Here is a 144,179-nt window from a genome sequence, read left to right on the forward strand (position 1 = left end):
CTGTTGTGAACAGAGATGCCCAATACCATACGTCTGTAAACTTATGTTCTTATTGTTTTTTTACCTTACAGGCTACATCACAAATAAATTCAATGTTGAAGCGAGTGTAATTAGGAAGGCCATTTCCCAGAAATGTGCAGATGAATGCAAGCTGTCAAAAGGCGCCATAATGATTGTGTGAGAATTAGACTGATTTGTTCAGCATTTGTTTTAACATATTTCAGTTATGTAATATTGCTTTTGTTTATTTTAGTGAAAGTCTGTAATGAATATAATTAAAAAAAACTTGAAAAAAAAACCTAATGTATAAAAAATTTAAATGTATAAGTTAATAAAAAAAATAATGACATTAAAGGTGCCCTAGAGGTGCCTTTTCAAAAGATGTAATATAAGTCTAAGGTGTCCCCTGAACGTGTCTGTGAAGTTTAAGCTCAAAATACCCCATAGATTTTTTTTTATTAATTTTTTTAACTGTCTATTTTGAGCCATTATTACATATGCACCGATTAAGCGTGCGGCCCCTTTAAATCTCCCGCTCCCCCGCGAGCTCTCAACTGCCTTAAACAGCAAACACAAAGTTCACACAGCTAATATAACCCTCAAAATGGATCTTTACAAAGCGTTCATCATGCATACATCGGATCATGTGATTATAATATTTATTTGGATGTTTACATTTGATTCTGAATGAGTTTGAGGCTGTGCTCCGTGGCTAACGGCTAATGCTACACTGTTGGAGAGATTTATAAAGAATGAAGTTGTGTTTATGAATTATACAGACTGCAAGTGTTTAAAAATGAAAATAGCGACGGCTCTTGTCTCCGTGAATACAGTAATAAACGATGGAAACTTTAACCACATTTAACAGTACATTAGCAACATGCTAACAAAACATTTAGAAAGACAATTTACAAATATCACTAAAAATATCATGTTATCATGGATCATGTCAGTTATTATTGCTCCATCTGCCATTTTTCACTGTTGTCTTTGCCCGCTTACCTAGTCTGATGATTCAGCTGTGCACAGATCCAGACGTTAATACTGGCTGCCCTTGTCTAATGCCTTGAACATGGGCTGGCATATGCAAATATTGGGGGTGTACATATTAATGATCCCGACTGTTACGTAACAGTCGGTGTTATGTTGAGATTCGCCTGTTTTTCGGAGGTCTTTTAAACAAATGAGATTTATATAAGAAGGAGGAAACAATGGTGTTTGAGACTCACTGTATGTCATTTCCATGTACTGAACTCTTGTTATTCAACTATGCCGACGTAAATTCAATTTTTGAATCTAGGGCACCTTTAAAAAAAGAGAACAATAAGCATTTGTTGATTTGTCTTTTGTTTCATCAATCCATTAGCAAATGGCACACTAATGCTGTGTTCATAATATGACTAAAATTGTTCTGCTGCCTCCACCAGCTCTGGAGAAGCCTTGTTGTTTAATGTTACCGCAGGTTAACAAGCTGAAACTCTCTTAACAATGTCTACGTTGAGAATAGCTTGAGCAAACTCCAAGACACAATCTAAAGTACCTTAGTAAAGATCTTTTAACTGTTTAGTGAAAGAAATACAGTGGAGAAGTGTACCTATAGGATTCTTAAAAATATCACATTGAATTCCCATATAGACCTGAAAAGGAACCCAAATGGATTCCATTAAAGTCCTGCAGAAGTGTCCTACAGGATATGTATGTCTTATCAAATAAGACAATTCCAAAAAGTTTCTTATTGGCAATGTTTCTTGTTATTTTCTGACAAGGGGATTTCTTCAGCACCAAATAACAACGACTTTTATACATGATCAAAATGTAAGACTACTAGAGGTCCTACGGAAAGCCAATGGCGCCCTCGTGTGTTAAGCAAGTCAATGGGTCTTCTATTTGGCCTCTCATATTTCTTGGCAGAAATTGGTAATGTTATGTAACAGTCACCTCTAGAACCAGAAGTCTCTGCTCTTCTACTATTGTAGCACATGGTCTATCTTTACTTCTCCACAGCCTTTCTATAGACCAGTGGGCTCTCAACGCACGTGAACAGCAGTGCGCTTTCCCAAAATATAAACAAGAGGCGGGGCGCGAGGTGGAGCTTAGCAGTCATGCATTACCACGAATAACTCTCGTTTTGCTGCCCACATAAGCTCCCTATGGGATATAATAACAGTTTATGCGGTTTTATACACTTCAAAAATGTTTTATAAATCAGATATTTAAGGGACGAGTGCAGACCCCAGAAGGGGAGCTCCGCGTGTTCTGTAATGTGACACAAAGAGCTGTCAAGAAGGGGTGGGCTTCGTTTCAGTGTATTTAAAACAGCTCACGAGTAGATCTCCAATGACAGAGCGCCTAACTTCAGGGTCTGGCGTTACATTTGCCTTTTACCAAAGTTGTACATTCGGAGCCTTCCAGCGTGGCGATCTCCCGACCACCCCAAGAGTGGGATAAAAATATTGCAGTGAGTCTGAACGACTGGATTATTATCCGAATCGATAACGCAGAGCCTGTCAGTTTAAGATACGGTTTAAACAAAAAAAATCTACAACAGGGCAACTCCCCCTGAAACGGGCTGCAAGGTAAGAGTCGAAGAATTTGTTGCTGCAAGTTTTCTTGTCATGAACTGCAACCGAAAACTTTTCAGTTGAGTTTCAGGAGTTATTTTATATGTGTTTGTTTGCTTTGGAGGTTCTTGTTTATCAGTTTCTGTCCCTAAAAAAACAACAATAAACTAGCAAAATGTGTCCAGTTGCAGTTGTTGAGACTTGCTTTTGGCATAAAAGTTTTATCTAGGTCAATGCTTGTTTTCTTTAATACATTCAAGTGCCAATATGTTTGTTTATCTTATAAATTTTGTCTGGTTTAATCAGGTTTTACTGTTTATTTACATTTGAATCAATGAGTGAAAATACCCAATGTATTTACACTCATTGATTCACTCATTGGGGTGAGAAATATATTCCTGGTTGACTGGAATGGCATGTTCCTGAAATACTGTCAGCTGCCAAATTTGCACCAAGCTGGTGATGTTGCATAAATTTCAGCCAAAAATATACCTTGGGTATTTTAGTTTTGCATAAATTAGTTCACAAATAAAGCATGTTACATTGTCAAACAAGCAAGTCAAACAAGCATAGCACAATAAAAGCAACAGACATTGACCAAAATACAGCACAATTCAGAAAATTTTCCAAATTGTACAATTTGGAAAAACATAATGTAGGCCGATTTATATTTCAAAAACATAAAGATGAGCATTTGTAGCAAAGAGAAAAACATTTTGTTTTATCATAACGTTGGACTTGTGTCGTTTGAGAATATGTAAAGCTGTGTTTTAGGGTAAGTTAACACAAGTAAGCTTCTGCTTCTTTCAAGGTGACATGAATATAAACAGTCCACGTGGAGAGCGAGAGCAATGTTTCAACATTTCAGTTAAATAATCAGGGCTTTGACGCTGTGTAGATACTGTCTACACGTATAGTTATGTGTTCCCATGCGTAGTGTGGCATAAGTGAAATCAACTGAGACTGGCAAAGAGAAATAGCACAGCCAATCAAATAACTGGTTGAGTGGGAAGGTCACTGGCACTCGTAGAAAAGGCATTTGTAGAAATAACAAAGAGGCAAAGAAAATCTGTTCACTTTCCCACTACTTTCAGTTTACTTTTTGTCTGTCTTTATTTGACATTTTAGCCATTCTAAACTAGGCTACTACCTAGATATGTGAGGACACAGAGTAGAGAGAGACAAGAGGCATGTTTATTTTTCCCCTGTCACAAGATCATCATAGAGGCATCGGACACCTTGAAAACTTTCCACCTCACAAAGACCGCCTGTCAGTCAACTAAGAATGACTTGCTGCTCCAGCTCTGACGCAGTAACACACCTCTTTCTCCTTCTCTCACACACTTCTCACTCTCTCTTTGCTAGAGAGAGTTTTGGACATCTGTACTTTTCCACTCTCACAGTGGAGAGCACATAGATCCCAGAGCTGGGCCCTTCTTCAGACGGTGGGCAAATACTGCTGGACCCGACTGTTTCATGTCTGCAGTTACCCACATGGCCTCTTTAGCTGTGAAACTGTATGCAGACGCATGACTTTATGTCATGCCCCTGTTCAGGGGTTTTCAATCTTTTTAATGCCTTTTAACACCCACAAAAAGGGCCTAAAACTAACTTTTTGCAACACCTTGCCAATGGTCGGTGACTTAAGAAAATTTACCAGCCAAAACTATTTTTTACCAGCCATGAAACAAAAACAGGCAGTTATGACAGTAGTCTAATCAAATAAATAACACTGCATAATCTTCATATCATTTTTAAAGTTCAAGAGCAGTGAGTGATTTTTTTTTTTTTTTCCTTTGTTGTTTGGTTAAGATTAAAAACTACACAGCAGCAGGATTATTAGGATGCTGTAACTTTAAGAGAGAATGCAGAATTCAAAGACATAATCGGGAATTTTTTTTACATAATTTTGTGTGAATTTGTCCATCGAAGCACAGGAAGGCATTAAAGGGAGCTCAGCTTAGTATTTGCAAGCTGTCTGAGACACGGCTTTCAGAGCACATGATTCGGATGTTTTGAATGTTAACCTTCCCACATAACATGCCCTATTGCGTGTTCTAGGCTAATGCTTGAATATTTACATTGGAAGGGCTTAAATATTCATGATGATGCAGCACTGACCCGTCAACTGTACAGAGATTCGTTCACGTTCATGTTTTCATAACATTGTGGTAGAATTCATAAAAATGTTACCGGCCATATGGCGACTGACACCATATCATATACTCGCCAACACCCGCGTTTGGCGAGTGTAAAGGGTTACCCAAAGGGTTAAAGTTCACCCAAAAATGACATTTCTGTCATTAATTACTCACCCTCATGTCGTTCCACATCCGTAAGACCTTCAGTTTACAGAACACAAATTAAGATATTTTTGATGAAATCCAAGAGGTTCTTCATCCTCCATTGAAAGCAACGAAATTACCACATTCAGTGTTCAGGAAAGTAGTAAAAACATTGTTAAAATAGTCAATGGTGACTGCAGTGGTTCAACCTTAATGTAATGAGCGACGAGAATACTTTTTGTGTGCAAAAACAAAACAAAAATAATGACTTTATTCAACAAATTCGTCTCTCCCTTGTCATTCTACTCCACTATTTTCGTTGCAGCGCTTCCAGGTTCTTCGTCCGAATGGTGGCTCCGTATTTGTCAACGCCTGTTCACATGAGCAGCACGAGGCATGCGTGTCATGCTGACGTAGGAGCCGGCCAATAATGAGCCGGTGTAAACACTGTGTAACAGACTGACAGAGAAGAGGAAAATTGTTGAATAAAGTCCTTATTTTTGTTTTGTTTTTGCGTACAAAAAGTATTATCGTCTCTTCATAACATTACGCTTGAACCACTGCAGTCACTTTGACTATTTTAACGATGGTTTTACTACTTTCCTGGACAGTGAATGTGGTAATTTCGTTGCTTTCAATGGAGGATAAAAAAATCTCTCATATTTCATTAATTATCTTAATTTGTGTTCCGAACGACATGAGGGTGAGTAATTAATGACAGAATTTTCATTTTTGGGTGAACTATCCCTTTAATTTTAAGCCCTGCCTGCAAATATGATGATCCCCTTTCATGAAATAACTATATATTTATATATGTATACAGACCCATTTATACTTTGTGTAAAAAGCATTGAATTATGTCATTGTACTAAGCCAAAATTTTTGAAAAATGTATTTATATACATTTACCAAATATTTTACTGTAAAACAAGATTTTTCATGTATTTGCATAGTACTTTTCTTTTTTTGTGATATTTAAAAAATGTAAGAAAAGAGAGATATAAATGAATTTGTTTTTAACAAAAGTTTATGCATATATTCTTTTTTTCCCCTCAGATTTTCTCTATATCCCTATTACCCATTGCTCATAAAATACTGCTCTGTGAAGAATGACTTTACTTTACATGACGCATGAGCACTTTACAGTTTATATTACAGCTCTTGAAGTGCTTTTCACTTTAAATTAGCAAACTAAACTAATTACTATAAAATTATTAATAAAATATATTTGAATATAAATCAAATATATAATCAATTATATCAGTGTTTTTGTATGGTGCTATGGTATGAAATCTTTCTACATTTGCATATTATATAGAATAAAATGTTTTTCAATTGTTATTTTAATTGTTTTTGCATCAGTTATGCAATGTCATATGTGTTTTACTTACTGTAATTTATTTTCAAACCCTTCTGTCTGGAGCCCTAGCTAGAAAACTAGCTACAACTCAGAGCTTTTTTATTTCCAGCAATTACCTGGCCTAAAGATTCTTGTACAGGCCTGGTTGTGTGTTTCACAATCAAAAAAATTCTTGTGAATTACATTTTTTTTTTTTTTTTTTTGTCAAAATTAGTTTTAAACCAATGGGACTCTGGTGCTGTAGTTGTGGTTGTCCTCTGTTTGCTGTTAAATATTTGGCTTGAATTGAAATGTATTGCTTGCTAAATTAACAAGACCGATTTTTGAAATGCACACTTCCATGTTTGTCTTTTGTCTGTGTTCAGCTGAGCTTTTTATCTCCACTGGTGAATGTCTGGATTATTTCTAAGATAAAGAGATTTAGATGTACTGTACAGTTCAGTGACAAATAAGGAGTGAAAGTTTTCACACACAAAGTTTTCAAACTCATTTTATACTAATAAAAGAAGACATTAATAATAAATTATTAAAGTTTTTTTTAATGCACAGAAAAGTAAGGTTTTTTTTTATTTATTTTTTTACCTACACACTTAAAAAAAAAAAATTAATGGCATCGATGGTTCCATAAAGAACCTTTAACATTCTTGGAACCTTTCCATTGGACAAAAGATTCTTTATAGTGAAAAAGGTTTCTTTAGATTATTAAAATGTTTTTCACACTAAGAAGAAATGGTTCTTTTTAGAACTGTTCACTGAAAGGGTCTTTAGGGAACCAAAAAATGGTTCTTCTATGGCATCACTGCAAAACCCCCTTTTTAAGAGTGTAGTGTAACATCCTGTTGTTGGATAAAACAAGTATGTGAACCTACATGGTTATAATGTAAGACAACTAATTTATTTATCCTTTCTACATTCTCTTCACTCTGGTTTTCTGTTCTCAGTGTTGTACATTCTACACCATAATCTTCTGTTTACCTTGAAGTGAGAAGAAAAGTGATAGCTGGAGGGAAGGAGGGAGATGGCAAGGTGGACTTGACTTTTTGACTTGACAAGCTCCAACTTACATAAAGAGCACAATGAAACTATTCACTTCTCTCCAGGGAAGAGGGAGAGAGTTTGAGGGAAACGAGAGAAGTAAATACAGCGAAGCAAAGAGCTAGCTAGATAAAAAGAAATAAAGGGTTAGCGGATCCCCGTGGTTTTCTGCGAATTGGGTGTACTTGTCCAAGAAAGTGTCTTCACACACTGTGCACATATGTTGACTCAGAAACATGTTGAACTCAGATACTTTTCTATTGTATATTAACTGAAAAAAGGTACAACACTCACTTTTTTGGTTGCATCTCCTCTTCTGTCGGTAGAGCACCTCTTTTTAACATTTGTTACATTCTATTGTATATCACTATTTTAGATCTTATGTTGACATAATTGCTGAGAACTTGAAAGGAAAGTTAAAAATGAATCGATTCATCATTCACCCATGATGGTTAAAACAAGGAGCTATACTGGAAGCAGTGTTATTGATAAATAAAACATTTTTAAAAAAAAAGTTTTTGTTCATTCTGAAATAAAATATAAATATTAGATGAAAACTTAACTTAAACTTAAATTTAAAAATGGGAAATGTTGCCTTGACAGCTAACTGAATTAAAATAAGTACTAAAACTGGAATAAAAATAAATGGAAAAATAGAAATTTTAAAATAAAACATAAAAATGATAAAAGCACATTTAGCTTAAATTTGAGTAATTTTACAAAGTTAAAACACAAACTGGAAATACATAAAAATAAAAGATAATTGAAAATATTAATAAATACTACAACAAAAATAACACTGACTGGAAGTTGTCCATGTTCTCCAATATTCAGTGACAAATATTGTGCCCTTTCTAGATGGAGAAGCCGCCATTGACGAATGAGGATGGGAGTGTGTTGGCCGAGAGCCGATCAGACATGGCTTTAATGTCGGCGGATGATGAAGTCAGGTCTGCGGGTGCTGATGTGCAGGAGGACGACAGGCCAGCATGGGACAGTAAGCTGCAGTATGTGCTCGCCCAGGTGGGCTTTAGCGTTGGCCTGGGCAATGTCTGGAGGTTTCCCTACCTCTGCCACCAAAATGGAGGAGGTGGGCACTTTTTTGTTTATTTAAGTATGTGTGTTTGTGCTATTGAATGAATGGTAATGTAATCGCACACTCTCTTTCTTCAGGTGCCTTTATGTTACTGTACGTGATGCTGTTGCTCATTATCGGGGTTCCTCTGTTCTTCATGGAGCTAGCCGCTGGGCAGAGCATCCGTCAGGGCAGCATCGGGGTCTGGAAACACATCTCGCCTCGCCTCGCAGGCATCGGCTACTCCAGCTGCATGGTAAAACATATATAAACACTCTCTGCATTATATTATTCTATTTCATTATAACTTTGGGCTTATGTTCATTTATAAAATGGTTAGTTCCTGTCCTTGATTCTGATTGGTCAATAGCTGTGTTTTATTCACGATAAAACACGATTATGACCGCTTCAGCCAACAGTTCTGTGTGTCACTACACAACACCCTTAGCAACTACTCTTGGCAACGTAAACTGTATATTCTCAATTGATATTGTTCATTGAAGTTTACTGTATTATAGAAGAGTATTGTGAGAAAGAGATCGATTGAACGAGTTTATTACCTGCATTCAGATTTAGCATTTTCCTTCAGGTCAGTCATATACAGGTGCATCTCAATAAATTAGAATATCATGAAAAAGTTAAAAAGTTAAAATATTTAAGTTAAGTAAAACTTAAGTATATTCTAGATTTATTAGACATAAAGTAAAATATTTCCAGACTTTTTGTTTTTATTTTGATGATTACAGCTTGCTGCTCATCAACATCAAAAAATCAGTATCTCAAATTATTAGAATATTTAATTTCAAGATCTATTAAGTTACTATTCTCAGGGTATAAATACTGGGTTTAGGTCAGTAATCCCAACTGCAGTCTTTGGGAAGTCTGCTGACTTGACAGTTGTCCAGAAGATGATCATCAAGACCCTCTACAATGAGGGTGAGCCACAGAGGGTCATTGCTGAAAGAGCTGGCTATTTGCAAAGTGCTGTGCCAAAGCATATTCTAAAGCATATGAAAGTATGGTAGGAAAAGGTGTACAAGTGAAAGGAATGAGAAGATTGTCAGGTGAAGCCGATTTAAGAACTTAGGAGAGCTTCAAATGGAGTGGACTGAAGCTGGAGTCAGTGCATCAAGAGCCACCACACACAGACGTCTTCAGGAAATGGGCTACAACTGTCACATTCCACCTACCAAGACACTTCTGAACCAAAGACAACGTCAAAAGCGTCTTACCTGGGCTAAGGAGAAAAAGAGCTGGACTGCTGGTCAGTGGTCCAAAGTCCTCTTTTCAGATGAAATTAAATTTTGCATTTCATTTGGAAATCAAGGTCCCAGAGTCTGGAGGAAGAGTGGAGAGGCACAGAAACCATGTTGCTTGAAGTCCAGTGTGAAGTTTCCACAGTCAGTGATGATTTGGGCTGCCATGTCATCTGCTGGTGTTGGTCCACTGTGTTTTCTGTAGTCCACAGTCAATGCAGCCATCTACCAGGAAGTTTTAGAGCACTTCATGCTTCCTTCTGCTGACAAGCTTTATGAAGATTGCTGATTTCATTTTCCAGCAGGATTTGGCACCTGCACACACTGCCAAAGATACCAAAAGCTGGTTCAATGACCATGGTGTTACTGTGCTTGACTGGCCAGCAAACTCGCCTGACCTGAACCCCATAGAGAATCAAGAGGAAGATGAGAGACACCAGACCCAACAATGCAGATGACCTGAAGGCCGCTATCAAAGCAACCTGGGCTTCCATTACACCTGAGCAGTGCCACAGACTGATCGACTCCATGCCACGCCGCATTGATGCAGTAATTCATGCAAAAAGGAGGACCAACCAAGTATTGAGTACATATACAGTAAATGAACATACTTTCCAGAAGGCCAACAATTCACTAAAAATGTTTTTTTTTTATTGGTCTTATGAAGTATTCTAATTTATTGAGATAGTGAATTGGTGGGTTTTTGTTAAATGTGAGCCAAAATCATAACAATTAAGAAGAACCAAAGACTTAAAGTACTTCAGTCTGTGTGCACTGAATTTATTGAATACGTGAGTTTCACAATTTGAGTTGAATTACTGAAATAAATGAACTTTTCCACGACATTCTAATTTATTGAGATGGACCTGTATGTTCATAATAAAAAATCTGTTTAAATGTCCAATCTATTATCCTGTCCTTTTAACAGTTAAGGGGTTTTCCCGTGACTGACAGCGCTAGTCAAAGCATTTGTCAGCACTTGTTCCGTTTTCAAAACAATTCAGTCTTTTCAGTGAAAAAGTCTTTGCTACTGACTGACACTCATAAAGACAGTCTTTACTGCCATCTAATGCCGTAATAATGTAACTTCTGTTGCTGTTCATTTTTTCGGGTGGAAGGAAGGCTTTTGGTGAAAGTTTAATTCATGAAAGTTGCATTGATATTTATTTTTGGCTTTAATATTTGTATTGTGTGGTAACCGTTTAATAAAAGCAAGAAGGTACTCGAGGCTAGTGCTGTATCATGAATAAGCCACAGGCTGAAGGTGTTGCAGGCACTTTGCTTTGCGTCGTCCCTAACAACGCCCTTCAGCCGTGACTTATTCACGATACAGCACAGCCTCTAGTACCTTATTGCTTACATATATATATATTCTGGAGAGGGTGTGTTTCAGGGTGGGGTTAGTGATAAGAAAGTATACGTCTGTGTTCAAGGTAATTTAACTAAAATAAATGTATATAGTAAAAAAAAGAGTCATTGAAGACAGTTTAGTATATTTATTTTACAATGAAACATTATTTGCTTTAGCATAATTATTTTTATAATAATTTAACATGATGAAGTATTGAAGGTGTAAACCTGGTTCACAGCATAGTTATTTTTATTACACGTTTTTTCTGCTGCATAGTAGACATTATGACAAAGATGGACAAAAATAGTTTGTTGACATTTTTTCAGAGATATTATTGGTGAGTTTATATTTAAAATTAGCTGAAAAGTTTCATGTTTCGTCTTGTGGTTACATGGCACTCATGGGATTCTTTTAACGTGATTTATGAGCTTCAGCTTCAGTTTCAACGGGAACTGTGTCTTACTCACAGGCCAAAAAGCCACAAATATTTTTGTGACTGAAACATTAAAATTAGAATTTTTTGAGAAAATATTTGTGTCGTACTGTCTAGAATTGTCAAAACAGATGCGGTAGTTTTTATTTTTTAGACTGCCTTAAAAAATGTTGTGAAGCGTTTCTAAAATGTTTGAAATCCATACATACATGTTGACGTATATTCTGTGTTTGTATGTGGGGAGGAGGAGTATTTCCTCCCTGTATGAGTATATAAGAAGATTTCCTGTGTGCATGTGTACATGTGTCCCTGTATGATAGCATTATCAGCTCATCAGTAAGATCAGATGGCAGAAGTTCTGTAACATTGGCATCTTACACAATATGAGAGTTTTTTTTTTTTTTTTGCCTTTCAGTAATGGAACAAGTGAAGATACTAAAACTGTCTATTTTTAGACTTTCTCTCTTTTTGGTGTTTAATCATACTTCTGTACAGACTTAAGAAGTCATAATACTTTTTTTCCCCTCTCAGGTTTGTTTCTTCGTGGCCCTGTACTATAATGTGATCATTGCCTGGTCTCTGTTCTATTTGGGGAATTCATTCCAGTATCCATTGCCATGGGAACAGTGTCCTGTAGATATGATCTCAAACCAGACAGGTATTTTGTTCACATACACAAAATCACTTGGAATCAATTTTTTAAAGAAATTAATACTTTTATTCACCAAGGGCACATTTAATTAATGAAAAGTGAAGGGAAATACTTTTACATTGTTTTAAAAAAGATTTCTGTTTCAAATAAATGCTTTTGAACTTTCTTTTCATCAGAATCCTGAAAAAAATGATGATGGTTTCCACAAAAATATTAAGCAGGACAACTTTTTTCAATGTTGTTTATAATAGTAAATGTTTCTTGAGCAGCAAATCAGCATATTAGAATGATTTCAGAAGGATCATGTGACACTGAAGACTGGAATAATGAAGCTGAAAATTCAGCTTTGACATCACAGGAATTATTACATTAAAATGTATTTAAATTATGATAATATTTCACAATATTACTGTTTTCGCTTTGATCAAATAAATGTAGCCTTGGTAAAAACGAGAGACTTCTTTTAAAAACATTAAAAAAATCTTACCGATCCCAAAATTTTGAATGGTAATGTACGTTTAAAAAAAATTAAAGAAACAAAATGCATTAATGAAAACATCAAGCTTTAAAAAACAACAGTAAAACTCATTGCATTCAAACTTGAGGTGAGGGATTTAATGGAAGAGAACATTTCGTTGTTGCCTAAGTCAGACAGTTGCACAAAGGAAAATTATCCTTCTTTTCAAATGTGAAAAAACAAAAATTGACTCATGTATTTACTAGTGTCAAATGATTAGTACAGAATGAGCACTCCACTAGTCAGTTACTCATGTAAGTTACATCCCTCATAATTACACACTTTGTATGTTGCGTGTATATGATACAAAAAGGTTTACGTACGGCTGTGTTGATCTCATCTTCCTGTCTTAGTGAAGGAATGTGCAGCGAGCTCTCCTACCTCATATTTCTGGTTCAGGAAGGCTTTGGACATCTCAGACTCCATAGATCAGTCGGGAGAGTTTAACCCCATCATGACCGGTTGCCTCCTTGCCGCCTGGGCGATAGTGTGTCTCGCAATGATCAAGGGCATCAAGTCTTCTGCCAAGGTACAAAATACACACACGTTTGTTTTTCAATCATGGTAGGGACTTTTCTGGTACATCTTCTGTTTGTAACTGAGTTAATAATATTTTCTATCCCCTAACCCTCACACAAACATTTTTTTGCATTTCTATATTGCCAAAAATTAATATTTTTAATTGTTTATCGAGTAATTTTCCTCATAATGTAGTGTGTTTCACTATCCTTGTGAGGTTTTTCTATTCTTGAAGGGACATTTTGTCCCCACACTGTATTCAAAATTGTTGCCAAGATGTTTAAATGAAATTAATCAACAAATGTTAGTGAAGCCAATCAATAAAAAAAGATTTGTCCCTTCTTTTTCTCTAGGTGATGTATTTCTCCTCCGTGTTCCCTTACGCTGTGCTGATCTGTTTTCTCATCAGAGGGCTCATGTTGGACGGGGCTATAGACGGCATCAAATATATGTTTTATCCTAAGGTGACAACAGGAGCTCACACTACTCCCATAAATTACAATTGAAAGGCATGTAAAATCATGCTATATTTAAATGTGATTTTGTAATCATACAGTATTTCTCTCTGTTTGTATTAGCTGGAGATTTGGGGGGAAGTGCAGGTGTGGCGTCAGGCTGCCACACAGGTGTTTTTTGCACTGGGTTTGGGTTACGGCTCTGTGATCGCTTATTCATCCTACAACCCTGTGCATAACAACTGCCACCGGGATGCCATCATGGTCTCTGCCATCAACTTCATGACCTCAGTGTTGGCCTCTCTGGTTGTCTTTGTGGTTCTTGGTTTCAGAGCCAAGAACATTGCTCTGGATTGTGTTGCAACGTAAGTAAGAATCTGTGCTTAAAGGGTTAGTTCACCCGAAAATGAAAATTCTGTCATTAATTACTCACCCTCATGTCGTTCCACACCGTAAGACCTTCATTCATCTTCAGAACACAAATTAAGATATTTTTGATGAAATCCGAGAGCTTTCGGACCCCTCCATAGACTGCAATTAGGGCTGTCAAACGATTAATCACGATTAATCGCATACAAAATAAAAGTTTGAGTTTGCCTAATATATGTGGGTGTACTGCGTGTAATTATTATGTATATATAAATACAAACACATCCATGTATATATTTGAGAAATATTTACAAGTATATGTATTTATTTATATTTTTATATAATTTATATTATATATAAATAAATTTTTTGTACATAAATAACATATTTCTCTTAAATATATACATTAACTTGTGTGTATTTATATATACATATTAATTACACACATTACTCACACATATATTATGCAAACTCAAACTTTTATTTTGAATGCGATTAATCGTTTGACAGCCCTAACTGCAATGTTATTACCACTTACAAGGCCCAGAAAGTTACTAAAGACATCTTTAAAATAGACCATGTGACTACAGTTGTTCAACCTTAATGTTATGAAGTGACGAGAATACTTTTTTGTGCAAAAAAAACAAAAACAAAAAAAAAACTAACCAGCCAATAATGAACCGTAGAACCCGGAAGAAGCATTTACAATTTGAACAGCTTCGAAAAGTATTTATTTCTTTAAAAAAAACAATCTGACAGAACAATAGTGTAATTTACATAGCAATGATTGTTGTATATTGTGTAAGCTTTTCAACAATACATCCTTTTATTCATCTTCATCATTTTTGTCCCCACAAACTAAACTGCATATAATAAATCCAGCTAAATGTTACTATAAATTGTTCTATATTACATTAATATTTTTATCATTTCTTCATATTTGTATTTCAATTAATGTCACTTTGCAGTAATGTGGCCAGGATGGCAGAAATGGCAACAACAGGTTCATCGCAGCATTGGTGGCCGTGGTTCAACATGTCTGACCCCAAATCAGTGTTTCTTCACGACTACAGAGAATGGTACAGCCACTATGGAAGCCTGTTAGGGTCAAACATCACCGACTGTGACCTGGAAAGAGAAATGAGCAAGGTAGGGTTAACATATGTGTATGCGCTTCAGAGCATATTCTATTACTACTCAGTTAAATGTATTTCACTGCCATAGTGAAATTATATCTGGTTGTGAGAGTCCATTCATCCATCTATGCTGTTTCTCTTTCTCTCAGGGAGTGGAGGGCACGGGTTTGGCGTTTATAGCATTTACAGAGGCGATGGCGTTGTTTCCTGCAAGTCCATTTTGGTCTGCTTTGTTCTTTCTCATGCTGCTGAATTTGGGTCTCTCCACCATGTTTGGCACCATGCAGGGGATTCTTACCCCACTCATGGACAACTTCAGAGTGCTGGGGCGCCACAAGACCATGCTGACGGGTACACTCAAATAGACGTGCTAATACTAAAGGATGTTGTGCCTTAGCTGTCACATAACTTGGCTGTATCATTGTATAACATGCAGTGTGTAGCTGTATCCTGGGCTTCTTCATTGGCCTGCTCTTCACTCAAAGAAGTGGCAACTATTTTGTGACCATGTTTGACGATTATTCTGCAACATTGCCGCTGATTGTCGTGGTCATCTTTGAAACGGTCAGCGTGGCGTGGGTTTACGGTGCTGATCGGTGAGATTAAATGTGAAATCATTGATTTATATGCTGATTTTGCTGAAGTTAATACCGTTTGTGGGACCTCCTTTTATTTGCTGTTCTGCAGTTTCTTGGATGATGTGGAGGTGATGCTACACTGGCGCCCTCCGGTGGTTTATCGCTATTTGTGGAAGTATGTGTGCCTGCTCGGCATGGTGGGACTGCTGGCTGCTAGTCTTCTCCGCATGATCTTCAAACGGCCCACTTACACAGCCTGGAACCACACCACGGTATTATACAAACTGAAATAACATTATGAACTAACCTTTGTCTAAAAAAGGAATGATGAAAAAATACAAGTTTTCTCATCATTTACTCACCTTCCTGTCTTTAAAAACCTGTATGACTTTTTATATATTTTGTTTTTATATATCTTTTTATATATTAAAAGTTTGGTTATCAAGGCTGCATTAATTTAATCAGTAATACAGTAGAAACAGTAATATTGTGAAATGTTATTTGAATATATTTATAATAATATTTTGTAAATGTAATTTATTCCTGTGATGACAAAGCTGCATTTTCGTCTTCAGAGTCACATGACCCTTCAGAAATCATTCTAATATGTACGGAAGAGGATTAGGGCCAAGCAATAATAAAAAAATAAAACCATCTCGATTAAAACTGTTAAATTTCGAGACAAAACTTGTTAAATTTCTAGAAAAAAGTCGAGATAAAATGTTGAGAATAAACTCATTAAATTACGAGAAAAAACTTGTTAAATTTCGAGAAAAAAGTTGAGATAAAATGTTGAGAATAAACTTGTTAAATTACGAGAAAAAACTCGTTAAATTTCGAGAAAAAAGTTGAGATAAAATGTTGAGAATAAACTTGTTAAATTACGAGAAAAAACTCGTTAAATTTCGAGAAAAAAGTTGAGATAAAATGTTGAGAATAAACTTGTTAAATTACGAGAAAAAACTCTTTAAATTTAGAGAAAAATGTCGAGATAAAATGTTGAGAATAAACTCGTTAAATTACGAGAAAAAAGTTGAGAAAATGTTGAGAATAAACTCATTAAATTATGAGAAAAAGTCGTTAAATTATGACTTTTTTCTCGTAATTTAATGACTTTATTCTCATAATTTAAAGAGTTTATTCTCATAATTTAATGAGTTTATTCTCAACATTTTATCTCGACTTTTTTCCCGTAATTTAATGACTTTTTTCTCGTAATTTAATGACTTTATTATAAAAAAATAAAACCATCTCGATTAAAACTGTTAAATTTCGAGAAAAAACGTGTTAAATTTCGAGAAAAAAGTCGAGATAAAATGTTGAGAATAAACTCGTTAAATTACGAGAAAAAACTCGTTAAATTTCGAGAAAAAAGTTGAGATAAAATGTTGAGAATAAACTTGTTAAATTACGAGAAAAACCTCGTTAAATTTCGAGAAAAAAGTTGAGATAAAATGTTGAGAATAAACTTGTTAAATTACTAGAAAAAACTCTTTAAATTACGAGAAAAAAGTTGAGATAAAATGTTGAGAATAAACTCATTAAATTATGAGAAAAAGTCGTTAAATTACGACTTTTTTCCCGTAATTTAATGACTTTATTCTCATAATTTAATGATTTTATTCTCAACATTTTATCTCAACTTTTTTCTCGTAATTTAATGACTTTATTCTCATAATTTAATGAGTTTATTCTCATAATTTAATGAGTTTATTCTCAACATTTTATCTTGACTTTTTTCCCGTAATTAAATGACTTTTTTCTCGTAGTTTAATGACTTTATTCTCATAATTTAAGGAGTTTCTCAACATTTCATCTCGACTTTTTTCTTGTAATTTAAAGAGTTTATTCTCAACATTTTATCTCGACTTTTTTCTCGAAATTTAACAACTTTAATCTCAAGATGGTTTTATTTTTTTATTATTGCTTGGCCCTAATCCTCTTCCGTAAATATGCTGCTTTGGTGCTGAAGAATTATTTATTATTGTCAATGTTGAAATGGTTGTGCTGCTTAATATTTTAGTTACAATTCTTGAATATTTTTTTTTTTTCAGGATAATTTTATGAATAGAAAGTTCAAAAGAACAGCATTTATTTGAAATGTCACTTTCGTAACATTATAAACTGTCACTTTTGGTCATTTTAATGTCTTTGCTGAAAAAATTATTCATTTCCTTAAAAAAAAAACATGAAAAATTAAACTGTAGTGTACAATGGCTCCATTGTTGTTTTGGACCCCACAAACATATTTGCTACAGATTATCTACCGTGGTTTTGATGAGCAGTATTTCTCTCTGTCAGGGTTCTGAAGCTAGCCTCGAGTATCCTGGATGGGCTCTGATCATGCTGTCCATGCTAATCATCATAGCATCTCTCCCGGTGCCCATTGGCTACCTGCTCTCCTTCCTCAGAGGGGGGCTGAGCCTACCAGTGGAGGAGGGTGAAGTTGAGCCTCCAAGAGAGCGATACTACAAATGCAATTCTGATGAGCCAGAGCCAAATAACCACGACTCCCCAGTGGATGAAGACAGGAATCGGCCCCGGTCCACCTTCCTTCCACTGGGTGCTGAACACTACAGGCTACTCCCGCAACAGGAAGATGGAGAGGAAGAAGACGACACTGGGGTGTAAGGGACAAAATGGAGATAAACAGGTGTTTGAGCAGAAAACGACAAGACTATTTATTCATCAGTATTGGAATTGTTTAATGGAGTGGAGGGAGAGAGACTCCATTTATTCTCATTATGCTAATGAACGTTCATGAAAAATATGTGTCAATAGCGGCCCTATTTAAGAGGGACACTTTTTGCGAGTGCACCAATCATTGAATTGCTTTGTTCTTGAATCCCTACGTGTACTTGGGCTAAGTGATATGGCTTGTACCAAAAGTGCCTCTTAATGAGTATCCACACTTCAGATTACAGCTTCTCCAAAGGACAGCAGTTATACTCATGTCAACTAGAATAAAACATTTTTGAATTACTACAGTAACTCAAGCAAAATAGGGTACACATTTACAATAAGGTCCCATTTGTTAACATTAGGTAATGCCTCTGGTAACATTAACAATGAGCAATATATTTTAACAGCTTTTATTAACCTTTGTTAATGTTAGTTAATAAATCATCTCAGGTTATGACTGTGACCATGGTTCCCTTGAATAGCATCAATCCAAGATGCAGTTTTGAAAGTCAACTGTTTATATGCATGTTAGTTCACATTTACAACTTTTTATCTTAAAAATGATTAGAATTATTCGATTTCTTCATATTTAGATTATTTAAATGATTAGAAATGGTTGAGATTAACATTAACTAAGAATAATAAATGCTGCAGCTGTATTGTTCATTGTTAGTTCGTGTTAACTGTAGTTAACTAATGTGAACAAATGAAACCTTGAAAAAAATAGATGGTGGAAGACTGTTAGAAGGTTTAAAAATATATATCAGAATTATCCATATTACTAGAATACTAACATTTTCTGCAAAGGAAATACTATTTAGAGGTTAAAAATGTTACTTTGAGTATGAAACTATTAGCCATTAACTTAAGTTAGTTTTAGCCTGTAACTGGTTGTAATATCAAAAGAAAATTGTATTGTATGTTATTACTATTATTATTAGAGCTATGGGAAATGTCAACAGTTATATCTAACATGAATCAAGTAAATTAATTATTTTTGTAGTTTTCAGTGACGGTAAAATGCCATATATTTTTTTAGGAAAGCCACAGGTCACAAATGACCTGACTATCAACCTGATTGCACAAATATTAGGTTAAAGCTACTTTGTCCAACAGGAAGTGCAAATCATAGCTAAGCACCACCCATCGGCTCCAAAAGTATCTATATACAGTACAGTCCAAAAGTTTGGAACCACTAAGATTTTTAATGTTTTTAAAAGAAGTTTCGTCTGCTCACCAAGGCTACATTTATTTAATTAAAAATACAGTAAAAAACAGTAATATTGTGAAATATTATTACAATTTAAAATAACTGTGTACTATTTAAATATATTTGACAAATTAATTTATTCCTGTGATGGCAAAGCTGAATTTTCAGCATCGTTACTCCAGTCTTCAGTGTCACATGATCCTTCAGAAATCATTCTAATATGCTGATTTTCTGCTCAAGAAACATTTATGATTATTTTCAATGTTGAAAACAGTTGTGTACTTTTTTTTTTCAGGATTCCTTGATGAATAGAAAGTTCAAAAGAACAGCATTTATCTAAAATACAAAGCTTCTGTAGCATTATACACTACCGTTCAAAAGTTTGGGGTCAGTAAGAATTTTTATTTTTATTTTTTTTTAAAGAAATTAAAGAAATGAATACTTTTATTCAGCAAGGATGCATTAAATCAATCAAAAGTGGCAGTAAAGACATTTATAATGTTACAAAAGATTAGATTTCAGATAAACACTGTTCTTTTGAACTTTCTATTCATCAAGGAATCCTGAAAAAAAAAGTACACAACTGTTTTCAACATTGAAAATAATAATACATGTTTCTTGAGCAGCAAATCAGCATATTAGAATGATTTCTGAAGGATCATGTGACACTGAAGACTGGAGTAATGATGCTGAAAATTCAGCTTTGCATCACAGGAATAAATTACTTTGTCAAATATATTTAAATAGTACACAGTTATTTTAAATTGTAATAATATTTCACAATATTACTGTTTTTACTGTATTTTTAATTAAATAAATGTAGCCTTGGTGAGCAGACGAAACTTCTTTTAAAAACATTAAAAATCTTAGTGGTTCCAAACTTTTGGACTGTACTGTATATGTTTTTTATTTTTATGTTTTTACCACCCAGCAGGTAAACTAGTCCAACACCACAGAATTACTAAAAAAAGATTGCGTTATTGTGTCTTTAGCCAATGTGCTGCTTCATGCATGAACACTAAGAAACGAGACGTTTGCAGAATTACTGCCACACATGCTGCAATTTAAAACAACACGCAATACAATGCAATTTAAGCCATGACTCTACAATGCCAAACTATGACTGCACAGGGAGAAAAGGGTTTACACTCATATGCAATAACATTGAATTGTACTGTGATATTAGAAGAACAATGTAGAACAGATCAAGTAAATGAATGCTATGTGGAGCCTCAGGTTAAGTCAGTTATGTGAACACAAATACAGAAGGCAGCTTCATTTCATGATACCTTGATGATTTTTTTTTTCTTTTCCTTTTGTGTGTGTGTGTGTGTGTGTTTGTGTTTGTGGGGATAAGCTCAGAATGCTTTTGGTCTGTTTCAGGCTGACCAGAAAGATTTTAGTCTATATTTTAGACTGATCCACAAGAGAGGTTTTAGTCATAAGACTAAACATGCAAGATTTTTTTTAAAAAACTTTTATGCTGTTGATGATGATTAGTTTTGTGTATATACAGCAGGGCATGTTTGCATGTTCATGTTCATTTATTTCTTTTGTATGACAGTATAGGATGCTTTCTGAGTATGTGTGTATATGTGTTATTAAAACAAAGAGTTTGTAATTACATTAGCAATTTTGTGCCATGCTGAAGAATCACTGTATATCAAGTCTATGCCAAATAAAAAAGTTCTTTGGTCATAGGTGTGAGAGCACATTCATTTTTTCATTAATATTGAACAGAATGTCATAATAGAGTAATGTTATGTATAAAATCGAAGATTTAAGTTCAAATACATTTATACAGTTTTCACAGTAAATGTTAGTTATATACAGAGAACTGGTCTCAAATCAATGTTTTTAAGAACAATCCTAAATAATGTTAAGGGGGAAAAAACTTTGACAGCTCTAAAAATTTTCCTTGGACTCCATAGCGACCCCTTGTGAAATATTTAATATGTAATATATATTAAAAACTCACCTGTACAAAGTTAGGGAACTTTTTTTGACAGATATAATCCTTAATCATATCAGAAAAATGATGTTTGTTGGTGTAATCACACAGACCATAAGGCTGATTCATGATGTTGTTATAATGAAAATAAGAATTTGACTTGAATAAAACTGGTTGATTTGGATGTTAGGCTATTTGAAGCTATCTGGTAAAACATTAATGATTAAATACTGTATCCATTATTACCATTAATGAATTGTCAAATTATCAGTAGGCTACTGCTGAAATTTGCAAACATCTAGTAAACGCAAGGTGGCGATAGACAGCTCACAAACTTTCATGCTGAGAAACTGCGCCCTAACACGACTTTCATTTACAGGTGACAAATTGTGACATGTAGCTAGAATAGTTACATGATCAAGATATAATAAGCTATGAAAAGCTTTTATTGTCTTAGTTTTTTCTAAATGCATAGGTCTATATAGCTATAGGCTTTATGCTTTTATTTATTTTACATATTTTAGGCTATGTAATGTGCAGTTGTGTAAATGTTAGTGTGTGTTGTTCACAAGTTCAAAAGGCAAAAAAATAATAATAATAATAATAATTGAGGCGTGTCATTTTGATGGTTTGATTTGATTTGAATGATTATAGCCTGTATACATTCATCAGGACCACGGACAGAGAGAGAGAGAGAGAGTGAGAGACTGAGAGAGAGAGAGAGAGAGAGAGAGAGAGAGAGAGAGAGAGACAGGATTGGGGGATGTTAGAGGGATAACTGAAGAGAGAGAGAGAGAGAGAGAGAGAGAGAGAGAGGCAGGCAGGCACACGGGCCAGGAGCACACCGGTCGGACTCGGAAGTCGCGAGGATGGAGATCCGTCCGGACCGCTTTAAGGCTCAGGCAGGAAAAACTTTGGGGAAAATACACAGGTGAGGTATCTTTCTATCATTAAAGCGCGTTTGTACTTTTAAGAACTTTTCCTTTACTTGCTTTAAATTTCCCTCTTGGTTTCTTTTAATTAAAAAATAAATATTGCCCAGAGGTGATTTGTTGAAAAACATTGGAATTGAAATGCGTCGAGTTTATGTCTGTGACTGCATCTGACAGAACAATTAGAAACGTATTATATCAAGTTCATTCTAGCCAAAAAGTGATTGTGTTCCAGCCTATCCTTCTTCAAGATATCAGGTGCAAACGCTTGTCGTGACTGAATCTCAGTCAAATGTCTTCTTATGTAATCTGTTTGCACGTAATGCATCCACTCTGTCCGATTGAGAAGATTGTCCAGATGGATCAGATTAGTTCGAGGCTAACCCGGTGCCACAGACATTTGACGCTTGGCGTTGGTCGCTTTATCTCTCACTCTAGTATCTGTGCGCGTGAGCGAGTTCATATATCAGATGAACTTCATTATTCCACCTGAGCGTCAGGTAGTAGCGCGCATCACTGAACAGCAGCTCGCGCGTCCCGGGACACACACAAGCTCTGATTCCACGCACTAGTTGATGAAGCAGACCGCGCTCAGAGAACAGGAAGTCGTTGACCAAATTTGGTCTGTATACGTCATGAGTACTTAGCACGAAGCTTATTCGATTCAAAAGTTCCATAAATAAATAAATTAACAATAGGCTACTTTTATAACAATATTATTAATTTTAAAAATTGTTGGCTATAAAACACAAGTGTGTATGCGTACTAGAGGGGGGGGGGGGGGGGGGGGGGGGGGGGGGGGGCTATATAATTCTATAGGATGATAAAAAGTAGTAATTTATTTCAACAACTGAAATGTATTAGCCTATTTTAAACCTAATTAAGACCAGGAAGTATTTTGTCATGGCAGATTTGGCAGGGGAGCATTTTAAATACCTTTTTAAATCTTGTTAATTCGATATCTGTCTTAAGCCCAAATTCTTACAGGATGGACTATCCCAAAGGTCAAAGTACATCCCTTTCAAACAAGTTCTTGGAAAAATGTTTGATAACCACTATTGTTACTAATAATAGCCTACTAAAATAGCCTATGGATTGGATATTTTTCTATATTCTATAAAATAAATAGCCTACGCTATATTTGCGATGTAAACAGAGTCATGTCAACACTCACAGATGAAATTAGTTTTAGCGTTAAAGTTTTATTTTTAGTTTAGTGTTAAAGCGCAAAGTCTTTCATGAGATTTTAGGTAGCAACTAAACATTTAAATCCAGCTCCGAAATAGCCCGTCAGAAACACACACATACACACACACCCACACACAGCTGTCGGCCCTACAAATCCCTGAACACCCCCTCCCATCACTTCCTCGTCTCTCGCGCACACCAGTCAGCTCCGTCGTCTGTGCTGAGTGTGCTCGAGCTCGCGGGATTAAATGAAGGACAGCACGCGACTCCCGATTTTTTCGCGATGCTGCACGTGCGTAGTTTCCCTCTGGAATTGAATTGAATGGAACTTTTTGAATACAAAATTCTTTATTCTTAAAATAATCCAAGGCCTATCTGTGCAAAAGTTTGTGTTAAAAGTAAACTGCTGATTTGGATGCCTGACTCTCTTCTTTAGCTCTGAGACTCTGTGTCCCTGATAATATTTTAGAGAGAGCATCAGCAGCTGATTAATCATTTAAAGCTCAGCAATGCATCTCCTGCTCCTACTGTTTCACAGCCTCACACGCCAGCAAGCAATACACTTCACACCTGCAGTTTTCCCTCTGTCATCCCTATTCCATCTCTCCACCTCAACTCTTCTCATTCTGACATTCCTCACGGAAGAACAGACGCCATTTCAGCCCCGTGGAATTTTTATTTCTTACAAAGTAAATTCTCTTAGGCATATTTTTCACTCTCACAGTTTATTTGGATATATATATATATGCATCACTGGAAAATACTTTAGTTTTTCTTAAAAATCATTAACGTTTTTTTCCACAGATGGTGTGTTTGATAACATTCTGTGATGGGAATAAAATGGCCAACTTTTGTCTTGCAGTGGATAGTTTCATAGATTGCAGTTTGTGTATTGAGGATACATAAACTGCAAATCATATCTTAACACTTGGTGAATAATTGGACAAAAAATTACAGCTTTTTTGAAATAACATAATTAAATATTATGTTTACAAGTAATATTTATTGTGATTTTCTTTTTTTTTCACATTATCATTTCACAGTATCATTTTTCATCTCAAACAGGCTCTTTACACTTTAGTCTCCTTGGTAACCAAGTTCACTAACTTTTGATAAAATGTTATTTGTGATGCCACAAGTTTAGATTATCATAGTTGTAAAATGAAATAGTTAACATTAGTTACTATGGATTTTCATATTTTAAATATGAATATTTAAGTTTTTCTGATTCCAAGAGAAACATTTAGGTAAAACTTAACAACAACAAAGAAAGAAAGAAAGAAAGAAAGAAGCATGCATTTAAAAATATGGCATGTTCAGCTAATGGTGCTAAGGTCATTTCTCCTGTACTGTTTTTCACCCACAGATTTTTATTCTTGTTTGTCGTTTGCATTTTGCATGTTCACTAGGCTGCTTATCTGAAAGCATGTGAAGGTCAGACTGCTGGGATGTGTATAAGTTTGCGTGTGTGTGTGTGTGTGTGTGTGTGTGTGTGTCAGGAGGGGGGAAGTATCTCCCCAGGTGACACGGTCCCACTGAGACCCAATCTGTTCAATAGACGCAGGGGAGGGTCAGAGGAGTTTGGCATAAAAATCATAGAACAACACTGATGGTAGAACAGAAAGAAATGTGTATGGGAGGGGGTTAGAGATTTGTGTATCAGTTTTACTCTGTTACCTTTATACAATGTTATCAGAATTTTTCATAAAATTAACCAAAAGTCAGAGAGGCGGCTAGATTCAGAACACCTTTCCATACTTGAAACGACAGTGGAATAGTGAACCAGGATCTAAAAAGGACAGAGCAGAGTTGTAGTGATGTACAAAGAGAGAAGGAGGAGTAGGGGGGGTTGGGGTTGGGTGAGAGAACTGTAGGATTATGTAATTTTTTTTTTTCTGTCGTGCCTTCATCCTCTTACATCAAGATTAAATGGGAAAAAGTGCATGTGTGTCAATGTATGTTTGGTGTGTTTGTGAGTAATAGACCTTTGGTGTTAGCAGAAATCTACACATCTCACCTCTGAACTTATTGAACAATGTATTGAACAATGCAATGTGAACTTGGATCATGGTACAAGTGCATGATCTGTAATTTTCAGTGAGTTTTTTTTTTTTGTCTGCAGTGGTCACATGGTGTAACACATTCATAGTAAATATGATATTGCTGTTTGGTGACGTTGTTGAAAATTATGTACATGTTGACAAGTAATAATGCTGTAAAAAAAGTTGAAAGAAAGTCTGTTTAAAGTTATAATAAAACTTTAATTATTTATATTTTTTAAATAATTTGTAAAACTTATTTAATTTTTTTTTTAATTAAAATATTTATTTTAATAAGTTTAATTATGGCCAATCCAATAAGATGATTACATATGATATATACAAATTATAACAATGCAATTTTATATTCATTACTCACTGGCTAGGCTAAAATCGCATACTCTCCGAGTCGGTAGTTCTTTTGAATAAACACTTTGTGGCCATTAAAAAAGTATGTTCTATGTAAGCTTATGAATGTACAACCCCAAATCAATAAAAGTTGAGACATTTTCTAAAATGCAATAATATCAATAATCTGTGATTTGTTAATTCTCTTGAACATTTACTGAACTTACAAAAGTAAAAAGAAAAGATTTTCAATGTTTTCACTGACCAACTTGATTGTATTATGAAAATGTAAACAATTTTGATGTCTGCGACACTTTTGCCAGTTAAATTGGACTTATTTTACAAGATGTACAATAAGTCTCTGGTGTCCCCAGAATGTATATGTGAAGTTTCAGCTCAAAATACCTCACAGATCATTTAATATAGCTTGTCAAGTTTGCCCCTATAGGTGTGAGCAAAAACACGCCGTGTTGTGTGTGTCCTTTTAAATGCAAATAAGCATTTCAGAAGAGGGCGGAGCCTTAACAATTCGTGCTTCAGTTGCTCAACAACAACAAAGCTGGAGAATCTCACGCAGACAAAATGAGGATTGTCAGTAACGATGTTCAGCCTTACATCGTTCAAACCAGAGTCGGACACTGATGGAGAGACTCAGGAGGAAGTTACAACTTTTAGAATGCATCTGGATGTTTCTGAATGGTTAGTTGATAAATGTATGTAGTTGCTGTGGAGTTGATCGTTGTGAACTCATCGACTAGCATGTGCCGTCATGTTAAACTTTTTGTGCAAATCCAGCATTGAATTGACCCTCATTTAGGAAGCAGTTTGGCGTAAAGTGACGGCATGGAAACAACACTCTACTGAGGCCAACATGGCCTCACCCCCTTTGTTGTGTGTTCCCAGAGGCAAGGTTTATGTAAATATTGGGGTTTGTGATGTCACCAACCCAGGAAGAAGCTTGTTAGCCATTTGTTATAACGTTAGTCCTTAAAAAAGCGATTTCAGTAAAAGAAAATATTTCCCTTTGCATTGAATTTTTAGCATCGTAACTTTGCAGATTTTGTTTATGCTCAAACATTACTAAAGTTAAAAAAGTGAAATCATGATCAAGGACCCCTTTAAATAAAGGTTCAAGAGAATTAACAAATCACAGATTCTTGATTTTACTGTGTTTTAAAAAATGTCCCAGCTTTTCTTGATTTGGGGTTGTAGATGTACTACATTCAGTATGTTGTCATTTTTATGTGACCTGCCAGCATCAGTTGCATCTTCCATTCACAACTCCTCTCCTGTGGCCTCATGGAATAGTAAAGTATCCATTAGATGCGGACTTCAGAATCTCCTCGGAAGTAGTAGGTCATCCAGGTACTTTTCGCCTACAGTTATGAATACATACTACTCTTTTCATATAGTGTTTTACATGCACTGTATAGTATAGGGAATTATGCATATTCGTATGCAGCCAATATTCAGAAATCAGTAGGTGAAAAATACCTATATGATGTACTACTTTCACCAAGCTTCTGAAGGACACTTTAATACAAGGCCACAGGAAAGTTGTTGTATTCAGTTTTTTCAATGTTTTTAATTATATTAAACTATTTCCATTTTAATTTTAGTTAGTTTTAGAGCTTTTTTGGTGTAAATTTTGTTATAATTTTTTTTAAATAGTTAAATATTTAGTTTTCATACATTTTTATTTTTTTATTTTTTAGTTTTATTTTATTTAGTTTTAGGTATTTTAGTACTTTAAGTCAAATGAGAAATGCTGCCTTGGCAACTATAGCTGAAATCAAATAAGTTTAAGGTTTTTTTAATTTTTATTTTATTTCGGTTAACGTTTATTTTTAAGTAACGAAAATGTTTTTTTAGGGTTTTAATGTTAGTTTTAGTTTTACTTAATGATAAACTCTTTATAGAAAATATTTTTAATGGTCAAAAAATCTAATTTTTAAGAGGCAGGGCTGATGGGAAAGTGAATGTGATGTACTTGAGAATCAGAGCATGCTGACCTTGATATACTCATTTTGTGTGGAGAGTGTATAATATGCATATGAGATCAATAAAAACTATTAAACATATGCTGAGATAGTGCTGTTATAATGATTATGCAAATGTGTATGTATTAGAGGTTATGATAAAACTTGGCTGTTGGTACCCATGTAAGATATTTATAACATGCTGACGTAGAAGTTCATACTACCGGACAGGATTCTGTGAGCGTGTTTGTGTCTTACCCACATAAAGTGTTTGTTGTAGCAAAGTTCTCATACCACCCCCTTCTGCGGTACACCTGTCTCTTTGTTAGACGGCCTAAACACACACACACACACATAGAGGTCAGCTGGTGCGTCATGAACCGTGGAATGAGATGCAGAAGTGCATGATCTGTAAACCCTTTTTTTTTGGGTCACATGGTGTAAGATGCAGATAAAGAGAAAGAGCTAAAATACTCCATAAAATAAATATTAATTACAGCCAACAGTCATTCTCATTAGTAGGTAGCATATGTGCTGCTGTTGGCTGCAATCTGTTTTTAACTAGCTTTAACCTTAATTACACATCTTCCTGAGTGAATATGTGTGCGTTAAATTGTGGACAAGCATGCTCCTCCCCTCTCTTTCTCTTTTTCCATCTCTCTTTCTCATTCCACTCAGTCATTCTTTTTTTCCAGCTCATATTTATCTCCGGAAGTCTATAATTTCTGTAATCCTAATCTGAGGGTGGGGCTACAGATTATCAGTGGATAAGAGATGGAAGGGAGAGACTGAAGGGGAGGGACGTGTATGAGTCACGGGTGCGAGAGGTTTTAGTTATAATTGAAACACATTGCTATTTTCCACGAGACACCCTTTTTAGTTTCACATTAAAATACATTATGGCTGCTGAATTAATCTGCTCTCTAACATGCAAACACACATATGCAGTCATCTCCCGCTCATTTCTCTTCTTCACTTTCTGATTGTATGTTGTTTGAGGTTAAAGGGATTATAAGGGATCTGCTTTTGTAGGAACAGTGACAGAATGAGAGAAACAGAGAGAAAGAGTACAGAGAGAGAGAAAGAGATTAATATTGTGATACATGTATATGAGATTTGTGGAGCTCAGAAGTCGTTCTCTGTAGGCTATTCTATTTTATACAACTGTTATTTATATATATATATATATATATATATATATATATATATATAATATACCCTCATGTCACGATTATTGTGATACTCCACGACATAAGGTAAAAGGTTAATAAAAAATGTTTAAACTGTTGATTTAAATGCTAAATCTGGTATTACATTGGGAGTGGAAATTAATAGGCTTGGACTTGGTGCTGGTAACCCAATGCACAGGACACCAGAATAAAAATATTCATGATTCTGAAGCTAAATATTTACTGGTAACATAAGACATTTGGCATTATCAGGACCCACAAATATTCCCTTATTGCATTATTATTTATTATATTCAACATTATATATAGTAGATTAATTAAGGATTGACACTAAGACTCTGTAAACTTGAATTTTTTCTCACACAGTAATTTTAATTTTTGCAACATATTGTTGCATTTTTTTATTGCACTTGTGGTACGATATATTGTTACACCCCTAATATATATACATATGGCAGTCACATGGCAGCAACTCAATGCATTTAGGCATGTAGACATGGTCAAGATGATCTGCTTTGAACTTTGAATGTTGCATATGGCTGGGCTGAGTATTTCAGAAATATCAGATCTTCTGGGATTTTCATGTGCAGCCATCAGGGTTTACAGAGAATGGTCTGAAAAAGAGAAAATATCCAGTCAGTAGCAGTTCTGTGTCGGTGAAAATGCCTCGTTGATGCTAGAGGTCAGAGGAGAATGGCCAGACTGGTTTGAGCTGATAGAAAGGCAACAGTAACTCAAATAAGCACTCGTTTCAACCGAGTTCTGCATGACACATCGAACCTTGATGCAGATGGGCTCCAGCAGAAAGAAGATCACACCAGGTGCCACTCCTGTCAGCTGAGAACAGGAAACTGAGGCTACAATTCACATGGGCTCACCTAAATATTAAACAATAGAACATTGGGAAAATGTTGCTTGGTCTGATGAGTCTCAATTTCTACTGCAACATTCAGATGGTAGTGTCAGAATTTGGCATAAACAACATGACAGCATGGATCCATCCTGCCTTGTATCAACGAGTTCAAGATGATTGTGTAATAGTGTGGGGGATATTTTCTTGGCACACTGTGGGCCTCTTAGTACAAATTGAGAGTTGTTTAAACGCCTACCTGAGTATTGTTACTGGTATATACTGATATATGACCACAGTGCACCCATCTTCCAGCAGGATAATGCACCATGTCACAAAGCTCAAGTCATCTCAAACTGGTTGCTTGAGCATGACAATGAGTTCACCGTACTCAAATGGCCTCCACTGATCAGATCTCAGTCCAATAGAGCAACTTTAGGATGTTGTGGAATGGGAGATTGGCATCATGGATATGCAACTGACAAATCTGCAGTATCTGCGTGATGCTATCATGTCAATATGGACTATGTCTGAGAAATTTTTCCAGCACCTTGTTGAATCTATGCCATGAAGAAGGCAGCTCTGAAGGCAAAAGATCCAACCCAGTACTAGCAATTATTAGCAAAGTGTACCTAATAAAGTGGCCAGTGAGTGAATATAAGTGTGGGATTGGCAAAACATTTCTGAAAGAAGTAATTTATGCTTACTAAGAAGACTGCATTTACATGAACAAAGAAATACACTAAAAATAGTGCAATGTACTGTAATGTACTGATAAAACAGAACAATGTAATTTAGTCCTGTGAAATTTCAGCTTCATTACTCCAGTCACATGATCCTTCAGAGATGATTTTGGCTGATTTGACAGATTTGCGACTCAAGAAACGTCTAATTATTATTAGGGTTGGAAACTGTGATTAATTTTTAGTAATAGTAAATCGTATTTTTATATATATATATATATATATATATATATATATATAAATATTACATTAAATACACTGAGTGTCTATGTAAAGGACAGATTTAATGGTGAGCATATAGATAATCTCTGCATTCATTTTATCTGCACATTAAATCCATATATTTATTGTAAGCTTCAGAGCATATGTCTGTGAAAGTGTTTGCTTGTGTGCTTGTATGTATGCGTGTTTTTATTGGCTGTAAACGCTGTAGACAGGTTGCATACCCAGATGGTCTCTCTTTAGGTCTCTGCTGGACTCCCATGTACTGCTATCCAGTGAGACACCTCATTCTTGTTCCATGTCCTCTCTCCCTCTGTGTCTTCCCTCTGCATCCCGCCTGGCTTTAGGTGTGTATGTGATGTAGTTCTATGACCTATGAGGGTTCCCTAGTAGTGTATGCGACTTAATTTCCTAGCTATATATGAGTGAAACGGCTTCTCGAACAAGAAAAAATGCAGGGCTCCGACTTGACTTATTCATTTGAGAATTGATTGGATGTTTGTGGTTTACTATTGCTGTGATCTCATCATGTGAGTGACAGGTTGTCCTGCCCTCGTGCCAGTAAATACATCATCAGAGAGGAGAAGAGAGGCTCATCAAAATCTGAAAAAATTATATGCACACATAATTTTTTAATAATAAATATTCTGCAATATTCCATTAAAAAACAGGAATCATATATTTTGATTTCATGCAATGTAATAAAACATACAGTTCTGATCTGACTTATGAAATATTTTAATATTCAAAAGTAGACTGAATTTTTCCTATCAGTAACTTTTTGGCTTGATTCGTAGTGGGCAGAGATCAGGGGTCTCATTTATGAAATGTTGCACAGAAACGGTCCTAAATTTGATCTTGCGGTCATTTCTCAGATGTGCGTACACACAGAACGTAAAACGAGCGTACGCCTCTCTTTCAGATGTGAAATCTATAAATCGCAAATGATCTTGAACTTGCTGAATGGTTACACTTCTTTGCGATTTAAACGACAGCTAATTAATATCATTTACATATAAAAGATAAACAGTCATCATCCAAATCCTTTCATTTAGAATGGTGAGCTGCAAGAATAGTTTAGACCTGCAGTAATCTGACCAGGAAAAGTGCGTACGTCTGCTCAGACCCTGACGTAGCGCTAAGCACTTTTCCACGTCAAAGACCGTTTTTATAAATATGAGCGCTGGCGTGGATTTAAGCGTACGCACACTCTAAGACCAAATCCGTGCCCCCTGACTGATATCCAATATTGACCTGGTTTAACCCTGTGAGGAGACACGAACTATTATGACTGTGTCCTTGAGTAAGACACTTAACCTCAGATTAATCTAAGACTCCTCGTAATATGTGGCCTGAAAATTACTTTGGATAAAAGCATTTTTGACCTTTTGACCCTCTAAAAGTATTATCACTAATCAGAGCCAGTTAATTTGAATATGTATTATAATGTTTTTATATGAATTGAGAAAATCTTTGCACACTGTTACTTGTACACAACTTATATTGGCCTTATACTTTCTGCATCCACATCCAGACTCCTCGAGAAACGTCAGCAGAATGGCGAGACGATCGAGCTGTCAGCAGAAGGTCGTCCGGAGCTGGTGGAGGAGAAGGAGCTTCCCGTCGTGGACTGCACGTGTTTCGGGATGCCACGCCGTTACATCATCGCCATCCTGTCAGGCCTGGGCTTCTGCATCTCATTCGGCATCCGCTGTAACCTGGGTGTGGCCATCGTCAGCATGGTCAACGACCACACGGTTTACTCCGGGAAGAAACCTGTCATAGTGGTCAGTATCAGTGCTGGAATTCAACTTAACAAATAAAGAGCATCCACTGGAGTTTAACAAAATTAATATGAAGAGTGGACGGGAGTTATTTAAAATCCAAATGAAGAAATATTGGGCATTTTGGGGTTTATTATCAGGCATATTTTAGGCATTTTTTGTTGTTGTTGTTTTATTTAGCATACTAATAAGATGCATTCACAGATTTATAAGAAATTAAGGTACAACAACAAATAGCCTACAGCCAGTTTGATATGCTATATGAAAGATTTCTAGCTTTTAGAACAGAAAGTATACTGTCAATATCTAAATATATGCATAAATAAATATATGCAAATCAATTGAGCCCCCTTAAATCCCAGTTTATCATCATTAGCCAGTTAATGGCGACCCAGTTTGCACTGTGAGAGGGGATCAGCTTTGCTTAATTCCCTGTAGTATTTCATCAAAAAGTGCAGCAAAGCAATTTAGCCCTGCAGGGGTCTGTTACAAAAAATGCACAGAGAAATAAGATTTTTAGAAAATGATAATGATAATAATTATTTTATGATCAATTATTAGTATTATTAGTATTAAATATTTTTATTTTATTATATTAGGCTACTTTATCTTTTACTTTTAGTGATTACTTTATTAATTATGATATTTCTCTCTTTTCTCACATTCCCTCCATACTTTTGTTTTTGCAAATGTAACAGAAAAAGAGATGTTTCAGGTTATGTGATGCCTTGAAGAGTGATGTGTAATCATTTTCTAATACACAAGCAGTGCACTTTGAAATATTCTCAGCTTTTTGCACAGAATGCTGTCGAATATACGTTGGGTGAGAGGAGTTTGTCTTTCTTTTTTTCCTCTCAGGCTGCTCAGTTCACATGGGACCCTGAGACAGTGGGGATGATACACGGCTCGTTCTTCTGGGGTTACATTGTCACGCAGATCCCAGGGGGATTCATCTGTCAAAAGTTTGCTGCTAACCGGTAAGAGTCAGATTGTCACAAGGGCTTTATTTCAGTAACTATGTGGGGTTTGAGTCAAATGTCCAGTTACACAATTGTGTGTGGCCTTTTGCATTGGCTGGTGTGTCATTGTGGCAACTTACCCCATATATTATGACAAAAGACCAGTGTATGTTCAGTTAAATTCAAATAAGATTTTTTTGACCCTGGTGGAAATTATTATAAGCTATTTTGAAACCTACTTAAAAGACTTAAAAGGGTTAGTTCACCCAAAAATGAAATTTCTGTCATTAATTACTCACCCTCATGTCGTTCCACACCCGTAAGACCTTCGTTCATCTTCGGAACACAAATTAAGATATTTTTGATGAAATCTGAGCGATTTCTGTCCCTTCGTTGACACAACTACCACTTTCAAAAGTTCATAAAGAAATCCTGAAACTAATCCATATGAGTTAAACGGTTTAGTCCAAATTTTCTGAAGAGACTTGATCGCTTTATATGATTAACATTAAAGACTTAAAAACCCACTCTGAGATATTTTATTGTGCCTCGTGTGTGTTTGGTCTCAGGGTGTTTGGCTTTGCCATTGTGGCCACATCGACACTGAATATGTTGATCCCAGCAGCAGCTAGAGTTCACTACGGGTGTGTTATCATGGTCAGGATCTGCCAGGGCCTTGTGGAGGTATGCCATCTGTGTGCATGTGTGGATTTGTGTGAATTTGTGTCAGTCTGTAGAATTAGTGTATTATTTATCTAAAAGCATAGCATCGTGTAAGGAAGGTTTTGTTACCATTACATACACATTAATTCATCTTATTTCTCTACTGAAAGGGTGTGTCATATCCTGCATGTCACGGGATTTGGGCCAAATGGGCTCCGCCCCTTGAAAGAAGTCGATTAGCAACAACAGCATTCTGTGGTGAGATGTCAATCATTTGAATACATGAAATATATCAAACTTACAATATTATCAGCAGAATTTAGTTTGTGATTATTTGAACCTTGAATTGAGTTTTGATTCTGTGAAAAGCTGAAATTGATGATAATGTTAATAAAAGGTACTAATAAGAAGAAGCATACTAAGAACTGTATGCTGATGTCTGTATGTTTTAGGTTCATATGCCGGTGCTGTTGTTGCAATGCCTTTGGCTGGAGTCTTGGTCCAGTACACCGGGTGGTCCTCAGTGTTTTATGTGTACGGTAAGTAGCATACACGTCATTTAATTATATATAATATTATTTAATATTCAATTTTTATTTAATAAACAAAGCAAACCATGACATTTTAATATACAATATATAATATACACTGAACTTCAAATTTGCCAGAAATTTTATTCAGCAAGGATGCATTAATCAAAAGTGACAGTGAAGACATTTATAATGTTACAAAAGATTTCTATTTCAAATAAATGCTGTTCTTATTAACTTTCTAATCCACAAAAATATTAAGTGTTTTCAACATTAATAATAAATGTTTCTTTAGCAACAAATCAACATAGAGTGATTTCTGAAGGATCATGTGACACTGAAGACTTGAGTAATGATGCTGAAAATTCAGCTTTGCCATCACAGGAATAAATTACATTTAAAAATATATTCAAATAGAAATATTGTAATAATATTTCACAATATTACTGTATTTTTGGTCAAATAAATACAGCCTTGGTGAGAATAAGAGACTTTCAGAAACATACAGAAAAATAAAAAACACCTTACCGACCCCAAACTTTTGAACAGTAGTGTGTATACATAATATATCATTTTCATTGTATATGATAACTCTTATTGCACTTTTCTCTTTGTCTCACAGGGAGTGTTGGGATATTCTGGTATCTCTTCTGGATTTTAGTGTCCTATGAAAGTCCAGCTGCTCACCCTACCATCACACCAGAGGAGAGGAAGTACATTGAGGATGCCATCGGGGAATCCGCCGGCCTGGTCAACCCCCTGCAGGTACAAACACAGGCTTTATTTTTCTCTCTTAATCACTCGTCCACACATTCCCCCTCTTTCATACACACACGCACGCACACTAAATCCTCTCTCATTTCTCATCTCTAACTGCTGCGTGCTGCACTGTTCTGGATGTGTTCGACCTCTGGTTTTTCACTACCCTGCAGAAATTTAAGACTCCCTGGCGGCACTTCTTTACCTCGATGCCAGTGTATGCCATCATCGTGGCGAACTTCTGCAGAAGCTGGACCTTCTACCTGCTCCTCATCAGCCAGCCTGCTTACTTCGAGGAGGTGTTCGGCTTTGAGATCAGCAAGGTGAAACACAAACACTCAAATTAGACATTTTCATGATGATACAGCGGTGTTTCTCAACTGATGGGTTGCAGACAAAAATAATCAGATCTGTTGTGAAGGCTTGCTGAAAACAGGAAAATTACAATTGCATATATAAGAAAGCAACCTATAGTAAATAAAGGTTGAAATCAGAACAAACATGTTTTTTGTGCTGCTGATAATTTATCATATTTTTGGACCTATGAAGGTAATATTAATGGATTTCAATGTTTAATTGGTAACAATTTATTTTGATGGTCCCTCAACAGACATTCTTACGGAAGAGGATTAGGGCCAAGCAATAATAAAAAAATAAAACCATCTCGAGATTAAAGTTGTTAAATTTCAAGAAAAAACTTGTTACATTTCGAGAAAAAATTCGAAACAAAATGTTGAGAATAAACTTGTTAAATTACGAGAAAAAACTCGTTAAATTTTGAGAAAAAAGTCGAGATAAAATGTTGAGAATAAACTTGTTAAATTACGAGAAAAAACTTGTTAAATTTCAAGAAAAAAGTCGAGATAAAATGTTGAGAATAAACTCGTTAAATTACGAGAAAAAAACTCATAACATTTTGAGAAAAAACTCGTTACATTTCGAGAAAAAATTCGAAATAAAATGTTGAGAATAAACTCGTTAAATTACGAGAAAAAAACTCATAAAATTTCGAGAAAAAACTTGTTGCATTTCGAGAAAAAATTCGAAATAAAATGTTGAGAAAAAACTCGTTAAATTTCGAGAAAAGTCGAGATAAAATGTTGAGAATAAACGTGTTAAATTACGAGAAAAAAACTCATTAAATTTCAAGAAAAAACTCGTTAGATTATGAGAACAAATTCGTTAAATTATGAGAAAAAAAGTTGTTAAATTTCGAGAAAAAAGTCGAGATAAAATGTTGAGAATAAACTCGTTAAATTACGAGAAAAAAACTCATAAAATTTCGAGAAAAAATTCAAAATAAAATGTTGAGAAAAAACTCGTTAAATTTCGAGAAAAGTCGAGATAAAATGTTGAGAATAAACTCGTTAAATTACGAGAAAAAAACTCAAATTTCGAGAAAAAACTCGTTAGATTATGAGAACAAATTCGTTAAATTATGAGAAAAAACGTTGTTAAATTTCGAGAAAAAAGTCGAGATAAAATGTTGAGAATAAACTTGTTAAATTACGAGAAAAAACTCATTAAATTTGTTGAGAATAAACTTGTTAAATTACGAGAAAAAACTTGTTAAATTTCAAGAAAAAAGTCGAGATAAAATGTTGAGAATAAACTCGTTAAATTACGAGAAAAAAATCGTTAGATTATGAGAACAAATTCGTTAAATTATGAAAAAACTCGTTACATTTCGAGAAAAAATTCGAAATAAAATGTTGAGAAAAAACTTGTTACATTTCAAGAAAAAAGTTGAGATAAAATGTTGAGAATAAACTCATTAAATTGCGAGAAAAAAACTCATTAAATTTCGAGAAAAAACTCGTTAGATTATGAGAACAAATTCGTTAAATTATGAGAAAAAAGTCGTTAAATTTCAAGAAAAAAAGTCGAGATAACATGTTGAGAACAAAGTCATTAAATTATGAGAAAAAAAATCGTTAAATTATGAGAACAAATTCGTAATTTAACGAATTTGTTCTCGTAATTTAACGACTTTTTTCTCATAACGAAAAAACTAGTTTTTTCTCGAAATTTAACAACTTTACTCTCGAGATGGTTTTATTTTTTTATTATTGCTTGGCCCTAATCCTCTTCCGTACATTCCACTAACTATAAGTAACTTTGCATTATTCTACTAACCCTAACGTAACAGTCTACTAATACTCTAATGAGAGTTTATTGACATTGAGTTGCAAAGTTACTTATTGTTAGTAGAATATCTAATTATTCTATTGAAAAAGAACAATTAAGAACAATTTTATTTACTTTTGATAGACAGTAAAAAGTTTTAGTAAGTAAAAAATAATGAAAACCAATTGAGAACCACTGCTCAAGAACAGGCGAAATTTAAGTCTACACTCGGATACAATGTAGTACTGTGCACCTGGATTAAAATGTTTTGTTCAATAGCCACTCTTTTTGTTCCTTCTGTGGCTCAGGTGGGGCTGGTGTCTGCACTTCCTCATTTAGTCATGACCATCATTGTGCCAATCGGAGGACAACTGGCCGACTACCTGAGAACACACAATTTAATGACTACAACAAATGTCCGTAAACTCATGAACTGTGGAGGTAAGATATAGACAAAATGATAAAGACAATAAAACAACAAAAACACATTGAATTTCACTCAAACATTTACATTATTTACTCAACTTCATGTTGCTCCAAACCTGTGTTTTGTTTATTTATTTATTTTGTATTATAAGACCAACAGCATGACATGAGCCTGAATAAATACCCATAGTATGACAGAATTTCTATTTTTGGTAAACTTCCCCTTTAAAAAGGATAAAAATATAGAATCCAGCACACAAAGTATGTTTTAAACAACAGAGTTAGAAACTGTGTATGTGTGTGAGTTGCATATTTTGCTCTGTCTGGTCCTGCAATGGCAGCTGGGCCAATAATCACTGAGGCATCAATGCATGACACACTCACTCTCTCACAATCATCTGCACATACAACATTCAAACAAACCCTACACAGAGACACATGCACCACTGCATCCGAGAAATGGATGGCACAGGGCTCAGGTATACAGACACGGGTACATGAACCAAAGTGGTCCTTGTATGTTCTCTTTAAATGAGTGAGGGATGCTTCCTTATTCAATAGACAATACTGTTGTGTGTGTCTGTGTGTGTTTTAGGGTTTGGCATGGAAGCCACTCTACTCTTGGTTGTTGGTTTCTCACATACCAAAGCAATGGCCATTTCTTTCCTTGTACTGGCTGTTGGCTTCAGTGGATTTGCAATTTCAGGTTAGTAACAGCAAAGAACTTCATTTAGCACTTCCATTCAGAAGTTTGGGAAGAAGTCTCTTATGTTCACCAAGGCTGCATTTATTTGATTAAAAATATAGTAAATACAGTAGGCTAGGCTAATATCATCTCAGGGATCTTCTGTGGAAGCCTTTTTCTGTAATTATAAGAAAAAGTGACCAAAAATAAAAATCACATGTAAGCAATAAGGTACGAGAGGCTGTGCTGTATCATGAATAAGTCCACTTCGCGTCGTGCCTAACAACGCCCTTCAGCCGTGACTTATTCACGATACAGCACTAGCCTCGAGTACCTTATTGCTTTTTATAAAATGGTTACCACACAATACAAATATTAAAGCCAAAAATATATATCAATGCAACTTTAATGAAGTAAACTTTCACTAAAAGCCTTCCTTCCACCAGAAAAAAATAGTCCCTGATCATGAACAGCAGCAGAAGTAACATTATTAGGCCATTAGATGGCAGTAAAGACTGTCTTTATGAGCGTGTCAGTCAGTAGTGAAGATTTTTATATTGAAAAGACTGAATTGTTGTGAACACGGAACAAGACGCAACTGATATATGCTTTGACTAGCGCTGTCAGTCACGGGAAAACCCCTTAACTGTTAAAAGGACAAGATAATGCATTAGACATTTAAACAGATTTTTTATTATGAACATAGGACTGACCTGAAGGAAAATGCTAAATCTGAATGCAGGTAATAAACTCCCTGACTCGATTTCTTTCTCACAATACTCTTCTACATAATACAGTAAACTTCAATGAACAATATCAACTGAGAATGAACAGTTTACGTTGCTAAGAGTGGTTGCTAAGGGTGTTGTGTAGTGAAACACAGAACCGTTGGGTGAAGCGGTCATAGTCGTGTTTTATCGTGAATAAAACACAGCTATTGACCAATCAGAATCAAGAACAAGAACTAACCATTTTATAATATGAGATATAAAGTCACAATTACAAAATTTAAAGTTACATTACATTTCAAGAAAGTTACATTGAAAGATATTAAGTCGTAATTATGAGAAATCTAGTTGCAATTGTAAGATATAAATTGACAATTTTAGATGTTTTTGTTTAGATACCTGTATGACAAATACTTTTTCCAGACTTCTGCTTACATTCTTTCCCTCTCAGGGTTTAATGTGAATCATCTTGACATTGCTCCACGTTATGCCAGTATCCTGATGGGAATCTCCAATGGAGTGGGAACTTTGTCAGGAATGGTGTGTCCTCTCATAGTTGGAGCAATGACCAAACATAAGGTACAAACAAATAATATCACACAACCTTCACATGACAAATAATTGATTTGTACTGTTGAATTTATACATTTTAGTATTCATTAATTAATTTATTGTTTATTTTTCTGTAGACTCGTGAAGAGTGGCAATATGTCTTCCTAATTGCAGCACTGGTGCATTATGGGGGTGTAATATTTTATGGTATGCTGTGTTCAATTAAAAATAATGCAAACATGTCGAAATCTCTTTTAGTTCACAAATAATTCTAAATTGCTTTTGTCATATCTCTCATAAAATGATGCATACTTCTTTTGAATATGCTCCCAGGGCTCTTCGCATCAGGTGAGAAGCAGTCATGGGCGGATGCTGAGAATACCAGCGAGGAGAAGTGTGGCATTCTGGGAGAGGACGAACTGGCCAATGAAACGGAAGAGCTGTACAGGACTGGTGGACAGTACGGAGCTATAAACAATCCGCATGCTGGTGGTCCGAATGGGGGCGGAGCTGGCGCTGGGGCAGGATGGGTATCAGATTGGGATAAAACAGAAGAATATGTTCAACCAGTTGGGACAAATAGTTATTTATATGGTGGAGAAGGAGAAAGAGAGCTCACATAGTGGGAAGAAACATATAAGTCTAAAGAAATAAAGATCAATACAGAATAAATGAGTGAGTGAGTGAGTGAGTGAGTGAGTGAGTGAGTGAGTGAGTGAGTGAGAAAAAGAACAAATGCATTTCCAAACTGATAATGAGATTATGTGATGATTGTTCTATAAACATACACAATAAAGTGTGTGTGTAGATGTAAGTTTCTTGTGCGTCAGATTGAGAATACAGTGGTGCTCTGTTAATTATATGTTCAGTATTTTAGGCTTCCTGCCAAAATCACTGTAATGCACTTAAAATGACACAGCGATATTAGACATGTTCATGGTTGTCGTGTACGAGTATACAGTAAATGAGCTTCTGTGTGTGTGCTCATGGTGAGTGTGTGTATGTTTCCTTACTGTGATCACTTCCTTTTGTTTTATCCAGTGCTTTAAATATGGTAAAAGGGTTCAAGCAAATCTATGGATGTGTAGACATTTATTTGATCATAAGGTTGTGCACTTATACACAATATTCTTAAAGGGACAGTCGCCCAAAAATAAGAATTCTGTCATTAATTACTCTTTCACAAGTCATATGTTTTATATGATATAATTTCAGGGTGAGCTGTTCCTTTAAAACATTACTGAATGTGTTTGTGAGTTTAAACGACCCAGATCCTCATCATTGGGTCAGTGCACAAGTGATCACAAGCGTGTTTTTGTCCTCTGACGTACTATATTACTCACATACACACATTTTCATAAGCTTACATGCACACACACTTTCAAAAAAATCTGTGGGTGAGTCTGTTTTATGCACGTTCAAGGTTTGCTTATATTACTGCCAGGCTCATTTTTAATCATTTATACATTTACATTTACATTTATGCATTTGGCAGATGTTTTTACCCGAGATGTATACATGGTAACCAGTGATTTTGGCATCGCTAATGTCATCTTCTGCCATTTCAGTTAGGCTACGTGAATGCCAAGAGTCCAAATATATAGACACGCACAAACACAGAAATATACAAAATGCCATGCAGGTGAATTTCAAGGTGAAAGTGCCGAAATTTTGAGTTTCTAGATCTGTGTGAGAAATGAATGGGGCTGTAGTCTCAGCATATGCAGATTTTTCCTCATCATGTACATCCATTTAGAGGCTATTCAGTCAGAGCGCAGTATGAGTTTAGGTAACCAATCAGAGACCAACATTAGGGAATGGAGAGAGGATGATGGTAAATTAGTGACTCTGATTCTGACACATAATCGGATGTTATTCTACTTCACGTGTTTGTATTTTGTATTCGCGCTTCTTTCCTAAACATTTAATTTGTTTCTTTCTTATTTTGTTTGACTAAATGTTACTTGACTTGTCATCAAACAACAAAAAGATTAAAAAAAAATGAGTAGAGAAAAATTATATATTGTAAAAAAAAATGTGTACAAATTGTATATGTGAAAACTCCCTGTGTACAATAAAATTAATTAAATGTATAAATGGTGTATTATTTATTCATTGCACTAATGACTGATCAAACAGGCACAGGACACTGCTCTAGACAGCAGACTAAGCAGTGTGTTTTTATGAATCTGCTTTGTAAAATAATTAAAAAAAAATCAATTTTTCCCCACCAGCATCACTTTGATTACTTGCTCACGTGCACGCTCATCAGTTTTTCTGCTTATACCTTTATTCATCTCTTCTTTCTCCCCTCCCTCATGCTCCTCTCCATCCACAGAGGGCATCTGCTGTCCTCTAATCTTTGCCTAAAATCACCAAGATAATCCCTCTTTCCATCTGTCATTCGGAGAGAGGAAGTACAAGAGGGATTTGTGTTGTGTTGAAACTGACATCTAGTGGTTAAAACGAGTAAACTCTAGCTAAAATGAGTGACCAGATTCAGATTCAAGTAGATTTGTGGCATGGTAAAAGGCTTTGCATTGCCAAAGCATTGTTAAAAACATACACATTTATACGCAATAAAAAAGCTGATATAACAATAAGATGGAAAAGGCAAAACAGTATAGACCTACAATGATTTGTTTTATTACTGTACACAATTATTTTTTTTTATTTAGTATTTTTTATAATTTATCGTTATTATTATAATTATTATTTATCAAATTAGAGTAATTTATTATATTTTGCCAACTGACTACGCTAACCCTTGGTTAAGTTCTTAATCATTCTAATCCCTTAAACCTCTGAGGAAGGCATTAAATTCATTCATTCAAAAATGAAATTTCTGTCATTAATCACTCACCCTCATGTCGTTCTACACTCGTAAGATCTTCGTTCATCTTCAGAACACAAATTAAAGGATTAGTTCACTTTCTAATTAAATTTTCCTGATAATTTACTCACCCCCATGTCATCCAAGATGTTCATGTCTTTCTTTCTTCAGTCGAAAAGAAATTAAGGTTTTTGATGAAAACATTCCAGGATTTTTCTCCTTATAGTGGACTTCAATGGACCCCAAACGGCTGAAGGTCAAAATTACAGTTTCACTGCAGCTTCAAAGCGTTCTGCGCGATCCCAGATGAGGAATAAGGGTCTTATCTAGAGAAACCATCGCTCATTTTTTAATTTTTTTTTTTACATTTTATATGTTTTAACCACAAATGCTCATCTTGAACTAGCTCTCTTCTTCTCTATTTGAATTCCTGCAGTGTAGACGCTGCTAAGTGTATTACTGCCCTCCACAGGTCAAAGTTTTAAATTAAACTGTCATATACAATATGCTAGTGCAAGTATATTACAATTAGTTCAAAGTTTGACCTGTGGAGGGCAGTAATACACTTAGCAGCGTCTACATTGCCGGAATTCTAATAGAGAAGAAGAAGAGAGCTAGTTCAAGATGACCATTTATTGTTAAAACTTATATAATTTATTTATTTATTTATTTTTAAGAAAATGAGCAATGGTTTCTCTAGATAAGACCCTTATTCCTCATCTGGGATTGTGCAGAACGCTTTGAAGCTGCAATGAAACTGTAATTTTGACCTTCAACTGTTTGGAGTCCATTGAAGTCCACTATAAGGATAAAAATCCTGGAATGTTTTCATCAAAATCCTTAATTTCTTTTCAACTGAAGAAAGAAAGACATGAACATCTTGGATGACATGGGGGTGAGTAAATTATCAGGGAATTTTCATTTGAAAGTGAACTAATCCTTTAAGATATTTTTGACGAAATGGCTCAGGCCTCTATAGATAGCAATGCCAATGTAAATCTCAAGATCCATAAAGCTACTAAAGACATTTAGTAGCTTTATGGATAGATAATTTAGATATTTTAAACAGTTCATGTGAGTTCAGTGGCTCAACCTTAATATTATAAAGTGACAAGAATACTTTTTGTGCGCCAAAAAAACAAAATAACAACTTTTTAACAATATCTAGTGATGGCCAGATTTCATAACACTGCTTCGTGAAGCTTCGAAGCTTTACGAATCGAATCACCAAAGTCACGTGATTTCATCAGTTTAGCCGTTTGATAGGAGATCCGAGTCACTGAATCGATTTGTAAAGCTTCATGAAGCAGTGTTTTGAAAAGTCGTTTTTCTTTTGGCACACAAAAAGTATTCTCGTCGCTTTATAACATTAAAGTCGAACCACTGTACTCACATGAACTGATTTAAATATGTTTTTAGTACATTAATGGATCGTGAGAGAGGAAATGTCATTGCTTTGAATGCAGGCCTCACTGAGCCATCGGATTTCAACTAAAATATCTTAATTTGTGTTCTAAAGATGAATGAAGGTTTTACGGGTTTGGAACGGCATGAGGGTGAGTAATAATGACATTATTTTCATTTTTGGGTGAACTAACCCTTTAAGTAACAACTAAATGACAACGGTAATACAATATTATTATTCGTAAATCCATTGACAGTCAAACTAAATGTATATTTTATGTTCTTTCAAGAACATATTTTTATTTTATGTTCTTTTTTAACTAAGTGAAACGTTTAGCGAAAACATTATACCTGTATGAACGGATCCAGATTACCTTTGATCCGTTTGACGTTCATTTCTGTCCTTAATATGTCAGACGAATCTGACTGGCTCATACTCATGGGGCGGGACATGATGGAGAAATTGGAAAGAGGCATTGCACTACCATTGGTCGATTCGCACTTCCGTTTATTCCTCGCCCAATAGAGTTTAAAAACCCGACGGGCCGGCTATATCCCATTGGTCATCTCCTCCGCTGAGCCCGCCTCCTTCCTCGCCCTCAATGAATCTGGGAGAGTCTTAGCCGAGAGGAGCTAATGACTCTACGGGCGGATTTATTTGGGTTATCTTAAAATTTTAACAGAGCGGAGAAACATAGTTAAAATACGAAGCTTTTTAGTTTTTTCTGAAGTTGGTCGGAGTCCCATCAAGCCGAACAACTGCACCCTGTCCTCGACTCCCGGGAGAGAGAGTTTTGTGAGTCTGCTCGATCGTAATGTGGCTCAGGGGCTAATCCTTGGACTTCATTCAATACTAGTTCGCCTCGAAGCGCTTCGTTTGGGCCAGCCGAACTGACTTAACAACCACACGCGAGGTAAAACACGCGAATAAGCCGAAAAATAACTTCCTACCTGTTGATAGTAGTTGGGATAAAGGTAAAAACTGCTGTTGTTTCAGTCTGCTACCTGCCGGCTGAGTAAATTAGACAAGAAGTGGGTAAATGTTATCTTCAGCCTCAGTCTTACATGTATTTGAATATTATTTATTGACATAATGCACCGACTTTAAAATCTCAGTTAACCATCTTATGTAATGTGTATATGTTCTTTTCCGGTTATTAAAGGGACAGTTCACCCAAAAATGAAAAATGTGTCATGATGTAACTTACCCACCCTCATGTTGATCCAAACCATGACTTTTCTTTCTTCCGTGGAGCACAAAAGGCAGAATGACAGCCTCACCATTCACTCTCACTGCAGCTGCTTTCCATACAATGAAAGTGAATAGTGACAGATCTTCTTTTGTGTTCAGCCCTTTAGCACTGACATAATTTATAGAAGTGTACCAGTCAGAGTAGTTAGCTTGAGTAACTAAAGCTTATGTTTTTCCTAAGGTGCTCCTGAATATATATATATATATATATATATATATATTTCTTCTGTTTGTAATCCTCTTCCCATTCACCTTCTCTCTCTTCCATCCAGAATGACAGAATACAAGCTGGTAGTTGTCGGTGCTGGTGGCGTTGGGAAAAGTGCACTGACCATCCAGCTCATTCAAAATCACTTTGTAGACGAGTACGACCCCACTATTGAGGTAAGAGTTCACCTTCTCTAAGATTGGTGAAAATACTTTGACACACATATATCACTATTGTACAGTAGAAAGTTTCTCTCAAAGTAATAATAAAATCATTAAAACTTAACTAGGGAATAATCACAATATTTCTTCGTTTTAATTTGAGCAGTAAACCTGTTGTGCAGCATTTTGTTTGTCAAAAATAAATTGTTTACTTTTTATTTGATTACATTTTTATTTTTATTATTTGATTTTATTTATAATAAATAATTAAATATATAATAAATAGGGCTGTCAAACGATTAATCGCATACAAAATAAAAGTTTGAGTTTGCCTAATATATGTGGGTGTAATGTGTGTAATTATGTATAAATAAATACAAACACATCCATGTATATATTTGAGAAATATTTACAAGTATATGTATTTATTTATATTTTTATATAATTTATATTATATATAAATACATTTTTTTTGTACATAAATAACATATTTCTCTTAAATATATACATTAATTTGTGTGTATTTACATATACATATTATTTGCACACATTACTCACACATATATTATGCAAACTCAAACTTTTATTTTGTATGCGTTTAATCGCGATTAATCGTTTGACAGCCCCAATAATAAAGATGTTAAAGTTTTATGAATTAAATTGATTAGATATAGTTTTTTGATTATTATTAAAATTTATTTAAACCATTAAAATGGAATCAAGAAAAACTGAAATGGAAAACACTGTATTTGGGAAAAATAAAATGGAATTTGAGAAAAAATTAAATGTATTTTACAGGGAACTGAATTAGATTGTTTATAAACTGTTGTTAAATTTTATACGTTTCATGATTTCAATTAATTAGACATGTTTTCTGATGATTACTAACATTTAATTTGACCATTAAATCAGAGTGCAGAAAAATTCAATTGGGGGAGAAAAAAAAAGGAATTTGGGAAAAATAAAACTGATTTCATAGAGCCCTATTTTATTATTATCACTATTATTATTTTTATTTATTTATTTTACTTCTATTCCATGTAGGATTCATACAGAAAGCAGGTTGTGATTGACGGAGAGACATGTTTGCTGGACATCCTGGACACTGCAGGTCAGGAGGAGTACAGTGCCATGAGAGACCAGTATATGAGGACAGGAGAGGGATTTCTCTGTGTGTTTGCCATCAACAATGCCAAGTCCTTTGAGGACGTACACCTTTACAGGTACATAGTTAAATACTTATGGACAAACTAATAAACGTAAAGTATATTCAGAAGCTGTTGCTATAAAACAGTCTTTCAGATGTAATATTATATTTGAGATTTGTGGACTTGGACTGCATGCTCAAGAGGAATTAGTTGGGTGTGTGCCATCTAAATGCCAATAAACCTTCTTGCTTCCTGTAAACTTAAAATATGATCAAATGGAAAAATTGCTAGACTGATTTTTGAGCTAAAAATGAGATGTCAATTCAGCAGGATGACGTCACTGCACTGCGTTAATGTACCTACTTCCTTTTTTGTCTCTTGAATTTGATGAGTTTGGAAACCAGTGTGGAATTAAAGAAAGGGCCTAGGAGAACTTCAAAAATCAGTCTGTGTGGGGAAAAAAAAGAACCTTGTTGTGTCTGTGCAGGGAGCAAATAAACCGTGTCAAAGACAGCGACAATGTCCCGATGGTGCTGGTGGGGAACAAAAGTGACCTAGCTTCACGTACTGTAGAGACACGTCAAGCCCAAGAGCTTGCCAGAAGTTACGGGGTCCCGTTTGTTGAAACGTCTGCGAAGACACGACAGGTGGGTGAAGCTGATTTTAAAGTTTAAAAGACCATTCACACAAAATGTTTTTTCGTTTAAAAATGCATTTCACTGCTCTGCTTTTACACTGTTTTTATATGTAATAATGTGCTAGACAGACGTTTTTGATTGTTGTATCTTTTTCACAACCCTGTTTTTAAATGAAAAACATGTTCAGTGTGAATGGCCACTTAGAGTTGATTCTGCTTTTACTGTGTTTGGGATCATTTTTTTTTAATATTGGAGCAAAAATTGAGGAGATAATTGGCAATATTGTGCCTGTGTAAGTTACTCAATATTAAAGGGATAGCTCACCCAAAAATGAAAATTATCCCATGATTTACTCACCCTCAAGCCATCGTAGGTGTATAAGACGATCTTCTTTCAGACGAACACAATCAGAGATATATTTAAAAATATCCTGGCTCTTCCAAGCTTTATAATGGTAGTGAACGGGGGCTAGATTTTAAAGCCCAAAAAATGCGTCCATCATAAAAATAATCCATACAGCTCCAGGGGATTAATAAAGGCCTTCTGAAGTTAAGCAATCTTTTTTGTAAGAAAAATATACATATTTAAAGCTATAAATTCAAATAACTAGCTTCCGGCAGACGACCATACGCATACTGCACAAGTCGATTAGCACAAATTGAGTAACCTGTGACGCGATGTATGTTGCAGGATGTAGGAGTAGCGTAAGCTTAGACGCCTCTCACGGTTCAAACAAATAAGGTTATGCAACAAACTGAAGCTCCTCTTCTCTTATACCAAAATACATTTCTTTTTAAAATTTCTTGTTTTAGACTTTAGACTTTGTTTTGTTTAATGATCATAGTTAATAAAGTTTTAAATATGGATATTTTTCTTACAAAAACCCAACGCTTTGCTTCAGATGGCCATTATTAACCCCCTGGAGCCTTATGGTTTATATTTATGATGGATGGATGCATTTTTTGGGCTTCAAAACACACACCCCTTTCGCTACCATTATACAGCTTGGAAGAGACAGGATATTTTTAAATATATCTCCGATTGTGTTTATGTGAAAGAAGATAGTCTTATACTCCAAGGATGGCTTGAGGGCGAGTAAAGCTTGGGATAATTTTCATTTTTGGGTGAATTATCTCTTTAACTTCTTGTTTATTGAACTCACGGAATGTGCTGTTGATCTGAACACCATCATACACAACAGCAATATTAAGAGTGATTCAATGCACCATAACCCAACCCACCAGAAATATGGGGTCAAAATGATGGTAATGACAGGACGAGTGTTCCTTTGTTTTTGTTTTTTTTGGTGGTATTAAAAGTGTTGTGTTTGTAATTTTATAACATGTCCAACATTTTTGTGATTTTTCTCCCCAGATTGACCAAAGTGAATCAGCTTCTTGTTATAAAGCACCATTAATTTGGAATCTATCTTGTTTTCTGTCTACAGGGAGTTGAGGAAGCATTTTACTCTCTCGTACGGGAGATCCGAAGATACAAGGAGACGAACCGCAGCAATAAGAAGAGCAAAAAGCACACACAGAGACGTTGCACTCTTTTATAGCGATACACGCGTACAGCCTCGCACTGCACCTCCCCTGTGATAGCAATGCACTCAAGGTCACACATACTCATATACACACATACACTACTGTAGCATCACACGTACATACACATCCTATTTCCTTTTCTTACCGCTCCCTGTGTCTTACACCACCAGCCTTTGAGGAATAGGAACCTGACTGGCTGTTGAATGTGTTTGTATGTATGTATGTATGTATGTATGTGTGCGTGAGACCTCAATGAGAACCATGCAACTGTGGAATTGTTTAGGACAAGACATATATTGACCTCACGTTATCATATTTGGCTGGATAATTTAGTTTCAAGTGGACTCGTCCACCATGCGCTGCTGCTTCCCCTTCTGTGCTAAAAAGATCTGATGTATGTCAGTTTTACTTTAGAACCACAGCAGCAAGGAACTTTGACCTTTACAAGAAATGAATGAGGTGGTGAAGGGATATACTTTAAGTCGGTAATGGGTAACTGTATTTAAGTAAGCCTTATGTCTCATCTCCAAACGTGTGAGCCAATCAGCACATCCGCGTGCTTCTGTTAGCGGTGGTCGGGAATGAGGAAGCTCAGAAGTCCCCTAATTTTTTTTGTGGCCTGTGGGAAAGCACATTAGAGCAAGTGGTCGCCACATTCAAAACCACTAACATAATGTATCGCACACTTTAAAAAGTGTTTCCACCTCACGCATTGTGGGATTTATCTAGCAAAGATTTTCAGTACTTGCTACAAACACTGTAATTTCATCTTCAAAGGGGATTTCTGTAGCATTTGCCTTGTCTTTTTGGGGAGTTTGTACAAAAATTTAGAAAAAAAATTACATTTCAGACATTCATCACCCTCCCAGAATCCATTTTCTCCAAGGTTTATGTTGTCATGGCATGGACTTCACTTAATGTAGCCCTTCTATAATTATGAAATTCAAATAAATCAAACTCTCTGCTTTTATTATAATTTTTTTTTTTTTTTTACCAGCAGTATTTCATGGTAAAGTTCTGTATTTTTGTAATTTTTTATTTTATTGGTTTTCGTTACACATGCCGGCATTGTATTGGACATTAACATTTCATGTATTATGATGAATTGTGTAAAATGCCAGTAGTTCCCACCAGTGAAGAGGCTTGGTTGATGAAGGCAAGACATTTTTTTCCCCTGTTACTCTATTTCTTTAGTTTGTCAGGAGTGACAGTAATAGTTTTGGTTCAGACTAAACATGTGACCAAAACTTGTGATTAATGCATTCCCTTTGCCACATTGACATCTGTAGTTATATGTTTTGTGAATAAAGAGACTTTTGGCTAGATGACTGATTTCCTTAATATTCAAACCTTCAATTGTAGTTGAAACTATAACTTCTCATTTAATGTATTTGCTTTATAAAGTGTTAACAACTATTGCGGTAATAACAGGGCAGTTGCATCAGCTTTTCTGGATATCTGAACTCAGAAAAGCTGATGCAATCAGATTTTTGTGTAGTTTTTAAATGCCATTCTCAGTCACAATGACATTATTATGATCAGATATCTGCTGTAAATGGTCATGTACAGTAGTAAGTGCTCTAGGTAAAACAAGTTTTTGTTAAGAGACAAAAACAATTCCTTAAGTTAAAACGAGGAACTATGTGCAAGAAATAGTCATATTTTTTGTCTTTATTCCTAATTTAATTTATTATCCATATGCTTTAGGTTGCCTGAGAAAGTTTCTTGTTCTGGTATTTCATATGCTTGTATGTAACCCTCAATGTATCTTAGGGCTTATAATGACTGAAACCCAAACATGCATGAATACGATATTAAATATTGCCTAGGGATGACATTTTAAACATTTATTTCTTTGTTTGTCGTCTTTTTTTTTTCTTTCTCTCTTATAAAAGTAGCTTTATGGTAGGATGAAATATTTTAGAGCAAAGCATAAAAAAAATTATATTGACAATAGAAATATCCATGTCTTGAATTTGATTTTAATTATGTAGTTTTTCATGACTGTGGAAACAGCAATTATGCCTTTAATCCAAACACTTAAAACCTGTATATGGATTTAGATGAAAAAAAATGATCAAATAATATCTTAAGTATAATGTTGAATCGGACAAGAGAAGAAAACAACCATTTTACAAAAATGCATTTTTTTATTTATTCAACCACTAGAAAATATAGATTCTTTACAATCTGGAGTGTGACAGACTCCTTCATTGAGGTAAGATAATGAATGAATGTTGAGAGAGTTAAAGGCAAAAAGAGGAAAAATCCCCATCCTTCACCAGCCAAAACGGGAAATGAGCTTCTCCTGATCGTCTAAATCTTTCTGGACTTTCTTCCTCATGTAAAAGATGGGGCAGTCTCGACTGAAAGAGAGAAAACGAAAATGTTGCATAACCACTGGTATATTCACTATCACCAACAAAATAATTCAAAATATATAGTGTATATTCAATATATTGCATAGGCCTAACGTGCATATGTGTGTAGACACCTGGTACAAAGCACGTCTTCATGCAGTGAACCTTGACAGCGTTGACATTGAGTCCACAGGCGAGAGAATTTCTCCTCTAGTGTTGACAGATGAGCAATCTAAAAGACACACATGGACAATCTTCAGCAACAGTAAGAACATCTTTTGCTTCACTTAGGACGATGATTTTGCCAGGATTTGTTTATTTTATAATATATATATATATATATATATATATATATATATATATATATATATATATATATATATATATATATATATATATAAAAAAAAAAAAAAAACACACCTCTTTCTGATAAAGCTCCGACTCTTTCTTTTTGCAGAAGTCGCATACAGCCGCTGTAGAGAGGAAAAACATCAGATGTAGAGTTTTGTGATTTGCGGTCCTACTGAAGCTCCAGTTTTGCCCAAAACACATATCTTACATACCATCAGTTTTGAGCACAGCTCTGCAGCCAATGCAAGTGCTTCGTTTCTGAGCAAAAGCCATGAGACCACCAACCCTGGATGTCAAGACTGTCTTACAGCGCGTGTGATCTCCCTCTGAAACAAACATGTTTATCATCAGCTCAACAATAGAAAGACGTTTTACTTTCACTAATATCTGACTCACTTAAAGTGCAGTCACACATTTACTGTCTGTGAATTTTCACAGGCAAAATCCAGTCATTTCAGGAGTCAAGAATTTTGCGTCATGGTGAAAGATCTCTGTGCAGATTTCGCAACAGTTTCAAGTTAGTGATGCCGATCTGTGGGAGTTTCACTTCATATCGCTACACTATTGACAATAAGACCTTTTTTACCCTTGAAATTTAGTTAATGTGATTGCACCTGTAAAACATGATTAGAGAAGTCCAGCATACAACAGAGAGAAGACTGCTGTTCATTTTCATTTCATGCCAGCTTTAAACATCCATTAGTTGTAAGCTTAACTGATGATACTCACTCAGTAGCACACTCTCAGCTTTGCTCTCGCCCAGTATGGGCTCAAAGATGCGCAGTAAAGGCTTGGAAAGCTGCTGCTCCAGGTAGTACTGTGTGTCTATAGGGATGTTGTTCTCCAGCACATAGATGGGGTCCTGAGATACACAACTCAGTAGTTATAAATACAGTGAAGAAAATCAGCCACATCAAAACAGATAATACACAATACTGACCTCTGATTTCATATATGCCGCCACTCCCTTTGCCGCTTTGATGATGACGTACGGAACTCGATCGCCGAGGTTTGGAGCGCTACCGGCATCACGCTTCCGCATCCTAAAACCCATGTTGGTGGAAAGTGATTATATGCGCAAGTAATTCCATTCCTGAAAACTCCATGCTGCAGGAAGACTTCTTGGAATCAGCAAAAAAAATTATTGGAATAAGAAGATTAAATTGTTTCTGAAAATTCTGATTTTAGAATAGAAGTACAAGTTGTTTATGTAGCAACAATATCTATGATAAGATTTTTAACTGTAGAATTACTACAAAAGCTATGAATTAAAAAAATTAAAACAAGATTTGACAGAAATAAAAAGATTTATAAAATGTGGTTTCCGCACAAATCAAATGCTCATCACTATGACCTATCAAAGCTGCTGCCGGTTAATTTGACAGATGAATTTGTGCCTCACTTTTGTTGTGTGAAAAGACTTTAAAGTTTTATCCATGTCTCCATATTTGATATTGCTTTAGTTACTGTAACTACAGTTACAGTCGATAGATCCCGCTGCATGTTCATACAGACAGTATTACAAGACACTATTGTAAGCTGCTCTGTGAACAGGATATTTCAAGAATCACTAATGTGGATGTCAATTCCAAACAATGACAGTGTAAACAGCCAATGGTCATTCCAAAACTGGCCATGGTATAAAAACAACTAAATATATATCGCGAGTAATGTTCCCCAAAATTTGGATTTTACAACTTGGACATTATCAAGGACTTTTCAGCTAGAAAAATCAAAAGTCGCTGCTGTATGTTAATGACATGGACTGAATGAAAATGCAAATTCACTCTGTAGGTAGCAGTAGGTGGAGCTTATGGAAAAGCAGAAATATAGTGGTTACCCCGCTACACAAAGCAACGCTTCGCTTATAAACACAATTTCATAAAGCATCATACAGAGGTAAGCCATCAAAACTTTTCTGAAGAGTTTCTCTTCAGATATACATTCATATTTGAAAACTTCTCAGATTTGCATGTATTTGCATGTATCCTCGGATTTGCATGTATCATGAGAATGGCCTATTTCAAAGTCAGAATGCCACATTTTGTATGAATTGCAGGTATAAACTCACAGTCAAGACAATAAGAACGCACACACGCACCTCTCAGCTAGCTCGACGTGGGCCTGTTTGCCGGCATACTCCTGTGCGGTGCGTGTCAGCTCTTTAGTTATGACCAGCTGACTGATGTCAATGCGATTACACAGAAGATCAGAGATCACCTCTTTAGCATGGGCTACTGCTCCATCAGGGTCTCTGAAACACAAAGCACATTATTAGTCATGTGAATTAATGTGCATGTTGGTATATGAACTGTGTTGCCATCAAAACAAACAAAAAAGGCTTTTATTAAGGCTTGTAGAGTCATGTCTTCACTATTACACATGCTAGTTTGTGCGTCACTGTTGCGTATCTGAGCGCACGGTGGTTTTCTGAGTGTGGCAATGCTTGTACCTGTCAATGAGGATGTTTTGGAGGCATGTGTTGATAAGGTTGGCCACTAGAGGGCAGTTGTCTCGTCTGACAGTCTCTATTCCTTTGCAATCCATCTTATCATGATGTTCCGCATTGGAAGAGAAATACAGCCCGGCATACCGCTTTTTATTGATCAACAGATAAGGGTAATAAACCTGAAAAAGTGTAAATGAGAGGTTATTATCTATTGAGTTTATTGGGAATAAAGGTCAATAAGGTCTCTTTAGTTAATGCAATAGCTAACATTAACTAACAAAAAGCAATGCATTTGTTATAGTATTTATTAGTTAATAAAAATACAACTGTTCATTGTTAGTTCATGTTAGCCCAGGTCCATTAAATAATATTAAGATATAACTTTTGATTTTAATAAAGTTTTAGTAAATGCTGAAATGAACATTAACTAAGATTAATAACTGCTTTAAATAAGTATTTTGCATTGTTAGTTCATTTTAACTGATGTAGTTAACCAATGGAACCTAATTGTAAAGTGTTATCATCATAATATTAGATGGTTTCTGTTATGAAATCTTGGCCTGCTTCCTGTACCTTCTCAAACTCTAATTTGATTGGTGGAACGAAGTGGGAGGAGACCCAATCAGCTGCCTCCCTTCCCAGATTCATTGCGTCCTGCACCGTGGCCACACCTAGTTTCACCATCACCGAGTCTGTGTCTCCGTAGATGACCTAAAACACATTTGATTTGCATCATTGCATGTTTTCAGTGCATTGAAATGAAGGCAAAAAAAAAAATGTATGCGATTAAATACCTTTGCATCTGCCTGGTAGCCATTAGAGACTGTGTATCTTGATTCCACAAGCTGTTTGGTCTGTTCAATCATCTGTCTACCAAAGCCTGTGACGCTCTACAATGAAAGAGAAAAACTTAAAGCATCTCTGTCTAAAGCTGACAATATTTATCCTTGTGTGAGTGCTGAAACTGACCTGTGAGATCTCAAGACAGGGCAGTTTGCCCACCTGAGCCCCGGTGAACCCGTACACTGAGTTCGCACTGATCTTCAAAGCCAACTGCCTTCCGTCTAGCACCTGTTTTTTAAAGGGATCCGTCTCTTTCTTCAGTTCTGCCTTCGCTCTAGAGGCACAACAAATAATGGGTTTGGTTTTGATTTAATGGGTCTATTTGGCATTGAACATAAAACATTTATTTAATCTTCATTTGTTCTTTTTTTTTTTTTTGCTGATATGTTCACCTTTTCCTGGCCCCCAGCAGGTTTTCCAGGATCTCAGGGAGAAGGCCCTTCCTCACAGAGCTCTTCACAAACAGATCACCTGTGGGGGTCTTGATAAAATCTTCTGGAGACAGACTAAAAACACATGCACACAGCTTTAATTAGTCACAAAATGGAGTACATCACAATTAAAATTAATAAAACCCATGCATCAAAGACAAATACATCACATGATACACACAAACACTCCTCTCACCCCAGTTTGTCCACCTGGCCCTTCTGCAGGAGTGTAGTGTAACATAAATTGTGAGCCATCATGATGGAGGGATACAGTGAGGAGAAATCCAGAGTTGTTATAGGAACACTGTAATACCTGTAAACACATACACACACAGCTTCTGCATTTGTGAATCATCCACAATGTGAATCATCTTTAAAATTTAAATGTTGCTTTAATTTTCTCCATCTCATAATTGCATTTCCACATTACATAGTACCAACATCTGACTTAACGTCAATTTTGTTTTTATTAACTATCAGAAAACAACTGCAAGAATCTGTTGTCACTTACTAGAATTTATTTATTTATTTTTTAAAAAGAATTCTGCCTTAAGTACTTTTATTTACTTATTTACACTACTGTGAAAAAAGTCTGGGGTCAGTAAGATTTTTTTTTTAAATGTTTTTGAAAGAAGTCTCTTATGTTAATCAAGGCTGCATTTTGATTTATTTGGTACAAAATACAGTAAAAATGTAATAATTTGAAGTAATAGTGTACAATTTTAAATATGTTTTCTATTTTAATGTATATTTTGAAATGTATTTTATGTCAAAGCTGTATTTTCAGCATCATTACTCCAGTCTTCAGTGTCACATGATCCTTCAGAAATCATTCTAATATGATGATTTGCTGCTCTAAAAACATTTTATCAATGCTGAAAAAAGTTAAAAAACCAAGATTAATTTTTTTTCAGGATTCTTTGATGAATAGATAATCTTTTTAAACCGCACGTCTTTTTTGTCTGTAACATTTGATCAATTGAATGCGTCCTTGCTGAATAAAAGTTAATTTCTTGCTGACCCCAAACTTTTGAAGAGTAGCATGTTTAAGTACTTTTTTAATGGCTGCTTTTTTTCTAGAACTTAAGATATGCAATTTACATATTCCCTGATTTAAGAATGTGAATTTGATCACAAATGTGGGAACAAACCCTTTCTCTGGTTCTATGACAGTGGCTCCAGTGTAGTCCTCCCCTCCCTCTGTCCTCACCACTGGCATCACCAGATCCTGCTTCATAGCCTACACAATAAAACAATCATTAAACCATGCACATTAAAGCACAATGTTGACTAGGTTTGTTACATTAACATATGTTACAGTGAGGCATGCACAGACCTGTCTCAGGAGCTGTGAAACCACTTTAATCTGCTGTCCGCGAGAGAGCAGGTAAGTCAGGGGCACCCCAGTTACTCTGGCCATTTCCATGTAATTAATGACGCACATCAACTTCTGCAGCAAGCGCAGGGGCAGATACGCATCCTTCAAACAGTATACAGCCAAACGCCTGCGGGTCTGCTCATTCCCATTCTAATCAAAAATAAAGAGAGGGAGGAAAGACACAATTTTACTGCGAGTTTACTGGACTCCAGATGTCTTAAGATGAAGTTGAGGGATCTGATTGGCTATAAGTGTAGAACAGAGATCTGATTGGCTGCACCTGTAGATCTGTGATGATGGAATGCTGCACATCCTCCTTCTGCTCCTGCAGAAAATGGAAACTGACGGCGTTTAGTGTGTAAGAGCGCAGTTTATAATCCCTCAGCAACACCTACAACAGAGGAAAATCTGGGTGAGTCACATCATGAACAGTAATGAATCATCTGATGGCACAATGTAAAAAGTCTGAGTTTAAGTGTGCATACCTGCAGTAAGTCAAACTGCACACGTCCCTCCATATTAACGGTTTTGTTCTCTCTGCGGCCCATCTGCTTGCTCTGGAAGCTGGAGTCTTTCAGAACTGATTTGATGCCCCGCACGCGGCCCAGATATGGGAATAAATTCACCTATGGAGACAGAAAGGCGAGTGACTCAAATCACCATCCACCTGCCTGAATTATAATAAGAAGTCTTTCTGACATGTGCCACTACTGGGTTTGTGCTCACTCTCCACCAAAGACATACAAAAACACTTTACCTTTAAGGTTGCAGCTCTGTTGAGGAGATATGGAAGGTCAAAGTTCTGGATATTGTAGCCAGTGATGATGTCAGGATCCACTGTCCTCACAAACTCAGCCCAACTCTGAGATAAATCACACATATACATTTATTTACATTATATTTGTGTGTATATGTATAGATAGATAGATCTCAAAATGTTCTCACACTTTGGATTTTCTGCCTGACATATTACCGCATGGACCAGCCATGTTAATGATCTGTTACTACATGAGTTTTTTTTTGTGACCATCCTAATTTAGTTGACCAATCTGATTCTAACGTTTAGTCGACTATTAGGGGGCAGCCCTAAAGTGGCACAATGTACATTTACATTTGACAGAAAATGCACATGTAAACATTTCAGTTTTATTATAGTAGGAGAATCTGTGAGTACGTACCTGCAGTAGCTGTTTCTCCTGAGTAAAGCAGAGAATCTGGGAGCCCACTATACTGGCACAGTTCTGTAAGGTGAAGACTGTCCGGATAAATGGCTCCTTCTCTCCCTGACGCTGCACCATAGAGGCGATCTGAATCACAGGGTCTATCTCTGGCTCTGGAAACACACCTGTATCACACAAATAGTTCAGTTACTTACACAGCAGAATATAATACTTTTATTTGCAGGCAATTACAAGACCAAGAACAAGCCTACGTATTGCACATGGTGGCAATGACACAATGAGCGGTTTGTTAATGTTAGTTTGCTTATGCATTATATAAGACAAATGGTCTTGTAGGACAAATTCAACAAAAGTGACAAAACCTACAGTTTGTTTTCAATGGTCTAAAATTTGTTTTTAGAAAATTTGATTAAACAAATGATATACCAAAAAATAGGGCTGGGACAATAAATCGATTAATGATTCTGGATCGATTCTGAGATTTTCCGAATTCATTGCGATTCTCTCTTGAATCGATTCTGAGTTTAGTTTTTAACAGCAGATGGCGCTCTAGGCTAGTTTTTAACCACACGCTCAAATGCTCACAAAGAAGAGCGCTCGAGTGTTCGGCTGAGTCTGAGAATGTACTTGCACCTCAGAATGCTTTTATGACAAGGTTAAAGTAAACACCCTTGTAATTCACTTCAACCTTTTTGAACTTTATGAATGATTATTTTATAGAAGGGATTATTTTATAGGCTGTTTCTAAAGCCCGCAGTGCCATCCGCTGTTAAAAACTAAGTTTAGAATCGATTCAAGAGAGAATCGCGATGCTTTCAGAAAATCTCACCCTGCGTCCCAATGTCCATACTATCCATCCTAAATAGTATGCAAGATTAAAATAAGTGTGTCCCAAAGCATAGTATGTTGAAAAGAGTGTGCCAAAAGTCCCCGGATGGTCTACTATTTCCGGTAGATTTTCTAAGTGTGGATCCGTGCACACTTTAAGGGCTAATATTGCCCACAACCCATTGCGCATTGGACTAGGATTCAGTTCAGAACTACAAACACGAGTAAAAAGTGTTAAAAAACTACAAAACATGGCGGATATGCGCGGTCGACGCTGAGAGGTTTGAGTGACTTATAATCAGTTCAACCTGATAGAAAATTTTTATTTAATGTTATCTGTGTTATTTTTCATCTGCAAATACCAATGTGGACTTTTATAAAGATCTGATTAGCCATTAACTTTTAAATGCATCATTATGCATTAATATGAGGAGAATTCTCCACATGAAAGACACGTGACTGCATATCAACGTGCTGCATTTCTCTCCGATATACGGTAGGAAATTGGCTAAATGAAATGTGGAGGATGTAAGATGATTGACAGGCCAGTTTACGGTGACAGGAGGCGATAGAGAGAAAAGACGCATTTGTATGACATGATAGTATGTCCCAAAGCTTGTCTACTCTTTTGCTACACACTCAAAAGTAAGTACTTTTTGTTCACAAAAAGAGTACATATTTTTAGGGAGTAGTATAAGTAGGCGAATTGGGACGCAGCATCAGACTCTATCCAGAATCATTTGTTGATTTATTGCAACTTATTGTCCTAGCCCTACAAAAAATATTAATAACATTTGATTTTTTTTTAAAAAGCTAACTAAAAATAAAGAAAATTTTAACTTGTGGGGACACTAAAGAGTTTGATTGTTTCCAAACTTTCCGAATGAAATATTGATATCAGTGTGCCCAATTTCACAACTTTCTACCAAATGGTGTTATTGGACACCAAACCATACAATGCAGCAAATTTAGTATACGCTTAGCTAACAGAAACAGAAGGTATGATGCCTAAACAAACACCTTTTCTGCCAGCACACTCAATATCAAAGCTCAGGACTCTGAGTGGAGCGATCCTCTGCCATTCTCCTTCAGCTGGATGACTGACCAGATCATTCCATGCCACATCCACCTCATACTGACACAGGGAAACCTGAGAGAGAAGTCAATTAAAGACACACTAGATGAGCACCAAATCATCGGATCAGGCCTTAAGTGACCGTTTTTGTTTGTTTGTTTGTTTGTTTTTACCATTCCTGGGTATTGTGAATCTGTCTGTCCTTCACTTCTCTCTTCCCTCAGCCTGTACTTCCCTTTTGGAAGCTCAATCCAGCAGCAACCGACAACATCACTGTCCACCATGAACCTGTCGTCACATGCACATACAGCAGACCTTACATACTTGATCAGGTCAAGCAAACAATGTCTACTACACATCACCAGTAAAGCTGCACGATTCTGTATAAATTGAAAATCACAATGTTTTTGTTTAAAATAGAGATCAAGATTCTCCTTTTTGAATCAAGATCGCAGTCTTTTGATGATTAATCGTGCAGCTCTAATCACCAGTTTCAGTAACTTGAGTACACACAAACACGTACCTGATCTCAAAGTCAATGTTGGCTTCAAAAGCCTGGTAGCCCTGGGTGGCAAAATTGGCAAATTTAAAGCCCTGCTCCAGGAGACGCTTCGCTGGGGCAACCAGACGTGGCATCGCCATGGTGATGCGCAGAAAGTCCTGAGGTCGGCTTCCATGGTAATGATACATACCTTAGGACAAATATGGAAAAGCCAGTCAGTTACACACAGGTCATACGAACGGTTTCATTTACACTACCTTTAAATGTTGGCAGCAGTAATTTACACTAAGTGACAATAGCAATATATTCTATTTACACCATGTTCATATCAGTTCTTTGCAATAAGAGTAAATAGTAATACTATTAATACTACAGATACTATTTGCACCTCAGTATTTTTGTACATTAACAGGATGCAATAATATCATAGAGTGTAAATGATTATAAAGTAAAGTCTATGTGCGGGAAGCACTGGATGTGATTACGAGCAGTTGAGTTAAGGACCTATTAGCCTGCCTATTTAGAATTTCATGACAGAACTTTGTATTTTTCTTTCATTGCATTGCTTTTGTGTCGTTATTTTGGTGGTCAAAAAAATATCAGTTTGATTTGCATTTTGACCTGTTTTTTGACGTCAATTTGATATATTTTCGGCATCAATTGGACATCAGCATGTGGACATCAAATTGCCTTAAAAAAATTGATGTCAATTTGATGTTTTTTTTCCGACATCAATTGGACATCAGTGTGTGGACTTCAAATTGATGTAAAAAAACTGACATATACATATATATATATATATATACATATACATATATATATATATATATATATATATATATATATATATATATATATATATATATATATATATATATATATATATATAAAATAAAATGCTGCTGCACAATATAGCGTACATGAATTACCCATAGCAGATCTATACAGGTGGAGCTGGTTTCTGAAAGCGTGCTGCACTGCTAAGGCAAATGCTACTCATGTATTTGAAGACTGAGCATGCAAGCTCATTGGCTACTAAAACAGCAGGAACCAATCATCAGTGTCCTATAGATATAATGATGTGATTATGAGCAGTTGAGATAAGGACCTATTAGCCTGCTCTTTTAGAGCTTCAAGACAGAACCTTGTATTTTTCTTTCATTGCATTACTTTTGTGTCGTTATTTTGGTGGTCAAAAGAATATCAGTTTGATTTGCATTTTTGACCTGTTTTTTGACGTCAATTTGATATATTTTTTTCAACATCAATTGGACATCAGTGTGTGGACATCAAATTGATGTCCAAAAATGTGTCAAATTGATGCCAGTATTGTGTGGACAAAATATTGACGTCAATTTGAAAAAAAAATGTGTATGTATAAATATATAATGTATATATCAATGTCTACTTTATGACCTTTATTTAAAATGTTTTAGACGGTTGTAAGAATCTGAAGGATCAGCCTGAAATTGTGTACACATTTCAAAATAAGAGTACCTGTGTATTTCGGGCTTGTTTATAATTAAAAGTCACATGCTAAAATTTTTCTTTTTCTTTTGGGCATTATTGGTATTTTGGTTACATAATAAATTGTATTTAATTTGATTTCCATTTAATTCATAGTAAATTATTGTAGTCTCCCCCACAGGAAGAAAAGACTAAGAACATTATTTGACACACATATTATTCATTATAAAAATTTTACTAGTAAAATCTGTGTCCTATTCACTGAGAGAGACACTATATGACAGCAAGGAGAACATAGCAAAAGGAGAACCATTTAAATGCTGTACATTTGCATAATTTACAATGCATAATGATGCAAAATATTAGTATATAATTAAATGTAATAGTATGCTATGTAATTCAAATTAATTTCAATAAATAAAAATACTGTTAAAAATCACACATTATTTGTTGTTTGTCACATGTAGTAGACCATTTTTGTGCCGTGTGAAATAGGAGGATTTTTCACCCGGCTACCACCGCCAAGTATATTTCAAAGCACTGTTTACACTAAATTCTCCTTACTTTCTTTTCTGGTGATGTCCACTGCCAGCACAGTGACTGCTATGTTGTCTTTATTGGAGCGCATGTCCTTCAATACAGCAGAATTCAGCTCTCTCTTAAACTCGGCCAAGTTTGCATTTGTAAAACCTGAGAGAAAGAGACAGAAATCATGAAAGATGTGCTTACTATGTCCCAATGACACTGAGAAGCAACCTGTAATTGGCGGCTCACCGTTGGGGGCAGGAACATAGAAATACGGGGCGAATCCATGAACATGGCAGCACACGCTATTTCCACTGTCCGTCACACCAAACATGCGCACTATGGGCACTTTGCCCTGCACCTGCCCAGGCATACCTGCTACCGCAGATCCTAAACACCAGACGACAGCACATTGAGGGAGAGGTCTGGATGAAATCATGGATTTTTATGTGTTCATTTGCGAGAGAGCATGTGTGTCTCACCCAGGTAGTAATCCAGGTCTATCTGCTGGAAAATTAGTCTGTCTGAGTTTGGTTGAAGAGGCGGTGCATGAGGTCGTTTCCAACGTGGATTAAGATCAGCAGAGAATAAGTCACCTGAGCAAAAGAGTGTAGATCATGTTGAGGTCAAGAGTTAGCAAGTAATGTTAGTCCTCCTTGCAAATAAAGAATAAAATAAAAAAAAGACAAAAATATTCTGTGAAAAGAATTATTCTCCAAAACTGGAAATATAAAAGAAAATTAACCATATAATCTGGGAAAATTCAGATCCAAGGTGCAATACTATGGGTGCTTCTCAATACTCAAATTAATGCTTCCTCCCTCCTACATCCTGTGCCTGTGACCCGGAAACTGATCGAACTCAGCCATCTTGTAGGACATTTCAGTTCTCTAACTGCACTGCGAGGAGGTGAGGAACGAGGAACTGAAGGAGGCTTCCCAAGGAGTTATGAGCGAGGATACACAGGTGTATCCTTAGAGGAAGTCTTTCTCGACGAGAAATCTGACGCACGTATAAATTCTCCTCCCCCTTCACATCTGCCACAATAATTTAAATGTATGCTTTACTTTTGCTTTTACATCTCCCCTATTTCAACGGGGTATCCTGTGTTTAAATAACCAAACTGTTAACAATATGAGGGCAGATCCCTTGAGCGCAACTGATGACGCTTTGAAGTGATGCTCAAGTGATCAAGAACATTCCAATATACAAAAAACATTTCCTTTGATTTCTCTGTCCGCTTTTCTTTCCTTGCATGCTTCACTCACGTCCTATGGGGGGTGGAGCTGAGACGCGATGAAAGGAAACGTGGATGCACAAATGAGAAATGAGAAGCATCCCATGAGTAGAAGGTTTTTACGAGATATTTGTTGTGTATAGTAATAAAATTTTTTTTATTTAATTAATTAAAAAAATAGACAAAACATACTTACCCACTGGAATGACATCATGGCCAGCTTGCCCCTCCCCTGACTCCACCTCCATCTCCATTTCATCAAATAGAGCAAGTTCCTCTTCAAACTGGGAGGGACTATCCTCCCACTCTGTGCTCATTTTCCCCTTCTTGGCCTGTGAAGCCCCGCCCAATCCAGGGCCTCCATTGCGCCTTTTGAAGTCCATTCTGAAGCAGCCTTGCAAAAGCAATATCAATCAATCAATCAAAATTTTATTTATATAGCACAATAAGTACAACAGCAGTTGGCCATTGTGCTGTACAAGAAGATAAATAAACAAATAAATAAAAAAAAACCCACAAAAGCAATAATAAAGGGAGTTTACATCGGAAACACTCAATTTGAAATAAATCTTTAAAAATCAACGTTTAAAAAAAATGTTAAAAATCAAATACAGTTGTAGGCCTGAGAGAAAAGGTAAGTTTTCAACTTAGATTTACATTCAGACTCTGTGGATACTAGTCTTAAATATAGAGGAAGACTATTCCACAATTTTGGACCAATAATAGAAAAAGCACGGTCACCCAAAAATGAAAATTATGTCATTAATTGCTCACCCTCATGTCCTTCCAAACCCGTAAGACCTCCGTTCATCTTTGGAACACAGTTTAAGATATTTTAGATTTAGTCCGTGAGCTTTCTGTCTCTCCATTGAAAATGTATGTACGGTGCACTGTCCATGTCCAGAAAGGTAATAAAAACATCATCAAAGTAGTCCATGTGACATCAGTGGGTTAGTTAGAAGTTTTTGAAGCATCGAAAATACATTTTGGTCCAAAAATAACAAAAACTACGACTTTATTCAGCATTGTCTTCTCTTCCGGAATCCTTTCCATTGAATAGATTCCATTGAATTGATTCCATAGAATCCTTTCATCTGTCGGCATTGGTAATGCACTTTTACGTCGCTGTGGTTTTTTTTGGCGATTAGGACATCCGCGACATGCACACTTACGCACCATTTTAAAAAATATAGCAATACCAAAATACAAACAATGTAGAATAGCTTGAATACAGCGTGCGTCTCCCTCAGACTGTAAACGAAGCTCGGGTGCACCGGATAACACGTCAGCAGCGTCACTGCGGAGTCGTGAACGCGGATTGACAACAGACCCGGAAGAGAATACAATGCTGAGTAAAGTCGTAGTTTTTGTTATTTTTGGAACAAAATGTATTTTCGATGCTTCAACAACTTCTAACTAACCCACTGATGTCACATGGACTACTTTGATGACGTTTTTATTACCTTTCTGGACATGGACAGTCTACCGTACATACATTTTCAATGGAGGGACAGAAAGCTCTCGGACTAAATCTAAAATATCTTAAACTGTGTTCCAAAGATGAACGGAGGTCTTACGGGTTTGGAACGACATGAGGGTGAGTAATTAATTACATAATTTTCATTTTTGGGTGAACTAACCCTTTAAGTCTTTCAATCTTTGATTAGATGACCTTAATGATCTAGCAGAGTTATTTAATATCAAAAGTTCAGAGAGATATTTTGGAGCTGATCCATTCAGGGCTTTTAAAAACAAAAAGCAGGATTTTAAAATCAATTCTATAACAAACCGGCAGCCAGTGCAACGCTTGTAATATTGGGCAAATATGATTAAATTTCCGTGTTCCAGTCAACAGCCTGGCTGCTGCATTTTGAACCATCTGAAGACGACTAATATTGGATTGGCTCTTTCCAATATAAAGAGAATTACAATAGTCAAGTCTCCATGAAATAAACGAATGGATCACTCTCTCAAACTCTGCAAATGTTAGAAAACTCTCAGCCTTAGATAATAGTCTTAAATGGAAAAAACTAGATTTAATTACAGCATTAATCTGTTTGTCAAATTTAAGGGCAGAATCAAAAATAACACCCAAGTTTTTCACAGTGTTTCGACTGTTTATGAGCAAATTAAACACTTACAAACATCCTGAGAGGTTTTCCACCACCACAAACGATCACTTATATCCTGTCAACTGAATATGTGTGGGATACAGAATATGTAGGCTATATAACAAACTATTTATAGAGTATATATATAAGATATAGCGCACGTCACGTGATTAAACTCTCAGCTCAACGTCTCAAAACTAAAGAATAACATCAAAACAAAACGCAGAACAATAACATTAAAATGGAGCGCCCTTATGGGAGCGCCTGACAGCTCTACAACATCATTTACATAAAGGGGCGGGGTTACTGAAGTCAAGTCATCTTCATTTATATAGCGCTTTTCACAATACATATCGTTTCAAAGCAGCTTCTAAGTGACAACAGGAAAATTATTATCGAGCTAAAGTTGGTTTTTGATTCACTTCCGTTGTAAAAATTGTTAATTATTACTTTAGGGGCCACTTAAATGACACCTTTCCTACTGAAAAACCGAATACCTCCAATGCATTCTTGCCGTTCATTTACATGTTTTTTAGTCTATAGCGTTATTGAAATGTCTTGTGCATAAGCATTCTTATTTTGTATACCAAGCAATGTACACAAGTTATAGGCCTATTGTTTAACTTTTGCGCACACGTGCACTTTCCCTATAATTAACTGTGACTGGTAATTTAGCAATCAAAAGAAACATATAAAGCAACAACGACATCGCATAAACATGATTCAAGCTCATGCTGTTTATTTTCACGTTGCGTATTAAATAATATACTAGGAGAACTGGACAAACAAGAAACGCAGCAGAACATGTTAGCAATATGTAAACAACAAAAACAGCCAGAAATTCATGAAACAGCGCAAGATGAGCTGCATCAGGCAATCTAAGATATTGAGGGGAACTCTAGCCACGGTACAAATACATAATCTTTCACCTTTTATTCCAGCTCGAGCTCTCTTACTCCATTTATGTACTTGATAAATCTCCCGCCACTTCTCAGTGTTGAATGTCAGTTTCCACCGGACACGAGCAACATCCGTTTTCCCGGTAAAATTGCGTAGGGTCGACGGAGGACTGCAATTGGTTAAAAAGTAGGAAGTGATTTGCCTGCATGGTCGACGATAACTGCCATTTTGAGAGGGTCGAGTACTTTTTACAGTCTATCGTTTTACGTAACATTTTAACAAAGCATCAATATACGCGTGAAAAGCAAAAAATAAAATAAGGTATTATTCATGTTAATAAAAACAATAACAAAATAAAACAATAATAATACAAATATATATATATATTATATATATATATATATATATATATATATATATATATATATATATATATATATATATATTTTTTTTTTTTTTTTTTTTGGCAAGACCTCTTCTCCAGAAACAGGACTCTGTGTTTGTGCTCATTTGTGATCCTGACTGTAAAGAACTGCACTGCCCTTTTTCATTTTCAGTTTTGAAGTACTTTATTGGCATGATTGTGTTTACATATAAAATATTGCCAAAGCGTTAAACACAAAACAACTAATGACAAATAAAGGAAATATACAATATTACAATAACAAAATATAATAAAATTGTATTAAAATAAGGTGCTGTGAAATTAATAAAATAATTGTGTGCAACGCCTATATTTTACTATTTAATTTTAAATAAACATTTTTCAAGAGGACATAAATAAATAAAAATCTGTCACGTATGTAGATGTATCTTTGATTATATTGATGAAGGCAGTAGGTGATGATGATATGCCGCTGAAAATGCGCACAAAACGCATTAACCCTCTATGGTAAGGTGTTGCCTCCAGGCAACATGGTCTATTTTAGTTTGTTTTTAATAAAATAAGGCACCAATTGATTGATCAAACGTATCTCAGGACAGAATAACTCAAATACTAATCAATAAAACTGCAAAAAAGACCAAAACATGACAGGGGTCCATTTTGTGTCCTGTTTCAGCACGTCACATGACTCCATATTTTCTCCAATGAAAAGTGCTTTTTTCACTTGTTTGTATCCATTTAAAGGTGCTAAAGAGGATGTTTTGTTTTATACATTTTTGCATTATTACTTGAAACTGTCTTTACTAAGTGATAAAAGACTATTTATTAGGTGCACTGAAAGTAATAATATTAATATACATCATCTGTGCACGAGGTAGAGCCTTAAAAACATCAGCCAATCGTTTACGTGATCATCGCATAAACGATTGGCCCTCCGGATTGTCAATCACTGCCATGACGTTCCTTGTGAGAGACGCGCGTGGCTGCGCGCTCCAGTAACTTTCCACACTCCACAGGCGCCGCATGCAATGTTTTTGTCAGGAGACGGGAGTAACAACTGCAGATTATGAGTTACCTGCGGTGAGTCCGACATAATGAATCCACGAACACGACAGAGCGAATGCCGGTGGTAAACACTCGTGTTCCATTACGAGTGTTTACGAGTTTTGGGAGGCGTTCCTTTGAAATGAGCTGTGAAGGAGGGGGCTTGTTCTTACGCATGCGCTCATTTCAAAAACTCACTAACAGTCTTTGGTTTCTCAGTCGACGAAAAGATCCTCTTTATCACCTTTAATCACCCACATAAATTATGACTCACCTTCACTGGCAAGTAAAGAAGTATTTTTTTTAACTTTACATTATATATCATCAAATGTTTTTGATGTTTCATCAAACTGCATGTTGCCTCAAGGCAACATTGTACCATAATGGAATCGCATAAGGCCATACAGGCATAATAGGTTTGAATACAAATGTATTATATTTGTAAGGAAAAGAGTGAGAATTATCTAAATATATTTGCATGTTCACATGATTTTGTAATGCACTTATGAGAATAGTAATTCACATACTGTATCTGCATATATTATGATCTGCACATTTTCTATAGCACTTCAAAAAGGTATAAAACCCAGGCAGTTGATGAGGGTGATGATGAGGGGTCACACTGTGATGAGGAAGATGAAATCATAGTGTCAATCCTTCAGGGAGAGAGAGAGGGTGAGAGAGAAGATGGAGATGAGGATGAAGATGGATATGATAACTTGATATAATAATAACATAATAATATGATGGTTTGGTAATACATGTGTTGCCTGAGGGCAACAGGTGGATATAAAATGTTACTTTTTATTAAATATGAAACTTTTAATACATTAAAAACTGGATAAATGTATTTGTTCAAGCGTCTAGTTAAAGAAATTGATGTTTTCAATAGGCTACATACATTTCTTTTTTATACATGAAAATGCCAAATGTTTACATTTTTCCAATGTTGCCTCGAGGCAACAAACTAATAAAAAATAACTAAATTAAAAATGTATGAAAATGTTTATTGATATTGTTAAAGTGTCTAATTTTAAACAGGAAAAACAACACAAATCTTTTTTTCCTCATCAATATCATATTGCGTAGCTACTATAGAGGGTTAAAAACCAACAGTTCAACTTCCTTACGAGTTATGGGAGGAAAGTAGCAGGGATGCAGATTTTTTCCCCCTCTAAATTCTCTGTTTAGCCAATCAAAATTATCATACAGTAAACGCCTAGTTCTCTGAGGAAGTTCGTGTTGCGGCCGTAGGCGCTGCTCTTCCTTTACCCAGAGATCAAGGAGGAGGAGACGGCGTCAGATAAGACACGCCCACATTTCTCATGACGTGCGAGCCGTCACGCTGACGGACAGCCCAACTGTCCAATAGACAAGGTGAACTTGCGCAAGAGACTCCGCCCACTGTCAAATCATCCTCCTGGTGATTGATTTCAGCAGATGTGAGGCTTGCGCCGCTGAGCGAGGAAAAGACGCTACCGCAGGGTGAGTGCATAACTGCTTTTGTTTGTTGTCAGTCTGAAATTAAATGTCCGTATGTTTTAAAACCAGCAGAGGCACATTATCCTCCATCTGCAAAGCCTGTGATTACTGTCACGCGCAGTGCTCTTCGTTTACCCGTGTCAAATCCAATTTTGCAGCCTGCGCTCGACTGGCCAGTCCGTCCTTCCTCAAGCGTGCAGACGAAATGTCGCAACTTTTTTGATTTATTCTGTGCGCTTTCATTTTAAGCCCACGAAACACTTTACGTGCAGTTTTGTTCTGGTGATAATGACGTTCTGCCTTTGACTGTTCCTGTGTGGTCAAAGCGCACGTACATGTCAGCGCTCGCGCGCGCACGTAGGCACGCATCAGACAGAGACGCAGTTGTAAAATGCTTCTAAGTCATGAATGACATTTCATTAACACTTAATTATAGGCCTACTACAGGGGCTTCATAATCCAAGTAGCCAGTGCTACGGCGTTTATGTTGAATGGAGGACCTTTAAGTACCGTTACTTCTTTAATGAAGCCTGGCTGGGTTTATAGGGACTATATAAACCTATTCTCTCCATCATTTTCTGTCCTTCTTGTAAAACAGATCTCATGTTGCTCAAGATATGTTGTAATTGAAGGGCGTGATGGTGGTGTGAATGAGTGTCCCGCTAGTACATAGTTTTGTGATGTATGAAAGGTCATGCCTAGACTTGAGATGAAGGCACAGTGTCACATTGTATTTGGTGAGATCTCACCTGATATGAACATGCACTTGTTCATAGTACTTGCTCATAAGAGGCTTTTTCAAATGTTTTTGAAAGTGCAAAGCCGAGCGAGGAAGAGTCAATGAGGATGTAGGAAGAAGATGAGTCATTTTAATGCAATTCTGTTGAAATAAATTGATGTCATTTTGGGGGGGAGGGGTGAGGAGGAAGTGTGTGGTGTTTGCTTGTATGCTTGAAGGTTATATACTAAGATCGTATGATGGATATAAGTGTCATATTGGTTTAAATGTCAAGAGTTCAGTGCAGATCAGACTAAAACATGGATAAATTGATTGATATTATCATTGTTTTCCTTTACCCAGCATGCCACTGGCGCGCAGTTTGTCGGTCACCTCCCTGTCTGGCCTGGAGGACTGGGACGAAGAGTTTGATTTGGAGGATGCAGTCCTGTTCGAGATCGCATGGGAGGTCGCTAATAAAGGTGTGCATGTGTCTTTGCTAATGTAGTATCGTCATAGACATTTCCACTCATAATCTCAAAGATCTACACTACCGTTTACATTTGGGGTTGGTAAGATTGAATTGATTTCGAAAGAAGTCTCTTTTGCTCAAGGCTGCATTTATTTGATCACAAATACAGTAAAACAGAAATATTGTGAAATATTAAAGGATTAGTTCACTTCTGAATGAAAATTTCCTGATAATTTACTCACCCCCAAGTCATCCAAGATGTTCATGTCTTTCTTTCTTCAGAAATTATGTTTTTTGATGAAAACATTCCAGGATTTTTCTCCATATAGTGGACTTCAGTGGGGTTCAACGGGTTTAAGGTCCAAATTGCAGTTTCAGTGCAGCTTCAAAGGGCTCTACGCGATCCCAGATGAGTAAAAAGGGTCTTATCTAGCGAAACGATTGGCCATTTTCTTAAAAAAAAGAAAAAGAAAAAAGGATATAATTTTAAACCACAAATGCTGGTCTTGCACTGCTCTGCGATGCGCCACGCATTACGTAATCACATTGGGAAGGTGATGTGTAGTCACCGCAGTAGGGTGAAAGACTACATCTAATTTTCTCCTCCAACTTCAAAATCGTCTAACAACATTGTTTTACATTTTTTTTGTAAAGGCCGTTTTGCTTAATCTTTGCACGTTCGCTTTGTAAACACTTGGTCGGTACTTCCGCCTGCATCACGCGTGACCTTTCCAACATGATTATGTAATGAGTAATGCTAGATGAGACCCTTATTCCTCGTCTGGGATCGCGTAGAGCCATTTGAAGCTGCTCTGAAACTGTAATTTTGACCTTCAACCTGGTGAACCCCACTGAAGTCCACTATATGGAGAAAAATCCTGGAAAGTTTTCCTCAAAAACCTTAATTTCTGAAGAAAGAAAGACATGAACATCTTGGATGACATGGGGGTGAGTACATTTTCATTCAGAAGTGAACTAATGCTTTAATACAATTTATTACAAGGTAAATTGCATTAAAATAAAATATTGTATTAAAATGTTAAATTGTATTTAAAATAACCCCTTTATATTTGAATATATTTTAAAAAGTAATTTATTCCTGTGATGGCAAAGCTGAATTTTCAGCATCATTACTCCAGTCTTCAGTGTCACATGATTCTTCAGAAATCATTCTGATATGATGATTTGATGCTCAAGAAACATTTCTGATTATTATCAATGTTGAAATCAGTTGTGTGGCTTTTTGTGGAAAGTGTGAAATATTTATTCAGGGTTCTTTGTATAGAAATCTTTGCAACATTATAAATGTATTTACTGTCACTTTTGAACAATTTAATGCATCGTTGCTGAATAAAAGTATTAATTTCTGACCCCAAACTTTTGAACGGTAGTGTAAATTTAGTTTTTAAGATATTAGTATTGTTTTTACACTGACATGTCATGAATGCACTAACAAAAAAGTGCTATCGTACCATAGTTTTCTACTCTCTTTGTTTGGATTGAGCAGCGAGTAATGGATGCATGGCCACAGTGGAGATAAAGAGATTTAGGGTTATACTATTTCAGTGTATTCAGTTTATCTTCTATTTTATGAAAGGCTAAAGGTTTAATCTCCAGTAACCAAAGCTGGACTTGTAAAGAAACCATACTGCATTGTACATAGCCTATTGAATTTTCCATAGAAAGTGTCAATATATTTGGTAAGCATTTGAGTCAAGAGGTTTTTAATACAATACAATACAATACAATGTATTAACCAAAACTGAAATGCATAAAAACTTTTAACAACAACGTCATAATGTTTTTAATCTTAATTATTTTGAAGGTCTTTAAGATAGTTATTAGGTAGTCTACAATCATCTATGATTTTGGAAAGGAGAAACCAGATACTGTTGTTGTTGTCACACCACAAAAACCTATATGCCACATGACTTAAGTGCTGACACTGTATCCATCCACATACTTGGGGGCGCAAGAACCATGTGACCCTGGTGTTGGTATTTGCTGCACTCTGTGAATATTATATATATTATTGACAGCTAGATTAGATAAAGGTCAAGGAGGGGTCAAGGGGACATTGAGATAGCCGTCGATAACGTTTAGTTGAAAGGGTTGGCCTTGTCTTTGCTGGACCTAATCATCTGTTGAAGGTTAACTAACCACTCTCATTTTGTGGCAGTTGGTGGCATTTACACAGTGATCCAGACCAAGGCGCGTCTGACCTGCGAGGAATGGGGTGAGAACTACTTTCTAGTGGGCCCGTATGTGGAGTCCAATGTCAGGACGCAAGTGGAGCTGATCGAACCCTGTAATGCAGCACTCAGAAGAACCATTGATAAAATGAACAGCAGTGGGTGCAAGGTATACAAATGCGCTCACAGAATTGCTGGCTGGTTGACTTAAAATATATGGGGAAAAGAATGTGTTCACCTCCTATTTATCCACACTAATATGTGCACACACATCACGCAGCCCGTTTTAATCTGCTCTTATCCTCAGTGAAACCCTAAACCTTCATTCTGGAGAGTGTTTGTGTGGCATCTCCCTGGTGTTTGTGGGTGTGTGTGTGTGTTTTAAAGGTTAAAGGCTATTTCCGTGTCCTACAGCCAGACTGAGGTCTATTTCAGTTCTTTGAGGAAATTTCCCCCTGAGAGACGCTGTGTGAATTGATGCCAGCACTGTTGCCAAGTCACTCTGCCATCAGCATGAACAGAAATGAATTTGTATAAATCATTTCTCATTGAAAGTATTAACTAAAGATTGTGATCTGTAATTTTGTGAAACTGTATGAAGAAAATATCAGCAAGTGTGGTAATCCTGGTTATCAAAATACTATTTCCATGAATGTCATTTCAAATCTCTAGCAAAGTGACAAAGTTTCTGACTTCATTCCTTCCTCTGCCTCTTTCTATAGGTATATTTTGGTCGATGGCTGATTGAAGGCTCTCCATATGTGATTCTGCTAGATGTGGGCTTCACGGCCTGGTCTCTGGACCGCTGGAAGAGTGAATTGTGGGAGAAATGCAGTATCGGTGTGCCCTGGTTCGACAGAGAGGCTAACGATGCTGTTCTCTTTGGCTTCCTCACTGCATGGCTACTGGGAGAGGTGTGCAATGTTGTTTTACTATATTTATAGTATTTATTAATACTTTTAATTGCCTTTTTATTTTTATATTATAAGTTTTAATTTTAGTTTATTGGCTTTTGTAAAAAATTGTTTGAAAAAATCATGTCTTTGTAGCTTTAATTTTTAATTCAATTTTAGTCATTTTAGTACATAAACTTATTTCAGTTAGTGTCATTTGTTTTTTGTTTTTTTAATTTCAGTATTTAATCTAATAATTATATTGTACTTAATCTCAGATTTATTTCAATTAACGGAATCTATTTTTAATAGTTTAACTATAACAACACTAGTGTGAGTCATTCCATGTTTTATATTAATATAAATTTTGTCAGTGTAAATGTGCATGTTTTTTTTTTGGTCAATAAATTCAACAAAAAATAATTTAGATGAATAAATTTTTAATAAATATTATTTTGGATAATTCAGTGAATTAAATACACATTTTTAAAAGATAATTCATCTTTTCTTTTTATTTGGAACTTGGACATAAAAGAAAGATGGTTCATTCTCATTTATTATGATTTGATTGTGTGTGTTTCAGTTTGCAGCTCAGTGTGACGAACCTCCTCACATCGTGGCACATTTTCATGAGTGGCTAGCAGGTTTGGGGCTTGTCTTATGCAGGCAGCGCCAGTTACCCGTAGCAACCATCTTCACCACACACGCCACTCTGCTCGGCCGATACCTGTGTGCTGGGAACGTCGACTTCTACAATAACCTCGCAGAGGTTTGTGCACAAGAATGTGTATTTGTGAATATGTGATACTTCCCCATTACTGTTTATTAACCTAACTCTAGATAGAATTGGTTTTCTTTAGAAAACATTCTAAAGAACATTCTGTTTTCAAGCAAATAATAGTGTGACATGAAGAAGATGCTCTAAATGAGAGAGAGAGAGCGAGGAATCCAGGAGGAAATTCTGGAATCAAAAACAGCAACTGTAATTCAGTCAGTATGCCTCATTTAAAGGTGCCCTAGAATTAAAAATTGAATTTATCTGGGCATAGTTAAATAACGAGTTCAGTACATGGAAATGACATACAGTGAGTCTCAAATTCCATTGTTTCCTCCTTCTTATGTAAATCTCATTTGTTTAAAAGACCTCCGGAAAACAGGCAAATCTCAACATAACACCGACTGTTACGTAACAATCGGGATCATTAATATGTACGACCCCAATATTTGCATATGCCAGCTCATGTTCAAGCATTAGACAAGGGCAGCCAGTATTAAAGGGATAGTTCACCCAAAAATTGAAATTTGATGTTTATCTGCTTACCCCCAGCGCATCCAAGATGTAGGTGACTTTGTTTCTTCAGTAGAACACAAATGATGATTTTTAACTCCAACCGCTGCCGTCTGTCAGTCAAATAATGCGAGTGGATGGGAACTTCTACAATAAGAGTAAATAAAACTTGCATAGACAAGTCCAAATTAAACACTGCGGATCGTGATGACACATTGATGTCCTAAGACACGAAACGATCGGTTTGTGCGATAAACCAAACAGTATTTATATCATTTTTTACCTCTAAAACACCACCATGTCCAACTGCATTCAGCATTCGCTTAGCGAGGTCTGATCGCGCTCTGACAGCGGCAGTGATGTCTCGCGCATATACTGCAGTTGGACATGGTGGTGTTTTAGAGGTAAAAAATGATATAAATACTGTTCGGTTTCTCACACAAACCGATCGTTTCGTGTCTTAGGACATCAAAGTGTCGTCACGAGCCACAGGGTTTAATTTGGATTTGTCTAAGCAAGTTTTATTTACTCTTATAAAAGAAGTTTCCATTGACCCACATTATAAGACTGACAGACAGCAGCGGTTGGAGTTAAAAATCATCATTTGTGTTCTACTGAAGAAACAAAGTCACCTACATCTTGGATACGCTGGGGGTAAGCAGATAAACATCAAATTTTCATTTTTGGGTGAACTATCCCTTTAACGTCTGGATCTGTGCACAGCTGAATCATCAGACTAGGTAAGCAAGCAAGGACAATAGCAAAAAATGGCAGATGGAGCAATAATAACTGACATGATCCATGATATCATAATATTTTTAGTGATATTTATAAATTGTCTTTCTAAATGTTTCGTTAGCATGTTGCTAATGTACTGTTAAATGTGGTTAAAGTTACCATCGTTTATTACCGTTTTCACGGAGACAAGAGCCGTCGCTATTTTCATTTTTAAACACTTGCAGTCTGTATAATTCATAAACACAACTTCATTCTTTATAAATCTCTCCAACAGTGTGTAATGTTAGCTTTAGCCTGTTAGCCACGGAGCACAGCCTCAAACTCATTCAGAATCAAATAAACATCCAAATAAATACCATACTTGCGCGATTAGACATGCTGCATGACGAACACTTTGTAAAGATCCATTTTGAGGGTTATATTAGCTGTGTGAACTTTGTTTATGCTGGTTAAGGCAAGCACGAGCTCCGGGGGAGGGGAGCTTGAGATTTAAAGGGGCCGCGCAAGGAATCGGTGCATATATAATTATGGCTCAAAATTGGCAGTTAAAAAAATTAATAAAAAAAAATCTATGGGGTATTTTGAGCTGAAACTTCACAGACACGTTCAGGGGACACCTTAGACTTATATTACATCTTTTAAAAAGACGTTCTACGGCACCTTAAAGGTGAAATATGTCATTTCTGTGAGACTAGTGGCACCTAGGGGAATTACAAAAATTCACAGCTCTTAAGGGTGCTTGTGAAGGCATCTCTCAAAAGGTAAAAGTAGACTACTTTCAATAAAAGATCAGATATATTAGGAAAACATTTAGCTGTGTTGCTGTGGGTCATGAGTATGAAAATGAGCAGGCTAACACTGTCTAGAACAAACATGAGTGTCTTGCTTATAATAAACCCATCCAACGTATCTTCTCCGGGCGCATTTTTTGACATGACACACCACAACAGTTTGTGGCTGAGTAAACATTATAAACCGGTACATTTGTCTTTCTGAACGGATGCATGATGATGTTGTATTGAAGCGTCCATTGTAGCGTGTTGCATTGCAGTGCCCCACTCACTTTGATGTGTTCAATATGACACTGATAGCTTTAAACCCGAGTCTGCACAGTAGTGAACTTGGAGCCCGAGTCTGTGCGGTAGTGAGCGTTAAGTTGAGCCGTGGTATCAAGGCCCCACCCACACAGAATCGGTTAGTACAGTTTACTGCAGAACAACGTCGGTGTGAAATAAACCATTGTGGAAATGTAGAAATTAAAGTTAAAGCTCAAATATCCTCCTGAAAATCACAAAATAAGTCAGTTGGTGCCTCAGTGACAACTTTGCTCTAAGAAGCTGTCAATCTTGACGTCACACCCCCATTTTTATAGCATCAAATAACTAAAACCAAACTTATTTTTTAAAAAACGAACACTTGAACTTACATTAGCGTGATTAAAAACTTCCTAAAATGACAGAAACCTTTTATGTATTTGAAGTGTTATATGATTTAGTTCAGAGGTCTCCAAACTCAGTCCTGGAGGGCCACTATCCTCCAGAGTTTAGCTCCAACCAGCTCCAACACACCTGCTTGAAAGTTTCTTGTATGCCTAGTGAGACCTTGATTAGCTGGTTCAGGTGTGTTTAATTTGGGGTTGGAGCTAAACTTTGCAGGACATTGACCCTCCAGTACAGAGTATGGAGACCTGGTTTTGTTTGTTTCGCGTCCCATGCATGGAGAGGGTGTGTTTATGACCTATACTGCATCCAGCCACCTGGGGGCAATCAAAATGTTTTGGCTTCACTTTTCAGGTCTTGTGCGGCACACTAAATGCAGTCTAAATGCAGTGAATTTTGGCTTGCACTTCTGTAATCGAAGCTGAATGTCTTTTTTCCCCATGTAATGCATCAGTCATGGTTCTTCACCAGCTAAACACCATCTGGCTACTGTCTGCTACAGTAGCCACGCCCCAAACTCTCGCTAAAGGCTGAGCTGACTGCAGATCTGAGCGGACTGCTCTCAGTGTTTTGATGGTGCCTTGGGGCTCAATGTTTACAATTTTTGGGGTGATAAACCCATGAATAGCATACTAAATCATTAGTCAATGAACAATAAACTGGGTTGAGAGAATGTTTTTTAACATAAAAAAAAAAATGACATACTTTACCTTTTAAAGGAAGTGCTCTAAAGTGTCTAACATTATTTCTCCATGTATAGTTTAATGTGGATAAAGAGGCAGGTGACAGGCAGATCTATCACCGGTACTGTCTGGAGCGTGCAGCAGCCCGCTGTGCACACGTCTTCACCACCGTCTCTCAGATCACTGCCATTGAGGCCGAGCACTTACTAAAGCGGAAACCAGGTGACTTAAGTTTCTGCTTGTACTGTTTCCTAAAGAGACTGTAACACTACATTTCTAATTGCGTCATGGGTCAGTCAGATGATGCCATTTAAAATGCCATCATGGGCAGATTGATCTGGTATTAGGAGGGATTCTGACCTCATTTTCACTCGGGAGGCTTCTTGATTTGGTTCGGAAATGGAAGTTTGGCCAGGAAGCTGCTGCATTTTGACCCATTTTTAACCATTTTCTAATGATATCAACTTTAATTTTTCTCTGTCAGATATTGTGACTCCAAACGGTCTGAATGTGAAGAAGTTCTCAGCCATGCATGAGTTCCAGAACCTCCACGCTCAGAGTAAAGCACGCATCCAGGAGTTTGTCAGAGGCCATTTCTATGGGTCAGAGTTCATAATACGCACAATCGTATTCACATGTCCATATACCAAAATACTCTGTCATAACATACGTTTTCTTGTTGTTTTGTGTTCCCTGCAGGCATTTAGATTTTAACCTTGACAAGACGGTGTTTCTTTTTATCGCTGGACGCTATGAATTCTCAAATAAAGGAGCTGACATCTTTCTTGAAGCATTGGCCAGGCTTAATTACCTACTGAGGGCAAGTATTTGCGCATCACTAGTGTACACTGTGCATTTGATAAGTCACAGTACAAACAAAAAAAAGTTATGAAGATGAAGAATCTTTGTTTGAAAAGGTTTAAAAGTGACTGTGATTTTAAACATTATACTTGTGTGTCCAGGTGAATCACAGCGAGGTGACTGTAATAGCATTCTTCATCATGCCTGCTCGTACCAACAACTTCAACGTGGAGACCCTGAAGGGCCAAGCCGTCCGGAAACAGCTCTGGTAACCATGACAGCTGCACTGTGAGGACTACTATTGTGAATGACACTGTGAAGCTCACACTACTTACTTCATATAAACTTTCAAGATCACCTAGAACACCACAACATGTCTTGAAAGCAGTGCTAATATTATTTATATTAGCTTATATTTTTATTTTCGATTTTTATTTTAATTGTTGTGCTTTTTTGTTTATCTATAATTTATTTTTATTTCAGTTTTAGTTTTAGCAATTTATTACTTTAACCTAAACTTTTATTTAAAGGATTGGTTTACTTGGTTCATTTTAAAATTTAAAATTAGCCCAAGCTTTACTCGTCCTCAAGCCATCCTAGGTGTATATGACTTTCTTCTCTCTGATGAACATAATCAGAGTTATATTAATAAATATCCTGACGCATCCGAGTCTCCATCCACATCCATCCATCATAAACGTACTCCACACGGCTCCGGGGGGGTTAATAAAGGCCTTCTGAAGCGAAGCGATGCGTTTGTGTAAAGAAAAAAACATCCATATTCAACTTATGAAGAAAGTGTAAACTGGTGTCGCATCAGTTAAAAGTGCTAAAGAGGATGTTTTGTTTTATAAATTTTTGCAATATTACTTGAAACTGTCTTTACTAACTGATAAAAGACTATTTATTAGGTGCACTGAAAGGAATAATATCAATATACATCATCTGTGCACGAGGTAGGGCCTTAAAAACATCAGCCAATCGTTTACGCGATCATCGCGTAAACGATTGGCCCTCCGGCTTGTCAATCACTGCCGTGACGTTCCTTGTGAGAGACGTGCACGGATTGGCCATCTGGCTTGTCAATCACTGCCATGACGTTCCTTGTGAGAGACGCGCGCGGCTGCACGCTCCAGTAACTTTCCACACTCCACAGGCGCCGCATGCAATGTTTTTGTCAGGAGACAGGAGTAACAACTGCAGATTATGAGTTACCTGCGGTGAGTCCGACATAATGAATCCACTAACACGACACAGCGAATGCCGGTGGTAAACACTCGTGTTCCAATACTCGTGCACAAGTTTTGGGAGGCGTTCCCTCGAAATGAGCTGTGAAGGAGGGGGGCTGTTCTTACGCATGCGCTCATTTCAAAAACTCACTAACAGTCTTTGGTTTCTCAGTCGACGAAAAGATTCTCTTTAGTACCTTTAAGCTTTTTTTCCATAAGTTGAATAGGGAAGGCGTAGGACGTAGTGTAAGCTTTCTGAACTGCATGAGTTTTACAGTTTCTTCGTAAGTAGAATACGGAAGGCGGGTATGGCGGAAGATAGATATTTTACTTCATAACTTGTTAAATATGTTTTTTTTTTTTTTTTTTTACACAAACGCTTCGCTTCAGGACTTTATTAACCCTCTGGAGCCGTGTGGAATACGTTTATGATGTTTGGATGTGGATGGAAGCTCATACTCGTTGGTATCGTTCACTGCCATTATAAAGCTCTGATTCATCAGGATATTTATTAATATTTCTCTGATTGTGTTCATCAGAAAGAAGAAAGTCATATACACCTAGGATGGCTTGAGGGTGAGTAAAGCTTGGGCTAACTTTCATTTGAAAGTGAACCAATCCTTTAAATTTTTCCTTTTAAGTTTGTTCATTTTAAATTTTTCATCTAATATTTGTATTTCATTTTATGTCAGATTTATTTAAAATATTTAAAATAAAAATGTATTTAAAAAAAAAAAAAAAAAATAGATTTAGTTTTAGTTAATAACAATACTAGTCATGAGCATTCCAACACAGCTGCCTGTTTTCTGTTGCCATTCTGCTGTGAAGGATGTATGATGATATAGAAAGAAATATATTTAGTTATACTTAAAATAAACAGTAGTCATAATGTCACCTAATTGAAGAGAATAGTTAAAAATCTAGTAATTTTATTATTTACTCATCATGTTGTTCAAAAATGCATGCATTTTTTTTTTTTTTTTTTTTTTTTTCCCTCGCTTTCACACTTGGTTTGCTTGGCTGGTCCGAGTTTGATTCCTCCCCCTGCCCACATTGGATTGTGTTCATATTATATTATTTGGGTCTGAACCCCTGTTGCTTGGTAACGACGATGCAGGAGAAGGCGGCAAAATGCTTAGCGCTACTCAACTTGCTTATATATTTTGTTTTTTGAACCTTTGGTTTTGTTTTTAAAGCATCAGCACATAACGGCACCTGCATCGATCTGTCGGGAATGTACTGTGTTCTAAAGAATGCGGGAGTCCATTTCTGCTGAAGGAGAGCAGAAATGAGATATACATTTTCTCTGCTTGCAGTGCGTCAGTAATGCTTGTCAGGAAACTGAGTGAGATGCACAGGTTTTATTGAATCATATGTCATCAATAGCGGTGCACTTCCGCGATTTAGTATGAATGTGTACCCCAGACCACCCTTTTTAATGTGGACACAGGTACGCTTCCCGGGTGCACATCTGAGTTCAGAAAACGGTAATCATCAACCAAATGAACTGAACTCTGACGTGCACCAAAAGTGCTAGTGTGAAAGTACCCTTATTTTCGGGGACTCAGGGTCTGTGGAAACAATGAATGAATTTTGTTGTGATTTTGCATCTTTGTTGTATTGTCAGGGACACTGCACAGACTGTGAAGGAGCGCTTTGGGAAGAAACTCTATGAATCACTTTTAGTGTGAGTTGCCTCTTGTGTTCGACTACATTAAAAATGTGTGAATCTCATCTTTGGAGTGACATTGCTCTCTCTTTTTTTTTTTTTTTTTTGTTCTCAGAGGGCAGTTGCCTGATGTGTCTAAGATGTTAGATAAAGAGGACTTCACCATAATGAAGCGTGCCATCTTTGCCACCCAACGACAGTGTTTGCCCCCCGTCTGCACTCACAACATGCTGGAGGACAGCAGTGACCCCATCCTCAACTGCATCCGTCGCATTGGCCTCTTCAACACCTCTCAGGACCGAGTCAAGGTACACAGACATTCTGTGCTGTAATAACCTGTATCTAATTAATTGATTCTTTTTTTTTTCTGTGGGAAAAATACTGAATACACTTTTAAAGCCTCATATTCTTCTGCTAGGTGATCTTCCATCCAGAGTTTCTCTCCTCAACTTCTCCTCTCCTGCCGATGGACTATGAGGAGTTTGTGAGAGGCTGCCATCTTGGAGTATTTCCATCTTACTATGAGCCCTGGGGATACACACCAGGTATGACTCCACATACTCCTATATGTACACTACTGTTCAAACGTTTGGGGTCAACATTTTATTTTTTGAAAGAAATTAATACTTTTATTCAGCAACTATGTATTAAAATGATCAAAAGTGAAACTGAAGACATTTTTACAATTTTACAAAAGACTTATTTTAGATAAATGATGTTCTTCTGATCTTTCTATTCATTAAAGAATCCTGTATTATTTTACAAAAAAAATATTAAGCAGCAAAACTGTTTTCAACCTTAATAATAATAATAATAATAATAATAAATGTTTCTTGAGCAGAAGATTAGTATATTAGAGTGGTTTTAAAAATCAACATTTTAAATAAAATATTTGACAATATTACTGTTTTCACTGTATTTTTGATCAAATAAATGCAGCCTTGGTAAGTATAAAAGACTTCCTTCAAATACAGGGCAAAATTTTACTGATCCCAAACTACAGTAGTGTATGAACTAATTAAATATTGTATTAATAACTGCCACTCAACACAATGAATGTATCTCTCTCTTAGCTGAGTGTACAGTGATGGGTATCCCATCCATCTCCACTAACCTGTCTGGGTTTGGCTGTTTCATGGAGGAGCACATTGCCGACCCCTCAGCTTATGGTGAGAGCCGTACATATGGCGGAAAAGATCAACAGCAGCTACAAGATTCTTTTTAATCAGTTTTATTTATGTAATGCACATTTGTTCCTAATTCCCTCTCTATATTCAGGTATCTATATTCTGGATCGGCGGTATCGTGGGGTGGACGAGTCCTGTAATCAGCTGACGTCTTTCCTGTTTCAGTTCTGTCAGCAGAGTCGCAGGCAGAGGATTATTCAAAGGAACCGAACTGAGCGCCTCAGTGACCTGCTAGACTGGAGATATCTGGGCAGGGTCAGACACCACACACACACGATGTGCATGCATCAAAACAATAAAGCTAACAAGTTACTGTTCTTGAACTAATATAACATGTTTTTATTTCTTAGTATTACATTTCTGCCCGCCATATGTCTTTGGCGAAAGCTTTCCCGGACACATACATCTATGAGCCTCAAGATCCCACTTCAGTAAGTTAAAACGATGAAAAGCAAATTTGAAATTAAGTTTATTAGTCTTAAATTTGGGGCCTTGGAGTCAAAAAGGTTGACTGTTCTAGACAGCTTTGGTAATGTCTGTGAAATGGACGTAAATATTTCTTGTTGACATTTATTCTTTCGTTCATGTAAACCAGACCACAGGCTTCCGTTACCCGCGGCCCGCCTCGGTGCCCCCGTCTCCCGCCCACTCGCTTCACTCGTCTCCTCATCACAGTGAGGCTGAGGATGAGGAGGAACCATATGATGAAGATCTGGAAGCAGAGAAAGACCGGCTCAACATCCGCCAACCGATAAACTTACCGAACCGGAACAAGAATCATACAGTCGGTCTTCCTGAAAAAATCTAACACACTCCTATATGCATACATACACACATACTGCAGCTTATATACTGTGAGGCACTCGTATACAGTGACACACACACACACACTCACACACACATAATAACACTCCCCTAAAAGTGAACGTAATGCCTGCAAACAGTGTTTGCATGTTGGTTTTCTGAAGAGAAATAAATAAGGTATTTAAGTATGTTGTGAGCCATAGTTTTTGAAGATTTCACTGGTGTCTTTCATACAAGGCCTAGTACAAAAACAACAGAGAGCAAAGAATGAAATGGTAGCTAGAGTTATTCAAATAACAATTCATATGGATTCATACCATATTGACATCCAGCTGTGTGCCAGTGATGCCAGTCTAAATCTGACATTCAAATCGAAAAGTTACTGTGAAAAGTACTGTGAAAAGTTAAGCTGATACAAATAAAAGTGTTTCGCCTACTAATGTAGGTTTCTTCCCGTGATAAACGAATTGAGATGAAGAACATAATTAATAGAAGCATTTACTTTAAAGAGACCTTTATTAGAAATGAGAGCCTTATCAATTCCTTAAAGGAAAGTTTTAAGAAAAATGCAGTATTTATACACTTTGTTCCAAACCTGTATGACTTTCTACTGTGGACCACAAAAGAAGAATGTTTTGAACAATGTTCACGCTGTTCTTTTATATAGAAAAATAGTGAGTCAAGGTTCAGTATATAAACAAAAAAATATGATAAATATATGACTCAGTCTTCTAAAGTCATACAAGATCTTTGTATTATGAACAGACCCAAATTTAATCTATTTACTGAAAATCATTCTTTGACAGTCATGGTCACTATTCACTTTCATTTTGCGAGTTTCAATGAGCTAAACTTCTCCATTTGTGTTTCACAAAAGCAAGAAATTCATACGTGTTTCAAAAGAAGAGTTTGCGTAAATGGCGACAGAATGCACCGTTGACCCGAAAACATTCTTGCAATGCTTTGCTCCCTTTTCATTATTATGTACTGTCGAAATCATAGTGAGTATCCAGCCATTTTTGTTATTGTTATTAAAGACCAGAGTTAAATGACAAGCAAGTAATGTAGCAAAAGCTAACCAGCCAAACGAATACACTGGAACATCATTGATACTGTAATACAAATATACACCAGCACTGTTTGAGTTTGTCATGTCTGTCACGGCTGTAAAACTGAGATTAAAATCTACAACATTATTGACACGACACTTGTTTTATTCATCATGTGCAGCTGTTATTCTTCGGTTAACTTGTACACTTTCTGTAGAAATCCACTGTTGTCAACACAGATATACCCTCCCTCCATGACCCTTGCAGACTGAAAAAAAAGACAAAAAGTCATTTAGATATACTGTAATAAGACGGACAATAAAATATATGTAACTGCATATTCATGTATCATTTTCGTTAATTTAGCAGGACAGAAAGCATAGAAGATAATTACAAAAAAGTGCAAAAAGGTTGTGATGGAATTGTTTTTTTATGGCTATATTATCTGTGTAAAAACAGATTTGGCTTGGGGTGTTCAGCACATACTGTGATTTTTGGCTATATGCACTCCGTCGGTTTACTCCATCTGTCTTTGTTACACAAACATACCCAGTAAGCTGCTCCAGAAGGAATTGTATGTGGCATTTCCTGTTACAGCTCCCAGTTTGGCGGGGTTCTGTCTTACAGTTTTCACTGAGAATCCATCTGGACCAATTACCTCAACCTCCACAATATGGTAGTCTGCTAATCTGGAGAGAGGGGCAAGAAGAGAAGTTCATACTCAAGGTTAGGGATTTGAACAAAAACTTAAACTCGAAGTGTAATGTTTTTACTTGTAGCAGTGAGCCACTACCTAGCAACATGCTGAAATGTCACTCTGAACCTCTTAGCAATTGCAGTACATGGCAATGATGAATCAATCACAATAATAAGATCAATAATAAGCAATCCACTTTAGGTATGGAGGCAGTTTTATTGTGATACAAGGAATGAAATCCTTTGAGGACCAGTTGGCAACTCACGCAGTGTCTGAAACTATTTCTCCAGTAACCCCACGAAAGCCCAACTTTGATGCGGCTATGGCCGCAGCTGCCATAGTGTTCACATTGTTGGGGGCGATGGGGCAGAGCTCTGCTACTGAGCCGCTGTACAAGACCCGCCTCCCCTCTCCCTCTGTCCAATCAGAGAGCAGGCCACCGGTCAGTCGAAAGCAAGAGGGATGTTTAGACATTCGGATGGAGAGAGCCTACGAGAGAGACATTTGAAAATGATTTAATATATTTTAATGTGGGAGGGACAATAAAACTTAAAGGTGCTAAAGAGGATGTTTTGTTTTATACATTTTTGCAATATTACTTGAAACTGTCTTTACTAACTGATAAAAGACTATTTATTAGGTGCACTGAAAGTAATAATATTAATATACATCATCTGTGCACGAGGTAGGGCCTTAAAAACATCAGCCAATCGTTTACGCGATCATCGCGTAAAAGATTGGCCCTCTGGCTTGTCGATCACTGCCGTGACGTTCCTTGTGAGAGACGTGCGCGGATTGGCCATCTGGCTTGTCAATCACTGCCGTGACGTTCCTTGTGAGAGACGTGCGCGGATTGGCCATCTGGCTTGTCAATCACTGCCGTAACGTTCCTTGTGAGAGACGCGTGCGGCTGCGCGCTCCAGTAACTTTCCACACTCCACAGGCGCCGCATGCAATGTTTTTGTCAGGAGACGGGAGTAACAACTGCAGATTATGAGTTACCTGCGGTGAGTCCGACATAATGAATCCACTAACACGACACAGTGAATGCCGGTGGTAAACACTCGTGTTCCAATACGAGTGTTTACGAGTTTTGGGAGGCGTTCCTTTGAAATGTGTTGTGAAGGAGGGGGGCTGTTCTTACGCATGCGCTCATTTCAAAAACTTAGTAACAGTCTTTGGTTTCTCAGTCGACGAAAAAATCCTCTCTATCACCTTTAAGTTGAACTTCAGCTATGATTAAGTTATTTTGTTAAATATGTATTTTATGGATCATATGAATCATATAACAATTTGTACAGTGCTTTAATTTCTTGTGTTGCAAAATAATTATAACAAAATGGTCTCACCCGCAAAGTTCCGCTGTCATTCATTTTTTGAATATCTTGGCCACCCCATAATGCACCACTGGGCACATAAAGTGTTTTCCCATGTTGTTTTGCAGCAGTGCGGAGTTCTTGCTCGAGCTGGGGTCAGAGAGGGCAGAAGGGCTGCCCACCTGAGGGAGGGAAAAACTTGATCAGGGATGATCCTCTCGCAATTACATAACCAACACAGCTCAGGATTTCAGGTGATAATATAGAGGTAAACAGTACAGTTACCAGGAAATGAGCATGTGACAGAAATCTGACACCAAATTCTTTGACTATCCGTGGATGACACACCTCCACTATTACATCAGTTACTCTGAAACACACCAAATACTTATAATTACATAGCTCTGTTTTGCTCTCCTCCTTACATTTCAACAAATATGCAACATACACGTGCATACACACATAGTTGCAATGTTTACCTGTGTGTGAAATCTGAGAGCTCATGCAGAACGAGCTCTTTGGGCAATAAATCTTTTAGTTTGTCTGGATTTCGGTTCCAAACGAATGCTAATTGAAGCCCCACTTTAGGCCCTTCCCTTTGGATCTTCTCAAAAGAAACTGACCTTAATGTGGAAATAAAGATGAAATAAAAGCTTCATTGACAAATACATTTCCATGACTTTTTTCAAAGCGTTTTGTAGTCTATGGATTTTTCAAATTATTTAAATTCAGACAGTTCTATGCTCATAGACTGAGGGCCTACATATGTTATATTTAAAAATAGTAACAGTAAGTGTAGACTATAAAAATGGAAAGTTTGTAATAATAATATGATATATTTTATGTGCAAATGTAAATCAAAGGAGTAACACAGTAGAAAGAGTTGTGGCTATTCAAACTAGTTCTTTTGCTGGAGAACTCACCTAAATGTCCATATCCCACAATTCCAACCTTTAAGGATCTATCATCCATATCTACAGAGTTAGAAAAGAGATTCAGCAGATGAATAACAGAATTTCTAAAATGTCTAATCTGTTGGTCCTGACAACAGCCACATTAACAGTCGAAGAGAGCTAATTATTATCCACAACAACAAATGTATTTTATTTTGTACCTACTAAAACAGACTTGCTTAAAGCCTTATATTGTACAGCACTCACTGTAGCCTATATTCAACCACACATGCTTTTGATTTAATCTTTGGCCCCTCCCCGTTTTCATTTCCTCCACCTCTCTGTTAGCGTCCAACTATATATTCTCCTTTATCTCTAAAAACACACTAATCTCACCGGCTCAATCTCTCCTCACAACCTTCACTTACCTGCTTATTCCTCACCTTTTCTCTATTTCTTCTCGATGTTAGTCGAACTCTCTCTTCGCTGTTTGAACTTGAGAGATTGTTGGATAGGTTAAAGTTCATGTTAATGATTAGACTTGTGTGAATCCATTGGTGTTTGGCTATTTTAAAGTTGCACTGTATTTTACGGAAGAAACTGTGATTCTGAACCCAAACCGAAGAAACTTTATTAAGTTGCCATGCCATCTGTATACAGGTCTTAAAACACACCTTATTAAGAAGAGTAAGACAAAAATATTATATCAGACTCCCAAAATATAAAACATTTACTCCTGGTTTCACAGACAAGGCTTAAGCTAGTCCTGGACTAAAATGCATGTTTGAGCTTAATGTATTTAGAATAAATAAAAAAAAAATTACAATTTATATATAATTTTCTTTTTTTCTTTTTTTCCATCATAACACTGCTCCTTATGGGTGAACGTGTGGAAAAATTGAAATATCTTCAGCAGTTTTGATTATAACTATGCAGTTAAAACCACTACCATCAGTGAAGTTTTTGATCAATATGAATTAAAAAGTATAATAATTACAAAACTTTGGATAATTGTAGCCTATATAAATATATAAAACTTCGATAAGTTACTTGTGTTGTCTATACTTACTTTCTTACCAGAAAAGCTGATAAAATAATAAAAAAAAGATGCTGAAAAGACAGAAAACAAAGTGAGTAATGAAAATTATTTTCTATAATTAATAAAAAAAGTTTATCTTTCTGAACTTGTGTCTCAATCATCAAACCTTTGCTCTTACTGATAATGTCACCACAGGGTAATAGGCCATATTGCAGACAGAAACATATGCAGAGAGAGGGAGAGACAAGCACAGAAAGAAGGAGAGAGAGTGAGGGGTGTACTTTGTTTATGACAGAACAATCTGTCAGATAACGCATCCCTCATAATGGTTCAAAGTCCAGACCTACCCCATTCAATGAAACACACTGGCATAGTTCACAGAGACATTACACATCTCCCAGTTGTGGAATACGTGGCCCACATCTGAGCTGCGTGTATGACTGCTTAGGCCAGAAGAGAGAGATGGACATCCTGGAGACAAGTGCCTATGACCGCAAACAACGCAGAAACACGGTAATCACAGCAAACGCATACACACCTGAGCACAAATACAGACACCTGCATTCTGCTCTTGTTGGATTACTTTTATCACATCCAGTTTACTCATTTAAGTATTTTTCTACACTCTAAAAAATGCTAGGTTGTTTCAACCCATGTTTGGGTCAAATATGGTCCAACCCAATTGATAATTAAATTAAATTTAATTTGAAACCCAATGGTTGGGTTTGACCATATTTGACCCAATCAGCATTTTTTAGAGTGTAGTATGGCTTCACACTCATATCATGTGTTCATTTCCTCATAACAAAGATATTTGCATTTAACGTTTGATGATACTGTTTGAATTCTGTTTAGAGCAGAGTAAGAGCAGACTGTGTGTTTTTTTTGTTTTTTTTTTTTAAATAACTGATGCCTGTATTTTTTCCATTCTTTTCCAGTGGTGTGTACTGTTTCTTCACCTCCTCCCTTTTTTTGCATCCTGCACAATATACTTCTATTTGTGGATCCCAGACTCCGCCCCCTCTCTTCTAGCGGCTGGCATAAAGGCCGCTCCAATCCTATCGCTGGTCTTTCTGGCGTTCAGCTATAATGGGGGACGGAGTCTCATGGGTGTGGCCGGAGGGTTGCTGCTCTCAGCGGGTGGAGATGTTTGCCTTATTTGGCCAGAACTTTTTATCCATGGTAAAAGTTATTTGTCTATCCCATATCTTATCTTAAATGATTAGTTCACTTTCAAATGAAAATTACCCCAAGCTTTACTCACCCTCAAGCCATCCTAGATGTATATGACTTTCTTCTTATGATGAACACAATCAGAGTTATATTATTAAATATCCTGATGCATCCGAGATTTATAATGGCAGTGAATTAAAACTTCAGATCTTTGATCATAAAACCAAGCTTTATAATGGCAGTGAACGGGACCAACGAGTATGAAGCTCAAGAAAGTGCATCCATCCATCATAAACATCCTTCACATGGCTCCGGGAGGGTAATAAAGGCCTTCTGAAGCGAAATGATGCATTTGTGTAACATATTTAACAAGTTATGAAGTAAAATATCTAGCTTCCGCCAGACCGCCTTCCATTCAACTTATGAAGAAAGTGTTTAAAACACAAGCAGTTCAAAACACTTACGCTACATCCCACGCTTTCCGTATTTAAATTACGGGGGAAAAAAATCTAACCGGCACTACGCTTTTTTCATAAGTTGAATACAGAAGGCGGCCTGGTGGAAGCTAGAAATTTTACTTTATAACTTGTTAAATATGGATACTTTTCTTACTTGCATTGCTTCGCTTCAGAAGGCCTTTATTACCCTCCCGGAGCCGTGTGGAGTACACATTTATGATGGATGGAAGCACTTTCTTGAGCTTCATACTTGTTGGTCCCGTTTACTGCCATTATAAAACTTGGACACGTCAGGATATTTATTAATATAACTCAGATTGTGTTCATCAGAAAGAAGAAAGTCATATACACCTAGGATGGCTTGAGGGTGAGTAAAGCTTGGGCTAATTTTTTTCATTTTAAAGTGAACTAATCCTTTATGACTATTTTCATACAGAAATGTATTTTAACACCATTTAACAATTTTTTTTTTTGCGTTGGGATATTACTTTCATGGCAGTTAGGCACTATTTCTCCATAAAACCTGTTATGACTGTATGGCAAAATAATAATAAAAATATATTGTTATTTAAATTGTAAAGTATTTATACCTTATGGTACTAATTTGTTCTGTCTTTATATTAATTTGATATATGCACAGCATTTGTAAGTACTGTATCACAGTAACGAGAACAAAATTAGAATTACCTTTCAAAATAATAAAACTTGCAAAAACATTATTACAAAAAATGAAATCACTTTATATTTATTTCCATTTTAATATACAATTAACCACATTTCTCCACAGCAGTGTTATTTTAGTATCAGTTTTTTTACTTAATGGTTTGAAGTGTTGGAGTGTTTATTATAATTTTAGTTAACGTTTTTGTAATTTTGTTGTGATTTTGTCTCTTTTTAATTAAAAAAATGACTAATCTAATGTCCATGTAGTTTTTTCATTAATTTTATTTGTTTCAATTAAGTAGCCTACATCAAGTTAAAGGAAAATGAGAAATGTTTCCTTGCCAACTAGCTGAAAAAAATGATTTATATACAGTACAGTCCAAAAGTTTGGAACCACTAAGATTTTTAATGTTTTTAAAAGAAGTTTCGTCTGCTCACCAAGGCTACATTTATTTAATTAAAAATACAGTAAAAAACAGTAATATTGTGAAATATTATTACATATTAAAATAACTGTGTACTATTTAAATATATTTGACAAAGTAATTTATTCCTGTGATGCAAAGCTGACTCTTCAGCATCGTTACTCCAGTCTTCAGTGTCACATGATCCTTCAGAAATCATTCTAATATGCTGATTTGCTGCTCAATAAACATTTATGATTATTTTCAATGTTGAAAACAGTTGTGTACTTTTTTTTTCAGGATTCCTTGATGAATAGAAAGTTCAAAAGAACAGCATTTATCTGAAATACAAAGCTTCTGTAGCATTATACACTACTGTTCAAAAGTTTGGGGTCAGTAAGAATTTTTATTTTTATTTTTTTGAAAAGAAATGAAAGAAATGAATACTTTTATTCAGCAAGGATGCATTAAATCAATCAAAAGTGGCAGTAAAGACATTTATAATGTTACAAAAGATTAGATTTCAGATAAACACTGTTCTTTTGAACTTTCTATTCATCAAATAATCCTGAAAAAAAATATTGTACACAAATATTTTGTACAATTGTACACATTAAATGTTTCTTGAGCAGCAGATCAGCATATTAGAATGATCTCTGAAGGATCATGTGACACTGAAGACTGGAGTAACGATGCTGAAAATTCAGCTTTGCATCACAGGAATAAATTACTTTGTGAAATATATTCAAATAGAAAACAGTTATTTTAAATTGTAATAATATTTCACAATATTACTGTTTTTTACTGTATTTTTAATTAAATAAATGTAGCCTTGCTGAGCAGACAAAACTTCTTTTAAAAACATTAAAAATCTTAGTGGTTCCAAACTTTTGGACTGTACTGTATATATATATATATATATATATATATATATATATATATATATATATATATATATATATATATATATATATATATAAAATTATTATTTTATTTTTTTCGATTAACATTTATTTTATTTCAAGTAGCAGAAATATTTTTATGGTTTAAGATTCAGTTAATTATAATAACCCTGCTCACAGTCCAATCTCTTTCTGTTTTCTTTTTCAGGAATGGGCTGTTTTGCTCTGGCCCACTTGCTTTACTCTGTCACCTTCCTGTCCTCACGATATTCTGCAACATCTTCGTCTTACTCATTCTTTTTCCTCTACCTCGTCCTGTGGTTGATCGGTGGTGGACTTTATGTTTACCTGGTGCCCTTCCTACGGCTTGATCCAGAAGCTGACGTCCTCGTCCCAGCCATAGGGGGTTATGTGCTGCTCATTGTCATCATGGCGACACTGGCTGCTCGTACACGGCGGCCGCTCATCCTGCTGGGCAGCCTGGTCTTCATGGCTTCTGACCTTACAATTGCACTGACAAAGTTCAATGTCATTGATATAGAACACGAAAGGCACATTATTATGACAACATACTACCTGGCACAGCTGATGATTGCACTGGGTGACGTGAAGGCAGTGCTGGAGGAGGATGCTGATGATATCCACAAGTGGAAGAGATCATAAAACTACTGTGAACTCAGGATATTGGTTCAAACACTACATTGTGCATCATCATCACTGAAAAGGGTTGATTGTGGCATAAAATGAGGCACATTTGGATAAACTTGTGTCTGTTTTGCAGTAAATGCACAACTACTGTGTGGACATGACTTATATCCCTAAATATCAGAAATATTATACAGTCTGACCTAACAACTGAGACTTCTAGTTTCTCTAAAGCAGCTGTAAACTTATCACAAAAGACTCTGTGCTAATATGAACTGATTTTATTAAATTTAAATGTATTAAATCAAGTTTTATTTTGTCCAACAACACAATATTTATGCTCAGATGCTTCACATTGAAATTATGCTGTTTCTAGAGCAGAGATTGGTTTGTCATACTTAAACAGAGATGAATTTTGTGAACTAGTTGCTGGAAAAAGAGATATGTGAAAATGTTAATTGTAAAATAAGCATTTTAGTTTGTAGAAACAATAGCTTAACTAAACATTTATGATTTTATTAAGCTATATTTATTAGTTTAAAATTAATTCCATAATATTATTAATAAATAACTATAATTACCCGTTCACATAGCGCCATCTGTTGTTTATCTTGAGTTATGTGCGAGGAAAGGTTCGGTATTCCAAAACCACACCAGAACTGAGAGGCTTCTCTGCGGTCAAGTTGGTCTCCACGACAGGAATAAACTCGTTCCCGTTTAATTTGTGAATAATGACGAATTTGGGATCATCACAGGCGTCGTTTGGGTGATGAAGAGACGTTCACATTCCGACGGTAGGAGGATATTAGTCAATAATTAGTCAGATAGGCAAATTATCAATGGAAAGTTAGAAGAAATAAGCTTAACACGGTAAATACAACGTGTTTATGCGCTACAGACCACAACACAAAGGCGAGTTCTTATCTTTCCTGTCAGGTAAATATAGCCTTTTCCTTTTTGTCTCATTTCCCAAGCTTATCCAAACCATTTTTTATTGAATTTCGGGATTGTTATAGGTACACATTAACTGACTCGAGGAGCATTAGTCATATTAGTGAACATTCATGAACTGTATGTCAGAAAATGATACACTGAAACCTAAAACAAAGTAAATCATATGTGTAAATTATATCTGTATTAACTGTTTTCTGGCATTATTTCCTACTCGTTCCTCTACATCTGAAGAATACAGCCAAGTTTGTTGTACCAAACCAGCAGTTTCTTGATGGTAATCAACCTAACAAGTGCCCATTTATCCTCAAAATAACTCCACATTCAGCAAGCATAAAGATAGCAGGGTGTCAGTTGTAATGACTTGTTGTTTTCTTCCTGTTTCCTGTTTGTTTTGAGCTGGTATGCTCTTCTTTCTCCTGATGTTCGGGACTGTCAGTATGCCTATTGGCTGTCATGCTGTGGCCAGCTGCCTCTCTCTCACTTTCACCCTCCTCCTCCATGTCATGGATGTGTGTCTGCCCCACCAAGCAGAAAACAGGATGCCCAGAGAGCTGTTTCTGCTCGGAGAGTGTCGACGGCGGGCTGGTGGTCCGTTGTAGTGACATGCACTTGATCGCAGTGCCACGTGACCTTCCGAACACTACACAGCATCTATATCTAGACAACAACCTGCTGCTTAGCATACCATCTGATGCCTTTATAGGGCTCCCACTACTGTTCAAATTAGATCTTTCCCACAACAGGTTGGTCCACCTGGAGCCTGGAGCCTTTCAAGACCTTGCAGACTCGTTGAGCAGCCTGGATCTTTCTTCTAATCAGCTTGAGACTCTGGACCCTAAGGCGTTTGGTGAACTCAGAGCCCAGACTAACCTCTCTCATAACCCCTGGCTGTGTGACTGTCGTCTGCAGCTGGCTATGCCACAGCTGCTCTTGGATCCCTCCTCCCTCACTGAGGTGGTGTGCAACACCTCTGAACCTGAAGAGCTGCAGGCTCAGGGTATGCCCTTCATCCTGGTAGCGACTGATCTTGACTTCTGCGCAGCACTCCGGAGGACCACTGACGTGGCTATGCTGATAACGATGTTTGGCTGGTTTACAATGGTTATATCCTATTTAGTTTATTATGTAAGGCACAACCAAGAAGATGCAATTCGCCACCTCGAGTATCTCAAGTCTCTGCCTAACAGGCAGGGCAGATCTGAGGAGTCGCTGACACTCAACACCAGGTTGTAACACAATTATGAGTAACAGTTTTTAAAAAATTGCATATCACAGGTTTTTCTTTTTTTGTTGTGTTTATTGATGTTTCTGTATACGAGATAAAATAAAAAAAATCCTTAATAAATATTCCTTAAAAGTAGACCCCAGCTAGCATTACAATATAGAGAGAAAACAGTTAAATGACTGCAACAAAATAATAATAATTGGGATAGAAAAGGTTTTTAGAAAGTGAAGGGAGATAAGATTTTAACATTGACTAATGAATATGCTCAATAATATACAATCTTGGACTTTTCAGTTGACTGTAATTTGCTATTTGAGACTCTGCACATTACATTAAAAAAATTGGGGGTCAGTAAGATTTTTTTTTTAAAGAAATTAATACTTATATTCAGCAAGGATTCATTAAATTAATCAAAAGTGACAGTAAAGACTTTTATGATGTCACGAAAGATTTCTATTTAAAATAATTGCTGTTTTTTTTAACTTAAAGGGGCAATGTGTACATATTTGGAGGAGCTATTGACAGAGCTTACATAATGAACCGTTATGTTTTTATTACCTTAAAATTAGCCATTTCTGTCTACGTACACCGCGTGTCCCCTTACATGTTAATTCATTTGGCGCCAGTATTGTGCCGAATTTCGACCCCCTGCCAAATTATTACCCCCCTCATTGATTGCCTAATCTTAACCCCACCCCTAATCCTAACCCCTCCCCCACACCCACTCCTAAACCTACAAATACAAGGGGGATAATTATAGTCTGGCAGGGGGTCAAAATTCAGCACACCGGCATGTTTCTACAGTAGCCCTAAACGGACAAATTGCTCTACAGAGTGCGTTTTATTGACTAGATATTCTCTGTAGTCTCAGACGATGACATTTTTGTCCTGTGTTGGCCACCGTAGCTTCTCTATATTGCAATTCGCAACATCACCACTAGAAGGCGCTAAAGATAGATAAAATGTACACATTTAATATTCATCAAAGAAATATACTCAGAATAGTCTCAAAGTTTCCACCAAAAAGCAGAACTGCTTTCAACATTGATAATAATAATAATAATACAAATTTTGAGCATCAAATCAGCATATTAGACTGATTTCTGAAGGATCATGTGACACTGAAGACTGGAGTAGCCTAATGATGCTTATTGTTATAATATTATTTCACAATATTTATGTTTTTGCTGTGTTTTTGATCAAATAAGTGCAGGATTGGTGAGCATAAGAGACTTAATTAAAAATCTTACTGACCCAAAACTTTTGAACAATAGTGCAAATCACTCTTTTAAATGTCATCATATTTGAAAGATGTTAAGAATTAAGTGTAATAATTTGTGTGTGTGTGTCTATTTCAATTACAATTACTAAGTGATTGACATTATTTATAGAAATATCCATTAAAAACAACCGAGAGCTTGATATATTGAGACTTGGTAACCATTTCTTTGGGACACAGGACCAATTGAAAATATGTTGCAGCCCAGATCAAAAGCTTTTTAGGTTCTTGAGGTTAAAGAATGTGTCATTCAAAATGGGACACACATGTTGTACATAAAGTTTTTGTGAGACTCCAGTAAGCCTATAAGATTATGTGCAGCACTGTATATCTATCAAAATAGAAATACCTCTGATCTGTGCTTAGGGTGCAAAATTATGCAGACAACAGGCAACTATGACTTGTATTATTACTCATATAAGATGTCTACTTTTAAGAAGTAGCAAGAGTTGGATTGAGATTACACCTAATAAATACATATTTGCACTCAAAATGAACTCTCTTACACAGACAGAGGAGCTTGAGTTCTTCGGATGTGCAGCACTGTCATCTTTTGTTACTGTTGTTCAGGCCTGGTAGGCATGATGGACAAGCACCTGCTCCCCACCAGTGGCATCTGCTACTAATATTAATGTTTGATTATGTTTATCAAGGTCTTCATGGTTTTTTTGGCCCAGATGTTTAATCCAGGGGGGAAAAAACTCTGTGTTTCACTGAGTCTTTCTGAACGGTTTCATAGGTCTCTGCTTTATCGATCAGATGCTTTAGTGACACACAATTCTATTGTCAATTATTATAAGAGCTATAGGTAACACAATTATGTGTTATGAATTCATATGATTCAACTGCTGTATCAATTTGTTTTAAAGGTTTTATGTTTCATAATGCTCTTTGAGGTCCACTTATATGCTCAGACAGATTTTTAGAAGTAATAGGCTCTTTTCTATCCTGTTTTTGACCCTCTCTTTGAAACACTCAGTTTTGAGAGGTGTGCCACATTCAAAACTTGGAAGTAAACGGCCACTACTGTGATTAATTTTAGTGTCCTAACCCTACAAAACTAACATAACAGAACCCCCCTGAATCCCAACATAACACAACATTAAACATTAACTTATATCTCCATATGTTAATCTTGTGCAAAAACACACAAAATAACACTTAATTTCAACAGTTATTTATATGGTCTGACGCAAAGCATGCTGGGAATTAGAAATCTGCTGCAGCTCAACTCAATCATATTAAGTTCAGCTTACTACAATGAAATTTTGAGTTCATGCAACTTTTTTCTATTAAGTACAATGAACTTTCATTATTATTTGAGTGAAACAAACTCATTTAATTTAATTAATTTCACTGTTCGGTTTTACACACTTACACGTGTGGAATTGTTTTGAAAAATTCTGATGCTGAAAAATGGCAACTGGTGAGTATCCCGAATCAGAAGAAAACAAACTTAACACCAAGGATACTCCAGTCTAATTATTCATCTGGGTGTTTATCTCGTTACATATTTGAGACTTTTGCTAACTGATACATTTATACACATTCATGCATATTACATAGGCCTATATGCTTTAGAAGTCTTGTTTGTGGCAGATAAATTCGAGTTACCACAGTTGACAGGATAACTTACAGTGTTATGATTGAATGACCATTGTTTTTCGCACTGTCTTATATTCATCTTTCATAATTTTCAGTAAAGTAAATGTAAAGTTACTTTCAGTAAAGTGAATACATATCAAACGATCACATGGAAGTGTTACTGACACTTGTGTTGCTACATTACTGTCGTTTCCAATATAGTCGTCAGAAAAGATTTTCTCCTATTTCTTGTTTCTTTTTGCCACTCAGTCTTTTTGCCATTCTGTACACTGTAAAAAATGACCGTGATTTTAACAGTAAAAGACTGTAAAAATGCTGCGGTGAAAAACTGTTAATTGGTTTACAGAAAGTTTCCGTACTATATACGGTGAATAACTGTAATAGATCTAACGGTACATTTAATGTAATTTTACGGTAAAATACCGTTAAATTCACAGTTTTTGAAAGTAAAAAATAACAATTCATTGTAAAATTTACAGTGAAAAAACGTAAATTGACATTCCTACAATTCCCTGCGTGACACTTCACATTTGATATATTTTTGTTGAAATAACTCTGTTTCTTCTTAGTTTTTCTCATTTTTTTCTAATCGGTTATGTACATTAGGGTTTTATGTTACATCTAATGTTGTTAAATTAATGTTTATTGCATTTTTAAAATTTCATGCATGTTACCATGATGGTGTTTAGTGTGTGTGTGAATGACACTGTGTGCACCTTCTATATATTAGTATTGTCCTCCTCAGCTTGTGGAAAAGCTGCTTGTGATGAACTTTGATTCATCATGTGACTCTTATCACCACTGGGTTTGGTGACTGTCAGTGTATTATAAAGATACAAAACAGATATTAGTACTTCATTAGGTTGGTAAATTAACATTATATCAGTTAATGAAATATGTTATTTTACCGTAAATTTTACTGGGATTTTTTTACAGTGTACTGAAATCCAATGTTAAATATACATATTTAAAATGTAAAATTCACATGTAACTCCGTAAGTAGGTTTACGGTTTGATGTCATTTTTACAGTATTGTTCTGGTAACCACAGCTGCCGGTATTTTTCCGTAGAAACAACGGGATTTTTTTTACAGTGTAGGTGTACCGCAGTGACTCTTGGTGTTTGGTTTCAATAAATGCTGTTTTTGGGCTAACAAGGGAGTTTTGAGTTCTGAAACTTACAGGATATTATGTGTGTCAAAAGGTCAAGGAAAATGTGATTTCTCAGTTCATGACCCCTTTTTTTAGGAAGTGAAATCTTTATATTGATAAACTTATTAGCCACTAATTCCTAATTATTTTGAAACCAGCTGTGCTCTGCATAGGTTTTGGTGGTTTGTGGCAGATCAGATGCTCTTTTTGACCATTTATTGCTCATGACATTCTGACAGTGTTTCTACAGTTGCAAAAGATGTCCTGGAAACGCTGACTGACCACAAGAATGTGCACAGTCTCAAGCATTAATGATTAAAAGTCTATTTTTTACACTTATACATGCTCAATAAAAGAATCAAGCACTGATAAGACATCTACGACTACAATAGAATGAAACAGGTTGATTACAACAAATGAATTAAAATGAACAGATGTTTAATAGAAAATGTAGTAGATATTAAAAAAAAAGCCAAATGTTTGCATAGGCAAAAAACCTTTTTGTGCACTCAAAATAACCTCTTGCCAAGTGCCAACACAACCAAATCTGGCACAATCACAACACCATATAAACAAAAAATATCAAGGCAAGGCATCAAAAATAGATGACCCAGACCCATAACTGAAACTACATATAATTTTATGATAGTGGCATGGATTGAGTGTCATTTCTCCTTCATCAGTTCACAAAATATATGTATATATTTCTAGCAATCTCTGTAAATTATGTTATTTTGTTGACTGATAATTCTGAAGCAAAAGGGCTCACTGAGAAAGTTGTTTAATGCAGTGAAGTTATTAGAAGAGTTCTATTCAGAAGAGACTTCTAAGACAAGTACTGATATAATACACACAATTGTATTATCAATAATTGTAAGAGTTATATGAGGTGTCCAGCCTTATGCATTTCTGTTCATATTGTATTGTTTTGTATAACTGTCTTGCAAAGTGGAGTGACAGTCTGTGTGTGTTCATCCTGTGACAGACATGGCCACCCGTTCAGCATCTCGGTGATCCTACACTCTTAAAAGTAAAGGTTTTTTTATTGGCATCGATGGTTCAATGAAGAATCTTTAACAGAACCTTTCCATTGGACAAAAGGTTCTTTATAGTGGAAAAGAGTTCTTTAGATTAATAAAATGTTTTTCACACTAAGAAAAAAATGGTTCTTTTTAGAACTGTTCACTGAAAGGTTCTTTAGAGAATCAGAAAAATGGCTCTCCAATGCATCACTGCAAAAACCCCTTTTTTGGAACTTTCATTTTTAAGAGTGTATTTCAAAATAAGTGGATGTTTTTTAGATTGAAATACTGAAGTGAAAATGAAACTGATAATGTTTTTTAACATCTGAAACTTGCTGTGCTCAGCATAAATTGTCAAAATGTGTACACTTCAAAAAAAGTACACTTAAAATATACTTAATATACAAAAAATTCTTCTTTAGTACTTCTTAAGATAATCTCAAGAACATCTAAGTGTACTCAACTGTGCTATTTTGAGACAGTGTGAAATGTGAACTAAAATGTGCTTTTAATAGACTATCTGTATTTAAAAAATGTATTTAGATGCTACTTGTAGTACACTAATGTACTATAAGTGGTAACTAAATAAAAATTTTTTAATATAGAGATAGTATATTAAAAGCACATTTTAGTTCACATTTCACACTGTCTCAAAATAGCACAGTTGAGTACACTTAGATGTTCTTGAGATTATCTTAAGAAGTACTAAAGAAGAATTTTTTGTATATTAAGTACAAAATTAGTGCACAAAATAGAGCACTTTAAGCTAAGCTAACTTGCTAATGACTTTATTTCAAAACTGATTAATGGCTTGTTATTCTTTTCTTTTTCTATGTGTCATCTGACAAAAGTTGTAAAACAAAAGGTATTTCCCACTGAAAAAAACCCTGTAAACATGAAATGAAATAGTTTACTTCTACAGTTTAACCTGTTCATCTGTTTTAGTAATCAAATGTACAGTAAGGGCTGTTTGTTTGTTCAAACATGATATACTGAGACTTTGTAATGATTTTTTTAGGACACAAATGAAAATATTGTACTTTGCAGTCATATTTGGACAACAACAAAAAAGGGGCTCCTAGAGTTAATGAATGTTTCTTTCAAAATGGTACAGACATGTACTTAGTTGCTTTACTGATCAGATGTGTAAATGATTCACACAATTGTATTATAAATAGGAGCCAGTATTATGCGTTTTGCTTTTCTATGATTGATTATTTTGTCTTTTAGGAAGTGAAATTATTTGAGACGATAAACTGAACAACACCCAATCATGTTTTTTTTTATATATATATCTGAAACCTGCTGTGCTTAGCATACGGTAATTTTCTGTGGTGTGTCGTATAGATCAGAAGAAGTTTGCTGTATTGTTCAGGACTTTCCACAAAACTGATGCTGTGTCATCTGTCTGCTGTCATGGGGGTTGCAGGAAGGCAGACACAGATGATAATATATCCAAAATACTGGTTTTAATGATAAATCCAACAGGCAGAAGATCAGGCGCAATGCACACATAGTACTTGGACGGTGAACAGACAGGGAATGGATGTGTGAGGGACCAACTTATAAGGCAAACATGTGAGGATAATGAATGGAACACAGCTGATACGAATGAACTAAAAATGACGAGCGGGAAACTGAACAAAGGAACATGTGACAAATGAAAACAAACTGAAAGTCCATACGAACAGAAACTAACAGACAAAAACTGAGAAAAAGAAGAAATGAGACTTTATGTTCATGCAATGGAGGCCAGCTATAATAAAGAGCTGTACATGTAAACCCAACTCACTGATTCTAATTAGTTGTGAAATATCTAGAAAAAACACTGGAATATTTATTTTATTTTATACTGTAAAATATTTATACATTTATACACAAGGTTTGCTCAATTTTCTGGCCTATACTCTTCCCCACTTCCTAAATCTCATGAAATTAAGAAAAGTGACATTTTTAATACAAAAAGTGTTTTAGTGCTATACTATACTATAGTGTATAATCTTTTACTTTTACTCTTGAATGTGTTAATGTATTAGTAAAAAACAAACAATCCTAATCAAGACAATGTCAAAGTCAAACGTTAGAGTCCCCCTGTGGTGAAAGTCAAGTTTGGTGTTTTTAATATGTTTTAAGACAAACCATGTGCAAATTCATAAGTCAATAACATTGCTGAATATTTTCCCTTTAAAACTGCAGTGGAAAAAATATCATTATGCTAATGCTCGAGACTCCCCTGAAGCAGGGGAGTCTCAAGAAAAGCCAGGTTATCTCTGTATATTTTTTTGTTGATATGAAAAATCAGGTAGATGTAGAAATATAACGGATGTATAATGTATATTCAGTGATTGAAATGGACCGGTATGCGGTGGTACACAGTACCGCACTTCTCTATTTTTACCTTTAGCGTACCGGCAGTTTTCCTTGCATACCAGCACTTCTGACATGTTGCATGTACGGAAGTCCTCCCTTCTTCAGGAACGTGTTTTGAACTAAGCATCGGGAGTGCCAGTGTGTATATTAAGATGTTATGATGAACAATATGCCTTTCTACACTGACGTTCTGAGTTGTTAAAGTGTTTATAAGGATAGTGACTGTTAGAAGGCAGCTGTCTTGACTCTGACATGGTGAATGTGAACATGGTTTGTGTTACATTAGCAACACATTATTAGCAGCTGTTTGATAATGTAGTCAAGTAAAAGGCTAATCATATTAATTAACGTTACGTGTCCGACGTTTTAAAGAGCGATACCATTGTGCAGCGTTTACCTCAGTAAGTTGACCGAGTGGATCTCTGAGCTGGCGTGAGCGAGTGGAGGCGGAGCTAATTAGCATATTCATAGATCCGCGTATACTAAATGAAGCAAGGGTGTAGAGTTACATTCAAGCTATTTTAAGGCATGAAGTTTTTTTTTTTCTCAGGAAAAAACATTTTAATATGTCATTTTGGTGATCAAAAATTAGTTTTAAGGGATACAATTATTGACTACAGGGGGACTTTAATATTAAAAAGTTTTAACAATCAAACTATTATAATCTAGACTAGGTCAAGTTAAACATTTAATTATCAAAAAAATTAAGTAAGAACTTTCCCATGTTCCCATTCTTTTCTTAAATGGCAAAAAATGCACAATTAGTTTTTGGTGATTTTTTTTTCAGCCCATTCTTTTCTTGGAAAAAAAGTTATTAAAAATCATAGTACATGACTTCTTAAAGTTAGTATAACCTTCACCTTGTCTTACAAAGTTAGTACAACCACCAACTTGTGTTAGTCGTGTTCCTCAGAATCACATGCAAATTTCTGATCAAGGCTGAATGACTGTTGAACTTTGTTTTGATTTTGCAAATTGGATTAATGGTCATACTGTGTCCCTGTTTCTGACTTTTCAGCAACAGGACTTGTGAAAATTTAAAAGTAGGTTATTTTGTTAACCTTTTTATGTTTAGCATTAGATTATTTAACCACTGAAACAACAGCATGACATTTTAATGGTGGTGGTCAGTCATGCGCCGGCTGGGTTGAGAAATAAGTTGGTTAATGACGATAAATCAAGGCGGTAAAGGAGGAGCTGGTTATAGGATATATAAATAAGAGAAAACTGTGTCTTCTACAATACGACAGACAGGTCCTGCATTTACTGGTAGGGTGGTAATGTATTGATCTGAATTTAATCAACATTGACTTGAGCTGAATAATGACGCTATTGCCTTCTGCAAAGCTGCTTTATAGCTGAATTTAATTTGTTTTGCAGTTGATGAACTTGGCAAAATTGACTTTGTTATAGAACTGAATTGAACTAAACTGAGCTGAAAAACAAAACTATTGCCTAAACACTAACTCTGTTACTTTGCTGTTTATTAATCTGAAGCTGAGGTGCTTAATACTAAATAAATGTGTAATAAAATATTTTTATTACAACAAAAATTTTACATTTAGTATTTTCCTACCTTGAGTTACACTTTAAAGCAACTATATATAACAATGTAAATTTTAAAGCAAAAATATATGTGTAAACAGTAAATATTAATACTTCTGAAGTGCTTGTAACATTATAAATAAAACAGTTTGTTTTAGTCTCAGAAACATTATGCATGTCAGACTTTATTAATTCAATCATAAATACAGAATTTATATAATTTTCTTACTGCATAACAAAGCAATACATTATTAAAGTATCTTTTCTCTTTTGCAGAAAGTTACCCTACTTCCTCAGTGCCCAAAAATTCAGAAGAAACTAAAATGGCAAATGGTCCAATAACAAAGTTAGGTGTCTCCACCACTAAGGACGACGAGGAAATACTTGGAGCTCAAGGTTATCAGCTCCTCAATGCTGACCTCAATGAAGGTGCTGGTAAAAACCGGGTCTTCCTTTGGTACAAGAGGGAGTGTGGCATGAGACCGGTGACCAGGATCCAGTTTTCATTCTCAAGTGAAATGAAAGCTGGTCTGGTTAATGCTGGGTATGAGCTGGTCAACAAGGATCTGAATGCAGGAGTTGGTGGAGATCACATCTTTCTGTGGTACTTCTACGGTAACACCGAATATGACATTCCTATTGTGGACCTAAATGTAAGCAAAAATGCCAAAGAAGAGCCTGCTCTTCTGCAAGATGGCTGGGAGAGATTGGGCTGTGATCTGAACCGTGGTGCGGGAGGAAACTATATCTACCTGTGGGTGAAGAGAGAGAAGCCGAGCTTCATCAGTGAGATCACGGCAACTGCTGACTTCAATTCTGACAAGCAAAAGTTTGATCTTGGCTTCACTCGTGTGGATGAAAACACCAATCGTGGTGCTGGTGGAAACAGCGTCTTCCTTTGGTATCGGCGCACAACTGATAAAAGCAAAGCTCTCACTGCTCTTAATGCATCCACCGACTTCCAGGAGAATGTAAGGCTTCAGAATGAAGGCTTCAAAAAGCTCAGTGTTAATCTGAATACCGGAACCACTGGAAATGATGTCTACGCGTGGTACCTGACCGAAGGATGTGAATCGCAGATCAAAGTCATGGTTCTACTGATCAACCCTAACGCCTGGCCCGTGTATCAGAAAGCTGGTGTCAACTTTGTTGACAAAAATCTCAACGAGGGCAACAAAGGCCAGGCAATGTACATAGCATACCAATAGTGCTGTAGCTTAAATAATCAAATTGGTGCCACTATATGGCAACTATAAGCAATTATTGAAAATCATAAAACATGATTTAAAAGCATATTGTCATTGAGGCTTTTGTAATGCACTCAACCACACACACTTCAACTGGCTTTTGTGATTTTGTTATAATGCATTATGAAATAAAGGCTTTTTTAACCACAACAAATGTTTGGTGGGGTTTTTACATTTGTGTGCCTGTCTTTAGAACATACAGTGTCTAGCAATATACACTGTTCACTCAAAATATGTGCATATTTCAGGGTCATAATGCTCAAGGACAAAAAGGTGAATCTACTCTTCTATTAAAGGTGCCCTAGAATGAAAAATTGAATTTACCTCGGCATAGTTGAATAACAAGAGTTCAGTACATGGAAAAGACATACAGTGAGTCTCAAACTCCATTGTTTCCTCCTTCTTATATAAATCTCATTTGTTTAAAAGACCTCTGAAGAACAGTCGGGGTCATTAATATGTACGCCCCCAGTATTTGCATATGCCAGTCCATGATCAAACCATTAGACAAGGGCAGAACGTCTGGATGTGAATCATCAGACTAGGTAAGCAAGCAAGAACAACAGCGAAAAATGGCAGATGGAGCGATAATAACTGACATGATCCATGATAACATGATATTTTTAGTGATATTTGTAAATTGTCTTTCTAAATGTTTCGTTAGCATGTTGCTAATGTACTGTTAAATGTGGTTAAAGTTACCATCGTTTATTACAGTATTCATGGAGACAAGAGAGCCGTCGCTATTTTCATTTTTAAACACTTGCAGTCTGTATAATTCATAAACACAACTTCATTCTTTATAAATCTCTCCAACAGTGTGTTATGTTAGCTTTAGCCATGCAGCATAGCCTCAAACTCATTCAGAATCAAATTTAATACATCCAAATAAATACTATACTTACATAATCCAATGTATGCAAGCAGCATGCATGACGAACATCTTGTAAAGATCCATTTTGAGGGTTATATTAGCTGTGTGAACTGTTTTATGCTGTTCAAGGCAAGCGCGAGCTCCGGGGCCGGGGAGCACGAGAATTAAAGGGGCCGCAGCCTATATATCAGTGCATAGTTAATGATGCCCCAAAATAGGCAGTTAAAAAAAATGAATTAAAAAAAATCTATGGGGTATTTTGAGCTGAAACTTCACAGACACATTCAGGGGACACCTTAGACTTATATTACATCTTTTAAAAAGACGTTCTAGGGCACCTTTAATATATTAGCTGCTTTTGTTGTTTACTATAAGACCAAGTGCTTAGATACTAATAATATTCCAAATTCATATATGGTTACAGATGAAGTGCAAATGTAAAAGGTACATTTTTTTTTTCTTTCTGATGCCCATTAGTCACTTGACCCCACCTTGTGCCATACTGACTGTAAGTGTACTGTGAGCCACTTTGGATATAAAAATATCTACTAAAAAAAAAAAAAAAAAATCCTCATATAAATCACATAATTTATCAGGTCATTGCCTGTTATGTCCACTAAGTGGAGTAATCACTTTACTTTTGAGTTAATGTCTCCGTGATAAGAACAAAACATGCAAGTCAGTCCTGTCAATCTAAGTAAGAAAGTTACAAAGAGCAGCACAGGTATATATATATATATATATATATATATATATGTGATATGCTATTATAAAACATTTTATAAGATATAAGCTATTATAAGGTTTCTTTTGCCATTATTCATCTTTGTCGCACACACACATTGGGTTTTCATGTTTTGTAGGGACATTCCATAGATATAATGATTTTTAACTGTACAAACAGTATATTCTACCCCTTAACCCAAACCCTACATCTAAACCTACCCATCACAGAAAATTTTCAGCATTTTTAGATTTTCAAAAAACATCACTTAGTACAATTTATGAGCTGTTTTCCTCATGGGGACCAAAAAATGTCCCCACAAAGACAAGAATTTTGGATATTGCCATCTTCGTGGGGACATTTTGTCTCCAAAATGTAGGGTACATACCTGAACCACACAGAAATAAAACATAATTCAGTCCTGGTCAGCCATACTCTGCTGCTGGCATTTTCTATTTTAATCGCAACATGCTCTCTTTTTCTCGTCCCCAAGAGAAATATACACCTTTTGTTGAAGTCTCTGTACCCTTATGTAACAGACTCATGACCTGGTTTTAAAAGCATCTTCTGTGCAGCTGCTGCTGTTGGGGAGTTGTTCAAAGTGGAATTTCCTGCCATTTTGCAGTGTTTTCTCAGTATGTCTGAGATCAGATTGGCAGCTGTCCCGCTGTGCTCGGGACAGATAAGAAAAGTCTTCAGACAGCAATCAGCTGCAGGTTATAACACAAAACAATAGTGAAATCACCACAGTGATGTGAAGCAGTGATACTGTCTATAGTGTCTTATGTGGGGCTGCTGAGGCAAGTACTGTATTTCTTTCATAGAATCTTATCAAGCAAACTAAAATTCTCATTTAATCAAGTCTGTGCTCATGTGACAACCACTCGTCCAGAAAAGCAGAATGGTATTATAGTTCACATACTGGAACCTTGTCTGATTAAAACAGAAATTCTAAGCAATAAGCAGATATAGAGTTGCACAAAAAAATAGCAGTTTACTGTGATGATGCTCTTGCAACTTGTGACTAAATTTTTTTAATCATCAATGTAATTTGAATCTGCCTCATCAGATGCTTTCCAACCGAAAACACTTACTTCATAAACCATGGAGTGAAACAAAACAAGTTTTTGCTTTCAGTTTGCGATTATCAGGTGTGGGCACCTTTTTTTATCTAAGTATGTGTACCTGCAGACTATGAGGGATGCCACAGTGATATGCAGATATCTCTGGGTTGTTTGCCACTTGTTGGATAACATCTCACACTGTTGTTTTTACACCTGGAATGGAAAGACATTAGATTAACACATAGCAATAGCAGTTATGTACTGCATTTGACAGTGTGTTGATGTGATATAGTGCTGATTTCCTTAGCGATGATGGGAAAGACTGAAAGTAAAAAAAGGGCAAGGGGTTGAAAAATTAATCAGCGATACACTGAAAGCAAGGGCCTCAATTTAGCAAAGCCAACTAACAGAGAAGTGTACGCTAGCTGACAAAGCAGAAGAGGCATGTGTGTTTGGTGTTTGTGTTGGATATGCTTGGAAATCCTCCAGTGTTGCATTTTTCCAGCATTTGTCAGCACAGGGCAAGTGTGGGTTTCTCTGGTAAAGTCATCAGGGTGAAACCACGAGAGATTTCGAATTGTGTCCTGACCAGGTAATGTTTTTGTGTGTGAGAGTACATGTAGGCATGAAAACTGAACGCAAAACAGAATAAAACTTGCTTTCATTTACAATATATCTTGCTCCCAACACTTTTCTCTATTCAAAATCACAGTATCAGCTAACATAAAAAATATTTTCATGATTTGTTATGACAACATTTTTTCTTTTGTCCAATTAACTTAAATAATTACTGTGGTTCAGATAACATAATATTTTGGGTTTCTGTTGATTAAACCAATCGCCTTCATTGTATTAACTCAAAATTTCAAGGGACTCCAAATTTTAAAGCAACCAGGTAACTTAATTTTTTAAGGTAAAACTAACAGTTCTTTTCTACATTGTAGTTTCTATTTTATATTTTTCCATTATCAAAATGACAGTTTAATGGGTTAATTCTGTCATCACTCACCCTCATGACGTTCTAAACCTGTATGACTTTCGTTCATTTTCGAAACACAAATAAAGATATTTTATTCTATATTTTTGTCCCTCCACTGACAGCTACGCAACTGACACTTTGTTGCTTCAAAAAGTCCATAAAGAGATCATAAAACAAATCCATATATATAGAGAGGTTTAGTACAATTTTTCAGAAGAGACTCGATCGATTTATATGATGAACATTTATATTTATATGATGACTGAATTTAGTATATGTGAATTTTATTAACATATACACATCGATCAGCAAACATAAACAGAAGCTCAAACATACTTGCTTGACGTGCAAGAACAAACCTCATTGGTTCTTGGAAGCTCAAACGTACTGCGTAACACACGAGAACGAACCCCATTGGTTCTCGCACGTCAAGCGAACATGCTTGAGCTTCTGTTTACCAAAACTGATGTGTGGGTTGATGAATGTTTATATGTCAGTAAAAAAAATTGGACTAAACCGATCACTTTATATGGATTAGTTTATGAACTAACCCTTTAAGTGTAAAGTTAAGTTGAAAAATTAACAAATTTCAGAATATTTACTTATTTAATTTGTCTCCCTTTTACTTTAATGACAGCTGCACTTTTGTAAAACTTGATTAATCTTAAATATTTCTTCATGTTTTTCTTCAGTGTTTCATTCATAGTGTTTTTTTTTTTTTTTTTTTTTTTTTTTTATAAATCCTAAAACCCTCTGTCTCAGACTTTTTGGAGTATCAAAAGAAATGTATAAAAATATACTGAATGTTTGAAGAGAGGTGGTGCTTAAGGATCTGGCCTGATAATACAAAGGTCGCAGGTTCAATTCTTGGTAAGGACATAAATGAACTGTGAAATATGCCTTGTTTTATCTCTGTACCCTTGAGCAAAGCAATTAGAAATGTTATAAAATCCATCTGCTCGATGCCAAGTAGGTTTTCAGCCGTTCTGACAGTTTTACCATCCAACAGTGATGGAAAACACCAAGACTTTGAGAAAAGAAAGACAGAATCACATCACTTTCCCTCCTCCATTTCTCCTCAGTGATTAGAGTTTAAAAAAAAACCTGTCCCACATAAATTCTAGACAATACTCTCTTTTGTGGTTTGGTCAGGCTAGCCCTAAACAATCAACTCAAGTTTTGTTATTTGTTCCTTACTTGTGTTTACACAATCTGACCAGGAATTTATGACCCACTGTACAAGGTCAAAGGTTTTCTAATTGGTTAACCACTTGACCCGGTGGTCACCATCACATTGACATACTTCTTACTTTGTGTATGTTTGTGAGTGCTTGTGCGTTCTTTCAGTGAGTTTGGTCTGTGGGAAGGAGCGTCCACGTCATCTATTACCATTAAAGTCATGACCTTGTACCCCTGAGACATTTTGGAATTCGGCACATCCACTGCATGCATTTGTGTGTGTGGAAAGAGCTTGAGAAGTGTGCTGTGGGAACTGTCCTCCAGTACAAGCAGCCAAAAAGAACTTCTTATTTTCCTTCCTTGCCTCTGCACAAGGAACATCCACTTCCTGCCTCTCTCCTAGTGCAAACTGCTGTAGTTACTGATGTATGTTTGTGTGTCTGAGTCTCTAGGACGATAAACATCCTGTTTATGCATCACCATTCATGAAGAAGCATCAAGTACACCAGATAAAAATTCACAAACAGTGAAAAAAAAAAAGTTCTTGTCTCAAAGGAACACACCACTATTTTTGAAAATAGGCTCATTTTCCAAAATAGGCTCATTTTACCGTTTTTGAATCCATTCAGCCAATCTCCGGGTCTGGCGGTACCACTTTTAGCATAGCTTAGCATAGTTCATTGAATCTGATTAGACCGTTAGCATCTCGCTCAAAAATGACCAAAGAGTTTCGATATTTTTCCTATTTAAAACTTGACTCTTCTGTAGTTACATCGTGTACTAAGAGCGACGGAAAATGAAAAGTCGCGATTTTCTAGGCCGATATGGCTAGGAACTATGTTCTCATTCTGGCGTAATAATCAAGGAACTTTGTTGCCGTACCGCAATGATATTATGCAGCACCTGAAAATAGGCTAACTTCCTTCAACGTAACCAATGGCTGCAACTCTGCAACTACACAAATTTAGTGCTGGTCACATTGGAAGTTACATAGCTGGGGACTATTTTCAGGCGCTGTGTAATTTCATTGCGCCTGCTGTACCAATGGTATGGTGTGGTATGGAGTATAGTTCCTAGCCATATCAGCCTAGAAAATTGCAACTTTTCATTTTCTGTTGGTCTTAGTACACGATGTATCTACAGAAGAGACAAGTTTTGAATAGGAAAAATATCGAAACTCTTTGGTCATTTTTGAGTGAGATGCTAACGGTCTAATCAGATTCAATGAACTATGCTAAGCTATGCTATACCGCCAGACCCGGAGATCGGCTGAATGGATTTGAAAACGGTAAAACTCAACTGTTTAACTCTAGGAGAGTTGGAAAATGAGCCTATTTTCAAAAAAAGTGGAGTGTTCCTTTAAAGGGGTGGTTGATTATGATTTCACTTTTTAACTTTAGTTAGTGTGTAATATTGCTGTTTGAGCATAACCAACATCTGCAAATTTACAACACACAAAGTTCAATGAAAAGGAAGATATTTTCTTTTACAGAGATCACTTTTTAAGGACTACAAATGGCTGGTAAATGGACTACAATGAGCTTCTTCCCAGGTTAGTGACATCACTAACCCTACAATTTACATAAACCCTTCACCAATAACACACAACAAAGGGGGTGAGGCCATGTTGTGCTGCTTTAGAGAAGAGGAAGAGTTGTTGTAGTAGAGTGTTGTTTCCATGCCGTCATTTTACACTGGACTGCTTCACAAACGATGGTCAATTCAATGCTGGTTTTGCACAAAAGTTTAACATGGCGGCACATGCTAGTCGATGAGTTGAATCAACTCCACAGCAACTACATACATTTATCCACTAACCATTCAGAAACGTCCAGTTGCATTCAAAAAGTTATAACTTCTTCCTGAGTCTCTCCATCATGTCCGACTCTAGTTTGAACAATGTAAGGATGAACACCATTACTGACAATTGTCATTGAAAACCCTCTTCTGGAAAGCAGCCAGGAGCAGCAGCTCATTTGCATTTAAAGAGACACACACAAAATGATGATGATGACCCTCTAATTATCACTGTCTTACCATGGCAATATAGGCTACTATACATTTTAGAGAATAAAACTATTGTTCTGTCATTAATTATTTTATGTTTTAATTCATTATGGATATTCGTACCCTGAAAATTATCCACAGTCATGGCATGTGAGATATTACATTTGCAAGTGAAATACTACTTTTTAAACACTTTTATACTGTTTACCTGCTTGCCCAGGTAAAGTGCACTTGTACATGGCTGTCCATGTGATGTAAAAGAAAACGGGACTCATCAGAGCAGACAACCTTCTTCGCCCACTCTAGGCGCTTTTGACAGTGGATGGGTCATCACAGGCACTTCGACTGGTCTGCAGCTACGCAGCCCCATACTCAGCAGAGTGCGATGCACTTTGTATTGTGACACATTAAATCCTCGCATTAATGACTTGTGCTACAGTAGACCTGTTGCCTCAGACCAGACAGCCTTTGTTGCTTTCATGCATCGATGAACCATCCACACCCTGTCGCTGGTTTGAGGTTTGTCTAGTTGCCTTGTCATAACAATTTGGTCTTTGTCATAGTTGCTCAGATCTTTATTCCTGCCCATTTCTCCTGCATCCAACACGTTGATTACAAGAACTGCTTAGTCTACCTAGTCCTTAATATGTGGCCTTGTTAGGAGAAGATCAACAATATTCGCTTCATCTCTGACTGGTCATAATGTTTTGGCTCATCAGATTATATAACAATGATTATTTTTCAGTCCATAAAAGTATCTAAACAGTTGCTGACCCGTCTAATAAAATGCACGGGCCATTACACTGGTTAAAATTCAATTTTGATTTCTCTGGATTTAAACATGTGAGTACACAAGTCCACAAAAAGTATAACATTTTTTTGGATATTTTAATGAATGAAAGCTTAGTAGGCTTCCACATCTGGGATTTTTTTTGCCACAGCTGTTTGAGGTGAAATACACAGCGCTTATTTGTCACTCACTTAATCTAGACCAGATTGAAAATGGTCTCACTTTTTCAACTATTTTAAATCTGCTGCAACTGTTCAGCTGTTAGCTCACTGAACCGTGTTACCTTTCTTACTCTCACATCTCATTTTTGTTCTGAATGCGTTCTCATATTTATTTTTACAAGAAAGCAATTCTTTTTGACTGGGTGTCAAAATTGAAAACACTAAATGGAATCACTTGCGCCATTTTGAATATTTCATCAATTTGCCATGAAAATTCCTTCATTATTCTCACGCCAGTTCTAGGAAACCTATCCTGTGTACTGTATGTTTGTTATGTTGCTCAGGTTTTCACACAACGACAGCTATGGCAGGTATGGCTATCTCTACGTCTTTTGTTTCCATAGCAGACCTGCTTTACAGAGGAACAGTCGTGAAATACTTCATTCCAACGACTTCATGTATTATCCTGGTCCTGTTGTCTAAGGGTTTCTAGACAGCTATTTTTAAAATACTTTCATTATAGTGTAATGTCACTTGACTACATTCTGATCGTGTTGTACCATAAATGTGGTACTTTCAGTGCAATGAAGTGAAAGGATTTTTGTATTTTTCATTCTCTGCTCTACAAACTCTACAAACATATGCTTTTTAGTACTGGGCCATACTAACCAGCCAAACCTTGACTTCTTGGTTAAATCTACATTTAACAATCTTCTGAATCAAATCTGAATCAAATGCCTCCTTAATGTGCTTAAAGAAATATACACCTTGTAGATCACTGTGTTTTAATGTGGCAATGCGATGATGTGCATGTCAGAGAAACCCCAGACAAAAGATTAAATTACTGATAGACAATAGCCTAACCTCAGGCTGCCTTGTCCCAGTTGCAAAGACTTCAATCTTTTTGTTTTCCATTGTGTGTTACAAGAATAATTATGAGAAATCCCAGTGCTACATACTCAAATGTCTACATTGAGACATTCATGCTCCCCTTGAGCCGTGGAATCAGCTAATAATTGTGGTTGTTGTATGAAAGGGTAGAGGAGATTGAAAGAACTTGAGTCTAATTTCAGATGAGATGGGAGATTATGAGAATGACTGTTATTATAAGTTCTCCAGATCCATCATGTCGTAAATGCAAATGTGCTCTGCAGGGTGAGTGATTTTCCATTCCTCTCTTTCCTTTAAACGATCCATTCCTGCTGAGGAGCAGATCGGTGGAAAGAGACTCAACACAGTCGCTACCCTGTTTCAGGTTTACTTACTTTGCTTTTTTGTCTTTGTTTCTACTGGCATTAATGCATTATGCATAATTCAGCTATGTGATTGAGTATTTGGTTTCCCTAAATATTAGTGTTGCCTCCGAAACTGAGTTTGCGGCTTTTCCTTATGCGTCAACATTGAGGGCGTTGACTAGTATTTCTAGCCCCCTGGTGACTAACACAGAGGCTAGCACAACTTTCACACAAAGACAAAGTCTTTCATCCTTGCCTTTTTTGAATATTACGGACTAACTTCTTGGCATTGTGTCCAATGTCTGAAAAAAAAAACATACTGTACAAACTATTTATTTTCTGAAGTAAATGCTTCCCAAATCCCTGCAAATCTCATCACCATAGTTTGGGTGGTTGTTAGGGTGTTGCTATGGTGGCCTAACCCTCAATAAGCCTCATGAATTGAAGTATCATTCATGTTTGTAGCACAAATGGTCAGATAAGAAAATAAATATGATGGCATGTTCTTGCGTTAGGGAGGACTGAAATCACAAAATGTAAGAGAACCAATAAAAACAGCATTAAAATCATCACCATGTTTTAAAACACCATCAAATGTACGAGAAGGGCTGGCTAGCGATAATGTTCTGTTAAGTTACTTATCATGTCTGTTCCAGATTTATGGATGTATTGTTTTACCTGTCTGAGCTGTTTTTGACATACTGTACTTTAGTTTCTATTTCAATCCCTTTAAATACCTTCCAAGAGCCCAGTGGAGAAGTACATTTTTCCAAAATAAGAATGGAAGAGCAAAAAGAACACCAAATAGGGAATTAATTAAGGGTTAAAATGATGACGTTGGACTTTTTTCAGAACGGATGTACGTGCCTCCTGAGCATCAGATTCCATATGTTTGCTGATAGCAGTTTATAGCATCTTTTTGCTGAAGTAGGACGTGCTGTGTCGCATGGACCCTCAGCTTTGGACAAATTCCTGACTGAAGAGTTTAGAGGATATGACCTTTTCTCCCTCATTGACCATAATTGCATAATGGCATCTGCTTTCTCTGTGCCATGTTTAGATGTGTTCCCACAACAATAAGGAGCACGCTGTGACTTATGTAAGTCAGGCTAGATGCAGAGTGACGATTTGCCTCAACTGGGAATGTCCCAGCAAGGTGATTTCCCTCTTTGGAAGCCATTCCTTGCATGTCAGGCCCAAGGAATGGACAACACCTTTGGACTTCCTATAAATGTGGCACAGAGCTTTTTGTATTTGAGAGTTTCTGCAGGAGGAAATAGCTCTTTATTAGTAAAATAAGCATTGCTGATGTCATGCTGCTCTAAAACAGGCGTGTCATTACTCCAAACAGCCTCTCCCGCAATTGTGAGATTACAACTTGGAAAAGCAAGGTTTCACGGAAAAGGCATGAGCAACGAGACTACATTCAGACAGGATTGCGTGTGTTAGACAGACACACCTGTCGCATGAGCTTCTTAACACCTTGGGAGAAAGGATGGTTTTTCAGAAAAGAGTAGAATTTATATGCTTCAAATGAATCCCCAAAATAGTCTCTGACCCAAAATATCCATGGCCTGAATTCATACTGAATCACTGACCTGAATTTGCTTAATTGAAAGATGCTTGATTGTTTGCAGGCATGAAAATGCCCTGTCAGTATACAGATGCATGAAGTTTATTAAAGTGCTGATGTTTTGCACCAAACGCTTTTTGTTTGGTTTCGTTTTATCTAATTTTTGCTTAATACAGTACTATATCAGTAGAATTAATATTTGTATATTAAGTTCAACATATTAAATTGACCCCTGGTTTGTTGACAGTTTCAAAGACAAGGCTGAAGTGTAGTCCTAGACTAAAGTTAATGATTAAGCTATCTTAACTGAAAGTAGCTCGCACTGAGATATCTTAAAATATGTCAGTGCCGTTGTTTTTTCTCAAAATGCACACGAGAAAGGTTTTTTTCTAAGGCACATTTACAAAAGCTTAAAGGGTTAGTTCACCCAAAAATGAAAATTCAGTCATTTATTACTCACCCTCATGTTGTTCCACACCTGTAAGACCTTCGTTCATCTTCAGAACACAAATTAGGATATTTTTGATAAAATCCAATGGCTCAGTGAGGCCTGCATCGCCAGCAATAACACTCCCTTTTTCAATGCCCAGAAAGCTACTAAAAACATATTTAAAACATTCCATACATACAGTGGTTCAACCTTTATGTTATGAAGCGACAAGAATAATTTTTGCACACCAAAAAAAGCAAAATAACAACTTTATTCAACAATATCTAGTGATTGGCGATTTCAAAACACTGCTTCATGAAGCTTCGAAGCTTTACGAATCTTTTGTTTCGAATCAGTGGTTCGGATCACCAAAATCACATGATTTAAGTAAACGAGGCTTTGTTACATCATAAGTGTTTTGAAACGTTTCGAAATTTCAATGGTTCACGTGACTTTGGCACGTGACCACTGATTCAAAACAAAAGATTCGTAAAGCTTCGAAGCTTCATGAAGCAGTGTTTTGAAATCGTCCATCACTAGATATTGTTGAATAAAGTCGTTATTTTGTTATTTTTGGCGCACAAAAAGTATTCTCATCGCTTCATAACATTAAGGTTGAACCACTGTAGTCACATGAACTGTTTTAAATATGTTTTTAGTAGCTTTTCTGGACATTCTGGAGTGTTATTGCTGGCGATGCAGGCCTCACTGAGCCATCGGATTTTATCAAAAATATCTTAATTTATGTTCTGAAGATGAATGAAGGTCTTACGGGTGTGGAACGACATGAGGGAGAGTAATAAATGACAGAATTTTCATTTTTGGGTGAACTAACCCTTTAAATGTACTAATTAAACTAAGTTCTGTATGTGAAACCAGGCCTAAATTACATGAAATTAACAAAAATTAAATTAGTAAAAATTGAATAAAACATTAAAGTAGTTGGTTGTATGAAACAGCATTTTTTCAGTTGCAGTTAATATTTTTTCAAAGTAAAACATTACTAAGTGCTTAATTAAAGTGTACTGTGATCTTCCCAGCTATAAAGTGTTAAAATATTTGTGAAAGTGAGTTGTGACTGTGACGTAGTTTGCCAGTTGTGTCCTCTGAGGACCCCAGACAAATGCATGTCTCTTCACAGTGTCTCTGTCATGCCGTGAGACATTTCTTGTCGTGTGGTTTTCCTGTCATGCAAATCACCCAGCCATGCAGAGTGACATCTGACGGGACAGATGTTCTGGCTATTTAGGCAATAGCATATGAGAAAGACTGTTATTGTACATCTGTGAAAAATCATTATCCCTTTATATTAACCCAGTGCATTGGGTTGCCCCATCTTTACAAACTTTTCTTAGAGTGTATGGCTAAATGCATGATGTTACATATCTCTTCCTATCTCAGGATGCTGATTTGCAAAATGTCACATCTGACAACTTTATTTTATCTGCCAACTCTCTGAGGCAACAGCCAACATCTCTCTCTCTCTCTCTCTCTCTCTCTCTTAGTCATTCAGAGAAAAAAAGCCAATATGAATGAATCGTTTGTGTGGTTTGACAGCTAAATTCATATCTTGGTTTTTTCCACACACTCAACAAAAAATGCTGCAGCCACTGTGTGAGCATATCAGCGTGAATGACTGGAAATCATGATGTCATTATAGGTCAATGAAGCACACACATCACTAACATCAGCATTAAAAAATATCATTGAGACAAAAAGACAATAATATGCACTAGCGAGAAACATGCAGTGTTTGAGACACACTTAAGGCCTATGGGCCTCTCTTATATATGTTTTGAAGAAGATATGTTTATAATTAAGCTTAAAAATAATTTAGCACATTTTGGCTTATGTATAAATAAATGAATACATTTCAGTGTTTAATTTTAAGGACATCATCCCCTGGTTTCACAGAGAAGGCTTAAGTCCCAGACTAAAACGAATGCTTGAGCTATTTTAACTGAAAGCAACTTGCACTGGCTTAAAATATTTTGTCTCAAGATGCACATCAGTAATATTTTTTTCTAAGGCACGTTTATGAAAGCCTAAATTGAACTAAGGCCTAATCCTGGCTTAATCTGAGCCCTGTCTGTGAAAGCAGGCCAATATGTGCTTTTTTGTGATAAGTAGAAGTCATTTTCTACTGTGTTGGTTCATCACTTGATTTGTTCAGCACAATGTCAAATTTGCGTCCTGAAGTAAAACCAGTTGTGAATCACGGCTTTAGAGTCTCTTTTATAATTTGATTGTGTGTTTGTGAGCTTGAAAACTGTGGGAGAGATGGAGAGAAATAAAAAGGAGGGGGAAAAAAAGAAAACTATATTATTAGTCATTAAAAAGCTACCAAAAAGCCCAGATGTCTCTGAGGCAAAAACACACGCTCAAAGTCACATTTAGAGTGTTTTACGACTCTATTTAAATGCAGACAACTGTTATATTCTTGAAGTGTATTTCTCATTGGGGAAATCCCTGATGATTTTTTTCATATGTGGACCAGTTTATGTGGAGCCGTTACCTTTGAACCCTGCTGTCTGGTTGGATGCCTTTACAAATGAGGTTTTAAGCTGAAGGAACATTACACTTTAAGGTTTTCCCTCCCTCGATTTCAGACGAGACCCTTAGGAGCAGGCGCAGAGCATGGGAGCACTGTTTAGCTCCCTGTCAGAGTCTGCACAGGAAATCTAGGAAATTCCTGACAGAGATGCGGAAATCCGTCCGCTGTTTGGGGAGTTGTGTTATGCACACAGCACACACACACTTACACACACTCAAATACAAATACTTCTGTGTGAGGTGGGATACAGATCCAGAAAGATTTTTAAGGATTTTGCTATTGTGTGTGTACTGAATGTGAAAGTTATTCAGCTAAATAAAGGTTCTTTATCAGATCAAGTCGTTCCGAGAAACTTGTTGAATGCCAGTGACTGCATTTCAATTTGTCGTGTGAACAGTAGTTTTTCAGACTTTCCATATGTACCCATGCCTCAACTCTTTTACAGTTCAGCACTTAATCACATTTTTTACAGCTTAAATAATTCAGAAATCTAAACACCAAACGTTGGAAGTACTGCTGTGTCCAAACCACAAAACCCTGTCCGGAAAATGTGGAGTTCACTGGCAGCCTCTTTAACCCCAGAAATCAAGCCCTTTTAATTCTTTTTTGCCTGAGCTTTAAAAGTCTATAACGTCACTTTAAATATTATGGGAATGACCGTTTTTAGCTAAATCAGTGCAAAAAAGCTGCAGTTCAAAGGTTTGAAGTTGGTAAGAATCTCTAACGCTTTTGAAAGAATTATCTTATGCTCACCAATAGAAAAGTTTCCATTTCTAAGATATGCAGTCTTGCATTACTCCAGTTACTCCAGTGTCACACAATCCTTCAGAAATCATTCTAATATGGTGTTTTGCTGCTCAAGAAACATTTTTCATTATTACCCACATGGAAAAAACCTATATAAACATATATGTTTCAATATAGGTTTTGATATAGGTTTTTAATATATGTGACATATATAAAATTGGCCATTTTCCTATATTATATGTACATATATGTACATATATGCACACACACATATATATATATATACATATATATGTACATATATGTACACATATATACACACATATATGTACACATATATATATGTTACATATATTTTGTTATACATTTCCTTCTTTTCCACTATCTTCATACAAGAAAGAATTGACCTTGTAAATGTTTCTGGAAAACGTGTAGATAATATATCATGGTAATATATTGCCATAGTTAAATTCCATAACATGCCAATTACATGTGATACCAATTTCACGTGTTCGCACATACATAAGTTCTTGCATAATTTTTTTCGTTAATTCTTAGTTTTTGCCTTAATAGAAAATATGAGCTAGGCATCATGTATGACAGTCAAAAATGAGATATGAGCTACAAAATGACCAGATCCTGCCATTAGCTATATAGAAGACATATTTTGTATGTATAGGGCTTATATGTGGATAGAAGAAGCAATACAGGAGACCTATATTTCCTGTATATGCACATATATGCACCTCAATTTTGCCTATATGTGGCATATATATACGCATATATGCAGCATATATGCCGTATATATACGGCATATATATGCATATATATATATATATATATATATATATATATATATATATATATATATATATATACGCATATATGCAGCATATATGCGTATATATTATCATATATGTGCATATATGCAGCATATATGTGCATATACACTGCATATAGGTTTCATATGCGCATATATCCACATATAGGTTCTTTATTATGTTGAAAACAGTTGTGCTGCTTTATATGTTTGTGGAAACTTTTTTCAGTGTTCCTTGATGAATAGAAAGTTCAGCATTTATTTATTAAAAGTCCTTAATGCGTCATTAATCTTACTGACCCCAAACTTTTGAATGGTATAGTGTATACAAAAACTGTTGCTGGTTAAACAAAGTGGGCTGAGCTTGAGCCAGGTGAAATCTGAAATATTTTCTGAAAACACTGCAACCACTCAGTCACCACTATCCGCCATAGTAAATAAAGGTAAAAGATAATTATGAAAAATGAATGAGACATAATATTTTACAATACGATATAAAGATAAATATGATTAAAAATTTCAGTTATGACAAATAAAGTCACAGTTTTAAGACATAAAGTCACAATTGTGAGAAATAGTCAAAAATGTGAGAAATAAAAGCACAAATAGCTTTTTATTTTTTGTTTCCTAGGTGTAAATGGGCTTTAACACTATGTAAAGCATTACAAAACATGATTACAGTCATCATTATAATACTACATATTTTGTCTTTATATGGAAGAAGTGATGCTGAATGACATATACTGGAATCTTTTTTAAAGAATGTACACGTGTGTTTCAAAACACTGTTCCTCCTCTATTGTATGAATCTTTTGTATCTGTTCTAATTACATTCTTAACTTGGCAACTAATACAATACTAGTGACTGTGCAACAACAAACACACAAGAGCTTTTTGTTTGATCTAGTGTGACATTTACCTTCTGTGTTTTGCATAAATATAGTTCCATCTTAGCTGCATAAGCATGCATGTGCATGTGCTCATCTTGGTAAACGTTGCACGCAACAGCAGGATGTGGACAAATCTGTCTCATGCTGCTACCTGTAACCGTTTCATCTTTTTTCTTTACACAATCACTTGCGTTCAACTTCTCTGTATTTTTTTGTATGTTTCCTCCCACACAGCGGTGAGCTTCTGGCTGACTGCTCTCAGATGAACCTATGAAACAGGAAGTTGAGTGCTCTGTTGTCACTAACTCTTATCATTATGAGAGATAACTAAGATTTTATAATTCTGAGCTATGATGTCATTTGACTTACAATTTCAAACTTGATAATAAAAAAAAATCCCATGATTTGTCATGAGTTGTTTCTGGAGATTCATATTAAAACATAAATGTTGCTTACATGTGCAGTATGAGATTTTAAGTCCCCTATACAGAACAGGCAAAATTGCAATGTCAAATAAAACCACATTTGGCCTTTCATCAAGATGGGAATATATGGACCATTAAATACTTTTCTGTTCAGAGAACTACTTTTAATGGCAGCATTGCATTTTAACAACTGGCATTGATGTTGTGTTTGCACATTCATTTAATAACTAAAGCAAAAGGTTTAGTGTCAACCTTGTGAGACAGTTCCAGTGAAAGCTTGTGTGCATAATGGGGGTGTAGGTTGGCTTGAAACAGTAGGCTTTTGTGGTTGCCACTTTTACTGCAGAAGTAGGTACATAAAAGGTGTAGCTGTAGACATTGAAATAATAAACAAAAAATCCTCACTATGGAAAATGGAATTCACCAAATTCTGATTGGCACCGCAATGTGTATATGAACAATAGAGTGTAAATTGCTTCTGTATGTGCACCTATGACCTGAAGTTTCCTTTATATTATACACACACCAAGGTCCAAATGTTTGAGAATCAATGATTTGATTCACAATTTAATTTAAACCTGCGTCGTTTAATTTAAACCTCATGTCATTCCACACCAGTAAGACCTTCGTTCATCTTCAGAACGCAAATTAAGATATTTCTGATAAAATCTGATGGCTCAATAAGGCCTCCATTGCCAGCAAGTTAATTTCCTTTTTCAATGCCCAGAAAGCTACTAAAGACATATTTAAAACAGTTCATGTGACTACAATGGTTCAACCTTAATGTTATGAAGCGACGAGAATACTTTTTGTGCGCCAAAAAAACGAAATAAGGACTTTATTCCACAATATCTAGTGATGGGCGATTTCAAAACACTGCTTCATGAAGCTTCGAAGCTTTACGAATCTTTTGTTTCGAATCAGTGGTTCAGAGCGCCAAAGTCACGTGATTTCAGTAAACGAGGCTTCGTTACGTCATAAGTGTTTTGAAACTTCAATAGTTCACGTGACTTTGGCAGTTTGATTCGCACTCCGAACCACTGATTCGAAACAAAAGGTTCGTAAAGCTTCAAAGCTTCATGAAGCAGTGTGTTTTGAAATCGCCCATCACTAGATAGTGTTGAATACAAATTCATCTGTCACAAAGTGTTTGTTTTTTTAAATAAGTGATTCCCTGGAGATTTCAACCTCCATGTCAACCTTTCTCGCTCGTGACAACTAACCTATGCCACTCACACACCACACATGCATCAAAGTAGCTGGAGCAACTTTTCTCTATTTATGGATATGACAAGATTCACACGTATGTAGCCCCTAAATCATGCAACGTCAACTGGCGGCCCGCGGGCCAAATCCGGCCCGCCAGAGATTTCCATCCGGCCCCCAGAATAATACTGAATTCAGGAATAGCCTTGTAAGAGGAAAAAGTTTAGGGCTGGTCCGAATACCATTTTTTGATGAACATCGACTATTCGAAGCTTCGGAGAGAGGGGCTGAACATATTTTTCTCTCTAATAAAGGCAGGAATCTGTGTCTGTATATCCGTTTGCATTTTTATTATTTCGAGAACCGTTCATCCAATCGACTTCACAGGGGAGTGCAGTGTCGCATTTGGTGCAATATAGATGGACACGCGAGACGCGACACATTCAGAATTAATAAACTTTTAGTAAACTACAGTTAGAGCAGCGCGAGCGAGAAGCGGCGCACCTCACGCGGGCAGGGCCTATGCTCCGAGAACGGACACTGCACTAGTGATATAAAACGCACACACACAGGTCTGTTAAATTAAGCAATACTTTTAAGGTAGTCTAATAATTGTCTGACTAACAAATTGACACAGAAATTTAAACAAAGAAAAACGAAATTAAGTTAAATTAAAAACGAGATTAATTTAGATTGATAATAACGGGTAAAAATGCTAATACATTTTGTCTATTATTCTATTTTCCACAATGTCAAAGCAACAAAACACAAGCTCAGACATGCACAAACTCCGCTGTTCTGCGCTCTAGCCAGAGAACACTCCCGTTGCTGGAACACGCGTCGGTTCTATTTCTAGCATGCACGCGTTTTCTGCGTGGCTCGAGCGCGCCTGAGACGCGTGTCTCAGTGTGCAAACTCCAACCTGTTAAATATGGGAGCCGAAATAAAAACGGACACGCCACGCAGCTGAGTCGCTCACGCAGCCAGTGTGTCGCCGGCCTTATTCAAGGGGGAATGAGAACCGTTTTTTATTTTTAATCTAACGAAACAAAAAGCCTTCTGAAAAGTAGCTTGTGCCATAGCCTGCCTTCAGTCAAGAATGACGATAAACGCGTTCTCTCATTGAACATCTTTTATTGTTTCACGTGCTCATTTTTTCACAAATGTCAAAATTTTCCTTGTCTGGGATTTGCGCACAATTGCGTGACAGTGATGAACAGCTTGAAAGCCTCACAAATATGAAGCCTTAAATATCGCTATCGCCCCCTGGTGGCTTGCTGCAGTACAGGTAATATGTAAAAAATAACATAAATTTGGAATTAGAATTAGTATATCAAATAATAACATACAGTATTAGGATACAATTCGAATTTTATTTTATATTACGAGTATCTGGCCCTTACAGTGTCTGCAGTGAAAAATTCTGGCCCTTGGACAAATATAGTTGATGACCCCTGCCCTAAATGGACATGGTGAAGGAAATAAAAATAAGTCAATGCTTTTGCGTTTTCTCGCAAATGTTTTGTGTTCCTCCAAGAAACTTTGGGTTCTTTGAAAGCGTACGCAAAGTTTCTTGGCGAGGGAACGCAAAACATTTGCGAGAGAACGGAAAAGCATTGACAAATATTTTTTCCTTCATATCGTATTTTTCCTTCACCATGTCCCTTTAGGGGCTTCGTACAGGTGAGTGACGTATTACCTGAGAAAACCATCCCGCTAGGTCTAAAATATAAACAGTTGTAATCATAGTGAATCACGAAGACACGCTTTGGAATTGATGATGAATTGACTCATTGTTTCATTTTTTTTTTTATTTCGAACAAAAACCATTACATAGTGTACCTTTAACTTCAATGTTAACATTATATTTAATAGTAATTTTAATAATATTTATATTAATATTGATGTTTATATTTAAGATTCTTTGTAATATTTAAGATGAATCAAATAAGTTCATTCATAAGTAAATTTGTGGCATAGATCATGAGAACTCTTTGCACACAAGGTCAGGTGTTCTTGTTTCTATTGAAGCACAAGATGGATCATTCTCGGATCATGCTGGAGAACATGACCAACAAAATGATTCAATCAAAATGATTTTCTCCTCAGGAATCTTGCATGTTTTCTCACATGCTTAATCTTATGACTGAGCAATGCTGATTAAACCTCAGTTCTCTCTCTCATTCTGATTTCTGTTCCTTTGTCTTCATGTGTTCCAGCCAATGGATTAATTGAAAAACGATAGGCCTGTTGCTAATGTCTGGTGCCCAGCTTCTTCAATGCACCACTAAGTCAGACCTCCACGTCATATAGCAACACACAGTCTGGTATCCCCACAAACAGACACACACACGCATGACAAAAGGTGTTTGCTCAGCTCCGACGTCACAATTTTGTGTCCCCCTGTGACCTTTCTAACTAATGTGCACACACACATGAATAGATAGCAAGGCCGAAAACGCAGCTGGAAGCTCCCTGTTTTGCCAAAGCAGCCAGTGGAGAGAAAGAGAAAGACATGCAGTGAGTGCTCAGTCAAGGTACATTGGTCCTGCATGTGGAGCAAAACAAAGCAGCTGAGATTCCATCAGGCATTTCCCGGAGTATATAACTATTTAAGCAGTCAGATGTACCAGCAGATCAGTCAGAGGTCTGTGCTCTGCTGGAACAGGACCCGCGTCTTTACTTCTACAGCCAAACAATTTCTGAATTGGGCAAGAAACATAAGTTTAATTCAATTTGTATACTCCCTGAAAACTGACCTTATTATCTTACACAATTTTAATTCTCAAGTAGGTTTATCTTGTTTTAAGGATGTTTACACATTTTAAACAAAGAAAAGACTTGAACTGAAACTTGAAGGAACAACTTTAGGTCAAGCAAAACAGCCTTACATAAGTTACTGAGGCAGACAAACAAATGCAGGAATGCCCTTTTCTCATTAAACTCAATCTTCTTCCCATTCCATTCCCTTCTCTCTTGCTCTCCCACTTCTATTTATTCTGTCACACGGACACTTGACTCTTTGATTTTAATCTGATCATCACACATTTCTGGTTTGAAGAAACACAATCTGGACTGCAGCACATAAACACACTGACACAGAAAACAGAAATTAAATATATCTCTCTATCTCTCTCTCTATCTATCTCTCTATCTATCTGTCTATCTGTCAGTCTGTCTGTCTGTCTGTAAAAATATTTGATCACTAGTCTGCTCTGTACCACCTCATTACCAAAACTGTTTATGAAAGTTATTTACTACACACACCCAGTGAACAACCTTGATATGAAGAAATATCAAGGTTGAATGTGGCAACATCAATTATATCTGTTTTTTAATTGACTGAATTGGGTGTTAGACTACCAAGTAACAAGCAAGTCACCTAGAATCAGAGGGGGAGAAAGTATGAAACCAAAAACACAGAGATTAGTGGCAGCAGGGAGTGAGAGAGGGTGTTGTCAAGCTAGCTGGTATGACAGGAATCCTGACACTCATTAGGTAATTGGTTTTGGCAGATACCAAATGTGTGTGTGTGTGTGTGTGTGTGTGTGTGTGTGTGTGTGTGTGTGTGTGTGTGTGTGTGTGTGTGTGTGTGTGTGTGTGATATGATTTAGCAAAGTATGAGGTAAGTCAAGGTAGGGCACTGTCTGTTTGGTTGCCATGTGACAACAAAGGAATCAACAGACTTTGAGTTGAGAGAACAAATTCAAAAAGAAAGCTTTTTAAAGTGTGCCATGACAGATGAAGTGGGAAAAAAAGAAGATTTTAGTGCTAATTTTCTCACATAGCAATAAATTGGCTAAATAAATCTGGGGCCAAAATATATTTGAATCTTATTAGGCCTACTATTTGTTGTAAATATAATAAAAAAAAGTGATATAAAAGAAATATGTTTTTCATATGTTGTTCAAACCAACCTTTAAATGTAAAAATATATTACAAAATAAATAAAGCTAGGCCTATTTTTTGAATGTTATGCCGAAATATGTTTATCTGGAAAAAAAATAATAAACTAAAATATTATAAATACATGCATATTAATGTATTTTCCATATTTTCCATATATGTGTTTTGCTAAATGGACGTATCAGCTCTATCAGCTATGTAGTCTATGTAGTATTTTCCAGATTCGTGCTTTGAATGTAGTACAAAGTTGTTGTTGTTGCTGTTGTTTGTATTGTGTGTGTTTTGAGGGACTTTTAGTTTATCTGATTATTTCACAGAGCTACATATTTTAATTCGCTTTCTAAACTAAAATAAATTGAATGGCAATATACAAATTTATCTATGAATTACCATATCATGATCCCGCCCATTTTACAAATTCTACGCTCTCATTGGCCGCCCTCTTTAAGGGCGGGGCTTGTGATGAGCCTTGTGCTTGGTAATGTTTGTCCGCATTCTCAATCTCAAACTGAGTTACCGTTGCTTGGACGTAGGCGTGCGGGTGATCTGTCGCGGTTCTCAACAAGTTCTGTGAGTTTCTTGGAAACCATACTGTAGTTTTACAACATTTGCACCACGTCGAACGCTGTGATAAACTTTTCAAGGGAACATTTCGCCTCTGCAACAGTTGATTTCTCTGAGCATCAACATTTCCCCCACCGCAATTGGCTTGAATAGCGCTCTATGATACTGACCTGATGGACTGAACTTTCATATTTCTACTCAGTACTTCAGAGAACGCAAGGCATTATCCCGCAGCAGGACTGTAACGGCAGACGACACAATGATGAACAGGAACGGAGTGGTCACAAAGATTCGCACGCGGATAAGGAACGACCCCTTCAAGAACAACTATGACCTGGTCGGCAGAGAGCTTGGCAGGTAAAAACACTGTAGATTATCTGCCGTATGAACAAATTAGTGCGCTTAAAATGTCAAAATATGTACAAGACATGTAGTCATATGCCCGCAGGCAGTTTTGCAAATTTGGGAACCGGTGTGAGAATTAATTGGGGGAGTAAATCACCGCCCGTTGGAAGCCAAAGAGATTTGTTTGGCTCCTGCGCGTGTAATCTGAGGATCAATTGGATGGATTTTAGCCCTTATTGTAACTTGTCAGTACTGCAAGCGAACTACACAGATTGATACAATAAACGAAATGTTTATCGCGCATTTGTACACCTTTTGTGTTTATTATAAAGGGACAGTTCTGATTCGCTTCGTTCCCTTGCAGGTGATTCAATCAGGTGAATTAGTATTGTTTTTTTCTAAACGAATCGTCGTCGTTTATGCATATTTTTTTTCACCAAGTTTTGTGAAGCCCATAACTGTTTTACTGGCTTTTCCTCTCTGCAAAAACTGATTAGAAGGCAAATCATTATTGTTACTGAGCGAGTCATGTTTTGAAATTTATAATTACAGTATAGCTTGATGCAATGCATGGTAGTTGAATAACTGACATCTCATTGTTGTCATTTGTGAGGCAAAAGTTTATGATGTTTGTTTTAGTCAGACTCATTTCGGTCATGAACGAATAGGTTGATTAAATGATTCAATGACTCAATAATTACATCCAAATAGGCTTGTTGCCACCTACTGGCAACATGTAGAAAAGGGACACTGAATGAATCATACTGAATCATTTAGTGAATGGATTCAAAATCTTTGGTTCACTTTGATGATTCAAAAGTGAACTCTGGACCACCTAACGTTCTTATTGGCATTTCCCAGGGGTGCCCCTCGTGCCTGAGTACAAGACTTGGATCCTTTCAGTGTATTTTCTCAAGTAAACAAAGAATTTGAAACATGTAAATTCAGAGCCGCTCAGGGCTCATGTATGATGGATATAGCGCTGCTTGCCGTGACATTGTTCTCTAACGCTCCACTGACTAATTATAGACAAGATGGTATCGTTTGACCACTCAAACTTGTTTTCTCTTGGACAGATGTGTTCATTTAGAGTTAAACATTCATGCTGTGCTTGTTGATAATTGCATGGTGTGTTTCTGCTGCCTTTAGGTGAACTTTTTCCAAGTTGCTGGATTTTAATTCTCATTGCCATTCCGCATCGTTTAACCCAATTTGATGGGTAATTTGTGGATTGGGTTGTAAAATGTCTTGATTTGGACTGGATTTAGTTGGTATTTGGTTCTCTTTTATTTTTGCCCCACACTACATGAGATGTGAGGATTCTAAAGCATGAGTTTTTCCTATAATTAAAGTGCCCAAAAACACCACATGCGTGAGTCACAAGGCAAGTCACAAAGGCTTTTTTTAATAATGCAGTCTATCTGATTTGCTTACCATAGTGGTGAATTGAATGAGCACTGGAGGAATGCAGATGTTGGTGGATATTGATGTTGAGATTAGGTAGGCAGGAGGCGGCGGTCACACAAATATCTCGCATTCTTTCAGCGTAACCTAATCTGATTTCATCCCTTCCCATCTTTCTCGTTATCATATATTGACATATGTTGCTTTCATGTAAACATGTGATGGTAGCTTTGCAGCAAAGAGGTCAACATGTCTTGTGATTTTTCCCAAACGAAAATCTTTTTTTAGTGATCGGTCAGCTTTTTTCAGCTCATAACACATCTGTTGGCCTAGATTTTTCTTTTAGCTTGTGCACACTTCCACTCATCCCACTGGAGTTGATGGAGTACAACGTAGACTGTAAAATGTACCTTCCTTTTGTATGTGTGTGAGGCTGAACGCACTCGTCTTGCTGAATGGCCAAACCATCTGGACCTGTTGTCAGCACTCCATTCATTTGATACAAAGCACCAACAGCAATTTCCGTATTCTTCAGCTAGATCAAATCCAAAGTTTATTCCCAGACAACTTGTTTGTTTATTTGATGGAAGATCAGTTTAGTTATCAGTCGTGTTTAGGTCAGTTTCCATTTCCTGTCATTTTCTTCCCCATGTTTTTGAATTCTTCTGATTTATAACAATAGTACTTGTTCTCATTAATGTTTTGATTACCAAAAGTTGTCACTGGTGTAGAAATGGACAGTGTGAAAGAACAAAATGTGAAATGCTGAAATCTACCAAATAAACTTGTGTCCGTTCCACTTAAATATCTGCCGGTTACTTGTGGGAAGTGGATGTCCCAGTTTATTAAAGTTCTTATGAGTTGTGTCCCAATTCGGTGAGATTAGAGGGTATTTTTAAGCGTATCATCTTTGGAGCTCCTCCAGAGTATCCAAAAACGGCTTTAACCCCAACCTTCAAAATCCCATCTCGGATCATGCACCAAAATATAATCTATTTGAGGAACTGCATCCACAGACGCCTTCATATACAGCATTTTTCCATTGACTTCATTCATGTTTTCAACCTTTTTTTCTCCGTGAAACTCAACACTTTTTCTTCTTCTCGCTGTGCGGCTGTTTTGGTAATCTGCACTTTTTATCCTCAGGAAGCCAATAAAGTTCATGAGTTCAGCTGAGAATTCAGTGATCCTCTATCCGAGGTGGTCTGAAGTGAGGAATGTTCTACTGCAGAATTCTGGGATGCTGACTGAGCCTTCTGCCATACCAGTAGCAGACAGGCCAGCTGTGCATGTGTTGCAGTTTTTCACTTAATAATGGGGTTGTACGATTTCCCTTTAATAACGGATTGAGACTGTATATCTTAGTGTCTAAATGATCTTGTGTTTGTGTCTTCATGCACACGTGCATGCTTTTGGTCTTTAAATGTTTATACATTCTTTGACTCTCAAAGTAGACATGTTTCTAACCATCTGGGCATGAGAATGAAACTGAGAGATGGAGGCAGACAGACAGTGAAAGAAGACGGTGTGATTTTTACACAGGAAGTTTAACCACCACAGTATCTGGGTCATCTTTAAAAATGAATGTTCGAGAGTCGTTGTTTTAGATGACTGAGTACATTCGTAAGTAGAAAAAAAAAAACAGATGTTTCAAAGTGTTGTGGGAAATTTACTGGTTCTCTTTCATCTTTGGTGCTTTGTGGAGTGCTGAACAAAGTTGAATTTAATTGTGAGGGGTAAAACCACAAAAATGTATGTATAGTTTGATATCTGCTAACTCTTTCGAGCTCGCCTGACCCTTCTGAGCAAGAGGGCAAGAGAAATGTGAGCTTGGCAGAATTATGGCAGCTATGCGATGCCCTTTGACCTTGTCAGCTCTCAATCTTATGGTTGTTTTTGCAATTCAGAAATGTGTACATTTTATTTAATGTCTGCGCCATTCAAAACAATTTTTTTTTTTTTTTTGTCCACAATTTCCTCACGTGCTGAACTAATGGACCTCAGGGTTGTTCTGAGAGTTGGCATCATTGCATGCTCTGTATTCTGACTGTGTTCTGAGTCCAGAGAGAGCTTAGACGCTGGAACGTGCTCGCTTCACTTCGACCCTGCCAACCACACTCACGTTTAGCAGGAAAACCACTCCAATGCTGGCAATGAATGCTTTTTGGCTTGTACCCTTGGAAGTTTTCAGAGGATTTTAAGTGTTCTACAATCATGGGGATTGTTAACAGCAAGACCAAACAACAAAAGCTTTTAAACACCCCATGAAATTTAAGTTAATGTTCTGTGGCCACAAAAATGTGTATTTAGTAGATATAGATATTAAAATAGTCTTTTTTTTTCTTATAGAAAAGTTGGCCAATATATTGCATTTTATGAAATCACAACTGTGTGCTCCCTGCCTGTTTGTCATTGAATTAATTTATTTTTTTAATTTATGCACATATTTATTTTAGTTAAGTTCATTTATATGGAAGCTTGTGTCCGCCACTGAATAAAAATTTAAAAAGGCAATTGCGACTTTTTTTCACAATTCTGACTTTTTTCCCTCAGAATTGTGAGTTTAAATCTCACAATTGCGTCTTATAAAGTCAGAATTGCGCGATGTAAACGTTATATCATGACTTTATAACTCACAATTGTGAGTTTATCTCAATTCTGAGAAAAAGTCAGAATTGCGAGATTTAAACTTGCAATTGTGAGATAGTCAGAATTGCATGATATACAATTTGGACTTTTTTTCTCGCAATTGCAAGCAGAAAACAGTCGCAATTTCCTTTTTATTTCGTGGCAAAAGTATATTTGTTTTTTTTCCCCCTATTACTTTTAGTGTATTTTAGAGGGTTAGTCCTTCCCTACTTTGTTCAACAGCATGTCAACACAGGAAGGAACGCTTGGCCATTTCATTAGGTCTTAGAGATGATAACTGAAAGCTCAGTCCTAAATCTTTTATTTTCGCCCTGCGTTTTTGTGTGTTCGTGTCAAACTTTTAAGTAGGGTGTTAATGGAGAGGTAGATGGGAAGAGACAAGCAGCGGACAGAGGAGAGGTCACCCGGGGGCTGTATTTTGTTTGTAAGTGCCATGTTTGGGCTTTGGCTGAACTAGACGGTGGCAGGAGTGGACACCATTGACTCTCAATAGAGTAGATAGAGGAGTGTTGGAAAAGTGGGTGGTCTGTCTGTCAGGGTCCCTACCACACACACAAACTGGTGTCTCTTTATGATATGGCCTGAAGAGGAGGTGTGGTTAAGAGCCATTTGTCCCTCTCGCAGTCAAACAAGAGAATGCCTACGCTGACAGGCCTGTGTGCAGCGCCCCGTGTGTCTTTTGACTAATAAATGAGGCGTTGGGAGGCAGCAGGAAATCAGTGTGAATGAGCCTATGTGTGTGTGTGAGCAGCCTCGGATGGCTCCAACTGTCAGTCTTATCATTTTGGTGTCAGGCTCTCATTGAAAACAAAGAAGAGAGGGAGGGAATGATCATGAAAAGTGTCAAACTGACGGGTTAAGAAAGAATAGAAGGTTAATTTCACCATAGTAGGTGTCATCATCAATAGATCATCAGCCTAATAATGAAATCAAATTTTTCTTTACTTAGAGACAGAAATTATAGGAATCGCTCATTTGTTGCTCCCTTATGCTGTTCTTTTACAATAGAAAAGGAATCTTGCAGCTTTTTGACCACAGCTGTTAAGCTCCAAAAAAAAACATGATAAAAGCATCATAAGTATGTGCATATGACTTGCATATTAACATTATGCAATTGAAAAATCAATTTTCATTTGTTGAAGACTTCCTTGTAAAAGGGGATTGATGACTAGCTCATTCTGTGTGACAAAGATGAAGCATTTTTAAAAAAATAACACATCAGTTGGCTTATCAGCCTGTAACACTCTGCAACCACGTCTTTATCTGCAGGCTAACTTTATGAACCAGTTTTACAAGTTTAGTACTCTCTGATATTTAACGAATGAAGAAATATTTACTATTTTTAAATTTATTAAACTAAATGTTTTGTTACCTTTTTAAAAAAAAATTTAAATTTAAGATATTTTAATAATTAAATACAATTAAAAATATATTAATGCAATTAAATATAATATAAATATTAAATATACAAATGTGCAATTGTTATTTTTTTTTACAATTTTTTTTTTTTTTTTTACGAATATACCACAGAACAGATTATTCTGGAGAGCTGTGTAATAAAAGTTGTTTGTGATGTTTAATAGAACAACGTGAATGTCATTATTCAAAGTGTTTATATTTTGATTTCCTCATTCTCATCCCCTAAACATTCCCCACACCGTTTATTTAATCACTCTTCTGTGTATGTTTGTGTGCACGCAGGGGCAAGTTTGCAGTAGTGAAGAAGTGTGTGGAGAAGACTACTGGCAAGGAGCATGCTGCAAAGTTCCTGAGGAAAAGGCGAAAGGGTCAGGACTGCCGCAGTGACATTCTGAACGAGATCGCGGTGCTGGAGTCAGCTGAGGCGAATCCCTATGTGGTGGCACTGCACGAGGTCTACGAGACCACCACAGAGATCATCCTCGTATTAGAGTGGTAAGACACACTCGCAATTATGTAATGACATGCCCTGACCGTGAAAGCTTAGCATAATGCGGAGTGTTTTATGATGACTTGGACGTTGCGCACCGTAATTTTGTTATTCCGAGTCACTAGGGCTTTTGAAGATTAGAATTACAGGCACAGAGAAATGGCACAGCGGGCAAATCAAAACAGGAATTTTTCATAACTCCGTTGTTTGAAAGCACTTATATTTGGAGCTTGTGTTTGTCTGTACCTTTCTATACCACAAACCACATTGAACTAGTTCTTCTTTGAACTGAGTGAGCTGAATGTTCCATTACAATAACCAAAAAGAAACGCATGTATAATTTCCCAAGTGAGAATGTGGTCGGTGTTTTGTTCGCCTCTCGTGAAACGTCAGCTCTGAATGTTTCTGAGAAAGCACCCCAAAGCGAGTGCACTTTTTCTGACCATGCTGCAACTGCCAAAATCAGACAAAAGCGGTTTCCTTCGCCTTGTCATTTTCTGCTGAAGTTTAGCAGGCCTGACCAATAAATGTCAAGCTATGTGAGTTTCACAGCTTTTAATTTAAAGCATTGATGACCTAAACTCACTTCATTACTAATCTACAGGATTACTTTCGCCAAAAATAAAAACGGCCATAATTTACTCTGCTTTATATTGCTTTAAACCCTTATGGCTTTCATTGTGGAACACAAAATAAAGTTTTTAAAACTTAAAATCACCATTCATTGTAATTTAATTGGAAAAGAGCAACGAGCACATTCTTCTAAATTTCTGCTTTTGTGTAAAAATAGACTTAAAGGTTTAGTTCACCCAAAAATGAAATTTCAGTCATTAATTACTCCCCTTCATGTCGTTCCACATCTGTAATACCTTTGTTCATCTTCAGAACACAAATTAAGATATTTTTTGATAAAATCCAATGGCTCTGTAAGGCCTGCATCGCCAGCAATAACAGAAAGCCCAGAAAGCTACTGAAAACATTTAAAACTGTTCATGTGACTACAGTGGTTCAACCCTAATATTATTTTATTAATTATATTATTAAGTGATGAGAATACTTTTTGTGCGCCAGAAAAACAATATAGTGACTTTATTCAACAATACGTGATGGGCGATTTCAAAACACTGCTTAATGAAGCTTCGAAGCTTTACGAATCTTTTGTTTTGAATCAGTGGTTCAGGATTTCAGTAAACGAGGCTTCGTTACGTCGTAAGTGTTTTGAAACTTCAATAGCTCACGTGACTTCGGCAGTTTGATACACGCTCCAAACCACTGATTCGTAACAGATTCGTAAAACTTCATGAAGCAGTGTTTTGAAATCGCCCATCATTAGATATTGTTAAATAAAGTCGCTGTTTTGTTATTTTTGGCGCACAAAAAGTATTCTCGTCACTTCATAATATTAAGGTTGAACCACTGTTGTCACATGAACTGTTTTAAATATGTTTTTAGTAGCTTTCTGGGCATTGAAAAAGGGAGTGTTATTGCTGGTGATGCAAGCCTCGCTGAGTCATCGGATTTTATCAAAAATATCTTAATTTGTGTTCTGAACATGAACGAAGGTCTTATGGGTGTGTAACGACATGAAGGTGAGTAATACTGACATAATTTTTTTTTTTTTGGGTGAACTAACCCTTTAATATGGGTTTCGAATAACATTTCTTCCCAAATTAATTATTAACATTTAGGAATTCACCACATATTTGAGAAAATGGTTTACTGTATATTTTCAGCTGAAGTGTAATCACATAATTTTTTGTTTTTCCAGTAACACAGTAGCTGATAACGTTCGCTAATGAGGAGGAAATGACATGTCATTAAGTTTTAAATGCTTTTCGTAAGCTCTCTGTGTATCTATCAGTTGAATCTCCCTGATTTTTTTTTTTCCCCCCCTTAATTTGTTGAAGGCATTTCATGGTTTTTTTCCCCTACTGACTGTTTTTGCAAATTCTGCGTAATATCAACAGCCTGTTATTTTTTTTTTTTTATACGTGTCGTGTGCGTCAGTCTGTATAGCGAGGCAGGATGCTGACTGGTTGAATGACGGTGGTTTTGAGAATTGGTAGATTGCATCTGCTCTCTGTCTCAAAGGTAACTAACAAAAAAAAATTCAGCCCACTTGCTCCACACCACTAAGCCACTTCCTCTGTAGAGACAGCTGTATGTCAATCTATCACATGTAAGCACACCCATCGGCATGCTTGCAGAGAACCAATGGAGTATTACCTTATAAGGAAGGTAACGCTTCTTGTCTTTTGTTAATTGTTGTGTAAGTTCAGTTAAGATCTGTGTGAAGTCATGGTCTGTTTGATCTGTTTACACATTATATATGGGCCTATATTATATTATCTATATAGTATTATATATAAATATAAATCCTGTTTATATTTCTATATGAATAAATTATTATATATGTAATATAAAATATTGTATTATAAAAAAATATATCCCGACTTTTATGTTTTGCAAATTTGCGTGTGTTAGAACAGTATGTCCGGTTTGGTAGGGAATAATGCGTCTAATTGTTTTTGCTCTTGCTTTCTGTTTGTTAGTTAAATCCTTAAACCTCATGTGGGAAGGTTTAGCAGTAGAAACCGGTTAAACCGAAGAGACACAAAGAGATGCTTCAATTTCCATTTCCTGTGGCTTTTCTTCTAAAAGCAGAGCTGCTACTTACTCGCGCTTGCATGTGCAATATATTGCCACATCCTCTGTTGTCAGAAAACAAACCAAATTCTCTGCCATTTAAAGTTAAAACCCAAGCTATTGTAAGACTGAAAATAAAAAGGTCATAATTACATTTACCAAACATACAGACACCCCAGACAAACACCAGCATCAACTCTTACATAATCGTACTAGCCACTGCTTTTACTAAAGCCAAATGTTATGTGTGTTTAGTTGTAAAATGGGATTATTTTAGATCAAGTAACAGGCCTATCTATAAGTCGAGCTGCCAGGAAGAGGATATGATGCAGTGTTTATAGATTCTTCTTTAAACTATCGTTTGTACTTTTGTGGTCTACATTTGCACATTTAAGGATCTAGTGACCAGAAGAGAGACTTTAGGTGATGTTTTCTTGTTTTGAGCCGTAAGAACACACTATCAACCATCCACAACACCACAGCACAGTTTATCACACGCAAGTGATGGTCCTTGGAAAATGTGAAACACTAGTTGAGTTACTCTATCTGTAGTAATCTGTTTTTCCTTCCTTAAACGAAACGAAATGAGGCCCTACCTTGCTCCCGAGTTTGACATTTATCTTTCTAGGAAAGCTCTTATGTAAGTCTCTTTGTTCCGAGTTTTCATTTTTATCACCTGCTTGATCAAACAACCTCAGAAGTCTGAAATGGACCATTCAGTGGCGGCTTAAGTCCTTTTTGACAGATGCAGATGTACAGTGTCCAACTGCCTCTGGTTTAGCCCATTGTTGATCCCCCGTACAATAAATCCAGAGAGACAAGACTCTGGCACTTATGGAAATTTGACAGTTTTTGCTTTTTAAGACTGCTTTTTTAAAAAAAAAAAAGATATTGAGCACATGCTTCATTTGCTGTTGGAATTTTCTGATGTTCCAAAACAAAGTCATAATTATTAGAACCAATGCCTGATACTCCATGAATTAAGGAATTATCAAGAGATATCAACCTCAGAACCACTTAATTGATGGTGTATCTAGTATTGGTGCTAACAATTTTGTATGTATCCCTGTTACTAAATTAAAGGAGCTTTCTCACTAGTTTGTTTCCATTTGATTGGTGCGTAGGTATGTGCACAAGCCATCCTAAATCATGGAAGTAAATCACTATTTACTACAAATGTGTTTCTTAGTTACTTGTCTTCAGATAAATTGCCTTTGGAGAGCATTCTTCTCATCTTTTGCGATATGCAAGGTTCTCTTCTCATAAAAGGGGAACTGCGCTCTTGGTGGTCTTTGTAGCGGAGGAGCATATTTTTGTCCTTTCTTTCTGTTCCAGAAAATGAAGTTTATTTGAGCAACAAATCTTTGCCTTTGCTCCACATTCTCATGGCTTAAATCCACTGAGTAAACTTGCAATTCATCTGTCAAGCGTTCAGTGTTGGTTTTCATCGTCTGGTTTACCAGAGCAGCAGCAGTTTGATCAGGTGAAGTGGATGAACATGGGACGTCAACATCGCCAGCCTTTAAGCGTGCGATTTACGAAACCACTGCTCTTCTTGAGTCAGTCATAAATCTAAGTCAGTCCATGGAACCACTTTATAGATGCTTCAAATTTTCTGCCTCACACGCACGACGAAACCAAAACATGTTTTTTTTTTTCTGTCCATGAAAGGCTGTGAGGATTTGACCCTGCACATGTGTGCGCATTAACAGACCTCTTTGGGATATGTTTTGCTGATGTTACTTTAGAAGATGGTGACTTCGGGGAATTTAGAGTGGAGGGTTTATTCCATTAGAGTGAAGAGCTTGAGTTGTTGTGATGTGTTTGATTAAAGGGGGCTGAAAGGTTCCCAATATCCCAGTGTCCTTACTTTATAAGCCTCCAGTGGCTCATCTGATTAGCGATACCCAGAATCCCCTATTTATACAGCTGGATTCAACTGTTATGTAATAGACACTACACACACAAATACATACAGACTCTCCACTGTAGATGAAAAGCATGTACATGAGTGTCTATGGGAGAGAGCGTTTGTGTGCGGCCCGAAATTCACTACACATGGTCCTGATTTTCTCAGTCTTTCATCGCCCAAAGGAGTATCCGCCTGCAAATCCTCATGGTCATGGTAACCCTCGCCACGGTTACGCAAGATGAAGTTCCACCCCCTCAGCCGTTACCCAAAAGTCTCCTCTAATTTAATAATTGGCAATCTTGTTGGAGAGGCCCAATTATAATGTGTAGAAATGAGAGCAAACACCTGGCATAGTTCAAACCGCTCTATGTGGGTGTTGGTATGTAACCTGTGTAGCTACTATTGATTTTTTTATGAGCATTTTTGTTAAGCTTAGTTAGATGCTTGATATGATATCCGATTTTAGGATGGTCACATGAGGGTGTGTTTGTCTTTTAGGGTGTCTCTAACCATGGATGTATTTAATAGGATTTTTTTTTTTTTTTTGCAAGCTAAAACGCAACTTTGTGATTTGGATTAATCAATCCAAATCATGCATGTTATATATGAGAACGTAATATTTGAGATCTAAATTGTAACGCACTCGTGCTCTTTCTGTCTTTCAGTGCTGCCGGAGGTGAAATTTTTAACCAGTGTGTTGCCGATAACGACGAGGCCTTCACAGAGAAAGACGTCATCCGATTGGCCAGGCAGATTCTGATGGGTGTGGCCTGTCTCCATCAAAACAACGTAGTTCATTTGGACCTTAAGGTGAGGGTTAGGCATTGTACTATGTGTATGTTTGTGTTTTGCGCGTTGATCATAACGATCATCAGACTGTCTTACTTGAGATCTAAAATGTGACTGCTGCCCATTTATTGTCATTTGAAGGTGTTAATTCAAATGTATCAATGTCCACAGTAATTCATTAACTTGCTGTATAATGTCTGTGTATGTGGTTGTAACAAAGTGGGTGTACAAATTTTGTGCTACAAGAGCACACCTTGGATTTTTAAATTTTTTTGGTTTAACATTTATTGCGTAATAACATCAGGTGGAGGTCAGCGAAAATGTTAGATAACATTTGCATAAGTAATGTGACTAAATTACTTATTTAACCAGACCTGTTAAAACACACTCTCTTGTAATGATGGCACACATTGGTTCAAACTAATTTCATCAAGTATGCAAATTCTGGTGTCTAAAAGCTTTGAACGGATGTAATCTGGTATCACACCTGCTAGTTTTGTGCCTCGGGATGTTAGACTGAATTAAACTCTTGTTTGATTTTTGTTTGAACTTATTGGGTGTGTGCTTAAGTTTGAAACTGTTTGATAAATGGTATTAATGCGGTGTTAAAGAAGGGCACTGTTCACATTCATTTAAAAAGCAATTAAATGAAAGATTAGTGCCAGTATTTTTCTTATGGCTTTTTTTTTTTTTCTTTCTGTCTGAAGTGTAATTCTGTGTTTCCTTTCTCTCACACTCTTCATGTCTTCTCCAGCCTCAGAACATCCTGTTGACGAGTGCTCAGCCTCTGGGTGACATCCGTATTGTCGATTTCGGTTTATCTCGGAGGGTGGACAGCGTGACGGAGGTACGGGAGATCCTAGGCACTCCCGAGTATGTGGGTGAGTCCGACGTCCCTCGTTTGCAAACCTCAAACCCTCTATGCATGGCATAACTGCTGCTGCTGCTGCTACTGCAAAAAAAAAAAAAAAACGGATAGAGATTAAAGGTGAAGACTTGTCAGCTCAGTATAGTGAAGAGGAGGTGTAAAGCGAAAGCTTGTGTAGGAAACCTCAGTTATAGAAAATCAGTAGAAAGATCAAACATGAAATGGTGTGAGCAGGATGTTTTTGATACTTGTATGGGAGCACTGAGATAGTGAAATTTTTTTGTGTGTGTGTGTGTAGCTGTGATGTGAAAGGTTATGAGATGTGTTTTTTTTCTTCTCTTTTTTTTTAGCTCCTGAGATCCTGGACTATGAGCCCATAAGCACAGCTACTGACATGTGGTAAGTTGAACTTATTGAGTGTCCAGAGTTCAGACATGTGTGTGTGAGTATCTGTTCGTGGTATTTGACACACATATGAATGTTATGTAAAGGCTATTAAACGTTGTGACGACATCTAGATAAATGGACCTATAAAAGCAGATATAAGTTGCATGAAGCATTTCTGTAATCTAGTAGTACGATAAGTGTCAGTGTTTATCAGCATGGTAAAGTCAGTGTGTGCAATCCCTTTACAATCCACTGATAATTTAGAACAATCCCTAGAACGTTTACCCGCATTTACTGGATGGAAATGGTGGTCGTCTCGCACACATTGTCTATATTTTTCGCATCATTCTGCTCTGCTTAAACAACATGCAGTTTCCTTTTTTCATAATTAGTGGCAGTCGCTTAGGCGATCACTATTACTTTTGGTCATTAATTAATTAGAACAAACATCTAACTTCAAGTGTGAGCAAAAATCTAAACGTAAATATTAATAATGATTTTTGCCTTAGTTTAGTCACAATGTAAATGAGCTAGACAGATCTTTTCTTCCGTATTGTGACACTGATTATCGAAAAGAAAGAACCAGGTCCCGCCCTTTATTATCTAATGGTTGTTGATTTGATGGAGGCAGATGTGATGCAAGTTTGTAGTCGATTGTAAGAAAGAGGCAGGGTTTAAAGAAAACTTGCGTAAAGCAGAACTAAGTAACTTTTTTTACCTTCATAAATAGTTTTCTAAGTCCTTACGATGGTTAATTGACTTGTAGTGGTGTGTTTGAGGCGTGCACTAACCCCCTCTGTCAGACGCCAGAAAACAGCACTTGCAATTTGAGCTGCATCGACCCGACACAATCTCGCCTCATGTTCACGTCCACGCGAGAGTGACAAAATGCTTTACGGTAATTCAAAAACAATGTATATATTATGACTTTATAAGACAATTTCGAAAATTACCCACCTCCATCGAGATTTCTTGTACTGTATTTGCAAAATTACTGCGCTGGTGAGCGTTGTAATCCAGAGCTGCGCTTGGAGTATTTACGAACTGTAGGGGGAGCTTCGCAAATCTTATTGAGTTCCGCTTTAAACCAGCCCAAGCTTTGTTGGTCTGAGCTGTTTTAAGCTGGTCTCCCAGCCTGATCAGCTGAGAAATGCCTAAAATCTATCTAAAACCAGCTAAACCAGGCTGGGAGACCAACTAAAACCAGCAACCCAGCTTGGGCTGGTTTATTTATTTATATACTTTCAGGTTTATGTTACTGTCTGGCGATGAAACGGGTGATAAGTCACATTTGAAAGCGCGTTTTTCCTCTATACTGATCTGTGTTGCTGCTTTCCCCCTACAGGAGCATTGGGGTACTGACTTACGTGATGCTGACAGGCGAGTCTCCTTTTCAAGGAGAAGAAAAGCAGGAGACTTTCCTGAACATCTCCCAGGTTAACGTGGACTACTCCCAGGACGTCTTTCAGGGCATCTCTGACCTCGCTGTGGATTTCATCCAGTCACTGCTCATCAAAAACCCTAGGTAGGGGAAGTTGGCTGTTATTCGTGAGTGTGGATGTGAAATGACAGTGTCCCACTCCAGTTTTGTTTAGGCAAACTTGCATAACCTGATTGATGTAGTTTGCTCTGCCCCAGACATGTAATCTCACACTTCAATCTCGCATTAAAGCGTAATGACCTCTTGGTTTAGAATATACAGTGAAATGATCCTTGCAGTCTTACTGGTTTCCCACATCCTCGGGCTCTTTTGCTGCTACTGACGAATGGCGAAAGCATTTTTGGGTCTGTTGGTGTAACTAATGGCAGACCTGCCACCATCACGGCTCTATGGGAACTGATATTAGCACAGTCTGATCCAGGACCATAATCTGCACCCCATAAAACTTAATGCTTATAGATCATCGGCACTGAGAGAGCACGAGAGGAAAAATGAGAGCTTAAAGCTATGTGGAAAAATTCCTTGGTGTGTGAGTAATTGGGGAAGGAAAAATCCTGGGAAACTAAACGACAGAATCCTTCATATTTGCAGAACTGATGAAGAAACCAAATGAGAACTTTAATGTGCTTTAATCATTATACAAATAAGCACATTCTTTAATGTTTTCATCAAAGGGCTAAATCTGCAGTCTTTGCTTTGTGAACAAAGTGCTTATTTTATTTTACTTTATTATTTATTTTCATTGTAGTTGTCGTCGTCATCGTTATTTATGTGGGGTTTTTTTTCATTCACTTATTCCATACTTGTTTTTTTTTAGCATTTGTAGTGTTTAACACTAAGGTTATGCTTCATCAGCTTCATAATGCACCTCTGGCATCTCAGGTTATGTAACTCCAGAGGTGAGTGGCTCAGGCCACTGATCTGATGGATATTATGAGATTCCTCTTTGTTCCCATATGTTTTGAATTCCTGATCCCTTTCCGGAATTTTCCTTGAGAAATAATTTTTTTTCTTTTCTTTTTTTTTTTCCCCTCTCTAGAAAACGAGCAACTGTGGAACAGTGTTTAAATCATCCCTGGTTAATGGTCGACGCTCATCACCACACTGTTGACGAGCAAGAAGCCAGCCAATCCGAATCAGAGCCCGAGAGTCCCGTCCCTTCCCCAGAACTTGTCGTCATCCCTTCGTATCCCACCTTCCCAGGCCAGGGGGAGCTGAAGACGGGTCGGGACACTTTCATTTTCACAGAACCGTTCCAATCCCGTCCAGAGATACAACAAGAGCTCATCTGTTAAGCGATGGACATAATCGCCCAATCGGAGGGCCTCTTTGTTAACGACCGAAAGACTTATCCTACCGAACTGGTGCGGCCTAGTTTGGACTGGACAGCGGCGGTCTACTCAGGTGTTTGCAGCACCTTTTGTATGTGCATGTGAAGTCTTTGTGTTGTCTTGTGTAGGATACGTACCGTAGCCGTCCGGGTCTGTGAATGCGAGTCAACCTCCCTTATGACCACAGAGGTGCGCGCGTGCGTCTACAACAGATCTGAATGAGATTTTATAAGCCCTTAATAAAGCATATTTAAGCTCTTGGTCAAGGTTCTTAACTCCTCCACAGCAACGAACTGTTTATATGTTGAGAGTGAATTGAAACTTCTCTGCTGTCTGTACTTGGTCCAAATCTCAAGTCGGAGTCTCCGCAGGAAGTGCCTGCTGCATTGTAGGAAGGAAATGGAAAGCTCTGATGAATGGACTGATGTTTTATTCACCGTCGCTGTTCATTGGATCAACATTTTATGAAATATTATGAAGAACTGGCGCTGCTGCTTTCTTCAGAACAGTAGATTTGACATTGTTATGCTTAAGAAGTGGCATCTGCATTTTAAAGAACTGATTCACAGACTACTTTTGTTCTAGCACTTTTGGTGGGAAAAAAAATGTATACTCAAATTTCTCAACAAGCACATTTAAGTAGTTCAAGATGGCATGGTCATACATATCCGCAACCACTGTTTGTTTGGTTTCTCACACCATTTCTGTACCACTTTTTCTGTTCTTATTCATGACAAGTTTGCTATAATTG

The 144,179-nt window shown here is 36.5% G+C and overlaps 10 protein-coding genes and 1 long non-coding RNA gene across 12 annotated transcripts in view; 8 read left to right on the forward strand and 3 right to left on the reverse strand.

Annotated features, from left to right (window-relative positions):
• Positions 1-2,118: 2,118 nt before the first annotated feature.
• slc6a16a (solute carrier family 6 member 16a) lies at positions 2,119-18,854 on the forward strand. The gene is made up of 12 exons (XM_048209089.1): positions 2,119-2,576; positions 8,100-8,331; positions 8,415-8,572; positions 11,888-12,014; positions 12,879-13,054; positions 13,398-13,508; positions 13,623-13,864; positions 14,837-15,017; positions 15,154-15,355; positions 15,441-15,600; positions 15,692-15,854; positions 17,884-18,854. The coding sequence occupies exons 2-12, from the start codon at positions 8,100-8,102 to the stop codon at positions 18,211-18,213; spliced, it is 2,082 nt and encodes a 693-aa protein (XP_048065046.1). The 5' UTR covers positions 2,119-2,576; the 3' UTR covers positions 18,214-18,854.
• Positions 18,855-22,215: 3,361 nt separating this feature from the next.
• On the forward strand, positions 22,216-40,842 carry slc17a7a (solute carrier family 17 member 7a). The gene is made up of 13 exons (XM_048209123.1): positions 22,216-22,356; positions 32,451-32,703; positions 33,559-33,677; positions 34,229-34,343; positions 34,493-34,580; positions 34,775-34,861; positions 35,475-35,617; positions 35,785-35,934; positions 38,047-38,179; positions 38,760-38,870; positions 40,029-40,156; positions 40,267-40,336; positions 40,463-40,842. The coding sequence occupies exons 1-13, from the start codon at positions 22,295-22,297 to the stop codon at positions 40,750-40,752; spliced, it is 1,749 nt and encodes a 582-aa protein (XP_048065080.1). The 5' UTR covers positions 22,216-22,294; the 3' UTR covers positions 40,753-40,842.
• LOC125279460 lies at positions 37,702-44,925 on the reverse strand. The gene is made up of 3 exons (XR_007187390.1): positions 44,718-44,925; positions 42,417-42,526; positions 37,702-38,121 (listed from the first exon to the last, which is right to left on the reverse strand). It is a non-coding gene; the product is annotated as an uncharacterized LOC125279460 (long non-coding RNA).
• A 10-nt stretch (positions 44,926-44,935) lies between these two features.
• zgc:55558 (GTPase KRas) lies at positions 44,936-50,645 on the forward strand. Its single transcript, XM_048209135.1, has 5 exons — positions 44,936-45,280; positions 45,891-46,002; positions 47,032-47,210; positions 47,623-47,782; positions 49,221-50,645. The coding sequence occupies exons 2-5, from the start codon at positions 45,892-45,894 to the stop codon at positions 49,332-49,334; spliced, it is 564 nt and encodes a 187-aa protein (XP_048065092.1). The 5' UTR covers positions 44,936-45,280; position 45,891; the 3' UTR covers positions 49,335-50,645.
• An 805-nt stretch (positions 50,646-51,450) lies between these two features.
• Positions 51,451-67,140, reverse strand: pold1 (polymerase (DNA directed), delta 1, catalytic subunit). 2 transcript variants are annotated; one of them, XM_048209101.1, is made up of 27 exons: positions 66,988-67,140; positions 64,144-64,341; positions 63,193-63,306; positions 62,960-63,100; positions 62,750-62,875; positions 60,740-60,908; positions 60,390-60,504; positions 60,162-60,291; positions 58,311-58,477; positions 57,890-57,994; positions 57,618-57,758; positions 57,413-57,523; positions 57,091-57,282; positions 56,906-56,994; positions 55,951-56,067; positions 55,716-55,829; positions 55,450-55,597; positions 55,275-55,370; positions 55,054-55,191; positions 54,484-54,659; positions 54,133-54,285; positions 52,972-53,074; positions 52,761-52,893; positions 52,244-52,357; positions 52,101-52,153; positions 51,815-51,912; positions 51,451-51,686 (listed from the first exon to the last, which is right to left on the reverse strand). In XM_048209101.1, exons 2-27 carry the CDS (start codon positions 64,328-64,330, stop codon positions 51,599-51,601), a joined length of 3,318 nt encoding a protein of 1,105 aa, XP_048065058.1. In that variant the 5' UTR covers positions 64,331-64,341; positions 66,988-67,140; the 3' UTR covers positions 51,451-51,598. The 2 variants fall into 2 exon arrangements, with proteins under 2 accessions (XP_048065058.1, XP_048065067.1); XM_048209110.1 differs by lacking the exon at positions 66,988-67,140 and adding an exon at positions 66,089-66,318.
• A 2,579-nt stretch (positions 67,141-69,719) lies between these two features.
• gys1 (glycogen synthase 1 (muscle)) lies at positions 69,720-85,184 on the forward strand. Its single transcript, XM_048209154.1, has 16 exons — positions 69,720-69,872; positions 70,951-71,069; positions 73,239-73,420; positions 73,974-74,165; positions 74,728-74,913; positions 78,370-78,514; positions 78,777-78,894; positions 78,992-79,112; positions 79,255-79,361; positions 81,950-82,009; positions 82,107-82,299; positions 82,410-82,536; positions 83,065-83,160; positions 83,270-83,433; positions 83,529-83,609; positions 83,774-85,184. Exons 2-16 carry the CDS (start codon positions 70,952-70,954, stop codon positions 83,984-83,986), a joined length of 2,103 nt encoding a protein of 700 aa, XP_048065111.1. The 5' UTR covers positions 69,720-69,872; position 70,951; the 3' UTR covers positions 83,987-85,184.
• aspdh (aspartate dehydrogenase domain containing) lies at positions 85,179-88,463 on the reverse strand. Its single transcript, XM_048209194.1, is given in 9 exon segments — positions 85,179-85,299; positions 85,581-85,720; positions 85,994-86,217; positions 87,078-87,199; positions 87,202-87,226; positions 87,330-87,414; positions 87,524-87,662; positions 87,956-88,018; positions 88,366-88,463. Coding segments are annotated over 8 exon segments (834 nt in total). The 5' UTR covers positions 88,017-88,018; positions 88,366-88,463; the 3' UTR covers positions 85,179-85,261.
• A 413-nt stretch (positions 88,464-88,876) lies between these two features.
• tmem86b (transmembrane protein 86B) lies at positions 88,877-93,525 on the forward strand. Its single transcript, XM_048209180.1, has 3 exons — positions 88,877-89,489; positions 89,915-90,158; positions 92,785-93,525. The coding sequence occupies exons 1-3, from the start codon at positions 89,439-89,441 to the stop codon at positions 93,237-93,239; spliced, it is 750 nt and encodes a 249-aa protein (XP_048065137.1). The 5' UTR covers positions 88,877-89,438; the 3' UTR covers positions 93,240-93,525.
• Positions 93,526-93,679: 154 nt separating this feature from the next.
• lrrc3cb (leucine rich repeat containing 3Cb) lies at positions 93,680-95,511 on the forward strand. The gene is given in 5 exon segments (XM_048209167.1): positions 93,680-94,015; positions 94,120-94,157; positions 94,407-94,449; positions 94,572-94,708; positions 94,710-95,511. Coding segments are annotated over 5 exon segments (942 nt in total). The 5' UTR covers positions 93,680-93,990; the 3' UTR covers positions 95,409-95,511.
• An 8,431-nt stretch (positions 95,512-103,942) lies between these two features.
• Positions 103,943-105,769, forward strand: si:dkey-30j10.5. Its single transcript, XM_048209209.1, has 2 exons — positions 103,943-104,096; positions 104,649-105,769. The coding sequence occupies exon 2, from the start codon at positions 104,696-104,698 to the stop codon at positions 105,578-105,580; it is 885 nt and encodes a 294-aa protein (XP_048065166.1). The 5' UTR covers positions 103,943-104,096; positions 104,649-104,695; the 3' UTR covers positions 105,581-105,769.
• Positions 105,770-127,564: 21,795 nt separating this feature from the next.
• Positions 127,565-144,179, forward strand: part of stk17al (serine/threonine kinase 17a like) — a 17,103-nt gene continuing 488 nt past the window's right edge. Inside the window, exons 1-8 of the mRNA XM_048209223.1 lie at positions 127,565-127,753; positions 127,950-128,104; positions 133,847-134,059; positions 139,278-139,422; positions 140,156-140,282; positions 140,620-140,668; positions 142,002-142,181; positions 143,137-144,179. The exon at positions 143,137-144,179 is cut by the window's right edge and continues 488 nt beyond it. Coding sequence (XP_048065180.1) covers positions 127,565-127,753; positions 127,950-128,104; positions 133,847-134,059; positions 139,278-139,422; positions 140,156-140,282; positions 140,620-140,668; positions 142,002-142,181; positions 143,137-143,392 — 1,314 coding nt within the window. The 3' untranslated portion in view covers positions 143,393-144,179. The remainder of the gene's footprint in view (positions 127,754-127,949; positions 128,105-133,846; positions 134,060-139,277; positions 139,423-140,155; positions 140,283-140,619; positions 140,669-142,001; positions 142,182-143,136) is intronic.

Source organism: Megalobrama amblycephala, linkage group LG1, assembly GCF_018812025.1.
Source record: "Megalobrama amblycephala isolate DHTTF-2021 linkage group LG1, ASM1881202v1, whole genome shotgun sequence".
NCBI classification, from domain to species: domain Eukaryota; kingdom Metazoa; phylum Chordata; class Actinopteri; order Cypriniformes; family Xenocyprididae; genus Megalobrama; species Megalobrama amblycephala.

Excerpts from the sequence above, each read along its gene's own strand:
- tmem86b (XM_048209180.1), top strand. The coding sequence starts at position 89,439 with ATGGACATCCTGGAGACAAGTGCCTATGACCGCAAACAACGCAGAAAC. Across the intron at positions 89,490-89,914 it reads GCAAACAACGCAGAAACACG|TGGTGTGTACTGTTTCTTCA; the intron begins GTAATCACAGCA and ends ATTCTTTTCCAG. Across the intron at positions 90,159-92,784 it reads GCCAGAACTTTTTATCCATG|GAATGGGCTGTTTTGCTCTG; the intron begins GTAAAAGTTATT and ends TTTCTTTTTCAG.
- gys1 (XM_048209154.1), top strand. The coding sequence starts at position 70,952 with ATGCCACTGGCGCGCAGTTTGTCGGTCACCTCCCTGTCTGGCCTGGAG. Across the intron at positions 71,070-73,238 it reads ATGGGAGGTCGCTAATAAAG|TTGGTGGCATTTACACAGTG; the intron begins GTGTGCATGTGT and ends ATTTTGTGGCAG. Across the intron at positions 83,434-83,528 it reads ACTGGAGATATCTGGGCAGG|TATTACATTTCTGCCCGCCA; the intron begins GTCAGACACCAC and ends TTTATTTCTTAG.
- slc17a7a (XM_048209123.1), top strand. The coding sequence starts at position 22,295 with ATGGAGATCCGTCCGGACCGCTTTAAGGCTCAGGCAGGAAAAACTTTG. Across the intron at positions 22,357-32,450 it reads ACTTTGGGGAAAATACACAG|ACTCCTCGAGAAACGTCAGC; the intron begins GTGAGGTATCTT and ends ATCCACATCCAG. Across the intron at positions 40,157-40,266 it reads GAGCAATGACCAAACATAAG|ACTCGTGAAGAGTGGCAATA; the intron begins GTACAAACAAAT and ends ATTTTTCTGTAG.
- pold1 (XM_048209101.1), bottom strand. The coding sequence starts at position 64,330 with ATGGACTTCAAAAGGCGCAATGGAGGCCCTGGATTGGGCGGGGCTTCA. Across the intron at positions 63,307-64,143 it reads CCATGATGTCATTCCAGTGG|GTGACTTATTCTCTGCTGAT; the intron begins GTAAGTATGTTT and ends TCTTTTGCTCAG. Across the intron at positions 56,995-57,090 it reads TTTCACAGCTCCTGAGACAG|GCTATGAAGCAGGATCTGGT; the intron begins GTCTGTGCATGC and ends TTTATTGTGTAG.
- si:dkey-30j10.5 (XM_048209209.1), top strand. The coding sequence starts at position 104,696 with ATGGCAAATGGTCCAATAACAAAGTTAGGTGTCTCCACCACTAAGGAC.
- slc6a16a (XM_048209089.1), top strand. The coding sequence starts at position 8,100 with ATGGAGAAGCCGCCATTGACGAATGAGGATGGGAGTGTGTTGGCCGAG. Across the intron at positions 13,509-13,622 it reads AATATATGTTTTATCCTAAG|CTGGAGATTTGGGGGGAAGT; the intron begins GTGACAACAGGA and ends TGTTTGTATTAG. Across the intron at positions 15,855-17,883 it reads CAGCCTGGAACCACACCACG|GGTTCTGAAGCTAGCCTCGA; the intron begins GTATTATACAAA and ends TCTCTCTGTCAG.
- zgc:55558 (XM_048209135.1), top strand. The coding sequence starts at position 45,892 with ATGACAGAATACAAGCTGGTAGTTGTCGGTGCTGGTGGCGTTGGGAAA. Across the intron at positions 46,003-47,031 it reads AGTACGACCCCACTATTGAG|GATTCATACAGAAAGCAGGT; the intron begins GTAAGAGTTCAC and ends TATTCCATGTAG. Across the intron at positions 47,211-47,622 it reads GAGGACGTACACCTTTACAG|GGAGCAAATAAACCGTGTCA; the intron begins GTACATAGTTAA and ends GTGTCTGTGCAG.